Source organism: Gorilla gorilla, chromosome 21, assembly GCF_029281585.2.
Source record: "Gorilla gorilla gorilla isolate KB3781 chromosome 21, NHGRI_mGorGor1-v2.1_pri, whole genome shotgun sequence".
NCBI lineage: Eukaryota > Metazoa > Chordata > Mammalia > Primates > Hominidae > Gorilla > Gorilla gorilla.
The window spans coordinates 35,107,428-35,229,323 of NC_073245.2; the positions used below are offsets into that span (position 1 = coordinate 35,107,428).

At 46.5% G+C, this 121,896-nt stretch overlaps 1 protein-coding gene, 2 long non-coding RNA genes and 1 pseudogene across 16 annotated transcripts; 1 reads left to right on the forward strand and 3 right to left on the reverse strand.

Moving 5' to 3' along the window:
• Nucleotides 1-39,368: 39,368 nt before the first annotated feature.
• Nucleotides 39,369-48,491, reverse strand: LOC134757801 (uncharacterized). Its single transcript, XR_010132289.1, has 4 exons — nucleotides 46,048-48,491; nucleotides 45,740-45,899; nucleotides 41,117-41,174; nucleotides 39,369-39,630 (listed from the first exon to the last, which is right to left on the reverse strand). It is a non-coding gene; the product is annotated as an uncharacterized lncRNA (long non-coding RNA).
• On the reverse strand, nucleotides 41,914-43,004 carry LOC101128361 (magnesium transporter NIPA3-like; annotated as a pseudogene).
• Nucleotides 48,492-53,466: 4,975 nt separating the features above from the next.
• Nucleotides 53,467-58,115, reverse strand: LOC129529082 (uncharacterized). Its single transcript, XR_008674478.2, has 3 exons — nucleotides 57,988-58,115; nucleotides 56,683-56,811; nucleotides 53,467-55,652 (listed from the first exon to the last, which is right to left on the reverse strand). It is a non-coding gene; the product is annotated as an uncharacterized lncRNA (long non-coding RNA).
• Nucleotides 58,116-76,490: 18,375 nt separating this feature from the next.
• ENTPD6 (ectonucleoside triphosphate diphosphohydrolase 6) lies at nucleotides 76,491-107,331 on the forward strand. 14 transcript variants are annotated; one of them, XM_019017300.3, is made up of 16 exons: nucleotides 76,982-77,054; nucleotides 77,402-77,609; nucleotides 87,340-87,408; nucleotides 87,894-88,215; nucleotides 90,665-90,741; nucleotides 94,093-94,236; nucleotides 95,690-95,765; nucleotides 96,499-96,534; nucleotides 97,470-97,558; nucleotides 98,323-98,402; nucleotides 99,112-99,176; nucleotides 101,851-101,952; nucleotides 103,458-103,598; nucleotides 104,719-104,775; nucleotides 105,823-105,935; nucleotides 106,117-107,331. In XM_019017300.3, the coding sequence occupies exons 3-16, from the start codon at nucleotides 87,355-87,357 to the stop codon at nucleotides 106,213-106,215; spliced, it is 1,455 nt and encodes a 484-aa protein (XP_018872845.3). In that variant the 5' UTR covers nucleotides 76,982-77,054; nucleotides 77,402-77,609; nucleotides 87,340-87,354; the 3' UTR covers nucleotides 106,216-107,331. The 14 variants fall into 14 exon arrangements, with proteins under 14 accessions (XP_063558349.1, XP_018872847.2, XP_055228770.2 ...); XM_055372794.2 differs by having other exon boundaries at nucleotides 87,897-88,215; XM_019017302.4 differs by lacking the exons at nucleotides 77,402-77,609; nucleotides 87,340-87,408 and adding an exon at nucleotides 76,492-76,669 and having other exon boundaries at nucleotides 76,954-77,054.
• Nucleotides 107,332-121,896: the final 14,565 nt, after the last annotated feature.

The following is a 121,896-nucleotide window of genomic DNA, read 5'->3' on the forward strand; positions in this document are numbered from 1 at the left end:
ATAAGAGAAAAAAGGTAAGAAAGTTAAAGATCACTTCAGAGATATACCTCTGAGAATCACTCTGAAGTGATTCTGTAAGTCTTGGAGAGATGTCTTCAGGTCTTTCACATATGGCTGATCAGAGTTCTAGAAAGTACAGGAAACATGGAGGGAATTTTCAAACGAAGCACAAAAGAAAATGTCCCACAAGGGGAGAACTCGTCCCTCTATCCAAAGGCCCACCAGACACCCAGAAACACAAATGACTGCAGGCCAACATCAAGGAACATCATCAGGAAATTACAGAACACTGGGAACAAAGAAGAGATCCTAAAAGTTTCCAGAGAAAAACACAGGTCAAATACCACGAGTGAAGACTCTGAAAGAACTTCTCAACACAACAGTGGAAGCCATGGGAGCAGTGCTTCCACATCTTCAGGGGAGATTATTTTCCATCTAGAATTCTATCCCCAGCCAAACTGTCAATCCATTGTGGAGTGATGTGAAATGTGAAAATAGTGATAATTTTAGACCTATAAGGTCTCAAAAACATTATCCCAAATCATCCTCTTGGAAGAAGCTACTGGAAGGAGGATCCACCAAGATGAAGGCCACAAACCAAGAAGGAGGAAGACATGGGACCCAGGAGATAGGGGTCCCACAAGAGGGAAGCTGAGGGAGCTGCTGGGGTGCTCACGGGGATGTCCCAAGATGGTTCCTGCACAGAGCCTAGGCTGGAGAGGAGACTGGAGGGCTGCAGGAGATATGTTTGTAGGAAAAATAGATCAATGAATCACAAGATGATCTGATATACTTGGCAGCATTAAAAAATTATAATAGCAGGTGAGGGAGGAATTGGTATGAGATTCCTGGAATGCAAAGAAAATGAAAAAGAAGGCAATGATTAACTCTAGAGAAAAACAAAACTTTCTACAAGAAATGAAATGTAATTATGACATGGTATATAGTCATAATAATGTAAATATTATCAGTTTAACAAATATAAAGAGGATGTGAGAAAGAGAAGTAAGGAAAGATAGCAAAGTCCTCATACAGCATAATTTCTAAAATGGCTAAATAAAGAAATGGCTATATAAAATATTATTCAGTAATAAGAATACACAGTCTAGAAACAGGTAAGAGGATTAAAAGTGATTGCCTCAAAAGTGGGAAGTAGCGAGATATCTTATCCCAGGATCCCCCCAAACAGACCCTGAGACAAGCATTTGGCACAAGTCATTTGTAAGATGATTCCAGGAAACACGGGTAGATAACAGGGGGCAGGGGTGGAATGGGGAAGGGAGGGAGCTAACAGAAGATGAGTCAATAATCAGGATGTCCCTGTGAGCAACTGGGAACTTCCGGGAGACAGTGTAGGGCATACCTGAGAACTGTCACAACTCACTTTCCTCACTAGCTCAGGGCTGCTCTGTGGGCACCAGCTCCTTGGAACTGTGTGCCTCCTCCATGCAGGGACCAAGCCCAGTCCATGGTTGGATAATATCCCCAAGCAGAGGTCTGCAGGTGCTCGAGGTAGGAAGTCATTGGTGTACACGGAATTGTCCACTGAGACTTCAGAAAACCTCTGAAGCAAGAAAATAAAAAGAAAGTAGATAGCAATAGGGTACCAAAGGAGTTGCTACATGGACCAAGGTCCTTTTATACATTATAAACTATCTGGTGTCTTTGAGTATTTAAACTACAATGAAAGCTCTCTAAAATGACCACTAGTCAACCAACAGACACTCTCTCCTCCCACCGTTCAATGCCTATCGCACAATGAATGTTCATGGCTACTGTCAAAAATGATGTCATACTTCCATTCCTACCAATCCAGTAGTATGCCTACCAATTGTCAGTAGAGATTCTTCCCAAACTTGTTTATGACAGTTGTAGTTGTTTGCATTATACAACTTAGTTAATAACATGTAAACCAATTAAATAGGAATAATATGTAAATCAATAAGATAGAAATGCAAAAATAGAGTTTATTTTACATTAGATGTTGAGGAAACATTTGTAAAAGATTAGGAGGGAAATGTAAAAATCTAGAAGAGCTATCTTGATTTCTGCTTCTGGCAGTATAGTAAACTCTCCGTTCTCCGTCCTGGTCTGAGTGGAAAAAAAATAGTCTCTCCTGAAAATTGAAAATCAGATGTGGTGTTCTTACACTACCCTAACCATGAGGGTATCCTGACCAGACCCAAGAGATTGAAATAACACAATTGCAGTTAAATTAAATTAAAGAATTTCTAGATTGGTAGCATTCTCTGGTACCCAGCTTTGGAAAACACCAATCTTCTACAGAGAAAAACATTCTCAATCCAATCTCCTAAGAATGTCCACAGATCAAACTAAGCTAAGTGCGAACTCAAAATAAAAATTGATCAGTCAGTGGAGAAAATAAACATAGGATTTAGATTCCTTCCCCACAAGACTTCAAATATTGTAATTATTAAATACAGTATATAAAATTGGTATGAAACGTTTGAAGTTATAAATCATGAAGTTAAAAAATCAGCAAGACTGAAAATACTACCAAAATTGAACAATCAAGAAATGTTTTGTTTATTTATTTATTTTTTATAGAGACAGGGTCTCGCTATGTTACCCAGGTGGTCTTGAACTCCTAGACTCAAGCAATCCTCCTGCCTCAGCCTCTCAAGGTGCTGGGACTACAGGCATGAGCCACCATTCCCAGCCCAATCAAGATTTTTTTTTTAGTAACAGTCATGGTTTAAAAATAGAACTCTTGGGCAAAACAAAATAATCACTAAAGTAAAAATCTCATTGTCTAGGTCAACGGCAGCTAAAGATGGAAATCATGAGCAAGAAGACAGAGCTGAAGAAGATGCTCAGACTGCAGCACAGGAGAGCAGTAAGGTGGAAAATATAAGAAAGAGATAACAAGGAAGACTGAAGAAGATCTAACTTGTGTCTAATCAGAGCTCCTAATGGAGATAATAGAGCACACAGAGAAAATGTTTGCTCTGATAATGCTAAGCATTTTTCAGAATTAAGGAAAGGCTTGAATCCCACAGATCAAAAAGTGTAATATTTACCCAGCAGGCTTATAAAAAGAGAAAGAAAATATCTTAAACAGCAAGTAGAGACAAAACACAATTACCTAGAAAGAAACAAGAGCTAGACTTCTCTAGAGCAACAATGAAAGCCTGAAGACAGTGGAGTAATATCTCCAAAAGCTGAGAAAAAATAACTATCAGCTTAGAATTCTATACAACTGCTATAATATTTCAAGAGTGAGGGCTAGTTTGCAGACGATATATATATGTGTGTGTGTATATATACACACACACTCACACACACACACCCTAAAAGTTTTACACAGAATACTACAAGAAATAATAAACGATTTCGGCAGAGTAGCGTGATACAAAATCAGCACACACAAGAAATTAGCTGACGAGCACAGTGGCTCATGCCTGTAATCCCAGCACTTTGGAAGGCCGGGGCAGGTGGAACTTTTGAGCTCAGGAGATCAAGACCTGCATGGTCAACATGGCGAAACCCCATTTCTACCAAAAGAAATACAAAAATTTGCTAGGGGCCTGGTGGCATGCATCTATAGTCCTAGCTACTTGGGAGGATCACTTGAGCCCAGGAGGTAGAGGCTGCAGTGAGCCATTGCCCTCCAACCTGGGCAACAGTGTGAGACCCGGCCTAGAAAAAAATTAACTGCATTTCTGTTAACTAAAAATGAACACTCTGAAAAGGAAATTAAGAAACAAATCCATTTAAAATAACATCTAACGTCAAAAAGAATAAAATACTTGGAATTAACTTTAGGAAGCTAAGAATTTTACACTAAAAACTACAAAGTATTGCTGAAAGAAAGAAGACATTAATAAATAGAAAGACACCCAGTGTTTATGGCTTGAAAGACTTAATATTGTCAGGATTTCCATACTACCCAAAGTGATTAACAAATTAAATGCAATCCCTATCAAAATTCCAATGACATTTATGGCAGAAATTTTAAAAATTCCTCCTAAAATTTATAATGGAATCTCAAGGGACCTGGAATAGCCAAGACAATCTTGAAAAAGAATAAAGTTGGAGGCCACATCCCAATTTCAAACTTACTACAAAGCTACACTAATCAAAACAATGTGAAACTGGCGTAAAGACAGACATAGAAACCAATGTAATAGAATAGAGAATCCAGAAATAATTTCTTGTACACATGGTGGAATGATTTTTGACAAGTGTGCCAAGAACATTCAATGGGGAAAAGACAAACTTTTCAACAAATGGTGTTGAGAAAACTGAATATCCACAAGCAAAAGATATGCAACATTACCTTACACCATATGTAAAAATTAACTTGAAATGGATCAAAGACCTACATATAAGACCTAAAACATAAAACTCTTAGAAGAAGATAAAGAGAAAGCCTTCATGACATTGGATTTAGCAACAATTTATTGGATATGACATCAAAAGCACAGGGAAAAGAAAAATAGGGAGATTGGATTACATCAAACTGTGAAAATTTTATCCCTGAAGGACTCTATCTAAACAGAGTGAAAAGATAACCCATAGAATGGGAGAAAATATTTCTAAATTACGTATCTGATAAGAGGTTAATGTCAAGATTATATTTTTTAAAACTCCTATATCTCAGCAACAATAACAAATGCAAACCAGTTCAAAAGTGACAAAGGACTTGAACAGACATTTCTCCAAAGAGATATACAAATGGTCCATAAGCATCTGAAAAGATGCCAAAAATCACTAATCATTAAGGAAATGCAAATCAAAATTACAATGAAATAGCATTTAATACCCATTTTAAAAATGATCCAAAAAACAGAAAATAACAAGGGTCATGAGGATGTGGAGAAACTGGAACACTTGCATGCTGCTGGTGGGAATGTAAAATGGTGCAGTCACTATGGAAACCAGTGTGATGGCTCCTCAAAAACCTTTTACCGTGGTGACTGTGCATTGAGGAAAAAGAGATCTTCAGGCCTTCAGAGACCAACAGACACTGGCTCTGAGGTAACACTAATTCCAGGAGACCAAAACATCACTGTGACCCACAACTCAGAGGTCAGGTGATCAATGGAGCTTTAGCTCAGATTCATCCCACAGTGGGCTCAGTGGGTCCACGAACACATCCTGGGGTTATTTCCCAGTCATGGAACAGACCATTGGAATAGACATACTCAGCACCTGGGTAGAATTCCCACATTGGCTCCCTGACCTGTGGAGCAGAGCTACTATGATGAGAAAGGCCAAGTGGAAGCCACTAGGACTGCTTCTGCCTAAAAAAATAGTAAACTAAAAGCAATGCCGCATTCCTGGAGGGATAGCAGAGATTAGTGCCACCATCAAAAGATAGTTGGGGGCTGGGCAAGGTGGTTCACACCTGTAATCCCAGCACTTTGGGAGGCTGAAGCAAAAGGATTGCTTGAGGCCAGTTCAAGACCAGCCTAGGCAAAAGAGTGAAACCCCATTTCAACAAAAAATTAAAAAATTAGCCAGGCAGTGTGGCATTTGCCTGTGGTCCCAGCTACTCAGGAGGCTGAAGTGGGCAGATCCCTTGAGCCCAGCAGTTCAAGGCTGCAGTGAGCTATGATGGCACCACTGCACTCCAGCCTGGGTGACAGAATGAGACCTTGTCTCTTAAAAAAAATAAAAGTAGGGTGGGGTGAAAGATGCAGGGGTGATGATTCCCACCATATCCCACAACCCCATTCAACTCACCAATTTGACATGTGCTAAAAACAAATAAATATTGGAAAATGACAGTGGCTTATCATAAGATTAACCAGGTGGTGACTGCAATTGCAGCTGTTGGACCAGATGTGGTTTCATTGCTTGAGCAAATCAACACATCTCCTGGTACCTGGTATGCAGCCATTGATCTAGCAAATGTTTTTTCTCCCTCTCTGTTAATAAAGCCCACCAGAAGCAGTTTGCTTTTAAGTGGGAAGGCCAGCAGTACACCTGCACTGTCCTGCCTCAGGGTGTATCAATGCTTCAGCCCCCTGCTACACTTTATTTCATAAGTAAACTGAAGGATCTTGATTGCCTTCCCCTGCCAGAAGATGCCACACTGGTCTGTTACATGGATGGCATGCTGATTGGTCCTTAAGAGCAAGAAGGAGCAACTACTCCAGACTTATTTCTAAGACTCTGTCAGAGGGTGGGAAATAAAGCCAACAAACATTCAGGAGCCTTCTACCTTAGTGAAATTTCTGTGGCCCTAGTGGCCTTTCTAAAGTGAAGGATGCATTGTTTCTTCTGGCCCCTCCTCTAACAAAAAAAAAAAAAGCGCAATGCTTCGTGGGTCTCTTTGGATTTGGGGGGTAACATATTCCTGACTTGGGCGGCTACTCCAGCCCAGGTACCAAGCAACTAAAAGAGCTGCTAGTTTTGAGTGGGGCCCAGAACAAGACAAGGCTCTGAAACAGGTCCCAGCTGCTGTGCAAGTTGCTCTGCCAGGTGGGCCATGCAACCCAGCAGATCCTATGCTGCTGGAGGTATCAGTGGCAGATGGGTATGCTGTGTGGAGCCTTTGGCAAGCCCCTCTATGTGAATCACAGGGAAGGCCCTCAGGATTTTGGAGTGAAGTCCTGCCATCTTCCTCAGATGACTACTCTCACTTTGAGGAGCAGCTCTTGGCCTGCCACTGGGCCTTAGTACAGGCTGAACACTTAATTAACCATGGGCCACCAAGTCACCATGTGCCCTGAGCTGCCTATCATGAGCTGGGTGTTATCTGACCCAGAAAGCCATAAACTTGGACATGCACAGCTGCACTCCATCACCAATGGAAGTGGTCTATACAAGATCAGGCCTCAGCAGGCTCTGAAGACATAAGTAAGTTACATGAAGAAGTGGACCAGATGCCCAAGGTTCCCACTCCTGTTATGCTGCCTTCCCTCTTCCAGACACACTAATGGCCTCATGGGGAATTCCCTGCAATCAAGTGACAGAGAAAGAGAAGACTCTGGCCTGGTTTACAGACGGCTCTGCATGATAGGCAGGCACCACCTGAAACTGGAGGCTGCAGCACCACAGCCCCTTTCGGGGACATCCCTGAAGGACAGTTGTGAAGGGAAATCCTCCCTGTGGGCAGAACTCCGGACAGTGCACGTGGTTGTGCACTCTGCTTGGAAGGAGAAATGGCCAGATGTGTGATTATATACATATTCATGGGCTGTAGCTAATGGCTTGACTGATGGTCAGGGACTTGGAAGTAGCCTAATTGGAAAATTAGTGACAAGGAAATTGGGGAAGAGGCATGTGGATAGACCTCTGAATCAGCAGAAAGCATGAATATAGTTGTATTCCATATGAATGCTCATCAAAGGATGACCTCAGCACAGGAGGAAGTTAATAATCAACTGGATAAGATGACCCCGTCTGTGGATGCCAGTCAGCCTCTTTCCCAGCACCCCCTGCCATCGCCAATGGATTCATGAACAAGGTGGCCATGGTGGCAGGGATGGAGCTTACACATGGGCTCAGCAACATGGACTTCCACTCACCAAGGCCAAGCTGGCTACAGCCACTGCTGAGTGCCCAATCTGCCAGCAGCAGAGACTGACACTGAGCCCCCAATATGATACCGTGCCCTGGGGTGATCAGCCAGCTACCTGTGGCAGGTTGATTACAGTGAACAACTTCCATCATGGAAGGGGAAGGGCAGTGCTTTGATCTTATTGGAATAGGCACTTACTCTGAATGTGGATTTATCTTCCCTAAATGTAATGTTTCTGCCCAAACTATCATCAGTACTATGGAATGCCTCATCCATCACCATGGTAGTCCACACAGCATTGCTTCTGATCAAGGGACTCATTTCACAGCAATGAAGTGTGGCAAGGGTCCATGCTCATGGAATTTACTAGTCTTATCATGTTCCCTACCATCCTGAAGAGCTGACTTGAGAGAATGGTGCAATGGCCTTTTAAAGACTCAGTTACAATACCAGCTAGGTGGCAATACCTTGCAGGGCTGGGGCAAGGTTCTCCATGAGGCTGTATATGTTTTGAATCAGCATTCAGTATATAGTGCTGTTTCTCCCATAACCAGGATTCCCAGGTCCAGGAATCTAGGGATAGAAATGGGAGTGGCACCACTCACTATTATCCCCAGTAACCCATTAGCAACATTTTTGTTTCCTGTTCCAGCAACTTATGCTCCGCTGGCCTAGAAGTCCTAGTTTCAGAGGGAGGACTGCTTCCACCAGGAGACACAGTGATGATTCCATTGAACTGGAAGTTAAGATTGCAACCCTGCCACCTGGGGCTCCTCATGCCTCTAAATCAACAAGCAAAGAAGGGAGTTACTCTGCTGATTGATCCAGACCACCAAGGAGAAATTAGACTGCTACTTCACAATGGAGTCAAGGAAGAGAATGTCTGGAATACATGCGATCCCTTAGGAAATCTCTTAGTGTTACCATGTTCTGTGATCAAAGTCATTGGAAAACTACAACTCAAGCCAGGCGGGACTACTAATGGCCCAGACCCTCAGAAATAAAGGTTTCAGTCACTCCACCAGATAAAGCGCCACCAGCTGAGATACTTGCTGAGGGCAAAGGGAATACAGAATGGGTAGTGAAAGCAGTTAGCTATGAATACCAGCTATAACCACATGACAGTTACAGAAATAAGGGCTGTAATTGTTGTATTTCTCCCTCATTGTATGTTATGAACAGGTTTGTGTGTGTGTGTATACGTGTGTGTGAAGCAAATGTGTTTTATTACCCTTCTTATTCCCTTATCATGTAAACAAGCTGTATTGATTTTATATCATCGTGTTTAAGTATTGTTAACTTTTTATCTTAGATTGGGCTGCATAACAAATTATAGCTGAGTGACTTAAATAACATTTTATAAACCATCGGCTGAGTGACTTAAGAAACATTTATTCCTCACAGTTCTGGAGGATAAGTCCAAGATCTAGGCACCAGCAGATCTGGCATCCGGTGAGGGCCTGCTTCCTGGTTTGCAGCTGACCATCTTCACATTGCATCCTCCCTGGCTGAGAGCAGAGAGGAAGTGAGTTCTCTCATGTCTGTTCTTATAGGGCACTAATCACATTCACAAGGGCTCCACCCTCATGATCTAATCACCTCCTAATTCCATCACATTGGAGGTTAGGACTTCAACCTATAGATTTTGGGGGGACACATTCAGTCCATGACAACATCAAGTATTTAAGTTACAGAATATCAAGAAATCCTGCCTTGATCTTTCCGTGACCAGCCCCGCTCTGAAGTGCTCAGTCAACGTTAGCATACAAAAAGACATCACTTTGGAGATTCCAAGGATTTTAGGAGTTGTATGCCAGGAAATAGGACAAAGACCAAATATATATATTTCACAATATCACATGTACACTTATAATAAATTTTATGGTATGTGGATTATACCTCAATTAAGCTGTTTTTTCTTTTAAAGGCCAAAACATGTTTGGATGTAACCCAAAACATCAGGACTTCAGGTGCCTCCTGACCCTGACCACAGCTGGCACCTTTTCTTCCTCCTGCGTCGTGTCCTGCGCTCTGTGTTGAAACTGGGTTCCCATTAATTATTAATTTTTCTCCAGAGAATACTTGTCAAAGAAGAATTAATGCTATTGTTTTAGAGCAAATGCTGCCCAAATACTGTCTTTAGTAGAATTGTAATCAGCTTTACCCACTTTCCATCTAATCTGATTGAATCAGATTTTCTACAGAATCTTTTTTTTATTTTGTTGCTATTAAAAGGTCACCTATTTGATCTGCCTCAAACTCTAAGTTCTTGGGATTCATTTATAATTATAAGTTCACAGATGACCTAACCAGGGATTGAATTACAATACTTTTAATTAAAATAGAAAAAAGGGAAGGGAGAGAGGTGGACATTCACCATAGTGGAATTTGGGGGAATACTGGGTGCTGCTTGGCTGAATCTATTTTAGCCTGTCTTCTCTAGCCCCTGGTTAGAAGTCTGTTCACCATAATGCCTTCTGACCCTCTGCACTTACTCCATCATAATTATCCTTTAATACTCTTATAAATGAACTTTTAGCTTATCTTCCATTAATTCTCCAGAATAAGCAAAGCCATCTAAATAAAGTGTTTAACCCTTTCCTGGCCTTCCCTTTCCCAGGGGTCTGTGGAAAGTTGCTAGGAAGGGAACTTCATTACTCTCCTGTGTAGAAGTGAACTTGAATCAGTCACCTGTCTCTTCTCCCGACCACAAGTGAGGCTCACAAGTTGCATGTGGAGTGAAGTGGGTACCCCAAGGCCTCTTGGCATCAGGCGTGGGAAGAACACAGCTGCCCCAAGGATGAGAAACACCCAGGGCACCGCAGGAGTCCAGGTGCTTGGCGTGGAGCACTCGTGGCCTTTGCGGAATTGTGTGGTCCCCAGGACGCACTGGCCAGGAATGGTGGTCCACAGAGGACTGGGGCCTGCTCTCGTCCTCATACTGTGTGGGGAAGCTCCACCTTGGGAGCCAAGCAGCTCAGTGGGGGCAGGACAAGAGCTCCAGGCCAGGCCGATGTGAGGGTCCAATCTCCACCCTGCCACTTCGTGGCTGTGTCCTTGGGCAACTAACTTGGCCCCCTCAGTCAATTTCCTTGTCTGCAAAATGGAAATGGGCTTAGTGCATATTCCACGGGGGTGCGGTGAGACCTAAAGGAACCCAGGCAGCTAGAGCTCAGTACAAGACCAGTAAAATCCCCTGCATGGTGCTATCGGGCCGAGCCTTGCCTGCCCCACTCACCTGCATGCCCTGGTGGTGCTTCCTGCAAACGCCTGTAAATGGGATTTTTGGCCTGAGAGCCCACAAGCTCACATGGTAGCCAGGAGTGCCAGCGGGTGAATGCCTGGCCCTCAGGTGCACATCCCTCATCCCTCAGGCGGACGCCCCTCAGAGGGACACCCTTCAGGTGGGACTCCCCTCAGATGGATGCCCCTCAGGTGGATGCCCCTGAGGTAGATGCCCCTCAGGTATGATTCCTCTCAGATGGACACCCCTCAGATGGACTCTTCTCAGGTGGGACTCCCCTCAGGTGTGTGCCCCTCAGGTGGATGCCCCTCAGGTGGATTCCCCTCAGGTGAATGCTCCTCAGGTGTGTGCCCCTCAGGTGGATTCCCCTCAGGTGGATGCCCCTCAGGTGGATGCCCCTCAGGTGGACTCCCCTCAGGTGGACTCCCCTCAGGTGGATGCCCCTCAGGTGGACTCCCCTCAGGTGGATTCCCCTCAGGGGGATTCCCCTCAGGTGGATGCCCCTCAGGTGGACTCCCATCAGGTGGACGCCCCTCAGGTGGATTCCCCTCAGGTGTGTGCCCCTCAGGTGGATTCCCCTCAGGTGGATGCCCCTCAGGTGGATTCCCCTCAGGTGGATGCCCCTCAGGGGGATGCCCCTCAGGTGGATTCCCCTCAGATGGACTCCCATCAGGTGGATGCCCCACAGGTGGATTCCCCTCAGGGGGATGCCCCTCAGGTGGATTCCCTTCAGGTGGATTCCCCTCAGGTGGACTCCCATCAGGTGGATGCCCCTCAGGTGGCGTCCCCTCAGGTGAATGCTCCTCAGGTGTGTGCCCCTCAGGTGGATTCCCCTCAGGTGGACGCCCCTCAGGTGTGTGCCCCTCAGGTGGATTCCCCTCAGGTGGATGCCCCTCAGGTGGACGCCTCTCAGGTGGATTCCCCTCAGGTGGATGCCCCTCAGGTGTGTGCCCCTCAGGTGGATTCCTCTCAGGTGGATTCCCATCAGGTGGCTGTCCCTCAGGTGGACGCCCCTCAGGTGGACACTCATCAGGTGGACACCCCTCAGGTGAGATTCCCCTTAGGTGGATGCCCCCCACGTGGGATTCCCCTTGGGTTTGTGCTCAGTCTCCAGAGTCCCCAGAGCTCCCTGTTGGGATGAGGCCCTGGTCGCCTACCAGAATGATGCTGGTATTGGTTCCTCCTCCCCTGCCTGCCTCACTTTCCAATCCCTTATTAGAGTTTCCTGCAGTCACCAAGAAATGATTAGCTATGTCCGTTTTGTCCCTACCCCATCCCCACTTAGCACCAAAGCTGGGCTGTGGTCAGCTGCCTCCACTCTGTTTTCCAGCTTCATGTTTGGGTTGCATCTCCCTTCCCGGCCGCCAGTCGACCACCTCTGGTCAAACCATACCAACAGGTGAGCGGCCCTGCACATTGGGAAGACTGCAATCATTACCTACCATCTTATTCAGGTGGGCTTTTCCCAAGTAGATGCAGCCACTGTCTAACCAGTGTCTACACCACCTCTGAACTCCACGGAGCTCCCACACCGTGCTCAACCTTCAGGAGGTTTTTTTTAATGCCAGTTCATATTCCCTGCCCCCAGGAAGTTGGAGAAACAAAAATGAGTTGCATCTCTGTAGGATCAGCCAGAATGGACATCATGGTTTGGAGTCCACAGAAGCAAAGCCAAGTCGGGGATTCACGTGCATGTGGTTTATTGGAGGGTGCTCACCAGAAGAGAGGGAAAGGAGGAGGCAGGGACTTTGTATCCCACCCACGCACCTCTCCACCCACCCCTCCTGGCACTCAGAGGCCACAGGCAGTTGGAGAGGTAGAAATTGCAGCTCTGGGCCAGGCAGTTTCTGCTCCCAGAGGGGTCCAGAAGCAGGTGGCAGGAGTGAGGCCTGAGCCCCCACAACACCTGGGAAGGACACACCCTTACATGAAAAGGGGATAGCAGGGTGTCAGAGCAGGGACCAAAGGCACGTGCCATAATGGCCTAAAGATTCAGAGTGTGTCTTAGTCTGTTCAGACTGCTATAACAAATACCTTAGCCTGGGTAATTTACAGACAACACGAATTTATTGCTCACAGTTCTGGAGACTGGGAAAGCCAAGATCAAAGCACGAGCAGATTCAATGTTGGGTGACAGCCTGTTCCTCATAAATGGTACCTTCTAAGTGTCCTCACATGGTGGAAGGGGCCAGAGGCTCCTTGGAGCCTCTTTTATAAGGGCACTACTCCCATTCATGGGGGAGGGGGGAATCCTTATAACCTAATCACCTCCTAAAGTTCCACCATCTATACCATCACATTGAGTATTAGGTTCCAACATATGAATTTCGGGGGTGGGGGTGTATCTGAGTCCAAACTCACTCTGCTCACCACATGACAGCCAATAAGTCACGAGCAAGGAGCTGGGGCAAAGAAAGTCACTTATTTCAGAAAGTCAGCAAACCAGGAAGATGGTGACTAGTGTCCTAAAGCACCATCCTAAAAGGCGTGAATCCCAAGCTTCTTTTTATATTGGGGAAGGGGGAACAAGAAGGGGTTTGAGATCAGGAGATGACTGATGACCACAGACATCTTGGAAGCAATGAGGATCTGAGGAGGTTGTGAAACATCTGTCCTTGGTGAGGTTACAATCCTCCTATAAATCCTTAACACAAAATTGTTACTTGTGTGTGCACCCTATTTATCTCCTTGGGGGTTCGTTTTGTAAAGAAACTATTGTCATCCTTGCTTTAGTAGTTAGCTTGGCCCAGGTGCAAGAATGAGCAAAGACAGTTAATTGATGAGGGTAGAAGGCAGACGGAGTCAGCTATGTTCCATTTCTCTCACTGTTACAGGGGCACCAACACTCAGACCAGAGCACAAGCAAGGGTGTGTCTAGAACTCCAGGGCCAGAGGTCCCAAAGGATCTAGAAGGTGTAGAAGGACCAACACTCAAGGTCAACACATAATCCAGACAAGGAGAGCTTCTGGTTCAGTCATGCTGCTTAACATAAAAACATTGTGTACAAAGTGTTACGTAGAAATAGAAATACATCACATTTAGTGATACAGCTGATGAACCCAATCCTACAGAAAAATGTAAAATGTTATGAAAGTCAGGCTGTTCCAGGAAAGCCAGAGCATCAGAGCATCGGTGACTACCCGTGACCATGAGAGGCTTCCCTAAGAAACCAGAGTGTTCACAAGAGGGCAGGCGGCACTGGAGGGCTGGGGCTCGGGAGGCCTTTAACGCTTTTGCCTGCTGACCTTGGAAGCAGCCCCCACAGCCAAGGCTCTCCCTCCCCGCAGCTGCCTCACATCTGGGCCCTCCCTGGCAGGAGACTCTTGTCTCTGTAGGGTCGACCAGTTTCCCCCATGTTTCTACTACAGGAGAGCAAAGCAGAAAAGTCCCCATCCTTGGTAAGTAGAGTCCCTCTTGGTCTTGGGTCCCGCCCTGGCCACGAACTTTCCTTCCTTCAGTCTGCACTGCCCTTGCGCCACTCAGTCCCCGGGCTTCAAGCTTCCTGCAGCTGAAGCTGCACGATGAGATCCCAACAGTTGGCACTACCTGAGCCTGCCCTGGGCCTGTTTCTGTCCTGACCCTCTGAACATTCTCTTGGGCATATTCATCCATTCCAAAAGGTTCAGCCAGTCTCACCACACCAGCCGGTGACTCCCAAACCCAGACCAGCAGTCTGGTTTCTGTCCTGAGTCCCGACTGGAATCCAGATGCCTGCTCAGCACAGACAGCTCATCTCAGTGGTCAAGCCCGCCCACCACCTCTGCTGGGTCACTTCTCCCCACGTACACCAGGAATGCGGTGCCTACCTGAACTTTCCCTGAACCCCACATGCAATTAGTCCCCACATCCCCTCCTAACCAGCTCTTGGGGCCATGCCTCCTCCCAGCCCAGGGTTACCACCCATTGCAGGCCCCGTCCTCTCCCTTGGATTCCATGGTGCCTCCTACAGTCTCCCTGCACTTGGTCATTGCCTGCTGGGACCATCTCAAGACCAGCTGACCCCTTTATTCCCCTACTGAAAACCCCCATGGCTCCCACTTGTCTTTGGATGAAACACATTTCTTAGCTCCCCTCTTTGTTATTTCCCCCGTTCCAGCCTCACCTAACCCCACAGAGGCCACAATCTCTGCCCCCTCCAGCCTGCCCTCCTGGAAGCCCCCTCCTCTTTCCTTCATTCCTGACTCCTGTGCATGGTTCCAGCCTTGGCCAAGAGTCCCCTCCTCCAGGAAGCCCCTGCATCCCCGCTGAGCTAGGCACCTTCCTTTGAGGTCCTTTGCACCCTGAGAGGCCTCCAGCCAGGTGCATGGGAAACAGGAAGAGCCTCCGTGCATGCCGGTGGAGCGGCTGACGCCTTGGCGATCGTGGGCATATGCTGCTTGCACGCTGTGTGTTCATGAGCAAACCATTCAGCCTTTCTGAGCTTCAGTTTCCCTCTCTGTGAAATAGAGATGGTAAATGTGCTTTAAAAAAATAATAATAAGGTTGTTGTTAGTGTAAGTGCACAGTGCCTGGCATATAAAAAATGCCTGATAAATATCATGAAATGGAGTAAAAGTCATTACAGATACCTAAACCTTCCATCTTAGAAAAGCTGAAAACACAGACCTGAGAAGAAGGAAGTAGTTAGAAAAGTCTATATATGGGTCTCTGTAACAATGGCTCAGGTAGCCATGTTACTTACTGTGTTTTTCAGGCTGTGTGGATAATGGCTTCAAAAAAGGGAGGCACCTAGAGGGAGAGACCAGAGGGCCAAGTTGATGCCCAAAGAGACAAAAGCAAGAAATGGTCAGCAAGGGAGACAGCATCTGAATTTATGAAATAGCAGTTACCTCACTGGGTCTGGAAAGAGAATGGAAAGCATGTAAAGCACCACCAGATGGAAATGGCGTGGACTCCAAAAATGTCCCCACTGCACACAACCCCCGAAACCCCTCTCAGGAGCACAGTCAGGTCTGACCTCTGCAGAGCAAGACGGGCTTTCTGTGTGAGTTCAGGCCTCATGCTTCAGGCCTACCCCTCCCAATGGCCGCCGCGCACGCATCCATGAAGTCTTAGCAGCCCGAATGGGGAGCTTCAGAGAGCCCCCCTCCCAGCTCAGCTTGTGCGCGCCTCCTCCTCATTCTACCACCCAGGTCATCCCCATGGAACACGGGGTGCAAGGAGCCAGCAGACACCCCAGAAGGTCCTGACAAGTGATGACAAAGAGAGAGGAAGTTGAAAGACCCGGATCCCAGTGCCAACCCCGTGGCTCACCATTGGCTGTCCTCCAGTCTCCATTTCAATCATCAGGAAAATGGGAGGGTAGAGTAGATAGATTTATGTATTGTGTGTTTTAACTTTATTCTTGGAAAAGAGATACATGCAGATGGTTCAAGTTTAAAATTACAAAAGGATATTCGGCAGCGAGTATCCCTCCCACCCCTGCCCCTGCCTGCATCGCCCCTCCTGGAGGCAGCCAGCCTGTGCGCGCTTCAGAGGTAGTTCATGCATTTACTAACAAGTGCATCCTTTGCTTTGTTTACGCAAATGGCAGTTCCCACACACACCTCCCACACTTTGCATCATTTACTCAACACTGCGCCTTGGAGACTGCCCAGTGCACACACGCAAGTGCTATCTCGTTTCCTTTTCTTGAGACTGTCGTCCACTCCATGGAGGCACTGAAATTCTGGGTAGCTTCTCAGGGTCCCTTCCAGCTCTGAGATTCCACGTTGTCCATTCAAATGTGTCTTTCAGCTGCCCACAGTGGGCTGAGGTGGGCACCCCTGCCACAGAGGAGGCTTCGCCTCTCCTCCCCTAGAGGTGCTCTGGAGAGGAACCCCTTCCATAAACCAAACCACTCCTCACAGCAGACCTGGGACAGTCACTTTCTAGCCAGGTGGCAGACTGGCAGGCAAACCGAACCTGAACATCTTTGTTTCTAGGCTGTGAGGGACAAGGCTTCCATGACTACATGGGAGATTCCCAGCAAATTCACCCCACAAAATACCCAAACACATTTTAGGAAATGCCTGGCCAGAAAGGACAGCCCTCACCTTTCGCCAGAGCTGGTCTGGTCCCTGTGTCAGGATAACATCCCACTAGCCTGGTTTGTCTCTTAGAAAAGAAAAAGAGAATTAGGACAAAAGAGGCCGCATCCTCATCTGGTGCCGGGGTTCCCTTTTCCAGCTACAAAAAAAGCACTGGGGTCAGCCTACAGAACTGCCGAGAGCCCCACGGAAGTCTCAGGCAGACCACATGCTTGCTGGCGACCCTCCTCATCCAGCAGGGAGCCAGGAGGAGAGAGGGGGAGCGAGCACCACAAAGTGTAGAGGAGAGAGGTGGGCAAGCAGGCAGAGACAGAGGGAGCAGACCGAGCCAGGGAAGTGGGCGTCTGAGGCCGAGCAGGAAGATGGGGAGCACAGAGACTGTTAAAGACACCAGAGGCCCCAGACCTGAGAAACAATGGCACAGAAAGGGTATCTGGAGCAGAGAAAGACTGATTAGTAGGCCAGTAATTAGCAGTTACCTAATGCTGCATAGCTAAATGTCCATGACTTAGTGGTCTCAAACTGCAATCACAGTTTCTGTGGGTCAAGAATTCACTAATAGTCTGGCCGGGTGGTTCTGGCTTGGAGTCTGCTACAGACTGAATGTGGCCCCTGGAAAGCATGTGCTGGAAACATAATCCCCAGTGCAACAGTGCTGGGAGGGGGCTGCTGCATGGTGATTAGACTATGAGGGCTGTGCCCTCTTGAATGGATTAATTCTGTTATCATGAGAATGGGTTTGTTATCTCAGTAGTGGATTCATTATAAAAGAACAAGTTTGATCCTCCCTCTCTCTGTCTCTCTCCCTCCCCCTCCCTCCTTTTGCCCTTCCACCATGGGATGATGCAGCAAGAAGGCCCTTGCCAGATGCTGGGCCCCTAATCTTGGACTTCCCAGCCTCCAGAACCATGAGCCAATAAATTTCTGTTCATTATAAATTGCCCAGTCTATGGAATTCTGTTATAGCAGCACAAAGCAGACTAACAGGGCTGCAGTCAGATGTCAGCCTGGGCTGCATCATTTGAAGGCTCTGCTGTGGCCAGGGGATCCACTGCCAAGGCAGCCCTCACTGGCTGCCGAGCTGGTGCTGGCTGCTGGCAGGAGGTCTTAGCATCTCTCTGTGTAGGCCTCCCCAGGGCTGCTTGGGCATCCTTTTGGCATGTGGCTGGCTTCCCCCAGCATGAGTCACCCAAGAGAGCAAGGCGGGAGCTGTAGTGCCTTTTCTGACCCATCAACATTCTGCTGGACACAGAGGCCAGCCCTGATTGAATGTGGAAAGGACTGCATGAGAGTGTGGCTCGAGGAGGCCAGAACCATTGGCAGCCACCTGGGAGACTTGGCGATCACAGAGAGAGGGAGAGAAGACATTGTATGGAAACTGTGAGTGGCTGTGTCAAGCTCATAATATTCCATAAACATGGGTGGGGAAGATAAGGATGAATGATTAGCAAGGAAAGGAGAAAAAATAAAAAGGAAACCTTGTGCTTCCACTGGACAGTGGTACCTGAAACTTTTTCTTTTCTCACCTTCCTTGTTATTTTAAATGATTTTAAATAATATCAGTAATGCGTGCATATATCTTCACAATAAGAATGTCCAACAAAGCTCTCCTTAACCAAACCACCTTGAATGCCACCCCTCCCCAGAGGTCATCACTGTAATCATGCTGAGTCACATCCCAGGACTTGCCTTCACAGCTTTCCTTGTACATTGCAGTGTGTGTGTGTGTGTGTGTGTGTAGGAAATGAATTTCATTTCATGAAAAATGTAATTCCATTTTGTATTTTTTTACATAAATTGTATCATATCATATCATTGCTCTTAGAATTTTTTCCACTTAATTGATACGTCTTCAACATCATTGTGTGCAGATACGTAAGTCGATCTCATTCTTTTTGACCACTGCATGGCATTCCACAGTGTGGCTGCACCATGATTGTAACCATTTCCCTAACGAAAAATATTTAGGTGGTTTGCATTTCTTCTATTACTAGCAGTAAATGTTGTATGTGCATCTTTGTACACTTACTTCTAGACTATTATTTCTGAATATATATGTATCTTCAGTTGTCAATTCTTAATTTTATTATGTTGTAATCAGTAAGTGTGACCTATATCATGATTTCTATTTTTTGGAGTTTGTTGATCATTTCTTTATGGCTTAACACATGACCAATTTCTGTGACTGTGCTGTGTATACTTGAAATAATATACACTCTCTGGTGGGTAAAAAGACTCACTAGTTATTATATGATGTTTTTCTCTGTTATTTAAGAGTTTTGTTTATTTTTATCTTCTTGATCTCTGTCAATTTCAAGAGCTGTGCATTAAAAATCTCACAGGATCGTGGATTTTTAAATTTATCTTTGTATTTCCATCAGTTTCAATAAAAGTTGCTAATATTTATTCACCACCTGCTGTGTGTCAGGCCCTGTGATAAGGACTTAGCATATATTATCTCATCTGATCCTTACAACAGCCTATAAGGGAGGCATTATTATTATCCTTGTTTTTCAGATGAAAAACCCAAAACAAAGAGGAACCTGATATCACATACCTAAAAAGTAGCAGAGTTGAGATTTAACCTACTCTTGGCTCTAAGTATGCAGCGTGGACCACACATCACAATTGCTTTTCCTGGAGCCCTGCTCTTATTTTATGTAGCCCTGAGAAAGAAAGAAAAAAGCTTTCAATTTCTATGACACGATGCTTTCTTATATATGAGAGTTTTTATATTTATCAAAAAAGTTATTTTAGACTTTTTTTTAGACAGGATCTCGCTGTGTCGCTCAGGCTGGAATGCAAGTGGTGCAATCACGGCTCACTGCAGCCTCAACCTCCTAGGCTCAAGCAATCCTCCTACCTCACCCTCCTGAGTAGCTGGCACTACAGGTGCACATCACCATGCCCAGCTAATTTTTTAAATTTTTTTTGTAGAGAAGAGGTCTCACTATGTTGTCCAAGCTGGTCTCAAACTCCTGGGCTCAAGCAATCCTCCCACCTCAGCCTCCCAAAGTGCTGGGATTACAAGTGTGAGCCAATGAGTCACCACACCTGGCCTTTTAGACTTATTGATAAAACATTTTGTCATAGATTTCTCTTGAGCATATACGAAAAGGACACACATGTGCCCTAAGACTTGCTTCCTCCCAGAACCCGATGCCTCTGTGTCACTTTTGAATTAGGGCCGACTCTGTCCCCTGAAGAGCATTGGGGACACAGGATTTATTTGAACATGCTCCAGTATTGTCTCCGAGGTTTTCTTTCAAGGCATTCACATCCATTCACATCGGCACTGCTGCTTTATTGATGTTACCAAGAAATGTCAACAGAAATTAGGAATCACGGACACATGCTGTTTTGCTCTCAGCTGTGTGTTGAGAACGCAGTCGTAGGACAGCAGGGTGATGCAGGGGAGCTGCTGGCATTGGCAGAGAGAAATGGGAAGAAAGCCACATCTTCAACGGAAGGCAAGCTGCCCGATGCATGGAGACCCTGGGGCTGCCTGCACTTACACTAGCTGTTCAGACGCCATGGACACCAAGGGTATTTGAGTGGCTGAAAGGTTGACGAGGATTCCACAGGGTGGCAGCAGAACCAGGACCAGGGGAGCACCACCAAGGAAAACCTGGACACAGCCACCTGGGGGCAGGAGCCACACCTACTTCAGTTTATGAGAAACAAGTTCACTCATCCAAACCCAAAGAATGGACTCAGAGACCCGGAGAACTGCAAAAGTGAGACTTTTAATGACAGTCTTGCAAGATTGGGTGTCTGATGGACAGGCACACCCAGCACAGTTTCAACAAGCAATTTATCCCTTAGTGCACAGGTCCCTCCCCCAGTTCCTCAAATGCTGAGTACTATGGGGGTCACAGTCTTCCTGGACATCGCCTATGGGTTGGTGGGTAGGGGTTTTAGGCATTTTCTTTACAGTTGTCTTGCTGCATCTTGTTGCAGCCACAATGCATTGCAATCCTAGTTAGCTCAGGGGCTCTTCAAGTATTTCACTTATGACCTAAGTAGCTGGGCAGGCTGATAAGAACAGACAAAGTGAGCTATTTTGCAGGCTAGTAAACTTTCATCTTAGACTAAACTTCTTTGGTTCTGGTAAGGGCAACTAAGGGGGTGAGGGGCAACAAACAGGCATCGGCTCTCCAAGCAGGGGCCTAGTATATCCTGTTTCTTCTGTAGTTTGCTGACCTAAACTGATTCAAGGCACTATGTCTTGGAAATGAACCACCGTAAACATTATTTCCTTCTAGTTCATCGCCATGTTCCCAGCACCCAGCACAGTGTGGGAAACAGAAACAAGAGACAGCAATGGATCCCTCAGTGCTCTAATGGCCCCCAGATCGCTGTGTAAACTCCTCCTGCCCGTCTGCCCTGATGTGGAGAGCGCCTCACAGAACTGTGTCAGGACTGGAATTTGGTGAGCAGGTCCATGGCGTCCCCACTCTTTTATGGAAGAAACCGCACCAGGACAACTGTCTTTAGAGCTTCCCAAACCACACTGTTACTCTGCCTTCTGTTTAAAATCTCTTGAAATCCACACCGCAATGGCACAGTCCCTCAATTCTCTCCAAAAAAACCTGGGGTACTTATCCCCCCATGATGGCAAGTGAAGAAGAGTCCAACGTGTTCATGGGCAAATTATCCAAGCATTTATCAACCCCTAGCTTGGAAATTCTTTGGCTGACTAGTTTCTGCCCCCTGGTCTGTCCATGTTAGGAGAGGACTGGGCGGGGGCTTGGCCAAGGTGAGGCAGCTCCAGGAACGCTTGCAGAGACAAATACTTTGTCCTTTTCTGTCCTCTTTCCTGCCAACACCCCATATGGGTATTTTGCTGAGGAATGAGCATGCCTCCACCAACACGGGGATGCCCAGCATCTGTCAGCACATGTCTTCCGAGTGTTCCCAGTCCCACCCTGGTTCCAGAGGGGGTCATACAAAGCACAGAAAACCCTCTCTGTCTCAAGACAGTGTAGCAAGCAAGTCAAAACCAGCACCACTCATTAGTTAGTGAGCAATTCAGTGCTAATTGGCAGAAAATAGGTGAAAAAAGTTCACAATCATATTTTAAAGTAGTTTTATGAAAGTATAATATTCATACAAAGTCATAAATGTACCAGTCATAAATGTACAGCTCATTGAATTTTCACAAAATGTTCACACCCAGATCAAGAAGAGGAAATTACCAGAACCTACCAGCACTATCCCCCCTCATGCAAGGATCCCACTGTCCTGGCTTCCAGCACCACAGCCTAGCTCTGCCCATATTTAAACATAGTGTAGCTGGAATCACAGAATGTGAATGCCCTTCCTCCTGGCTTCTTCCACCCAATATTACACTGGTGAGCTCACGGGTGCTGGGGCTCACTCATCGCCGTTGCTGTGCAGCATCCATTTATCCATGCTGCCCCATTGGTGGGCGTTTGCCATCTCTCCCATTTGGGACTATTACAAATAGCACTGCCCTGGAGGGCTTGGTGGCCACACAGCCCCATGCCTGTTGTGTGACTGCCCAGCCAAGGACTTGCTGGGCACAGGGGGCACCTGTGGTCAGCTCTTGTGGATATCACATCTTGTGGATGTGCCCAGAGTGGTTGCCTCATGGTTCTATTTAGTGATCCTTTTGACTTCACATTTAAATAAAATTACCTCCCAGGAGGGAAAACACACTACTACAGAGCACCTCATGTATCCTGGCATGAGACACGGCTGTCATCAAAGGATGGCATTGAGTAAAGGAAAGGAAAGCAGCCATGCAGTCACAGGTGCCCTTGAATTTCCCCTGGGAAGCCACTCCAGGGGGCAGGGGGCAGGGGAGACTGAAACTTCAGCTTTCAACAGACACAGCTGTGGGGACGATCCCATGTCCAAGAATCCTGGAGTGCCCCCAGAACATCTTTCATCATTAAGAAGTCAACGACAGGCTTCCACGCGGAGGCTGCCAATAGCCAGGAGGGAAGGCTCTCTGGGCTCACCCTTGCCAGGCTGGACGTTGGTCCACACCCCACTGTTGTTTAAATTGTTTATCATTCATTCTCTCTCTCTCTCTCTCTCTCTCATTTCTCTTTCCCCAACTCTCTCTTCCCATCCCCACAACTTGTGTAATTGTGTAAGTGTATTTATAAAAGTCAAATAAGGTGACTCCATTTTATCATCCTCTTTTTCAAAGCTGATGCAGCTAAGGCTCAGAGAGGCTAAGTAGTTTGCCCAAGGTCACAGAGCATTCACACACACACAACTCCCTGGCCCCACAGGACATGATCTTTCAGCTGTACCATCTCTCTACAAAGCCACCAGGATCATATAATAAAGAATGTAAAGAGACTCTCTTCCTACCAGAAAGTCCCGTATATGTGAGCAAACCACTAGGACACCAGAAGGACTCTGTGAGATCAGTGTAGAAATCTCCTGATATTTCAGTTCTCCCAGTGAGTGGACACCTATTTCTCATCAGGAGGCTTCGATGTCTCTAAATTTATCTCCAGTGTTCTGAAGGGGTAGATTACGCTCATGAGTGACCAGCCAATTGTTAGAGAAGATTTCAGTCAAGGCTTTGCTTGTGAAGGTGCACTGCTCACAACTTGGCTTCCCCTGTGTGGAACACAAATGTGAAGGACCAAGCAGACCATTTATGAGCACCAAGGCTGGGGCTCGCTCTCAGGTCAGAGTTCGAATTGTCCACTGTCTGCATCTCAGTTAAGATGCACCCGTCAGTCCTAACGTGGAACCCAGAGTAGTCTTTCTCCCCTGAGTAGGTCTTGATCCAGAGATCCAGTTAGGGCCCCCTAGAAACAAGCATGAATGCCCCTGGTCCTTCCAACCTCCCCAGAAGCAGAGAGAGGGCATGCAGCTGGACTGGATTGCCTTAGCTAAGCTGTGGCTCATGGATAGGAGTGCCTGCTGGCTGCCTCAACCAGGAAGGAGGGGCTGCTGTTCCTGAAAAGCATGGTCCTTTCCTCTGGCAAGTCCACCATCATATTCCAACAGGGTAAGCACAGTGGAACGCGGCAAGGGGAATAACCCGGTATCACAGGCAGCCCCAAAGAAAGGGCAGTGGGACGGGTGAGTGTGGTCTCCAGTTTTCTCACTGGAAGCCTACAGGCCTTCCAGGGCTGGGCCACCTGGAAGTAACAGACCTTTTAGTTTACATCACCAAAAACCAATCACACTCTTACATTTCAAAGAACTTGCACTTAAATCAAACTGCCAAAATATAATCAAGTTGCATGACTCTGATTTTAATTTAGGCCTAAATTTCTCCAGTAGTGTAGGGAACACTCAGGTGGCCAGTGCTGGGAGCCACATCACCAAGTGGCATTTGCTTGTGGAGCCAAGGTCCCCCAAAAAGAATTGGGCCTGGAGAACCTTACAGATATGTCATCAGTAACATTAACTGGCCCTTGATCAACCTTTTCCTCTTTGTAATTATTTTTCCTCCACGACTCCTGTGACATTCTTTCCCATGGTTTTGAAGACAAAGGAAAGTGTGCTGCCAAGCCTTGGGCATAGACAAGCCACACAACATTTACTGCAACTTTAAGAAATTGTTTAATAGGAAAGGAATCTTCCTAAAAGCATTTTCTGATCATCATTAAAGAAGTCAATCCCCTCTTTTAGCTTAGAGATAAATAAAGTCCTGATTACTGGAGCAAAGTACCTTGAGAATTTCCCATTTATTCCCCGATGACATAATCCTCATGCCAATAAATTGACCATGTGATGTACATGCTCCTGTAATGCCATGTGTTAATGTCAGGGAATAAATTCACAATCTGATTTGATTTTTTCTGGAGTGGGGAGAACCTGAAACAACATAATGCAGACACATAATCAGCAGACACAAAATAAGCTGTTCATCCGATTTCACACACACTCACAACCAAACCTCACTTCTGAAATCACCATAATTACTTTTTTAAATAATTCATTTTTAATGATTATAAAAGTCTGCATTCCTGTGGTGGAAAATATAGGAAATAAGAAAATAACAATCACCACTAAGCCTATGATCCACAAATAAGCCCTGTTAACATTTTTGGTCTATTGTTATTTTAATACTTTTCAAAACATACATAATTTCACAACCCAATATCACATTGTAGATGCAACTTGAACTGATTTTTTTTTCACTTTGCATGCAACATTGTCAAAGTATGTCAAAATGTGGAAGGATATATGCTAAGGTGTTAGTGATAACCTCTGAGTGGCAGAAATATTGTTATTTTCTTATTTTCTTTATGCTTTATTACCTATATTTTCTAATTTTCTACAATGCACATTCATTATTATGAAAATATTATTTTTAAATTCAAAAAGATTATTTTCCATGGCTGCATACCATTACATCTTATGGATACACCCTGATCTACTTAATCTTTATCAAAATGGTGGACAGCTGCCCTTTCCAAGATCTTGGGAGGGACCCTTGGAATGTGTTCATGTGGTCATATGTTTTTGTGAAATTTGCAACAGTAAACTATAAACACAGTTATTTGAGACCATTCTAACTTCCCTCCTGCACATCTTTGCTATCAGGTTGTACTGGGAGGAAGTCAAATTGAGGGCATTTATGGGACTCACCATCATTTCTCATTGTACCTGTTACTGCAGCCACCCTAGCATGGGGACGCTTTCAGGATGCTCCCAATGTCAGCAAATCCATGAGGATTTAAGGGGATTCTAGGAAGATGGCAGCAGTGACAAGGGATTTGAATCTCCCTGAATCCTACACAAAAATAACATGGAAATTAGATAGTAAAACCAAAAACACATGGGCAAATGGCCAAAAACAACAAAACTAGATGATACAGTCCCCACCCTCTAGGCCCTACGTACAAGCAAGTGGAGGTGACCACCATGGCCACGGCCCTGCGTGATACCAGCGTCTCTGTGGAGGGAGAAGAGAGAAGCAAGGGAAACCTGGAAAAAAGATGACTTGGGAAAGAATTCAGGACAAATGAAAATCATCTCAGAAATGAGGGCTAAACTGGAAGGAACACAAGGGCAAATAACAGGCAGTCAATGCATTGAGAGAAATAGGATAAATTTGTTTTAGTCATAAAGACATAAAGGAAAAAATAAAAAGGAAAAAATAAAAATGACAAATAGGCAAAAAAGATTCAGCATATAGGTAATAAAGTATCTAGAGAAAAAACCTGAAGTAAAACAGCAGAACAAATACTGAACTCTGCAATGGCAAAAAAAAAAAAAAAAAAAAACTTTCCCATAATTTAGAATTTAGAAAACAAAACAAAACAAACAAACAAAAAATAGTTGAAACTACATTCTGAAAGAGTGAGTACCTGAGAATATCAACCCAAAAGGACCAGCACCAAGACATAGGCTAGGAACATTACTGAACTCTAAAGACAAATAAATAATTCCTTTGCAAATCTGGGTGGAACAAACACGAATGAACATAAAATCAAAGGAAGAGAAAATCTGATTACCATCCCCGTGGAGAGCAACACTTACTCTAAAAGGAGATAGAGGAATCGATTCTGCAACCCAAAGAGCTGCTCTCGGTCAGTGCCACGGGGCTACATCTGTGCAGTGGGCACAGGCAGGCCTGACACCCGTGTATGGCAGGGTGATAAGGCCCAGAAGGGAACATCACACACAGCCCAGACTGGCATGGAGCCACTAGTTGGACATCTGCAGGGGAGCGTAAGCCAAGAGGGAATCCTCTAGGAGGAGATGGGCCAAGCCACGCAAGTGCAGGGAAGAGAGAGGAGGGAGAAGGGAGAGCCACATTGTGTCATGCTGGAGTGAGTAGGTTTGTGGGGACTCAAATGTGCCCTTTTTACCAAAGCACAAGCATTCAGGACAACCATCACCAAGTTCAGCTGCAGTCCTAGCACCCCACTGCTGTCTGTTTTCACAGGAGCACCAGTCCAACAACAAGTGCATCGAGGCACGTGTACATAGAACTGTGATACACAGTTTGGCTTTGGAAATCTTGAGCACTGCACCATGCCCAGGAAAACCGTAGATGTCCTTGGCTGTCCTGTACCAGAATGACCAAATCATCGCTGTGTCTGCACAGTCCCAGAAATAAAACCACCAACCTAGTTTTCAGCCAACTCAGTTTTTTAGTAAATGTACAGTTGTAAAGTTCAAAGTCATGAAAAACAAGGAAAGACTGAGTGACAAATGAAAGACTAAGGAGAGAGATATGATGACTAAATATGCAGGGCATCCTGGATTCAATTCTGAAATAGAAAAATTACATTCGTGGAAAAACTGGTGAAACCCAACTGAAGTCTGTCATTTAGTAAATGGCATTGCACAACGGTGAATTCTTAGTTTGGATCAATGTCACATAGCTATATAAGTTGCTAACATTTGAGGAAACTGGGTAAAGGGTATTTGGGAACTTTGTACTATGCCTGCAACTCATCTATAAATCTAAAATTATTTCAAAATATGAAGTTTAAAAAATAGTTAACACTTTGCAATAATAGCACAGAAAAAAACAACTAGTTATTTGGCTGAATCTGTTTCTTTTTTACCTTTTTGATGGTACTTAGAACATCACAAGGTACTGTAGGTGTATCCCAAGTGTTCTGCCCCTGTGTTGAGGTCAGAGCTCTCCCTGGAGTTGCCCCCATGATCCCCTTAGCAAGGAACTGCTGGGGATGCCCAGGAGCTCTGGTACTGGTCCCTACTGTGGCCATGAACCCCAGCATGGAGAGAAGAAATCAGTGGGTGACACCTTCCCGGACTTTCCCTGTGCCTGTCCAGCCACTGTCCTTGAGAGTTTTGCTCTCTGACTACAACTGGATGTGGGGATGTTGTTGATGCACTTGAAGGGTTGGATGCCTCTCCCATCCTTTCTCACCCTGCAGCACAGTGCTGATGCAGCCAAGACCATGGCCCTGCCTTGCATGCCCACAAAGCCACACCCACACTGTTCCAGAAGGTCTCCCTTAGTCTAGCGCCAATGCAAACAGCTCAGCACTGTCATCACGGCAGCCCGTCCCCAGAGAGCAGAGCCTGACCTCAGCCAGATGCAGGCTGTCAACCCCGGAGGGACCCCAGGGGGCAGGAGTAAGGCTGGGGAGGCAGAGCTGACAAAGCTGGGGTGGGATATTGAGTCAGCCCCTCTGTGTGCCTTTGGGAGTGTGTCTGAGAATGGTCCCAGGGAGGAAGGGGAGCATTCCCTCATTGGCCCCCATGCATCACTGGTCCAGGCCCCTGCATGCTGGCTCACCACCGGCAATGCACACTCCACGACCAAGGAGCCCCACGCAGGAAGGCAGAGGCCACGCCAGGCCACATTACCCCTGGGCAAAGCTCTCAGAATCCTGCCAGCATGCAAGGAGAAACTGAGAGGATGGGCAGTGGGGGAGGCAGGGTCCAGGGCAGCTGCCCCATCCTCCCAACAGAGCAACTGCGAGTCTCTGAGGCATTCTCTGCCCAGGAACCCAACCAAGCCCACATGAGGGCAGGTGGGAGGGCCAAGGGGCTAACACCACCGGGGCAGACTCAGCCACTTAGTGCTAGTGGATCAAGACCCCAGCTTCCCCACCTGCCAGGCAAGACAATGCTGAGGCGTGATCCGCACGAGGTCCTGGGGGTCCCCAGCAGGTGTGAGCCCCTGTTGCCCACAGTGGAAACCTGTGTCAATGCACACTCCCGGTCTGGCTTCCCTCCCTCTCACATCCCCTCCCCACAGCTGCCTCCCAGGACCACATTCACCACTTGCACCCAGTCCTACCCATCGGGACTGCTTTGCAGAGAATCCATTTAAAACTGACCAAATGGGCGTTGGAACCCTGCACTGTCTGATTCAGGCCCAAAAAGGTTAAACACAATGCTAATACCCTCAGTTGTTGGGAATGTTGGGTTACTTGTGGGTTCCATTTGGATACTGGCCCCTGTGACGGCTACAGGACATGGGACGCCACCCATCCACTGATGCCACCTTTCTACCTCCTGCCCCAACAACGCCTCATGGGCACCAGAGACTCCGGGCACATTCCATGCTTCTCCAGATCCAGGGACCACGGAGGAGGGAGACTGTCTTCACCTCTCTGCTCTGCAGCTTTAGATCCTGCATGCTACTCACCGTCCCTGTGGCTCCAGACCCCATCCGTGGGTTTATCTCCCCCAAGGAAAAATCATCACGGGGTTCTTCCATTTACACGCACTGGCTGCAGCCACAGCCTGGGGGACCAGGGCTGGACGGAGCCATAGGTAGAAGAGGGCCCAGATTCCCGAGTCACCTCCCGAGTCACCTCCCAATTCACCGTGGGAGGCTAATCAGGACGCGCTGACCTTTGCCGCCAGCAGGGCCTCCGCTTCACTCCCTTCAGGGGCCTGGACATCATCTCTGGGCGTGGGCACACCCTGGGACAGTCAGATGCGGCGGCTTCCATGCGCCTCCCTCCCTCGGGCCTCACCCCCTTCATTCTCTCACTCTAAAACCTCCCGGACAAACCACTAAAAACCCTTCCTTTAAATCATCGGGGGAAACGATGCGGCTGTCGTGGTGGTGGGTCATTTGGTTTTGGGTCGCGTGACCTCAGTGAGTGTGTCCCCATAGGGAAGCCGAGAGTGCTGATGTCCCCCTGGATGCGGGAGAGTCCACTCCGGGATCGCTGCTCCTGGAAAACCGCGTGCGGGTGCAGCCAAGCCCCTCAGTTGGGGAGGGAATGCACTGGAGGACGAGGCCCGGAGGTGAGTCCGCAAAGCCAGGCTGCCAGGCTAACCACGCCCAGCTTCCCCCAGCCACCGAACAGGCTGCGGGGACTCTTTCAGAACATCATGCGGGTGCGCCGGCTGGCCCTGGGTGTCTGGGCCGGGGCCCCTCCAAGCCCACCTGGGAGAGCACTCCCGCCTCCCCCCACCCCGGGGCGCCCACCACCCCCGCCTCCGCCGTCGCCCTGCGACAGCGCCCCCAGGGCCTGGGGTCCTGGGCCTCTGACTCTGCCCGGTTTGCTAACCCGGATCCTCGCCGCGTCTTCCGGCTCCAGTATCCTCGGGAACCTCCTCCCTTTCATCACTCGCCTCGACAAGACCTTCTGAGGCCACACATCTCGAGGCAACAGCTCTGTGCCCCGCCTTTGTTTGGCTCTCAAAATTGTGCTGTGCTCCCTCATCTCCAACAGCGTTACGCTGATTTTCGAGCTTTTCCTGGCTCCCCCTGGCTCTTTGCTGGAGTCACTCGGTTCTCCGCCCATCCCCGTGCGCACGTGTTCGCTGTGCCAGCCCCGCGCAAGCTGAGCTGCCGTTAGAGTCAGTAGATTACAGCGAAGCTGCAGTCAGCAGCTCGTCTGCCTGGCCCTGCACACCGTGAGACTCGAGGCAGTGCCCGGGACCGCCTGGGAAGAGAGGAGGGAAAAGCCAAACCCCGCAGAGGAAGGACGAGAGCTGGCAGCCAGGTCGGCTGCGAAAGGGGAGAGAGGTGGGCAGTCCAGGTCTGGGATGGGCCAGCCTAAGCTCGAATCGCTGTGTCAATGGGCTAGTCACTTAGCCCTTTTAAGCCTCAGTTTCCTCATCTCTAAAATGTGGATAATGACAGAACCCTCACAGGGCATCCAGAGATGGAGGCTGTGCGATGAGCCGAGCCCAGGCCTGTGGAGTTTTCTGTGCTCAGTGCTGTTGCTGTTGTCATCATTAGCCACCGTTTTTCAAATCTCGGAAGCCTCTTAGAAAACCAGCTGTTCTTGATGGCCACTTGTGAAAGGAGAAGCAGATTTGTTAATCAGAATGATTCAAAGAACTTTCTCCCAGCAACAGTTGTTAAATCCAGGCCTTGGAATTTTCTTTGAAAGAGAATTCTGCTGGGTGCTGTACCTCACACCTGTAATCCCAGCACTTTGGGAAGCCGAGGTGGGAGGATTACTTGAGGCCAGGAGTTCAAGACCTGCCTGGGCAACATAGTGAGACCCATATCTACAAAAAATAAAAATAAATTAGCTGAGTAAGGGAGAGCACACCTGTAGCCCCAGCTACTCAGGAGGCTAAGGCGAGAGGATTGCTTAAGCCTAGGAGGTCAAGGCTGCAGTGCGCTATGATTGCACCACTGCACTGCAGCTTGGCAACAGAGTGAGACCCCGTCTCTAAAGAAAATAGTAAGTACAAATAAATAAAAGAGGATTCAGTATCATCAGGCTTGAGTGGTTCCTGAGAGAGAAAAGACCTAGATCATTCCTTAAGTTCCCCCTGGAGCCCCAATATCTTGAATCTGTGACTCTTCACATCTCCCTAATTAAATTGTCTGGTTTAATCCTCTCCTTGAGCCCTCTCCTCGGCCTCTGTCCTCCCCAGCCTTGCATCCATTCCATGCCCACCTTCCATGCTGGGGATGACTTACAAACTGCAGGCTTGCAGATTCACAATCACTCAACAATATGCTGCACAGACAGACTGCCCTCCTCCATGGACACCCTCCTTTGTGCGAAGGCCAACTGCTTATGGGCAGTTGGAATGTCTTCTAAGCAGACAAAAGGCTTGCTCAAGTGTGCAACTATTTGGGGGCAGTGGCCACTCCCTCCGCGGGTGGTTAAGGGCTGTGCTGCCTGGAGCCAGCTGCTGAGTCCTGGAGAAGAATAGAGCAGGCATGTGGACGTGACAAAAGCTGCCTGGCCCTGTGCCCCAGGCCAGCCCAGGACGCAGCACATCCTCAACATATGGGTCCCTGAGGGGGGTCCCCTCATTTAACAATCATGATTTCCCTCTTCAGGAGACAACAACGTTTGGAAACCTTAAATGGGCTGTGTGACTAAATTAAATTCCCAAGGCAGCCAGAACCAAGACGCTAATTGCCTTGGCTCATGGTTCTTAACTCCATGAGACAGATTGGCTCATTTCTCAGGCGACTAATTATTAATTTGAAGCCATGAATAGAAAGAGATGGGAAGGACCTGTCACCTCCTGCTTGGTGAATGCTAAAGCTTTGTCATTTGCAGGCACAGGAGAGTGCCGACGGGCCTTTGAGTGAGCCAGGCAACAAGTCAGGAGTCCCACATGTACAAACTGCATCCTGGCATTGCTTCTGCTCTGTGCAACGTGGTGGGAGCCCACTTACAATCAACTGCCAACATCAGAGCTCATGGGACACAAGGGCCATGTTATCTGAGGCCTCAAAAAATTCAGACTTCGGAGAGATCTCCAAAGTTTGTATAAAAGTCTCTGCTGGTATAAAACAGTGCAATTCTGAGTTACACTGTCAGAATTTTAAAATGTTAAAGTCCTTTATACAACTTTAAACTTGTGTCTTAGCTGGGTGCGGTGGCTCACACCTGTAATCCCAGCACTTTGGGAGGCCAAGGTGGGTGCATCACCTGAGGTCAGGAGTTCAAGACCAGCCTGGCCAACATGGTGAAATCCCTGCCTCTACTAAAAATACAAAAATTAGCCAGGCGTGGTGGCAGGTACCTGTAATCCCAGCTACTCAGGAGGCTGAGGCAGGAGAATTGCTTGAACCCAGGAGGTGGAGGTTGCAATGAGCCGAGATCGCGCCACTGCACTCTAGCTTGGGTGACAGAGTGAGACTGTCTCAAAAAAAAAAAAAAAAAAAAACTTGTGTCCCATGAATAAACCACACCTTTGACACTATTAATATTTTTAATAAACTCAACAATTATCTTGGGAATGGTACAACTTCTTTGCACTGTATTTTGGTATATTAAAGGCATTCATTACTCATTAAATGCAAACAACTAGACCAGACATGGTGGCTCACGCCTGTAATCCCAGTACTTTGGGAGGCTGAGGCGGGTGGATCACCTGAAGTCAGGAGTTCGAGATGGGCCTAGCCAACATGGTGAAACCCCATCTCTACTAAAAATATAAAAAATTATCTGGGCTTGGTGGTGCATGCCTGAGGCAGGAGAATCACTTGAACCCAGGAGGCAGAGGCTGCAGTAAGCAGAGATCATGCCTTTACATTCCAGCCTGGGCAAAAAGAGCAAAACTCCATCTCAAAAAAATAAATAAAATAAATGCAAACTACTAAAATTTACCATCACTTTTGGTAACTCATTTTCTCCCCAGCTTTCTCTTATTTAAAATTTCAAATATATACAATTGATAGTATTTACAATGAATCCCCATAGATCTACCACAAACATTCTACAATTAATGTTATCAATTGTAAATCAAGGAACATGACTGAGGCAAGCCTCAATCTTTTTAGGAAGTTTATTTGCCAAGGTTAAGGACATGCCCAGGAAAGACCACAGATCCATAGGAAACATTGTGGTCCATACCTTTCCTGAAGAGGGTCTGGGGATCTCAATATTTAAAAGGAAAAGAGTGGGTATTGGAGAAAGAGGAGGAAATTTTTTAAAGGTGTGGGTAGGTAAGAGGCAAATGTTTGTATTCTTCTGAGCCTTTGATCAGCCTTACATGTGAGAGGGGGACAGAGAAACAGGCACTTATGCATTCATGTAGCTCAGTGATTCTACATTTTTACATGAAATAAAATAGACAGAGGGCAGAGGAAGCAATCAGATATGCATTTGTATCAGTGAGCAGCAAGATGAACTTGAGTTCTGTCCTTTGTACCACACCTGTGAAGATAAGCCATCAATTTACATTGCCAGGGGGAAATTCAACAGAACTGTTTTAGGGTAAAGATCGTGGGGAACACAAGGAATTTCCTAGTGGGCAAATTGTAAGGGAGGCATGTCGCTTTGTTTTATCTTCATTGCTGTCTTATTTAGGAATGAAACAGGAGGCAGGTTTGCATGATCCGGATTCCAGCTTCACTCTTCTCTTTGGCATTGTGAATTTGGGATCTCACGATTCATTTTCCTTTCACACAGTCTATCACATTTGTGGTGCATTTCACATGAAGTTGCTGGCATCGGGGTGCTTTGCCTCTAAACACCTCAGCGTGCATACCATTACCAGCCACGTTTATGGGGATTTGGGGGTAAAACGTATACAGAATGTCACATCCACTCGAAAGTTCACCTTCTGTGAGTTTGGAAATGCGTACCCCTGTCAAGATGCACAGGATTCATGCCCTCAGAAGCCCGGAGGCCCTTCCCAGTCAATCCTGTCCCACCCCCAACTCATCCCCAGTCCAGCCCCACAGGAAACCACAGTTCATTTTTTTCACCATAGTTATAACTCATTTTTGTTATAATATTTATATCCTAATATACCTGGAACCTCAATAAGTAAAAGTGGTCCAGAGCCCTGTCATCTTCCATGAGGTCCAGAGAGCCTCCTTACTATTCTTTTTATTATTATTATTTTCTTTTTATTTTTGAGATGGAGTCTCGCTCTGTTGCCCAGGCTGGGGTGCAGTGGCACGATCTCGGCTCACTGCAGGCTCCACCCCCTGGGTTCACACCATTCTCCTGCCTCAGCCTCCCGAATAGCTGGGACTACAGGCGCCCGCCACCGCGCCCGGCTAATTTTTTGTATTTTTAGTAGAGACGGGATTTCACCGTGTTAGCCAAGATGGTCTCGATCTCCTGACCTCATGATCCGCCCGCCTCGGCCTCCCAAAGTGCTGGGATTACAGGTGTGAGCCACTGCACCCGGCCCTTTTTTATTTTTTAAATCACCAAATCATCAGTGTGCCCCTCCAGGTCTAAGAAGGTGAAGGGCAAATTACAAAACACAAGCTAGCTTTAAGCCCATGAGTCTGCAAGATGTGTTTTTCTTTTCTGCAAACAGGGAATATTAAGCCTGGCTGCTTTGCCTGTTCTCATGGGACACTTTAAAACAAGCAAAGGCTGCACTGTACACTTTGTGGGAGAACACAGAGCTCTTTGAATCTTTTGAATTGGAAATACAATCTGAAAAAGAAAAACAGAATTAGAGATTGATGTAAAAATCCCATTTTTTAGGCAAAAATCAACAATGGATGCTAAAATTAATGGGTGGAAGGTTGAGTAAGAAGATATTTACATAGTCTCAAAGTATCTCCAATGAGATACTTAGCAATTTCAAAAGGAAATATAGTAACATGGCAGTGGAGAGGCCTGGCAGATGCCTTCTAAACCAGGGATGAACTCCAGCATCATCAGTGATCAGACAAACTCAAACCCACGCCTTCTCACAGGACGCGCAGAACAGGTACATCACTGCGGTGATATTCCTGATGAAACCATGTCATCTGAATCTATCAGATGAACCCCAAATTAAGTGCCATTTAATAAAATAATTTGCTCTCAAAAACAGTCAAGGTCATGGGAAAAAAAGACTGAGGAATTGTTTCAGATTAAAGGACATGAGACGTGACGGCTGATTGCAAGACATGATCAAAGACTTTCTTTTGCTATAAAGGACATTAAAGGGAACAACAGCAAAATCTGATGGAGATACATAAATTATAAAGAGTATTATATCAAGGTGTGTTAATTTCCTAATTTTAATAACTGTACTGTTGTTGTGAAGATACTTGTTATTTTTGTAACAGCTTTGCTGAGATATAATTTATATACCATAAAATTCATCCCATTAAAAATTCATTCCATGGTTTTAGCATATTCATAGTTATGCAATTATCACTTAGATTGTTTTAGAATATTTTCTTTGCTTCAAAAAGAAAACCATTAGCAGTCATTTAGCCACTGTTCCTTCCTTCCTCCTTCCCGCCTCTGGCAACCACGAATCTACTTTTTATCTCTGTGGATTTGCCTATTTGAACAGTCCATGTAAATGGAAACATCCAATATGTGGCCTTTGTGTCTGACTTCCCTCACTTAGCAGAATGTCCTCAAGGTTCACCCGGGGTGTGGCATGTCAGAACATCACTCTTGTTGTGGCTGAGTAGTATTCCACTGTGTGGGTCTACCGCCTTGTGTTTATCCATTTATCAGTGGATGGACATTCAGGTTGTGAATAGTGCTTCTACGAACATTTGTGAATAAGTATTTATAAGTATTTGTTAGAATATCTGTCTTCAATCATGTAGGGCATATATATCCAGAAGTTTAACTGCTATATGGTATTTTTATTTTTAACTTTTTTTTTTTTTCTGAGTTAGGGTCTTACTCTGTCACCCAGGCTAGAGTGCAGTGGTGCTATCTCAGCTTACCGCAACCTTGATCTCCTGGGCTCAAGCAATCCTCCCATCTCAGCCTCCCAAGTAGCTGGGACTATGGGCATCCACCATCACGCACTGCTAATTTTTGTATTTTCTTTAGAGATGGGGTCTCACTGTGTATCCCAGGCTGGTCTTGAACTCCTGGCCTCAAGCAATCCAACTGCCTTGGCCTCCAGCAATCCAACTGCCTTGGCCTCCCAAAGTGTTGGGATTACAATAACGAGCCACTGTACCAGGCCTATTTTTAACTTTTTGAGGAATTCTCAAACTGTTTTCCAGAACAACTGCTCCATTTTACATTCCCACCAGCAATGCATGAGAGTTCTAATTTCTTTTTTTTTTTTTTTTTTTTTTTGAGACAGAGTCTCACTGTCACCCAGGCTGGAGTGCAGTGGCATGATCTCGGCTCACTGCAACCTCTGTTTCCCAGGTTCAAGTGATTCTCCTGCCTCAGCCTCCAGAGTAACTGGAATTACGGGCCTGCACCACCACGCCTGGCTAGTTTTTTTGTATTTTCAATAGAGATAGAGTTTCGCTATGTTGGCCAGGGTGGTCTCGAACACCTGACTTCAAGTGATCTGCCCACCTTGGCCTCCCAAAGTGCCAGGATCACAGGCTTGAGCCACTGCACCCAGCCGAGAGTTCTAATTTCTTCACATCCTCACCAACACTTGTTTTCCTCTCCTTTTTTTTAATCATAGACAACCTAATGAAAGTGAAGTGGTATCTCATAGTTCTGATTTTCATTTCCATGATGTCTAATGATGTTGAGCACCTTTTCATATCCTTGTTGGCCCTTTGTATGTTTTCTTTGGAGACAAGTCTATTCAAGGCCTTTCACCATTTTTTAATTCGGTTAAGTTCTGAGAGTTATTTATATGTTCTGGAAAGTAAGCCCTTCTTACACATATAATTTGCAAATATTTTCTCTCATCCTGCAGATTTTCTTTTCGCTTCTTGAAAGTGTTCTTTGATGCACAAAAGTTTTTAATTTTGATGGGTTGCAGTTTATCTAGCTTTTCTTTTCTCATCTATGTCATAGCTAAGATTATATTGCCAAATTCAAAGTTATGAAGATTTATCCCTACATTTTTCTCTTAAAAGTTTTAAAGTCTTAGCTCTTGTGTTTAGGTCTCTGATCCACTTTGAGTTAATCTTTGTATACAGTATGCAGCATAGTCATTCTTTTACATGTGGATATACAGTTGCCCCAGAATTATTTGTCAAAGAGTCTTTTGTCCAATTAATAATCTTGGCACCCTTGTTGAAAATTAATTGATCATAGATGCATTGGTTTATTTCTGGACTCTCAGTTCCATTTTACTGGTCCATCCTTATGCCACAACCATGATTCTTTGATTACTGTAGCTTTGTAGTCAAGCTTTGAAATTGGAAAATGTGTGTCTTCAAACTTTATTTTTTTTTTCAACATCGTTTTGGCTGTTTGGGGTCTCATAATTCCAGATGAATTTTAGAATCAGCTTTTTCATTTCTGCAAAAAAGACCATTGGTATTTTGAAAGGCATTGCAATGCATCTGTAGGTCACTTTCAGGAGCACTGCCATTCTAACAACTCTACGTCTCCCAATCCACAAACACAAAATGGCTTCCCATTTGGATCTTTATAAGTTTCTTTCAGTAATGTTTTATAATTTTCAGTGCACAAATCTTGCACCTCTTGGTTTAAATTTATTCCTATGTATTTTATTCTTTTTTATGCTATTATAAATAGAATTGTTTTCTTTTTTGACTTTTTAAATAGAGTCAGGATCTTGCTCTGTTGCTCAGGCTGGAGTACAATGGTGATCCTAGCTCTCTGTAGTCTCAAACTCCTGGGCTCAAGTGATCCTCCTACCTCAGCCTGCTGAGTAGCTGGGACTACAAGCAAACGCCACCACAACTGGCAATTTTTTTAAAGAGACTGGGTCTTGCTCTGTTGCCTAGGCTGGTTTTGTACTCCTGGCCTCAAGCAATCCTCCCACCTCAGTCTCCAGAAGTGCTGGGATTACAGGCATGAGCCACCACACCCGGACAGGATTGTTTTCTTAATTTCTTTCTCAGGTTGTTCATTGCTAGTATATAGAAGTGCAGCTGATTTAATGTATTGACCTTGTACCCTGCAAATTTGCTGAACTTGTTTATTAGCACTTATGGATTTTTTATGAATTCTTTAAATTTTTTATATGTAAAATTATGTCATGTGCAATAGAGATAATTTTACTTCTTGCTTTCCAATTTAGATGCCTTTTTTTGTTGTCTAATTTCTTTGGCTAGAACTTCTAGTACAATGTTGAATGGAAGTGGCAAAAGTGGGTATCCATTCCTTATTTCTGAGTTTATAAGGAATGATGTCAGTCTTTCACCTTTGATGGTGGGATGTTAGTCGTGGGATTTTCACAAATATTCTTTTTTTTGTTTTATACTTTAAGTTTTAGGGTACATGTGCACAACCTGCAGGTTACTTACATATGTACACATGTGCCATGTTGGTGTGCTGCACCCCTTAACTCATCATTGAACATTAGGTATATCTCCTAATGCTATCCATCTCCCCTCCCCCCACCCCACAACAGGCCCCAGTGTGTGATATTCCTCTTCCTGTGTCCATGTGTTCTCATTATTCAATTCCCACCAAATGTTCTTTATGATATTGAAGAAGTTTCCTCCTACTCCTAGTTTGTCAATTACTTTTATCATAAAAAGGTGTTCAATTTTGTTAAATGCTTTTTCTGCATTGATGGAGATGATCGTGTTTCTTTCCTTCGTTCTATTAACATAGTATATAAAACAGATTGATTTTCATATACTGAACCACCCTTGCATTCCTGGAATAAGTCCCACTTGGTTATGATGTGTACTCCTCTAAAGATGTTGAATTAGATTTGCTAGTTTTTTGTATTTATACTGCTATGGACTGAATTGTGTTCCCCAAAAATTTATAGATTAAATTCCTAACGCCTAATGTGGCTGATTTAGAGATAGGGTCTTTAGAAGGTAATTAAGATTATTAAGTTCATAAGGCCTAATTCAACAGGATTGGTGGCCTTATAAGAAGAGGAAGAGAGAAATATCTCTCCCTCTCTCTTTTGTCACATGCACTCAGAGCTAAGGCCATCTGAGGACCGCAGTGACAAGGTGGCCATCTGCAAATCAGGAAAGAGCCCCCTCCAGACAACCTCACTGGGCCTTCATCTGGGACTTCCAGCCTCCAGTACTGTGAGAAATAAATGTCTGTTGTTTAAACCACCCAATCTATAGCATTGTGTTATGGCAACCCAACTTGACTAATATGTGTACTCACAAGGGATATGATCTATATTTTTCTTTTCTTGTGATGTCTGTATCTGGCTTTGGTATCAGGGTAATGCTGGCCTCAGAGAATTAGTTAGAAAGCTTTCCCTCCTCTTCTACTTTTTGGAAGAGTTTGTAATTCTTGTGTGAGCACTACTTTGTAATCCTTAATGACACACATGCAGATATTCACATAATAAATCTTAAGATATCTACGTGATGACAAAGTATTGAAATACATACATAAACTACCAGGTAAGATTAACAGTCCGAATATAGGGGTTCAGCATTTTATTCTTCCTTAGACAATATCTTCTGTTTGGGAAAATAATTTTAGTGTTAAATTTGCAATAACATATTGTTTTTTAATGCATATGCCCAACAGTGATTTTTATATAGGCAGTTTTCAATATTTCATTGTTTCTCCGCATACCCCAACTCATTAAGTCTTTCCCAGTCTTCCTCCTGGGCATGCATATATGTCAACACCAGTTCATTTTCCCATCCAGGGTACACACTGAGCCTTGTGTTTCAGGAACCTTTGACCTGAGCATAACATACCAAGGGCAAAATCTTTGTAACAAGTGACACAAATAAATATCTAAAACTTAAATTCACAGAGAACCACCACAGTTTCAGGTTGGATGTCAAGAAAACTGCCATTAATTTCCTCACCAAGAAGATGTCCTAGAGAAATCAATAAAGCTCTTAATACTAAAAGAAAAAAAATTAAATAATTTCTGCAGTTTTCAAATGCTATCTTTTCAGAAGATACTTTCACAACTCAGCCTCCTGACATAGCTGGGACTCCAGGTGCACACCACCACACTCAGTTGATATTTCTTACATTTTTTTTAGTGATGGGGTCTTGCAATGCCCAGGCTGGTCTGAAACTACTCCTGGGATCTAGTAATCCTCCCACCTTGGCCTCCCAAAATGTTGGAATTACAGGTGTGAGCCACCACCCAGCCAGAAGATACTTTTCCTACAAACTTGTGTTCATAGCTTATATGTCTGATATACAACTAAAGTGAAACAGCAATGAACAGAGTAAACACATATTTGATCTGAGGTATAATTCCATGGACCTTCCATGGATCATCAATTTTCAAAAATTTAGAATGCATGGAATTGTACTCAACACTACACTGTGCTGAAAAGACTGCAATGGCACATTAGGGCCTTGCAGCCATCTCAGGTTGTCATTGTGAACATTGGTCATAGTTTAATAAAACTGGGGAAATGCTGAAGTCAGCTTAAAAGAATTCTGAAGAATAAGATTCACTATTATTACCCTGGGAAGACTTGAGCTACCTTAGAAACAAGAAACAAAACCTAATAACATTTAAAGTTAGAGCAGAAAAAATCCAGTCAACCTGAAATTTTTTTAATGACAACTTTTCAGTTAGAATTTTTGTTTTGAGAAAAATAAGCTTAGTATAGAAATAAGATAAGAAAAAGACATAAAAGATAAGAAATAAGATAAGAAAAATAAGTTTAGTACAGAAATAAGATAGCCAATTTCTTTTCCATAAAATCAGTAAGTGATAGTAAATCTGTCCATCATGTTAAAGACCACCAAAAATGGAACTGCTGCCATGCATTTGAAATAGGAAATTGTTATGGACATTTTAATGTGCAAAAAGGTTTTGTCCTGCAGTAGCCCCTGAGGCATTAATATTTTGTTTTGCAGGAAGTTGACTCTCTATTAGGATATACCCATTTTTAAAGATTAGTAACTAATCATAATTTCCTTAATAAGGGAGGAAGTACCAAATTTCAAGACAGCCATTAAGATAATTCATTCAGATTTTTCACAAAGATTTTTCTAGCTGTTTCCACACAGTCTATGGAAAACTCACCCTTTAGGGATAAAACACTTGAGAACAATTGAAGTGTACAGTATAATCCTGAAATAACCCAGTGATTATTTTACAAAAAAAATCTCTATGTCAACAAGAAAAATAACCTTTGGGATAATAGTAAAAGAAAGGAACAAAATGAACATAAGTGACTCCAAAGCTGAATTTACCTGAACTTCTTCAGAAACTTCATTTTATGTCATCCAGGTCTGAGTTAATTAAAGGGACCTGTGAAAACAATAGCATGTGTGTTTATTTTTGTGAAAAGAAAAAAACAGTTTCCTTTATTTGAGGTCTAAAGTATTTTTCTCTTCCTCCATTCTTCCTCTTTAATGGGTAGTAAATTCTTATGATATGTCAGTAAGTTACAATTCATAAGCTCTTCACGGGTGGGTATGTCTTGTGTATTCTAGCCCATTAAGGAATAAATTTCCAAAGCAGGCTTGTTTTTCCCTTAAGATAATTAATTAGCTAACCAGTTTAAGAAGAAGGAAGTTGCAGAAGGGAGGACAAAGCACCGGTGATCTCACTTCTCAGTTTCAATAGTTTGAAATTATGACTCATCAGAGAAAATGACTGATACTCTGCTTATCAGAACACTGCTTACTTTCTATTGATGAATGTAAGTCATACAGCCACCAAGGAAAAAATGAAGAGCCACCTGGCAGAGACAAATATATTGTGGCCAGAAAAAAGAGACTATTCTGAGACACACATAGCTCTTTGACTTCTTTGATCCCTAGGGAATACTTCAAAATTTGCAGAAATGAAAAGCAGCAGATGTCTTCTGGAGGAGAATCAATCTGATTTTCAAATTTAATGGCCAAAAAGATGGCATTCGTACTTGGCCTCACATCTAAATTAGTTAGAACTTCAAAAATGCTAACTTTCCTAGTTCCAAGAAGCAAGCATTCATTTTCCTCTTTGACTGTCTCATACTGGTTAAAATTCAGTGTTTCTAAAGACTTCAATCATCAGTTCTGCTAAACAAGGTAACGTTATCATTGTATCCAGGGCTGAACACGCCAAGTTCTCTAGTAAAACAGGACTGCTCTCACTGCCATTCAGAGAGATGACTTCTTTCTTAGCAGTGGATGTCAGCTTACTCCAGGTAATGTCAGTATTTTTAAAAGCATGTAGAAGAAAGATGCCAAGGATAATAGTGAAGAATCCATTCAGGGTCTCGATGATATCTCCAGCTTTCATGCCATACCACTCTTGGAGTAAGATGGCAGAGCAAGTCACTACCATGGATGTGAAGAATGCAAAATAAATAGGAGTCACAGGAGATGTATTAACAGTGTCTGGTGCCTTGAGATAGTTAATCTGTGTAGTCACCAAAAACACAAGTATAGCCAGCAAAACAATGACCAGGGGATGCTTCTAAACTGGCTTCCATTCTAGTAATTCCTTAATGGCAATACCCAGGCCTTTGGCAGGAGAAACTGAAAATGCTGCAGCCAAAGAACAGATTGAAATATAGACCAATATATTGGTCTGTCCTTTCTTGGGAGCCACAATCAAAATCAGCACCAAGATCACAATTATGATCACAGCAAAGGAAATAAATCCTGGGTCTCTCAATTTCATTTCCATTTCATGCAAAGAAGTGACTTCCTCTTCTTCTGGGGCATGGATAACCATCACAGTTGACCCCAATATGCAGTCTGTTTTCCCATAAATGTTCAAGTGCTCGTTTAAAAAATAGGAAGATAATATTGCACTTATGAGAACACTCAGAGGGCCGGGGGGGTGAGGGTGACCAAGATGGCAGGTGCAAAAGCATAAGCAGCAAAATGTGCAGCCTCTCCTGCTCCCATGGCCAGCACTCCTGCCCCCCAGAGCCATCCTTCAGGTCAGAATGTCCACCTTGTCCAGCTCTAGTGACGCTTTTGTTGGCCAGTTGCAAGAGACCGTTCTTTTTCAATATGAAGCTGGAGCCATATCCTTCTCAGCAGGGCTCTCTGTGCCACAGCCTCACATGTGCCCCCATGTCCCCAGACGGGGCTCCAAGATGCAGACGCTCTTTCCTCAGCCACCTGGGTCTCTCCTCCCCATGGACCTGCCAGATTGTTGTTAATTCTTTTTTTAAAGAAAACCACTCTATTGAGGTAAAATGAACATATAAAAAGCTGTATATATTTAATGTATATATTTCGATAAGTTTGGGGATACGTATGTACCTGTGAAATCATCACCACCATCAAGGCCATAAACACATCCATCACCTCGCAAAGTTTTCTCCCACCCCTTTATTATTATTATTATTATTGAGACAGTCTTGCTCTGTCACCCACGCTGGAGTGCAGTGGCATGATCATGGCTCACTGCAACCTCTGCCTCCCAGGCTCAAGTGATCCTCCCACAGCAGCCTCCTGAGCAGCTGGGATCACAGGCACAGGCCACTATGCCCAGCTAATTTTTGTATTTTTAGTAGAGACACGGTTTCACCATGTTGGCCAGGATGGTCTCAAACTCCTGACCTCAAGTGATCCACCTACCTCGGCCTCCCAAAGTGCTGGGATTACAGCTGTGAACCACTGCACCCAGCCCCTTTATTATTTGTATTTGGATTTTGTTTTTGTCACTGTTTTGATAATAACACTTACCATAAGATCAACTTGCCTTAGTAAATTTTAGGTATACAATGCAGTATTGTTAGCTATAGGCAACATGCCACACAAATCTCCAGAGCTCATTCATCCTGGATAACTGAAGCTTGGTACCTTCTGATCATCATCTCCTCATTTCCCCCTCCCCCCAGCCCATGAAAACCACCATTCTACTCTCTGCTTTTATGAGTTTGATTATTTTAGAGTCCACATTGCTATGGTTTGAATGATGGCATCCCCTCCAAAATTTATGTTGAAGCCATCCCCAGTGCAGTAGTATTAAGAGGTATGGTCTTTGGGGTGTGATTAAGTCATGAGGGCTCTACTCTTATGAATGGGATTAGCACCCTTATTAAAAGGCTCAAGGTCAAAAGGAGTGCTCTTTCACCCTTCTATCTTCCTCCATGTGAGGACACATGCATCCCTCTGGAGGAAGCAGCAACAAGACACCATCTTGGAAGCAGGGAGCAGCCTTCATCAGACACCAATGCTAGTGTCTTGATCTTGGACTTCCCAGCCTCCAGAAACATAAGAAATAAATTTCTGTTGCTTATAAATTACCCAGTCCCAGATATCCAGATATTTTGTTATAGCAGCACAAATGGACTAAGATACATCCATAAATGAGATCCTGCAGCATTTGTCTTTCTGTGCCTGGCTTACTTTGCTTAACATAATGTCCTCTGGGTCCATCTATGTTGTCACAAATGGCAGGATTTCCTTCTTTTTAAGGACTAAATAATATTCCTTTGCATGTATATACTATAATTTCTTTTTATTAAGTGAAATCAAGTTTATTAAGGAAGTAAAGGAATATAAGAATGGCTACTCCATAGGCAGAGCAGCCCTGAGGCTGCTGGTTGGCTGTTTTTATGGTTATTTCCTGATTATAGGCTAAACAAGGGATGGATTATTCATGAGTTTTTGAGGAAACGGGTGGGCAATTACCAGAACTGAGGGTTCCTCCCGTTTTTAGACCATATAGGTAAACTTCCTGACATTGTCATGGCATTTATAAACTGTTGTGGTGTTGGTGGGACGCCTCTTAGCATGCTAACACATTATAATTAGTGTATAATGAGCCAGAGGTCACTTTCATTGCCATCTTGGTTTTGGTAGGTTTTGGCCAGCTTCTTTACTGCATTCTTTTATCAGCAAAGTTTTTGTAACCTGTATCTTGTGCCAACCCCCTATCTCATCCTGTGACTTAGAATGCCCAACCTCCTGGGAATGCAGCTCCATGGGTCTCAGCCTTATTTTACCCAACCGCTATTCAAGATTGAGTTGCTCTGGTTCAAACACCTCTGGCATATTTCCCCCCTCCCTTTTACAAGGGAACCTTTAATCCTAAAGGCTGTAAGCAGATGAAGATCTGTCTTCTTTAACTTCTTCAGGCTAAATACGAGCAATGATATTCCTGCCTAACTATTAGGGCATCTCATATCCAGGGTAGAGAGGAGCTGAGTCAGAAAGCATCGGTATGGTGAAAAACAGTTCAAAAATAACTGATAAGACTAGAATCTGATAACAAGTGTACCACAGTTTTTGAAACATAATTTTTCTCTCCCCAGTCTCACATTTTTACTAAGGACAAATCATGGTAGGGTGAATTTGTTTGCAAAAATAAGCTTTAGTCTTATACTTGGCCAGATTATTTGTAAAGTGCAGCAAGAATAATTTTCACATAGGCTTTTTTAATTGGCTTTGATGGAACATTGTTCCATAAAATGAATCTCAGATAAGACTTTTTTCGAAGCCAAGCCCAGCCTTGAGTTTGTATGCTCAAATACCTATAAGTTGGGAAATTCCTTTTCTCTTGTGGTCACAAGGTAATTTGGGGCTCCTGGGCCTGTTAGAAAGTGACATACTTGACCAGGCATGGTGGCTCATGCCTGTAATCCCAGCACTTTGGGACACCAAGGAAGGCACATCATGAGGTCAGGAGTTTGAAACCAGCCTGGCCAATATGGTGAAACCCTATCTCTACTAAAAATACAAAAATTAGTTGGGCATGGTGGTGTGCACCTGTAGTCCCAGCTACTTGGGAGGCTGAAAGAGCAGAATCGCTTGAACCTGGGAGGCAGAGGTTGCAGTGAGCTGAGATTGCACCACTGCACTCCAGGCTGGGTGACAGAGTGAGACTCCATCTCAAAAACAAAAAAAGTGACATTCTTTACTTACCACAGGTTGGAAACCCTGTACAGGGACTATGCAGACAATGTATGAGGCCAATTTTCCAAGGGGCTTTTATTGGCTCTATAAGTCAACTTTGATTCTTAAAAGGAAAGCATGCCATTCCAGTCAAAGCCTTGGTAAATTAAGCAGTTTCTCCAATTGCATCCTGTTACAAAAGAAAACAGATTATTATTGCACTTATGCAAATAACTATATTGCCACAAGTTAAGAATACTCAGAAATAGTTTTCAAATTCTGGAGAAGTCAGGTAGAGAGAAACAAATATGCTCCAAATTTTGTTCACAGGAGTATACCTTTCTCAATTGTTGAAAGCTGTATATAGCTCAAAAGAAAAGTTTCCTTGACTCTGGAAAACAAAACAAAGGATCCTCAGCATTTCAAGCAAAAATTTTCAAAAAGATTACTTCAGTTTTCTATTAGATCAGTCCATGCAGTTACCTCTTATTCTGTTTGATATTCATGAACATTTCAGCTCTCCAGGAGAGTTCTAAAAGTTTTTTTTCCCTATTTTAATGTCACAGTCTCCAAAGTTATCAGAAACCTGCATTCAGGAACATCTGTCAAAGTCCTATAGCTGATTATAAACCACATTTTAAAGAGGATCAAAACAAGACAATTGTCTGTGAGTGACAAAAAAATCTTAGGACAGTCACTATTAAAGCCAAAATTGACTAAGAAAGTTGGTTACTTCTTGCTGGCTGTCAAGATGGCTGAATAGGAATAGCTCTGGTCTGTAGCTCCCAGTGAGATCCCTGCAGAAAGTGGGTGATTTCTGCATTTCCAACTGAGGTACCCAGCTCATCTCATTGGGACTGGTTAGACAGTTGGGCGCAGCCCACAGAAGGCAAGCCAAAGCACGATGGGGCATCTCCTCACCTGGGAAGCACAAGGGGTCAGGGAACTCCCTCCCCTAGCCAAGGGAAGCTGTGAGAGACTATGATGTGAGGAATGATGCATTCTGGCCCAGATGCTATGCTTTTCCCACAGTATTGGCAACGCGCAGACCAGGAGATTCCCTTGGGTGCCTATACCACCAGGGCCCTGGGTTTCAAGCACAAAACCGAGCAGCTGTTTGGGCAGACACTAAACTAGCTGCAGGATTTTTTTTTCATACCCCAGTGGCACCTGGAATGCCAGTGAGACAGAAATGTTGACTACCCTGGAAAGGGGCTGAAGCCAGGGAGCCAAGTGGTCTAGCTCCACGGATCCCACCCCCATGAAGCCCAGCAAGCTAAGATCCACTGGCTTGAAATTCTCACTGCCAGCATAGCAGTCTGAAGTCCACCTGGGATGCTCGAGCTTGGTAGGGGGAGGGGTGTCTGCCATTACTAAGGCCTGAGCAGGTGGTTTTCCCCTCACAGTGTAAACAAAGCCACCAGGAAGTAAACAAAGCCACTGAACTTGGCAGAGCCCACCAGAGCTCAGCAAAGCCACTGTAGCCAGACTGCCTCTCTAGATTCCTCCTCTCTGGGCAGGGCATCTCTGAAAGAAAGGCAGTAGCCCCAGTCAGGGGCTTATAGATAAAACTTCCATCTCCCTGGGACAGAGCACCTGGGAGAAGGGTTGGCTATGGGCTCAGCTTCAGCAGACAAACCTTCCTGCCTGCCAGCTCTGAAAAGAGCAGCAGATCTCCCAGCACAGTGCTCAAGCTCTGCTAAGGGTCAGACTGCCTCCTAAAGTGGGTCCCTGACCCCCATGCCTCCTGACTGGGAGACACCTCCCAGCACGGATCGACAGACACCTCATACAAGAGAGCTCTGGCTGGCATCTGGAGGGTGCCCCTCTGGGATGAAGCTTCCAGAAGAAGGAACAGCCAACAATCTTTCCTGTTCTGCAGCCTCCACTAGTGATACCCAGACAGGGTCTGGAGTGGACCTCCAGCAAACTCCAGCAGACCTGCAGCAAAGGGGCCTGACTGTTAGAAGGAAAACTAACAGAATGGAATAGCATCAACATCAACAAAAAGAATGCCCACACAAAAACCCCATCCAAAGGTCACCAACATCAAAGAACAAAGGTAGATAAAGCCATGAAGATGAGGAAAAACCAGTACAAAAAGGCTGAAAACTCCAAAAGCCAGAATGCCTCTTCACCTCTAAAGGATCACAACTCCTCACCAGCAAGGGAACAAAACTGGATGGAGAATGAGTTTGACAGAAGTAGGCTTCAGAAGGTGGGTAATAACAAACTCCTCTGAGCTAAAGGAATGTGTTCTAACCCAATGCAAAGAAGCTAAGAACCTTGAAAAAAGGTTAAAGGAATTGCTAACTAGAATAACCAGTTTGGAGAAGAACATAAATGACCTGATGGAGCTGAAAAACTCATGAAAAACTTCATGAAGCATATACAAGTATCAATAGCTGAACTGATCAAGTGGAAGAAAGGATGTCAGACATTGAAGATCAACTTAATGAAATAAAGTGTGAAAATGAGATTAGAGAAAAAGAATGAAAAGGAACAAACAAAGACTCCAAGAAATATGGGACTATGTGGAAAGACCAAACTTATGTTTGATTGGTGTGCCTCATAGTGACAGGGAGAATGGAACCAAGTTGGAAAACACTCTTCAGGATACTATCCAGGAGAACTTCCCCAGTCTAGCAAGACAGGCCAACATTCAAATTCAGGAAATACAGAGAACGCCACAAAGATATTCCTCGAGAAGAGCAACCCCAAGACATATAATCAGATTCACCAAGGTTGAAATGAAGGAAAAAATGTTAAGGGCAGTCAGAAAGGTCGAGTTACCCACAAAGGGAAGCCCATCAGACTAACAGCAGAGCTCTCTGCAGAAACCTTACAAACCAGAAGAAAGTGGGGTCAATATTCAACATTCTTAAAGAAAAGAATTTTCAATCCAGAATTGCATATCCAGCCAAACTAAGCTTCATAAGTGAAGGATAAATAAAATCCTTTACAGACAAGCAAATGCTGAAAGATTTTGTCACCACCAGGCCTGCCTTACAAGAGCTCCTGAAGGAAGCACTAAATATGGAAAGGAAAAACCGGTACCAGCCACTGCAAAAACATATCAAATTGTAAAGACCATTGACACTATGAAGAAACTGCATCAACTAATGGGCAAAATAACCAGCTAGCATCATAATGACAAGATCAAATTCACACATAACAATGTTAACCTTAAATGTAAATGAGCTAAATGCCCCAGTTAAAAGACACAGACTGGCAAATTGGATAAAGAGTCAAGACCCATCGGTGTGCTGTATTCAGGAGACCCATCACACATGCAAAGATACACATAGGCTCAAAATAAAGGGATGGAGGACTATTTACCAAGCAAGTGGAAAGCAAAAAAAAAAAAAAAGCAGGGGTTGCAATCCTAGTCTATGATAAAACAGTCTTTAAACCAACAACTATCAAAAAGGACAAAAAGGGCATTACATAATGGTAAAGGAATCAATTTAACAGGAAGAGCTAACTATCCTAAACATACATGCACCCAATACCGGAGCACCCAAATTCATAAAGCAAGCTGTTAAAGACCTACAAAGAGACTTAGACTCCCACACATTAACAGTCGGAGACCTTAACACCCCACTGTCAATATTAGACAGACCAACGAGACAGAAAATTAACAAGGATATTCAGGACTTGAACTCAGCTCTGGACCAAGCAGACCTAATAGACATCTACAGAATTCTCCACCCCAAATCAAGAGAATATACATTCTTCTCAGCACTGAATCAAACTTATTCTAAAATCGACCACATAATTGGAAGTAAAACACTCCTCAGCCAATGCAAAAGAATGGGAATCATAACAAACAGTCTCTCAGATCACAGTGCAATCAAATTAGAACTCAGGATTCAGAAACTCACTCAAAACCGTAAAACTATGTGGAAACTGAACAACCTGCTCCTGAATGACTACTTGGTAAATAATGAAATTAAGGCAGGAATAAATAAGCTCTTTGAAACCAATGAGAATGAAGACACAACATACCAGAATCTTTGGCACAGCTAAAGCAGTGTTTACAGGGAAATCTATAGCACTAAATGCCCACAGGAGAAAGCAGGAAAGGTCTAAAATCAACACCCTAACATCACAATTAAAAGAACTAGAGAGGCAAGAGCAAATAAATTCAAAAGCTAGCAGAAGACAAGAAATAACTAAGATCAGAGCAGCACTGAAGGAGACAGAGACACAAAAAACCCTTCAAAAAATCCATGAATCCAGAAGCTGGTTTTTTGAAAAGATTAACAAAATAGATAGACCGCTAGCAAAACTAATAAAAAAAGAAAAGAGAGAATCAAATAGACACAATAAAAAATAATAAAGGGGATATCGCCACTGATCCCACAGAAATACAAACTACCATCAGAGAATACTATAAACACCTATGCAAATAAACTAGAAAATCTAGAAGAAATGGATAAATTCCTGGACACATACACCCTCCCAAGAGTAAACCAGGAAGAAGTCAAATCCCTGAATAGACCAATAACAAGTTCTGAAATTGAGGCAGTAATTAATATCCTACCAACCAAAAAAAGTCCAGGACCAGACGGATTCCCAGCCAAATTCTACCAGAGGTACAAAGAGGAGCTGGTATACCATTCCTTCTGAAACTATTCCAAATAATAGAAAAAGAGGAACTCCTCCTTAACTCATTTTATGAGGCCAGCATCAGCCTGATACCAAAACCTGGCAGAGACCCAAAAAAGGAAAATTGCAGGCCAATATCCCTGATGAACATCGATGCAAAAATCCTCAATAAAACACTGGCAAACCAAATCCAGCAGCACATCAAAAAGCTTATCCACCACGATGAAGTCAGCTTCATCCCTGGGATGCGAGGCTGGTTTGACATATGCAAATGAATAAATGTAATCCATCACATAAACAGAATCAATGACAAAAACCACTTGATTATCTCAATAGATGCAGAAAGGGCCTTCAATCAAATTCAACACCCATTCATGCTAAAAACTCTCAATAAACTAGGTATTAATGGAATATATCTCAAAATAATAAGAGCTATTTATGACAAACCCACAGCCAATATCATACTGAATAGGCAAAACCTGGAAGCATTCCCTTTGAAAACCAGCACAAGACAAGGATGCCCTCTCTCACCACCCTTATTCAACATAGTATTGGAAGTTCTGGCCAGGGCAATCAGGCAAGAGAAAAAAATAAAGTGTATTCAAATAGGAAGAGAGGAAGTCAAATTGTCTCTTTGCAGATGACATGATTGTATATTTAGAAAACCCCATCATCGCCAGGCACGGTGGCTCACACCTGTAATCCCAGCACTTTGGGATGCCAAGGTGGGCAGATCACCTGAGGTCGGGAGTTTGAGACCAGCCTGACCAACATGGAGAAACCTCATCTCTACTAAAAATAAAAAATTAACCGGGTGTGGTGGCACAAGCCTGTAATGCCAGCTACTCAGGAGGCTGAGGCAGGAGAATTGCTTGAGCCCGGGAGGGAGAGGTTGCAGTGAGCCAAGATCACGCCCTTGCACTCCAGCCTGGGCAACAAGAGTGAGACTCCATCTCCAAAAAAACAAAAAGGAAGAAAGAAAGAAAAGAAAACCCCATCTTCTCAGCCCAAAATCTCCTTAAGCTGATAAGCAACTTCAGCAAAGTCTCAGGATACAAAATCAATGTGCAAAAATCACAAGCATTCCTATAAAACAATAACAGACAAACAGACAGCCAAACTATGAGTGAACTCCCATTCATAATCACTACAAAGAGAATAAAGTACTTAGGAATACAACTTACAAGGGATGTGAAGGACCTCTTTAAGGAGAACTGCAAACCACTGCTCAAGGAAATAAGAGAGGACACAAACGAATGGAAGAACATTCCACGCTCATGGATAGGAAGAAACAATATCATGAAAATGGCCATACTGTCTGTCCAAAGTAATTTATAGACTCAATGATATCCCCATTAAACTACCACTGACTTTCTTCACAGAATTAGAAAAAACTACTTTAAATTTCATATGGAATCAAAAAAGAGCCCGTATAGCCAAGATAATCCTAAGCAAAAAGAGCAAAGCTGGAGGCATCACGCTACCTGACTTCAAACTGTACTACAAGGCTACAGTAACCAAAACAGCATGGTACTGGTACCAAAACAGAGATATAAACCAATGGAACAGAACAGAGGCCTCAGAAATAATGCCACACACCTACAATCATCTGATCTTTGACAAACCTGACAAAAACAAGCAATGGGGAAAGGATTCCCTATTTAATAAATGGTGTTGGGAAAACTGGCTAGCCATATGCAGAAAACTGAAACTGGACACCTTCCTTATACCATATACAAAAATTAACTCAAGGTAGATTAAAGACTTGAACATAAAACCTAAAACCATAAAAACCATAAAAGAAAACCTAGGTGATACCATCCAGGGCACAGTCATGGGCAAAGACTTCATGACACAAAAGCATAGCAACAAAAGCCAAAATTGATAAATGGCATCTAATTAAACTAAAGAGCTTCTGCACAGCAAAAGAAACAATCATCAGAGTGAACAGGCAACCTACAGAATGGGAGAAAATTTTTGCAATCTATCCATCTGGCAAAGGGCTAATATCCAGAATCTAAAGGAACTTAAATAAATTGACAAGAAAAAAACAAACAACCTCACCAAAAAGTGGGAAAAGGATATGAACAGACACTTCTCAAAAGAAGACATTTATGCAGCCAACAAACATGTAAAAAAGCTCATCATCACTGGTCATTACAGAAATGCAAATCAAAACCACAATGAGATACCATCTGACTCCAGTTAGAATGGTGATCATTAAAAAGTTAGGAAACAACAGATGCTGGAGAGGATGTAGAGAAATAGGAATGTTTTTACACTGTTGGTGGGAATGTATATTAGTTCAACCATTGTGGAAGACAGTGTGGCAATTCCTCAAGGATCTAGAACCAGAAATATCATTTGACCCAGCAATCCCATCACTTGGAATGCACCCAAAAAATTATAAATCATTCTACTATAAAGATACGTGCCCACGTATGTTTATTGCAGCACTATTCATGATAACAAAGACTTGGAACCAACCCAAATGCCCATCAAAGATAGACTGGATAAAGAAAATGTGGCACATATACACCATGTAATACTATGCAGTTATAAAAAAGGATGAGTTCATGTCCTTTTCAAGGACAGGAATTAAGCTGGAAACCATCATTCTCAGCAAACTAACACAGGAACAGAAAACCAAACACCGCATGTTCTCACTCATAAGTGGGAGTTGAACAATGAGAACCCATGGACCCAGAAAGGGGAACATCACACACTGGGGCCTGTCAGGAGGTGGGGGGCTAGAGGAGGGATAGCATTAGGAGAAATACCCAATGTAGATGACAGGTTGATGGGTGCAGCAAACCACCATGCCACATGTATACCTAAGTAACAAACCTGCACATTCTGCACATGTACCCCAGAACTTAAAGTATAATAAATTTCTTTAAAAGGAATTTGGTTACTTCTATGGCATACAACAATTTTACATAACAATTATAACTATTAATAACATACACTAAGTCATATCAGAATTATAGGAGTTTCCCATAATTTTGGAACACATACCAATAATATATTTATACAAATATAGCCAGCCCAAAGAAAGCCAAACAGCACTTCATATTTGAGAATAGTTTTTGTGTGACTTTTATACCAAATAAGTCAAATTTCACCTTTAGATTAGTGTACTCTTATGTTAAATCCAATTCTTAATAAAACCTTATAGATAAATCTACCTAATTTTAATATTTGACCATAAAGTAAGATTCTCATAAACCTTTTATAATCCATTACAAATTTTTGTGAAAGAACAGATCAGTGCTCTAAGAAAAACCTGTTGTGTTCAATTTATGGAAAAACTAAATAATATCCCTTTTACTTTGGCCAATATGTTCATACAGAGAATTTTTTACAAGATTAATTTTTCACAAGCTTTCCACAACTTTTTCAAACCTTCATCTTTATACTACCTAACTTAAAACAATCCTTTAGCCATCTAAACTAGGCCCAAGAAAACCCACAGTCCATTGCCTTCTTATAATCTCTTACCAAAAACACATTTCACTTTGCATGTAAAACTGTTTCTTCAGTAACCTACTAAAAGTCATTACAATTTTTATTTTTCTGACAAAATATTTGATTTAAGCACTTATTATTTTTAAGCCAATTAATCAGAGCTCTTTCATATATAAACATCACACACAGCACATATAAATACACAGACAGACAGAAGATCCAGTAGTCGTAGGGTTTTTCATTTTCAAGTTTCTTATTTAGATTACTGGTTTCAGGGTGGAGCCCCTGGAGGAACAGGGCCAGGAAAGCATGCAGTTTCTACAGCCTAATAATTAGGCACAACTGGAAGGCAAAAAAAATCCCCAAAATTAAAGGTCCTATTTTTCGTATTGGATCCTAGATCCCCGAAAGAGAAACACTACAGAACAACGTGCAATGATTTTACCATGCATTTCATTGCAAAGCAATCCAAAGACAATCAGCACATTCTATGATTAGCCCATCCCCCTGTGAGTCTTATCTCTCACTGTGGGGGTGGGGACATTTTCATACCTTCTAGGTAGCCAAGAGCATGCTTCTCTGATCCAAACGTACAAAGAGCTGAGTATCTCCCCATAACTGCAATTAGCCACCCCTAAAAGTATATTTCCTACCTAGTCATTACACACCAAAGCTCTCTCACAATGTGAAGTAATATCTGGTATCCCCAGAAGTCAAAAATGTTGGCTAACACAATGCAAAACAGAACAGAGCCTTAGATTTTGAGAGAGATCTATCCACTTTCAGTTCCTGGGGTTTCATGAGGAAAACAGAGGTTTTTCCTAAAACAGGGTCTGTGGCACCTCCTATTTTTCCCAAGGAGTTCCAGGCTGTTAGAGCTTTAATATGTGGTTTTAATTAAGCTGACTTTTAACCACAGTGCTCTTTTTAAAAATCCTTTTAAACCTCTTATTACCCAACATTAGTCATGCCAAATCACCAGTATTTCTGGCTTTTGAACTTTACCAACATAACCTCCTAGGTGCTCAGAGAAAGGAAAATTCAAGATGGTTCATGGAGGTGAGGAGAATCAACAAATGGTAAAGGTCACGTAGATATCAAACAAGGAGTGACTCATTCCCTAAGCCAGGAATTGAACCCTGAACCCAGGCTGCCATTGGAAACAGACAAAGCCTTAGTCACAAAGATTCAGCATTGGGCAGCTTCCACTGCTATTCCCAGAAGGGGCCTAGAGTAGCCAATTTTGAGCTTGCAATGACTTTTAACTGCTTAGGATAATTTTTAGAGCCAACTATGACATGAATTCCAAAATTCCTGTTCTCTGGATGGTGGAGACCAAGAGAAAATACTGCCACGTGGTTACAAGGTCAAGCTCCCAAGGACATGAAACAAGATGAGAGGGAAACTTCATCCAGTTTTTTTTTTTTTTTTCAGAGACCTGCAGCAAGGTTTGTAACTGACCAGTTTGCTGGGCTGGCTTGTACAGCAGTCATATGGGGTCCTAAGCCTGTGTTCAATCCTAAGGTACTCCTCTTTATGACAGGACAATACAGAAAGACAAATTTATAGCACAAAGTACACCAGATTTGCCACTCCACTTAGCACCCAATATCAAACTGGCAAGGCTCAAACTTGCCCCCAGATGGGCCCTGTCATGTTTAATCCACTGCACTCCAGTGGTGCTCATATGTGTAGGAAGAGAGCCATGGATCTCTTGGCCACACTTGTCTGTAATAGAGCTTCTGCAACGTGGAGCTGGGGAGAGATGTGAGATGCCATCTACTATGGTGAATCCATAGCCCAGAGTCAGGAGCTCAGGTAGGGAGGGAGTCCATCTTGTTGACCACATCCACCTGGAGTCAAACTTCAAGGAGGGAAAGGAAGGAGATCATGGATCAGTGCCACAGACCCCACCATTCTTACCAATATTTAGTAATATTCTTGAATAAATGCTTTTCCATTTGCAGTATGCCCTTAGGAGAATTTCCAGAGATTTTATGTGGCTGTTTCTTTTCAATAATTTTCACCAATGATGGTTGTTTTGCTTGGGAGAGGGTCTGCAGAGCCCTTCATGCCACCATTCCAGAAGTGCACCTCCAGGGGGCAATGAGTTGGGGCTGGTATAGCACTGTTTTGGCAATAGCTGACTAGTACAACAAGCCTACTTCCTTCTCCTAAACTACCATCTAGCATTCACTGTTTACTGTTTGCTACTCATGGGGTAGATATTGTTTTTAATCCCCATTTTGCACATGATAAAAGTAAAGCTCAGAGAAATTGAGCTTCATCTCACCATCAAAGAGCTGCTAAAGCACAGTGGTAGAACATGAAGCAGAGCACATTTAAGTACATATCCTACTGAAAGAGCCATGTTATTCACATGTTAGTGTGTGTGTGTGTGTGTACATGCTGATATTTATTAAATATGAGGAGAGTCACCTTCTTCCTGAATTTGAAGTATTTTTTAAAACATATTATTTGGGGTCATAATGGAGTGTGAGTAAATAGTTAAGATATATTGGCCAGGCATGGCAGCTCACACCTATAATCACTTTGGGAGACTGAGGCAGGAGGATTGCTTGAGTCCAGGAGTTCGAGACCAGCCTGGGCAACATAGCAAGACCCCTATCTACAAAAAATGAAAAAAATTAGCCAGGCATAGTGGCATGTGCCTGTGGTCCTATCTATTAATACTTGGGAGGCTGAGGTGAGAGGATTTCTTGAGCCCAGGAGTTCAAGGTTGCAGTGAGCTGTGATTCCACCACTATACTCCAGCCTGGGTGACAGAGAAAACCGTATCTCAAAACAAACAAAACAAACAAACAAAAAGATCTATCAATTATAATAATAACTTTTCTGCATTTAATTCATAAACAAGAGGCTTCCAAACTTACCTAATAAAATGCACTTATGTCAGGGTCTCTCCCTCTTGACAGATTTGGAGGGAAAATGGGGGCTGCAGGATGTTCTCCTGTCTGAGCCTCCTCTTCATGATGGGAATGCAGTGCTCAGCAAAGCACATCCTGGCCGATGGGAGAAGGGAGGGAGTAGGTTAGAATAGCTCTGAGCTCCCCTTCTGCTCCAAAACTTTAAGATTCCATGAGCTAGGATGTCAGTGACTCTTTGCCCTAAGGCCTTCGGACCCTAGTTTTCCAGCACCAACTTCAATCAGCTCCAACCACCAGCATCTCATCTCTGTGCCAGAACCTGCAAATGCAGCAGGTCAGACATGCAGAGGGATTCACACTCAACAATGACTGACAGGACCCAGTGTATAAATACTCCAGCTCCCTCCTGCCTCAGGCTCCACATCCAAACCAAGGCAGCGTGAATCCAGAAGTGTTTATGTGAAGCAGAGGAAATGTGACTGAGCAGAAAGCAGGAGCAGAGTTGTGTGAAGCCAGGAAGAGGAGGGCACAGCCAAGGGCAGCCCCTGTCTGGGCAAACTGTGGGGTCAGCAATGCAGGAAGAGCAGGGGACTCCAGTCAGAGGCTCAAGGGTCAGCTCTTATTACATGACATTCCAAAATACAGATCATCCCTTTTTGTTCCTGATCTAAGGTGTGGAAAAGCTCAAAATTGGGGGCACATCATGACCTTTCAAAAGTTACAAGGAACTTTGACACAAAATGGGACCTCGGAGCTGTAGTAACCTCAAGCCAACCCAGCCCTGGCTCTCCAGAGGGAGAGGGCCAGGCCCAGGTCAGCACCAGACACATCTCACACCCTTCCTCAGCAGAAGTCACCCCTGCAGGAATGCCAGGGTCCAGGGGACACCATGCCCAAGCAGACATGACAGAGGAACTCCAGGCTTAGCAGCTCTGCATTGACATTTCTGCCTACCCACTGTTACCCCTCTTTCAAGGCCAACCTCCTCCAGGCCCAGCCACAGCACTCTCCCTCCTATGCGGTCACTAGGAGTACTTGCCTGGAACCAGGCCCACTGGGTTAGGATACTGGCTTGTGAGTATGACTTTCAGCAAGTCTTTTTTTTTTTTTTTTTTTTTTTTTGAGACAGGGTCTCACTTTGTCACCCAGGCTAAAGTACAGTTGCGCAATCTCGGCTCACTGCAGCCTCGACTTCCAAGGCTTAAGCAATCCTCCCACCTCAGCCTCCCAAGTAGCAGGGACCTCAGCCTCCCACATAGCACCACCACACCTAGCTAATTTTTTATATTTTTGGTAGAGAAAGGGTTTCACCATGTTGTCCAGACTGGTATCAAACTCCTGAGCTCAGGCGATCTGCTTGCCTCGGCCTCCCAAAGTGCTGGAATTACAGGCATGAGACACTGTGTCCAGCCCTGGCAAGTCTTTTGTGCCTCAGTCTTCTCATCTGTAAAATGAAGATAATAATATCTCAGGAATTATTTAAATAGTGCAGTTACCAAAGTCAAGAAACCTGGCAGACACTGTCTTAACTAAGTGATCAAAGTTAACATCACCAACAAGGAGACATATTGACATCACAGGCCTCCTGACAAGATGCATTACTTCTGTGGCATTACCACCGAAAATGTATAATCTGAATTTAATCATGAATAAACACCAAACAGACTCAAACTGAGAGGCCTTCTACAAAGTAACTGGCTCGTACTCTTCAAAAATGGCAAGGCCGTGACATATACAGAAAACCCGAGGAACTCTTCCACATTGTAGACAACTAAATGCAGTGTGTGATCCAGAAGGCAGTCCTGGGGCAGAAAGGATGGGGGGAAAAGGAAAGAAATTTTTGGTTCTGTTTTGTTTTTGCTCTGAAAGACAGGACTGATACAGTCAGTGAAACTTTGGATGCATCAATTGGATGGCCGTGTTGTGTCAGTGCTAAATTTCTGGTTTTGATGAGGGGACTGTGGCTGTGTAGGGGAGTGTAGGAGCCTAGGAAGAAGACTGACTCTCCAGAGGGAGAGGGCCAGGCCCAGTTAATAACTGTAGTTATTAAACTCTGGAGCAATTGCTGTCTGCCCCGCACAGTCTATGATTATAGATAGTCTTGTTGCTTAACTGCTCAGCAGACAGATTCTTGATTCCTGGGGCCATTGCATATTTGTAACACCCAGGAGGTCTAAAATATTGGCAGGCAAGTTTGTTTATCCAACACTGAATGAGATCTGGATTTGCCAGTCACTGTGCCAAGCACAGGGAAGCAAAGGGACCTGAGGCCCAGACCCAGGCCTTTGTAGAATGTGCCCATTCCAGCAGGAGTGGCTGGAGGGCTCCCCACAGATAAGGACAGGATGGGGTGCTCTGTGCCAACTGGTGAAATGAGAACAACCGCAGGAATGCAGAGGAGGGAAAGGAATGTGTGTGGAAAAGAGACAAATGACACGGAGAAGTAGTAATAGCAGAAAGACCCTGTTTAACGTGACCTTCAATGCATTTTCTTTGAGATGAGTGTGGGCTTGCCTGAAAAGGTGAGAAGACAAGATATGTTCAAGGCATTCAGCCATGATGGCACCATTACACTCCAACCTGGGCAACAGAGCAAGACCCGATCTCTGAGGGAAAAGAAAAAACAGAAAAAAGAAAAAAAATATATATATATATAAAATAATGACTTTTCTGTATTTAATTCATAAGTGAGAGGCTTCCAAACTTACCTTAAAAATGCACTATGTCAAGGCACAATCTCTCACTTTTGGCAGAACTTGTGAGGAAAATGGGGGCTGCAAAATGTTTTCCTGTCTGAGCCTCCTCTTCACGATGGGAATGCAGTGCTCAGGGAAACACATCCCAGCTCCATGAGAGAAGGGAGGGAGTAGACTAGTATAGCTCTGAGCTCCCTTTCTGCTCCAAAACTCTAAGATTCCATGAGCTAGGGTGTCAGTGACCCTCCCCCAATGGCCCTCAGACCCTAGCTTTCCAGCACCAACTCCAGTCAGCTCCAACTGCCTGTATCTCATCTCTGGGCCCGAAGGCTCTTTCAAGAACTTGAGTGTGCAGCAGGTCAGATATGCAGAGGGAATAACACTCAACAATAACTGACAGGATCCAGTGTATAAACACTAGAGCACCCTCCTGCCTCAGGCTCAAAGCATTATGATTTATGACTCAAGGCATTGAGTCATCCTTTGTAATAGGAAAACTTGGAAATATATGGCAAGATATGTAATAGCCACACAACACCTCTCTTTTCCTTTGGAGGGCAGTGGTGCAATCACAGCTCATTGCAGCTTCTCCAGCCTCAGCCTCTCCAGTAGCTAGAGGTCTTGCTATGTTGCCCAGCTGGTCTTGAAATCCTAGGCTCATGTGAACCTCCTCCTTGACCTCCCAAAGTTCTGGGATTACAGGCGTGAACCATGGTGACAGGCCAAAAAAAAATGTGTAGACAGCCCCAGCCTCCTCCTTGTGATACTATACTGCCGCCTAATGTCCTCTCAACAAATGACACCAAATACATTCTCCACGTGGATTCAGAAATAATTGTATAAACAAGGTTGAAGTTGAACCATTTTATTGTGATAGAAAAATATTTTGGAAACCAGTCTGCACATATGCACGTATGCTTGTGCATTTATGAAGTATATCTGGAGAACACAAATAAGCTGTTAACAGCAGATGCCTCCAGGAAAGGGAACTGGCAGGCTGAGAAATCTACCTAAATAATGGTGATGACGATGGTGATGACGTTATTTTGTATCTTTTAAATTTTGAGGCATACAATGTCCTGCTAATTGAAAAAGATTTTTAACTTAAAAAAACATTTATTAAATTTTGCTGCTATGATGACTAAGGGGCCATCTTTTCTTCATTCATTGATTAGTGTTCTTAACAAATACTTACTGAATGCTTCGGGGGGGGCACTGTTTGGAGGAAAAACAGTGAGGAAGACACGCTCCCACCCTCCTGGAGCAGAGTTGCTCAGAGGACTGCCCGGGACACCACATGGTGAAGGTGGCCGAGCCCACAGCCTGGGTCTTAGGCTGGTCGGCCACGTGGAGCGGCACCCACCCAGCCCTGCTGCCATGAGTCAGTGCCGTGGGGAGCAATCGCATGCATGGGCTTCAGACCTGCATTGGGCCTCTTTATTTGGGCACTTCAGCCTTATCCTAATTAATATGACACTTCACAAGCAGCATATAAGGGACATTTTATTCACCCAGCAGGTGCAGCACACACATTCTTCTCCAGTGCCATGGAAAACTTGCAAAAAGTTACAAAGAGGGATACAAAGCTCATGTCAACAACCTCCACAGAGTGGATATCAGAGATGACACTCCCTGGCCACAGCTCAATCAAGTGAGAATTCACTGATTAAAAGGTAAATTTAGAAATTAATTCAAAAATTTAAAAATGTTTCTTTTTTAATCTTTTTTTAAAGTTTATTAGCAATCTAAAAAAAATACTGGTTCATAGGACATAAATCAAAGACACCACTAACTTGCTAATCTCTATGACATACAAGTTCCATCTATGGTCATGAACTTCATAGTAGGCCAAATTTAGGATTTAAAATCCAAGAAAAAAAAATTATAGAATTTTAACCTCACAATTATTTGAATGTCATTTCGGAAAAGTGCTACCTGAGACACAGACACTGAGGACATACCTGTATGTACATGTTGGTCCTGACCGCCACCTCCCTTTGTACTCACACTAAGAAGTACCCCAGTTACTAGAGTAAACAGAATAGAAGGAAAGAAACTGTGAATAATTACTTATGAGAAAGGGGACATGACCATGGCACAGGTGCTTCCTAACTCGTACTGTGACATCCTCTCTCTTCAAAAACTGTCCTTAAATGTTTGAGGTGATGTATATCCTAGTTACCCTGATCTGATCATTACACATTGTACATATGTATCAAAATGTCATATGTACCTCAAAAATACATACAACTATGATATAGCAAGTTTTTTTATACGTTAAGTTCTAGGTTACATGTGCACAACATGCAGGTTTGTTACATAGGTATACATTTGTCATGTTGGTTTGCTGCACCCATTAACTTGTCATTTATATTAGGTATTTCTCCTAATGCTATCCCTCTCCCTGCCCCCTTCCCCACAACAGGTCCCAGTGTGTGATGTTCCCCACCCTGTATCCAAGTGTTCTCATTGTTCACTTCCCACCTATGAGTGAGAACATGCGGTGTTTGGTTTTCTGTGCTTGCAATAGTTTGCTCAGAATGACGGTTTCCAGCTTCATCCATGTGCCTGCAAAGGACATGAACTCATCATTTTTTATGGTTGCATAGTATTCCATGGTGTATATGTGCCACATTTTCTTAATCCAGTCTATCATTGATGGACATTTATTTGGGTTAGATCCAAGTCTTTGCTATTGTGAATAGTGCCTCAATAAACATAAGTGTGCATGTGTCTTTATAGTAGCATGATTTATAATCCTTTGGGTATATACCCAGTAATGGGATCGCTGAGTCAAATGGTATTTCTAGTTCTAGATCCTTGAGGAATTGCCACACTGTGTTCCACAATGGTTGAACTAGCTTACACTCCTACCAACAGTGTAAAAGTGTTCCTAGTTCTCCACATCCTCTCCAGCATCTGTTGTTTCCTGACTTTTTAATGATCTCCATTCTAAACGGTGTGAGATGTTATCTCATTGTGGTTTTGATTTGCATTTCTCTGATGACCAGTGATGATGAGCATTTTTTCACGTGTCTGTTGGTTGCATAAATGTCTTCTTTTGAGAAATGTCTGTTCATATCCTTTGCCCACTTTTTGATAAGTTTGTTTTTTTTCTTGTAAATTTGTTTAAGTTATTTGTAGATTCTGGATATTACCCATATGTCAGATGGGTAGATTACAAAAATTTTCTCCCATTCTGTAGGTTGCCTGTTCACTCTGATAATAGTTTCTTTTGCTGTGCAGAAGCTCTTTAGTTTAATTAGATCCCATTTGTCAATTTTGGCTTTTGTTGTCATTGCTTTGGGTGTTTTAGTCATGAAGCCCTTGCCCATGCCTATGTCCTGAATGGTATTGCCTAGGTTTTCTTCTAGAGTTTTTATGGTTTTAGGTCTAGCATTTAAGTTTTTAATCCATCTTGAATTAATTTTTTGTATAGGGTGTAAGGAAGGGACCCAGTTTCAGCTTTCTACATATGGCTAGCCAGTTTTCCCAGCACCATTTATTAAATAGGGAATCTTTTCCCCATTTCTTGTTTTTGTCAGGTTTGTCAAAGATCAGATGGCTGTAGATGTGTGGTGTTATTTCTGAGGCCTCTGTTCTGTTCCATTGATCTATATCTCTGTTTTGGTACCAGTACCATGCTGTTTTGGTTACTGTAGGCTGTAGTATAGTTTGAAGTCAGGTAGTGTGATGCCTCCAGCTTTGTTCTTTTTGCTTAGGATTCTCTTGGCTATGCAGGCTCTTTTTTGGTTCCATATGAACTTTAGTTTTTTCCAATTCTGTGAAGAAAGTCATTGGTAGCTTGATGGGGATGGCATTGAATCTATAAATTACCTTGGGCAGTATAGCCATTTTCATTATATTGATTATTTCTATCCATGAGCATGGAAAGTTCTTCCATTTGTCCTCTTTTATTTCCTTGAGCAGTGGTTTGTAGTTCTCCTTGAAGAGGTCCTTCACATCCCTTATAAGTTGGATTCCTAGGTATTTTATTCTCTTTGTAGTAACTGTCAATGGGACTTCACTCATGATTTGGCTCTCTGTTTGTCTGTTTATTGGTGTATAGGAATGCTTGTGATTTTTGCACATTGATTTTGTATCCTGAGACTTTGCTGAAGTTGCTTATGAGCTTAAGGAGACTTTGGGCTGAGACGATGGGGTTTTCTAAATATACCATCATGTCATCTGCAAACAGGGACAATTTGACTTCCTCTTCTCCTCACTGAATACCCTTTATTTCTTTCTCTTGCCTGATTGCCCTGGCCAGAACTTCCAACACTATGTTGAATAGGAGTGGTGAGAGAGGGCATCCCTGTCTTGTGCCAGTTTTCAAAGGGAATGCTTCCAGTTTTTGCCCATTCAGTATCATATTGGCTGTGGGTTTGTCAAAAATAGCTCTTATTATTTTGAGATACGCTCCATCAATACCTAGTTTACTGAGAGTTTTTGGCATGAAGCACTGTTGAATTTTGTTGAAGGCCTTTTCTGCATCTATTGAGATAATCATGTGGTTTTTGTCATTGGTTCTATTTATGTGATGGATTATGTTTATTGATTTGCATATGTTGAACCAGCCTTGCATTCCACGTATGAAGCTGACTTTATCATGGAGGATAAGCTTTTTGATATGCTGCTGGATTTGGTTTGCCAGTATTTTATTGATGATTTTCACATCTACATTCATCAGGGATATTGGTCTAAAATTCTCTGTTTTTTGTTGTGTCTCTGCCAGGCTTTGCTATCAGGATGATGCTGGCCTCATAAAATGAGTTATGGAGGATTCCCTCTTTTTCTATTGATTGGAATAGTTTCAAAAGGAAGGGTAGCAGCTCCTCTTTGTCCCTCTGGTAGAATTCAGCCTTGAATCCATCTGGTCCTGGACTTTTTTTGGTTGGTAGGCTATTAATTAGTGCCTCAATTTCACAGCCTGTTATTGGTCTACTCAGAGATTCAACTTCTTCCTGGTTTAGTCTTGGGACGGTGTATGTATCGAGGAATTTATCCATTTCTTCTAGATTTTCTAGTTTATTTGCATAGAGGTGTTTATAGTATTCTCTGATGATAGTTTGTATTTCTGTGGGATCAGTAGTAATATCCCCTTTATCATTTTTTATTGCATCTATTTGATTCTTCTCTCTTTTCTTCTTTGTTAGTCTTGCTAGTGATCTATCAATTTTGTTGATCTTTTCAAAAAACCAGCTCCTGGATTCATTGATTTTTTGAAGGGTTTTTTGTGTCTCTATCTCCTTCAGTTCCGTTCTGATCTTAGTTATTTCTTGCTTTCTGCTAGCTTTTGAATTTGTTTGCTCTTGCTTCTCTAGTTATTTTAATTGTGACGTTAAGGTGTTGATTTTAGTTCTTTCCTGCTTTCTCTTGTGGGCATTTAGTGCTGTAAATTTCCCTCTACACATTGCTTTAAATGTGTCCTGGAGATTCTGGTATGTTGTGTCTTTGTTCTCATTGGTTTCAAAGAACATCTTTATTTCTGCCTTCATTTCTTTATTTACCCAGTAGTCATTCAGGAGCAGGTTGTTCAGTTTCCATGTAGTTGTGTGGTTTTGAGTGAGTTTCTTAATCCTGAGTTCTAATTTGATTGCACTGTGGTCTGATAGACAGTTTGTTCTGATTTCTTTTCTTTTACATTTGCTGAGGAGTGCTTTACTTCCAACTGTGTGGTCAATTTTGGAATAAGTGCTATGTGGTGCTGAGAAGAATGCATATTCTATTGATTTGGGGTGGAGAGTTCTGTAGATGTCTATTAGGTCTGCTTGGTGCAGAGCTGAGTTCAAGTCCTGGATATCCTTGCTAACCTTCTGTCTTGTTAATCTGTCTAATATTGACAGTGGGGTGTTAAAGTCTCCCATTATTATTGTGTGGGAGTCCAAGTCTCTCTGTAGGTCTCTAAGGACTTGCTGTATGAATCTGGGTGCTCCTGTATTGGTGCATATATATTTAGGATAGTTAGCTCTTCTTGTTGCATTGATCTCTTTACCATTATGTAATGGCCTTCTTTGTCTCTTTTGATCTTTTGTTGGTTTAAAGTCTGTTTCATCAGAGACTAGGATTACAACCCCTGCTTTTTTTTTGCTTTCGATTTGCTTGGTAGATCTTCCTCCATCCCTTTATTTTGAGCCTATGTGTGTCTCTGCACATGAGATGGGTCTCCTGAATACAGCACACTAATGGGTCTTGACTCTTTATCCAATTTGCCAGTCTGTGTCTTTTAATTTGGGCATTTAGCCCATTTACTTTTAAGGTTAATATTGTTATATGTGAATTTGATCCTGTCATTATGATGTTAACTGGTTATTTTGCCCGTTAGTTGATATAGTTTCTTCCTAGCATCGATGGTCTTTACAATTTGGCATGATTTTGAAGTGGTTGGTACTGGTTGTTCCTTTCCATGTTTAGTGCTTCTTTCAGGAGCTCTTGTAAGGCAGGCCTAGTGGTGACAAAATCTCTCAGCATTTGCTTGTCTGTAAAGGATTTTATTTCTCCTTCACTTATGAAGTTTAGTTTGGCTGGATATGTGATTCTGGGTTGAAAATTCTTTTCTTTAAGAATGTTAAATATTGGCCCCCACTCTCTTCTGGCTTGTAGAGTTTCTGCTGAGAGATCTCCTGTTAATCTGATGGGCTTCCCTTTGTGGGTAACCCGACCTTTCTCTCTGGCTGGCCTTAACATTTTTTCCTTCATTTCAACCTTGGTGAGTCTGAGGATTATGTGTCTTGAGGCTGCTCTTCTCAAGGAGTATCTTTGTGGTGTTCTCTGTATTTCCTGAATTTGAATGTTGACCTGCCTTGCTAGGTTGGGGAAGTTCTCCTGGATAATATCCTGAAGAGTGTTTTCCATCTTGGTTCCATTCTCCCCATCACTTTCAGGTATACCAATCAAACATAGCTTTGGTCTTTTCACATAGTCTTGTAGTTCTTGGAGGCTTTGTTCATTTCTTTTTACTCTTTTTTCTCTAAACTTCTCTTCACCCTTTATTTCATTAATTTGATCATCAATCACTGATACCCTTTCTTCCACTTGATCGAATTGGCTACTGAAACTTGTGCATGCATCACATAGTTCTCATGCCATGGTTTTCAGCTCCATCACGTCATTTAAGGTCTTCTCTACACTGCTTATTCTAGTCAGCCATTCGTCTAATCTTTTTTCAAGGTGTTTAGCTTCCTTGTAATGGTTTCAAACATCCTCCTTTAGCTCAGAGAAGTTTGTTATTACCGACCTTCTGAAGCCTTCAGCTCATCAAAATCATTCTCCATCCAGCTTTGTTCCACTGCTGGTGAGGAGCTGCAATCCTTTGAAGGAGAAGAGGTGCTCTGGTTTTTAGAATTTTCAGCTTTTCTGCTCTGGTTTCTCCCCATCTTTGTGGTTTTATCTCTCTCTGGTCTTTGATGTTGGTGACCTACAGATGGGGTTTTGGTGTGGATGTCCTTTCTGTTGATGTTGATGCTATTCCTTTCTGTTTGTTAGTTTTCCTTCTAAAAGGTCCCTCAGCTGCAGGTCTGTTGGAGTTTGCTGAAGGTCCACTCCAGACCCTGTTCGCCTGGGTATCACCAGCGGAGGCTGCAGAACAGCAAATATTGCAGAACAGTAAATATTGCTGCCTGATCCTTCCTCTGGAAGCTTCGTCCCAGAGGGGCACCCAGCTGTATGAGATGTCAGTTGGCCCCTACTGGGAGATGTCTCCCAGTCAGGCTACACGGGGGTGAGAGACCCGCTTGAGGAGTCAGTCTGTTCATTCTCAGAGCTCAAACACCATGCTGGGAGAACCACTGCTCTCTTCAGAGCTGTCAGACAGGGATGTTTAAGTCTGCAGAAGTTTCTGCTGCCTTTTGTTCTGCTATGCCCTGCCCCCAGCAGTGAAGACTACAAAGGCAGCAGGCCTTGCTGAGCTGCAGTGGGCTCCGCCCAGTTCAAGCTTCCCCAGCCGCTTTGTTTACCTACTCAAGCCGCAGCAATGGCAGACGCCCCTCCCCCTGCTAGGCTGCTGCCTCACAGGTTGATCTCAGACTGCTGCACTAGCAGTGAGCAAGGCTCCATAGGTGTGGGATCCACCGAGCCATGTGCGGGATATAATCTCCTGGTGTGCCGTTTGCTAAGACCTTTGGAAAAGCACAGTATTTGGGGGAGAGTGTCCCGTTTTTCCAGGTACAGTCTGTCACGGCTTCCTTTGGCTAGGAAAGGGAAATCCCCCAACCCCTTGTTGTTCCCAGGTGAGGCAATGCCCCGCCCTGCTTTGGCTTGCCCTCTGTGGGCTGCACCCACTGTCCAACCAGTCCCAATGAGAAGAACCAAGTACCTCAGTTGGAAATGCAGAAATCACCCATCTTCTGCATGGATCATGCTGGGAGCTGCAGACTGGAGCTATTCTTATCTGGCCATCTTGGAATGGAGAGAGCAAAGATATTTCTAAATAACACATGGACAGAGAAACACTGTAATAGTGGACTTTAGAAAATGTTCCAAACTGACAATTACAAAAATACAACATAGCCAAATGTGTGGGACAGAGCTACAAGGGTGCTTATAGGAAATGCAAAGCTCTAACTGCATTTCTTATAAGATAGGCTGAAAGTTGACTTCGAGTAAGACAGCAGCACATAGCTCCCACTGGGCAGCCTGGCTTGGGGCTCCCTAGTACGGATGGTTTTTGAGGGGGAACTCGTCATAGTTCTGGGGTCATGTGGAGGACACTCTGGTGTTACTGTTTCCAGTGCACCAAGGGTGAGTGTCTTCTGGTTACCTAGCTACCTTGGCCCAAGCATTCTGGAGCCTGGGAGACTGGGAGCCAGGAGATAGGTGGGAGGAGGGGCAGGCCCCAGGTAATAGGGGAGCAGGGCTAAGGAACAAAGATAGCCAGCCTGAGGCAGCTCCCTCAGCCTCTGTGCTGAGAAATCTCGTTCTCCGCTTCTCCGCCCTGAGAAACCTTGCTGTCTGGAATCCTGTCGCCTGCAGATGCTCAGCCATGCAGGCCACTCCACACAGAGAAGCAGCCTGGAGCTCTCACCTTGGCTCACAGCCTCAGATAAGGGGCTTCCAGATACAACATGGTGCATTTGTCTTGAGCTCGGGCCCCCAAGTCAGCCTCTCAGCCCAGTGTGATGTGTCGCCCTGTGACCCACAGCCCTGCTTTCAGCCTGTCAGAAATGGCTTCATTTTAAACTTCACCTGAACTCCTCCCTTCTCCGCAATCCTGTCTATCCCATGCTGAAGGCAGGAGGCCTCTGATGTGGCTTCCTCACTGCAGTTACTAACCCTCACTTTGCCATGGACAGCTGTGCCCTGGCGCCATTCACTGAAGGGGCTTTATCAGTCTTCAGAAACACCCTTCCTGAGGGTGAGGTGCTGGGCTGTAAAATATACATACATTCTTTAAAAAGGCAAATGCTTGATGATACAGTGCTATTTGGACTTCATTTTTTTGAACCCTTAGCAATGCCCTTTCTCAACAAAACAAAACAAAATTTGACTTGGATTCTTAGATAATGGAATTGGCTGCAGGAAGCATTTGTTTTGTCACCCCTTGAATGTTAAAAATAACCCTGAGAGAGCTATCTGTACTGAGCATGAAGGAAATAATATATACAGTGGTCCATTTCCAACACAAAGTGCCTTGAATTGGTTTAGGTCAGCAAACTACAGAAGAAACAGGATACACTAGGCCCCTGCTTGGATAGCCAATGCCTGCTTGTCGCCTCCCCACCCTCCCCCCTACCCCACTGCTTTAGTTGCCCTCACCCAAACCAAAGAAGTTTAGTCTAAGATGAAAGTTTACTAGCTTGCAAAATAGCTCACTTTGTCTGTTCTTATCAGCCTGCCCAGATGCTTAGGTCATAAGTCAAGTACTTGAAGAGCCCTTGAGCTATCTAGGATTGCAATGTGTTATGGCTGCAACAAAATGCAGCAGAACAATCCTAAAGAAAATGCCTAAAACCCCTACCCAACAACCAATAGGCAATGTCCAGGAAGACTGTGACCCCATAGTACTCAGCCTATGAGGAACCAAGGGAGGGACCTGCACACTAGGGGATAAATTGCTTTTGAAACTGTACTGGGTGTGCCTGCCCATCAGACACCCCATCTTGCAAGATTGTCATTAAAGTCTCGCTTCCACTGTTCTCCAGGTCTCTGAGCCCAAACTTTGGGTTTGGACCAGTGAGTTTGTTTCTCACAGCATGACCTACTCTCCACCATGATGTGCAGCATTGCAGTGAGCAGAGAACAGCATCCCTTCCCACTCACCCACCTGCCTCTTGGTTAGACATAAGTTCTCTTGTAACTTCTTTTGCTTCATTTATTTTAAGTAAGAATAATAAAGTTTTAGTCTTTAATTTAAAAAAAAAGAAGATAGGCTAAAAATTAATATGTGTTCAGCTTAAACTAGAAAATTTTAAAAAACAACACACTCTAAGTACAAAGAAAGAAATAATAAAGATGAAATAAATTTTAAAATATTAAACAAAGATACAGAGGAGTTCCACAAAGCCAAAAGTTAGCTCTTGGGGAAGAGAAGTAATAAAACTTAGGCATTTCTGGAGATGCTGACCAAGAAAAAAAGGAAAATTTACAAATTAATTATTATGAGTGAAATGGAGGCTATCGCTGCAAACGCTAAGAAGATGTGAATAATGTTATACCAATAACACTGAAAACTTAGGTGAAATGTGATGATTCCTTTAGAAAGATGCCAAAACTGCCTGCGAAAGAAGTAGAAAGCTTGATTAGAAATAGAATCAGCAGTTTAAAATATTTCACACAGAAAACAGAAATATTCCATCAAATATTCAAGAAATAGAAACTTCAAAACTTAAACACATTTAGAAGATTTAAAGGCAGAAAATCTCCAACTCATTCTGTAAGGCTAATTTAATCTTGATAGTTTCTAAACAAGTACTATATTAGAAAGAACATTAGAAGCCAATCTTTTTGTGAATGTAGGAGCAAAGAACCTAAACACAATGTTAGCAAGTCAAATCCAGCAATGTATTTTAAAAGTATGCTTTATATTGGGAATGCGGGAATGATTCAACGTTAGAATTTATCATATTAACAAATTAGTGGGCCGGGCGTGGTGGCTCACGCCTGTAATCCCAGCACTTTGGAAGGTTGAGGCAGGTGGATTGCCTGAGGTCAGGAGTTCGAGACCAGTCTGGCCAACATGGTGAAACCCCATCTCTACTAAAAATACAAAAGAATTAGCTGGGCATGCCAGCGTGTGCCTGTAATCCCAGCTACTTGGGAGGCTGAGGCAGGGGAATTGCTTGAACCAGGGAGGTGGAGGTTGCAGTGAGCCGAGATCATGCCACTGCACTCCAGCCTGGGTGACAGAGCGAAACTCCATCTCAAACAAAAAAGAAAATTAGTGGAGAAAAATAATAATATCATGTATAGATGAAGGAAATGCACAAAATAAAATTGAACATTCATTAATGATTTTTTAAAACTCTTAAACTAGAAATAGAAGAAAATTTTCTTAATCTGGTAGACGACAACCTATACAATGTAAAAGGCTAAAGGCCCTCGTGGAGAGAAGACAGTCCATTAACAGCTACTCTAAATGGGACAATCTGTTCACACCAGTCTCCCCCTACCAGGACAGTCGACCAATTGCCAAGAACAGTATTACCTGTTTTACAGCTGCACTTCATGTGGTCCCAACAAGACTATCACTACAGTGCAAGGTGACGTCTGTTGGATCATCCATCGGGAAGCTAAAAGAGACCACACAATGGCCCATGTGGCAGGCAGGAATCATAAATGCCAAGTTCTCTTGGGGAAGAGTAGGGTTTCCCTCACATTTTTTCTTGTTTGTAGTAGATTTTGGAAAATGGAAGGCTAGCCATGAGCAGGGAAGATCTGACTTTTTTGGTGAGTTACAGGAAAAATATTTGGTAGAGAAAGCAGTGATTTGTGGTTATAGATTTCAGGGAACCAGAGGAAGAAATCAGAGCAGTGGCTAAGATGTTTTGTTTGATATTATTAACAAATGACCTATGAGTGATGGTATCTTAGGTTGAATTCTTCCAAAACAAATTCTAAAGAATGATTTGAGTGCAAGTAGTTTATTTAGGAGGTGACACCAGGAAAAACCAGTAGAGGAGTGGGGCAGTGAGATAGGGAAGGGAGGAAAGCCAGTATGGGTTACTGCTCTGGACCACTGTGTTCAATTCCAAGTAGACATGCCAGAGAGTTGTCCTGAGTGGAAAGGGAGCTAGGGTCTTTGCACCTGACATGGGCTGAAACTGCTCTCAGAAGCATTACCTCCTGGCACTTCCTCTGCCAAAAGAAGGCCCTGCTGTGGAGAGTCACCGAAGCACACAATGGGACAGACACGGGCAGGAGGCCTGGCAGCCTCTGCTACAGAGACACTGCACAGTCCATGTTCTGTTCCTTCACTGAGCAGACAGCTTTGCAGCTGTCCTCCTGGACTTTTGTGAGTAGGTGGACACATGTGAGCAAGCCACACACAGTAGAGGGCTTCCTCCACTATTACTCAAGTTAGGTAAATTGAGGCAGCTTGGTAACTTACCAACCTCTTCCAAAACATTCTCACCCCCAAAAAGCAGGGCCAGGCACTCCCCCCTGCTGTCAGAACACTTGCATACACGTTCTGCTGGAGCCCATGTCTCAGTTATCTGCTCCTGCATTCCTAGGGCGGGTGCCAACTGGCTTCCTTCACCTTCTGCCTGCAGGGCTGAGCTGCTTCTGGCTGACAAGTGAAAACATTAGAAGCACCTTCATCAATCCATCCATTTCTTCAAGAAATATTTTGTATGTTGACTTCATTTGAGTTTACCCAAAGGCAGTTTGAGTCAAGAGCTTAGATGCAGGTAGTTGACCCGGGAGGTGATTCCCAGAAGCAGGAGAGAGAGAGAGAGAGAGAGAACCGAGGAAGATCGGAGGACCAACCCAAGGGGGCATTACTGAGCTGATCACCACTAAGGGTCACTGAGGCTCACTTCTACTGAGGACTCAGAATTGGTCCTCTGGGGACAGAAGGCTGAGGTATATAATCCCAGTTAGTTAAGGGTTCCTGTGAAGGAGGTTCACTGTGCACTGGTTACCAACATGTCTGTGTCCAGTGAGAGAGAACGCATTCATACTCAATAAGTTATATGAAGCAAATTTATTACTTACAGACAGGCAGCAAGGGACAAGAGGAGCATTCATTGCAAGCTGGTTGCCCGAGGCTCAGGAAATCTGCTCAGGGCAAATGGAGTCTCAACTGGGCATGCCCCACTTGCACCACAGATGAGGAATGCCAGAGAGCAGCCTGCCCTGGGTTTAACATCCCAGGGTAATGTGATTTGCTGGGCAGTGTTGAAGGACATCCTATTTTCAGCAGGAGACTGGAACTGACCTTGGGCTGTTCAGCCAGTCTCCCTTATCTCAAGATGCTGCAATCCTAGCACATTCTGCAGTTATTCTTGAGAACTACATGGTAAAAAGGGGACTGGGTCTGTCCAAGGCCATCCAAACTGCCCTGCAGTTGCCCCGGGGATATTAAATTTCCCTGAATTCCAGGCTGTGCCTGCTCCCAAGGCTTCTGGAGAAAGTCGTAAGATAAGCCCTAAAGAGGACAGCAACGAGATGCTTGAGGTGGCAGCATTCAGGGGAACTCTCCACAACAATCAGAGAGCTGACGGCAGAGGCAGGCAAGGGACACTAGCACCAATAGTGTATGCTACAGGCACCTACCATGTTCTAGACAGAGTGCCAGACATGCAGCAGTGAGCAGGACAGACCAACTTATTTGTTCTCATGGAGCTTCATTTCAGTAGTGGAACAAAGAATTTACCAATAAACAAGTCAGCAAACAAGTAATGACGGGTGTTGTGTCTTTGCAAAAATTATGACAATAAGAAAAATATGACATAGGAAAATTACGACAGTGAAAGAAAGCTGGCCTAACCGACTCCATCTTCTAACCTCCAATCTGCCTTTGCACATTCCTGGGCATAGGCCAAACAAATCTGTGGAGAAACTTAGTTTATAATTTCACTTTAAACCAAATATAACAGCCCCTCCCTGAAACAAACCTCCTTCTTGCTTGGGTACCAGACCACCTTTGTGAAACTAACAAATTAGCCACAAGATTAAAATTTATGGGCTGAGCGCGACGGCTCACGCCTGTAATCCCAGCACTTTGGGAGGCCAGGGTGGGCAGATCACCTGAGGCCAGTAGTTCAAGACCAGCCTGGCCAACATGGTGAAACCCTGTCTCTACTAAAAATATAAAAATTAGCCGGGCGTGGTGGCAGGTGCCTGTAATCCCAGCTACTCAGGAGGCTGAGGCACGATAATTGCTTGAACCCGGGAGGCAGAGGTTGCAGCGAGCCAAGATCGCACCATTGCACTCCAGCCTAGGGGACAAGAGCGAGACTTCATCTCAAAAAAAAAAAAAAAAAAAATACGGCTTAGGAGTCTTGCAGCCCGAAGCCACAAGATTCCTAACCTCCCTAATTGCTCCAATAGATAATATTACTATTTTAAAACATAAGATTGGTGTTCAAGGTATTTTTCAGACCCCACATTGTGATGGACTAGCCACCCAGACTGGTAAACTGGCTATCTGGTCTTGTGACCCCAACCCAGGAACTAACCCAGAGCAAGACGAAAGCTTCATCTCTTCAGGATTTCATCCCTAACCCAACCAATCAGCACTCACCATTCCCTAGCCCCCTGACTGCTAAACTATCTTTTAAAAACCCTAGCCTCCAGACTGACACAATCCCAGCACTTTGGGAGGCCAAGGAGGGCAAATCACTTGAGAGCAGGAGTTCGAGTCCAGCCTGGCCAACACGGTGAAACCCTGTCTTTACTAAAAATACAAATAATTAGCTGGGCATGGTGGTGTGCGCTTGTAATCCCAGCTACTTGTAAGGCTGAGGCACGAGAATCACTTGAACAGGAGGTGGAGGTTGCAGTGAGCCTAGACTGCACTACTGCACTCCAGCCTGGACAATAAAGCAAGACACTGTCTCAAAAACAAACCCCCCCCCAAAAAATTCGTTAGACTCCGAATTTGAGGAGAGGCTGATTTGAGGAGTAATAAGCCTCTGCTCTCCTGTTTAGCCAGCTCTATGTGTATTGAACTCTTTATTGCAATTCCCATCTTGAAAAATTGGCTCTATCTGGGCGACAGGCAAGAAGAAGCTGTTGGGTGGTTACAGTGTGATGGGTGCTATGAAGGAAATAACATAAAAGGTGACAGACAATAACTAGAGGAGGCCATTCTAGATAAAATGGCCTGAGGAGGTGACATTTCAGCTGAGTATTAAACATTGAGAAAGAATCTACGAAGGGAAGATGTGGTGCAAGACCTTTCCAAGCAGTGTATAATACACACAAAAGCCCATGCCAGCAAAAAGATTTTACTTTCACAAATTCTAGAAACTCTAAGAGTAAAAAGCGGTGAAAAGAAAGGAAGTGATAACACATGTTGCCAAGTGCAGCAGGCAGAAACAGGGCCATCACCACTTCACGACAGGATCTCAAAATACTAGGAAGTGTAAATTAAAACCGTGAGATATAGTTTTGTCATTATTAGATTGGGAAAGATCCAAAAGTTTGGAAAGACCCCGCTGGTGAAGATGTGTGGAAACCCACAGTCTTACACATTATTTGCCAGAGTGTAAATTAGTAGTGTCTAAGGGGGGCAATTTAGCCATGTTTGGCTAATATATTATTTTAAAGGACATATTCCACCATAGCCAATTCCACCTCTAAGAATATTTCTGACAGATATACCCACATGCATGCACAAAGACAGTCCACGGGATCCAGTCACATTATTCCTAACCCAAAGCAACTGGGAAACACTTCAAGGTCCATCAGCGAAGGCCCGCATAGGCTAACCTCTGTAATAACCAAATCTCAGTGGCAGTGTCCAACCAGGTGCTTGTGGGCGACCTTCCAACAGGCACCGCATTGCCCGGCTGCCAGGCCTGGTCTATGTACTGCCCCCGCATCCCATACAGCTAGCACTTATTCACCCTCAAAAGCGTCCCATCCTGAAAATAAACTCTTGCCCACTTGGTGCTTCAGGAACCTGGGCTTCTTCCACCAATAGCTCTCCCAGATGCCCCGGTGCGCAGGTGGGGCCGTCCTCTAGGACCAGGCCTGGCTGGGGCGCACCCACACCTCCTTGGCCAGACGCCATGGGCCGGAAAGGGGCTCTGGCCCTTGCGGGAATGAGGGCGCCTAGCATAGGTGTGCATGTGGGCAGCCCCCACCGTGGGGTCCCTAAGTAAGCTGGAGCCTGTGAGCCAGGACAGTCAGGAGTTGCAAACTTGGTGATTTCTAGGAAGACATTAGAAAATGGGGTCAAGGGCCGGGTGTGGTGGCTTATGCCTGTAGACCCAGCACTTTGGGAGGCCGAGGCAGGCGGATCACCTTAGGTCAGGAGTTCGAGACCAGCCTGACCAACAGGGTGAAACCTCGTCTCTACTAAAGGTACAAAAATTAGCCAGGCGTGCTGGCGCACGCCTGTAATCCCAGCTACTCAGGAAGCTGAGGCAACAGAATCGCTTGAACCCGGGAGGCAGAGGTTGCAGTGAGCCGAGACCACATCACTGCACTCCAGCCTGGGTGAGACCCTGTTAAAAAAAAAAAAGAAGAAAATGGGGTCAAGAAATGGTGGGAGGAGGGCAGATTTCATGAACCTGCCTGCTACGATGTGGCTGTATTTCCATCATGCATTGTCCTAAAAAAAAGAAAAAGAAAAAAATAAAATGTAGACGTGGAGGGATGGGGGAAATTGCACAGGCCGGTCCAGGCTGTGAGGCTGCCCCCTGCCAGGGACGACGAGGGCCAGCTCCGCCGCGCCGTGAGGAAACTGGCCAAGGGAACCCCTTGAATCTGGCGAGGGCCCGCCCTGAGACGCTCGGGGAACCAGACTGCCGAACCCCCCTCTCTGGGCCGACGCCAGCCCGGCTGTGGACTGGAGAAAAACCGCAAGGCCACCTGCAAAAAGAAAAGCCGGCCGCCGCGCCTACGCAGCTGAGCGCCCATACTCCGCCCGCGCCTGCGTAACTGGGTCCCCCGAACCCCACATCCTCTCCCGCCTGCGCCTGCGCGGCTGGGTGCGCCCGCCCCGCCCAGCCTGTGACGCCACGTGCATGTGGGCGGAGCCCAGGCCCTAGGGAATCGTGGGGTCGTATCCCGCGGGTGGAGGCCGGGGTGGCGCCGGCCGGGGCGGGGGAGCCCAAAAGACCGGCTGCCGCCTGCTCCCCGGAAAAGGGCACTCGTCTCCGTGGGTGTGGCGGAGCGCGCGGTGCACGGTAAGCGGCGGGCCGGGGCGCTGGCGGGGGCGGCCGGGGATCACCGACTGCAGGCGGGCCTCCCCACGCGGGTGCGCTGCGCTCCGGAGGAGGGCCTCGGGGTCACTCGCACCCCGGGTCCCACCTCCTGCTGCCTTCCTGTCCAGGCTCCATTAGGGCTCCCTGGATGTCTGGCTCCGCTGACCGGTGGGGGGCAAGTCCAGTGTTTTGGGCCACAGGGCGGGCCAAATAACAGGGGCCTCTAGCCCCAGGGGGCCCCAGCCCTGCTGCGTTCATTCATTCAGCCCGCTTTTACGGACCCGCCCCCAGTCTGCGTCAGGGACAGGCCCCTCCGCCCTGGATGAGCCCGGCGGGGAAGCTTCGCGTAACAGTTTCTGGGAAACAGGTAGGATCAGGCCGCTCGGACAGGACTGAGGGTGTAAGGACGATTCACCCTGGCATTGGGGTGGTGTCCCGAGGAGCTCATAGGTGGTCAGGGCGGTTCTGGCCGAGCTGACATGTGAGCCGCGGACGCCCTGGACCGAGGGAGGGAGAGCCCCCTAGGTGGACAGACTAGACTCCTTCAGTGGAAAACATTCAACAGCCAGGAGAGCGTGGAAGAGGAAGGAGAGATGGGAGGGCCCAGGGGAGCGTGGAAGGGAGGGTGTTTTTATTATAAGTGCACCTGTAAGTGCAAAGTGCAAAGGAAACAGCCACCGGGAAGTGCCTGGGCAGCTCTGGGTGTCCCTCCAGGCACCTGTATTCCAGCCTTACCTGCGCGAAGCCACACATCCCACGTCACACAGGATACGGGGAAGTCAGCCATAGCCTGCAGGCGGGGAATCTGAAACCTCGCGCAGGAGTTCCTTGGGAGAGGTGGATTACAAGGACTCTTCCTCCCACCCGCTGTGCAAGAGCCATGGGCGGCCGGTAGTCATTTTTGAAGGACCTGGCAAGCACGGTACAAATCTCAAAATTGCTTTTTGTCCCCCTCCCCTTGCCTTGGAGAGAGTGGCTGGCTAGTGTGTGTGTCGTCTGCCTCCTGAAGGTTCTGGTAAAGGACCAGGGAGGTGGGCAGCCCTTTGTGTCAGGAGATCTGGAAGCGCCTCCCCTCCCACCGCCTCCTGTGTAAAGGAAACAGCAGGTGGTGTTGACGGGCGGTTCACGCACCGGTTTTTGCCAAGGAGAGAAAAACCTACTGAAACCCACCAGGAGGATGAGTGGAAGTTTCTAATGTGCTTCATTTTTTGATACAGCGTGCATGGCAGGCATTTGCATTCATGACCCTTCCGTGTACTTGAACTGAAAACCTGAAGAAACTGGCCAACAGATTAGGCAGCCATCAATCCACATCAGATGGCCCCTGTATTTCCAAGAGGTGGCCTGCCATCCCCATCTCCTAGAAAGCCAACCAGGGGACAGGGTAGCTCCTACCACCGACAACACTGCTCTACCCTCAGATTCTCCTCTCTGACTCCTGCCTCCACCTGCTGGAGGGTGGCCTCGGCAGGAGCCACACTTCTCTGTTTGCCTGTGTGCACCCTACTTCCTACCCCTGCCTCCACTCAGTCCCCACCCGCTACCTTCCTTACAGCCTCATCCCACCCTGTCTGTCCTTTAAAGAACAGACTGAGATGACATTGTTTTCCTCAAAGAGTCTGTCAGGGAGAACCTGATCAACACATTCACGCTGTGGTGTTAGTGGTTCCCACAGAAACCCCATTTCCTCTCCTGCAGGTGTCTCAGCCATGGGCAAACACCTTAACCTAGTGGAATGAAATTGGTGTTTAGATCTGGGCCACAGGTACATGGAGATGACCTGTTCCTTGGGGAGAGGGGATGGTGAACATGATTATAAGAACTCTTCTTCCCACCCTTGTGCAAGAGCAAGGCTGTTCCTGGTTCTGTGCTCTCTCAGTACTGTGTTCTAGTTGGACTCTTGCTTTTGTCTTCCTGAACTTGGTGTGTAACTTCAGTAATTATGTCTATGTAAGGTATGTCTGTGTATGTGAGTGTTTTTTGGATCTCTAAAGTCGTGATAAAGCACGTTCAATTTGGGGACTGAAACCAGGGACTCTTGTGTGCTCCACCACACACTGACTGCAATCTCAGACAGTTCCGTTTACACACATTCCCAGGGCCTTGGTGCTGTCTTAGGGAAACCCAGGGCTGTGAGGCAGGCTTTGTGGGGCACTGGACACAGGGCATGGCACATAAAGGGTTTTTTTAAATGGGTAGACAATAAATAACGAGCAACTTTGCCTCTAGATTTAATATACCACCTGTGAATCTGATCATGTAGAATATGGTCCTTAGACTAACATGGGACATGATAAGACTTGATTGTGGGCCAGGTGCGGTGTCTCACACCTGTAATTTCAGCACTTTGGGAGGCCGAGGTGGGCAGATCATTTGAGGTCAGGAGTTCGAGACCAGCCTGGCTAACATGGTGAAACACCGTCTGTACTAAAAATACAAAAATTAGCTGGGTGTGGTGGTGCATGCCTGTAATCTCAGGTACTTGGGAGGCTGAGGCAGGAGAATTGCTTAACCTGGGAGGCAGAGGTTGCAGTAAGCTGAGATTGTGCTACTTCACTCCAGCCTAGGTGATAGGTGAGAGAGTGAGACTCTGTCTCAAAAAAAAAAAAAGTCTTGATTACATAAAGAGGATTTTATTAAACGTATTCACAGTTGTAGGGTGTTACTGTTGCTTTTTGTCCTCACTATTCATCCCTGGAGTGTTTCAGAACTTTCTCTAGAAATACTGTAATTTAATTAAACATTTGGTGATTACTTAGAAACCTGAAACTTTGGGTTATAGTCTGCTAAGGAAGGGAGGCTGGTGTGGTATGGGAGATGCTACTTTGGAACAGACATTCCTAGTGCCACGTCTCTTCTCCCAGTCTCAGCTAACGTTGCCTTAATGTGCATCATTCCCAGCCCCAAGCCTGTCACCTCTCATAGGGTCCGTCCTATTTCTGGACCAGCCCCAAACCTGTCACCTCTCATAGGGCCTGTCCTGTTTCCCACTGATGTCCTGCTGGCATATCAAACTCAGCATGTCGAAAACCTGATCACTGCTGCCTCCTGCCAAATGGCCCCTTCCCAGATGACTTGTTTCAGTTCATGGCCATCACCCAGTCCTGTGGCATCTGTGATGCCTGCATCTTCCTCCTACTGCCCATTCTCCCCCTCAGTACACTGCTGAGCCATCAGTGGACCCCCTTCAACAGGTGCTGGCTGAGCAGCTGCTGGGATCTGGTTTTGTGTTGGGTGTTGGAGGTTCTGGGATGGGGGCTGGTCCCTACTCCTGGAGTAGGCATCATCTAACCAGAGCCAGAGGGGCCTAGAAGAACTGCACATGTCATGTGCTGTGGAAATGGCAGAGCAGCCAGCAGCCCAAGGGAGGAGCTCCACCAGCACATTTCAGCAGGAAGAATCTTAGTCAGGCATGATCTGTCTCCTTTGTTGAGAGAGTAGGGCGTGAGTGTGATCGGAATTGTAAAACGTTTTGTATTTGACACAGTGGGTGGGCCCTGCCCTCTTTATCCCCAGCCCTCACCCCACAGAGTGCCTTAAGTCCGATACCCACAGAACTTATTTCTATTACCTGCCTGGCCTAGCCATTGAAGGATTTTAGATGTTGCCATAAAATACACATAACACAAAAATTAGCGACGTAATCCTTTTTAAATGTACAGTTCTGTGGCATTAAGTGCATTCACAACCACCATCACCATCCGTCTCCAGAACTTTTTCATGTTCCCTGACTGAAACTCTTTACCCAATAAGTCCTCCTCACCCACTGCCCTCAGCGCCTGCCCTTCTACTCTCTGTCTGTGTGATTTGACAGCTCTGTAACTCATGTAAGTGGAATCCTACAATATTTGTCTTTTTGTGACTGGCTTATTTCACTTAGTGAAATGCCTTTAAGGCTCGTCCATGTTGTAGCACATGTCAGAATTTACTTCCTTTTTAAAACTGAATAATATTTCATTCAAAATTCAGTTCAGCTGTAAATTGAATTTTGTGTATCCATCTGTCGATGGATGTTTGGATTATTTCTCTCCTGTCTTGTGAATAATGCTTCAGTGAATGTGAGTGTGTAGATATCTCTTTAAGATCCTGATTTCAACTCTTTTGGAAGTGGGATTGCTGAACCATATGGTAGTTCCAGCTTTGATTTTCGGAGGAAGCTCCATGCTGTTTTCCAAGGTAGCTGCACCATCTGACTTTCCCACCAGCAGCGCACAAGGGTTCCAGTTTCTCCACATCCTCACTCATACTTGTTATTTTCTGTTTGTTTGATAGTGGCTGTCCTAATATATGATGTGATAGCTCATTGCAATTTTGCATTTTGCTAACGATTCATGATGTTGAGCCTGTTTTTGTATGCTTTTTATCTGTTATTTTTTAATCAGATTGCTATTTTTGTGGTTGACTTTTAAGAGTTCTTTATATATTCTAATTATTAACCCGTTTCAGAGCAGATGTACTATTTACCTATTTTCTCATGTTCTGTAGGTTGTGTTTTCATTTTGTTGATTGTTTCTTTTGCTGGGTAGAAGCCATTTAGTTAATGTAATTCCACTTGTTTATTTTTGCTTTCATTGCCTGTGCTTTTGGTGTCGTATCTAAGAAATCATTGCCAAATTCTTTATTATTTATCTTGGTGGATTTTGTGTTCAGGAATTTGTCCATTTCATCTAGGTTATCCAGTTTGTAGGCATACAGTTGTTCATAGTACTCTCTTATAATCATTTTTATTCCGTAAAATAGGTAGTAATGTCCCCTCTTTCATTCCAGATTACGGCTATTTGAGTCTTCTTTCTTTATTCCTTGGTCAGTCTAGCTAAAGGTTTGCCAGTTTTGTTGATTTTTGAAGAATCAAATTTTAGTTTCATTTATTTTCTCTATTTTTCTCTTCTCTATCCTCCTGTAATCTTTATTATTTTCCTCCTCCTTTTTTACTTTTTTCCTCCTCCTTTTTCTATCTTTATGTTTAGTTTGTTCTTTTACTAGTTACTTAAGGTGTACAGTTAGGTTGTTTGAGCCCTTTCTTCTTTTCTAAAGCAAGTGTTTACAGCGTACGTACATTTCCCTATTGGCACTGTTTTTGCTGCATCCCATAAGTTTTGGAAGGTTGTGTTTTTGTTTTCACTTATCTCAAGGTATTTTCTAATTTTCATTATGACTTCTTCTTTGACTCTTCAGTTGTTTAAGATTGGGCTGTGCTGAATTTCCACATAATTGTGAATTATCCAGTTTTCCTTCTGCTGTTTATTTCTGGTGTCACCCCATTGTGACTGGAAAAGATGCTTTGTATGGTTTGGATTGTTTAAAATGCATTAAGGCCCGTTTTGTAGCCCACCGTCTGGCGTTGCATGTAGGGTGCTCCGTTACACTCTTGCTCTGTAGTGTCGTTTGAGTCCTCTGTTTCTATATTGATCTTCTGTCTCATTTATCTGTCCATTATTCAAAGTGGGACATTTCAGTCTCCTAGTATAATAATATTACTATTATTGATAGTTGTCTATTTCTCTTCAATTTTATCAGTGTCTGGTTCATATATTTAGGGATTTTGATGTTTACTGCGTATATGTTTATAATTGTTTTATATTCCTGGTGAATTGACTATTTTATCATGATATAATGTACTTCTTTGTCTCTTGTGACAGTTTTTGACTTAAAGTCTCTTTTGTCTGATATTGGTACAGCAACCCCTGCTCTCCTTTGGTCACTCTTTGAATTGACTCTTTTCCATTCTTTTACTTTCAGCCCATATGTGTTCTTAGATCAAAAGTGACCTTCTTGTAGATAGAATATACAGCTGACCTTTGAACAACATGGGTTAGGGATACCAACCCCTCACCTGCAGTTGAAAATCCAAGTGTAACTTCAGTCTAGAATGCAGTGGTGCAATCATGGCTTACTGCAGCCTTGAACTCCAAGGCTCAAGTGATCCTCCCACCTCAGCCTCCCCAAGGAGCTTGGGACTACAGACGCACACCACCATGTCCAGCTAATTTTTTTTATTTTTTGTAGAGACAGTGTCTCCCTGTGCTGCCCAGGCTGGTCTCAAACTCCTGGGCTCAAGAAATCCTCTCGCCTCCGCCTCCTAAACTAGTAGCCTACTGTTGAAGAAGCCTTACTGATAACATAAATAGTTGATTAACACATAGTTTGTATGTTATATGAATTATAATCTGTATTATTACTATAAGGTAAGCTAATGAACAGAAAATGTTATTATAATAAGAAATCATAAGAAAGAGAAAATGTATTTGGTATTTATTAAGTGGAAGTGGATTATCATAAAGGTCTTCATCTTCATTGTCTTCATGTTGAGTAAGCTAAGGAGGAGGTGAAAGAGGAAAGGTTGATCTTGCTGTCTCAGAGGTGGCAGGAGTGGAAGAAAATCTGGATATAAGTAGACCTGTGCAGTTCAAACCCATGTTGTTTGAGGGTCAGCTGTAGTCAGGTCTTGTTTTTTAATCTATTCTGTCAATCTGTATCTCTTGATTAAGGAGTTAATCCATTTATATTTAAAGTAATTACTCATAGGGAAGGACTTGCTTTTGATATTTTATTTGTGTATATTTTATAGCTTTTTTTGTCCTTCATTACTACCTTATTTTGTATTTAGTCGATTATTTGTAGGTTCCATTTTTGATTCCCTTCTCAGTTCCTTTTGTGTATATGCTACAGACATTTCCATTGTGGTTACAACCATAGGGATTACATACATAACAGCCTGAAGTTATAGCAATCTATTTTAAATTGATATCAACTTAATTTCAGTCAGACACAGTAACCTCTCCTTTACAATTCCATCTACCCCCACTTTGTTATTGATGTCACAGATTACATCTATATATATTGGGTATGTACCCATTAACATAAACCTGTAATTATTTTTATGCATATATCTTTTAAATCCTGAAGAAAATATTAAGTAGTGTTGCAGACCAATTGTACACTAATACTAGTTTCTATATTTGTCCCTCCATTTGCCTTTGCTGGAGATGTTTGTATTTTCTTACAGCTTTTAGCTGCTGTCTAGTGCCCTTTTGTTTTAACTTTCAGGACTCCCTTTAGTAGTCTGGTAGGGCAGATCTAGTGGCAATGAACACGCACATCTTTTATTAATCTGGAAGTGTCTTAATTTCTCCCTCATTTGTGAAGGACAGTTTTGCTGAATATAGAATTCTCTGTTGACAGATTTTTTTGTTTGTTTGTTTTAGCAGTTTGGGGGTATCATCCCACTGCCTCTGGCCTCTGAGGTTTCTGCTAAGACATTGGCTAACAGTGTTATTGAGGATTCTTTGTACATGATGAGCCATTCTTTTGCTGCTTTCAATATTCTGCCTTTGTCTTTACACAGTTTGATTATATTGTGTCTTCGTGTTGGTCTCTTTGGGTTTATCTTATGTGGGGTTTACTGAGCTTCTTGGATGTTTATATTCATGTCTTTAGTCAAATTTGGGAGGTTTTTAGCTATTCTTTCTTCACATAATTTCTCTGCCCCATTCTCTCTTCTCTTTCTTAGACTTCCATAATGTGCATGGTGCACGTGAGGGAGGCCCCTAAGTCCCTGAGGCTCTGCTCACTTTCCTCATTCTTTTTGTTCCTCTGACTTGATATTTTCAAATGTGCTATGTTGAAGTTTGCTGATTCTTCTACCGACTCAAATCCCTCTGGTCAGAGTTTTCAGTTCAGTTTTGTATTTCTCAGCTCCACAATTTCTGTTTGAGTCTTTTTTATAATTTCTCATTTTGTTGTCGTATGTTATTTTCTTGATTTCTTTTCATTCTTTATCTGTTTTCCTTCAGCTCTTTTAGCATATTTAAGACAGTCATTTTTAAGTCTTGGTCAAGTACATCCAGTGCCTGCATTTCTTCAGGGATGGGTTCTGCCACTTCATTTTCTTCCTCTGAATGAGCTGTGTTTTCCTGTTTCTTTGTGTGCCTTGTGATTTTTTTGCTGAACATTGGGCATTTGAAAAACAGCTCCTTGTCCCAGTCTTTGAAGACTAACTCTGTATTGGGAATGGCCCCCACCAAATAGCAGGATCTGCCTAAGCGTGGGGATCAGCTCTGAATGAAGGCCAAAGTTTCCTCTGGTTTCTTCTGAGGATGCATCTTCCCTGGGCCTGTGTATGTGTTTTTTTCAATTTCCCCATATTTGTGACTGTTTTAAAATCTCTTACTTTCATTATGAATACTTTCAAGCTTCGCTTTGGAATATACCAAGAAATGCATTTGGAGTTACCTTTGTTTTTCTATCATTGTAAATTTAGATTCTGGAATTGGGGTTTGGTGGTGTGATGTGTTGCTTACATGTGGCCAGAACTCCTCTTCCTAAAAGGACTTTGAGATCAAGGAACACATATTTAATCTCCCCTTTATGCCTTGGTTTTAGTTCCTCTTTCCAAGTTGAATAACGAATTTTTCATTGCTGTTTGGTTTAAGTTGGTGCTTTGAAGCTTAATCTCAGTACCCTTAACTCTGAATTGTCGAATTTTGATAAAAATGTGTGCCCTTATTTTTTGGTAAGAGAAAGCAGGTCTTAATGTCTGCCGGAACACAATTTATTTGCCTTGTTGGCTCCATTAAACTTTTACAAAGCTTTATATATATATATCTTACTTTCTCAAAGTCTCCCCCAGTCCCTCCTTGGGCCTCAGATGTTCTACTGTATTTCTCACCTGTCATTCTTGCCCCAGGTATGCGTGGGGCTATAGTCATCCTACAGCTTTGCCTAGCGGTGCCCATAACCATTTCCCTGACTTCCTATCTGGGCTCTGAGCTCAGAGTCAGGTGAAACAGAGATCTGTTCCTCAGGCAGCCCAAGACAGATTAGGATGTTGCAGAAAGGTCCGCTCTGCTCCCTCCAGTTCAAGGGAAGGAATTGGGAACCGGGCTGCCGCTTTCATCAGGTGGTGCCATGCTGGGGAGGCCTGGGGCAGGGGTGAGTGAAACACCCCAGAGTTCCTGACATCCTGAATGTGGCTGCTTCTGGGCTGGGCATTCTCTTGGTTGCTGTAGATCGTTGCCTGTTTTGCAGAGCTCCTATGCAATATTTTAACCAGTCTCTAGTTGTTTTTAGTGTTTCTCTGTGGGGGAACAAGGGACTTTGAGCTTCATCTTTTGCCGTCTTGCTGTGTCCTCTCCCTGTTTATGGATTTTCTACAGGACTCTGTTGTGTGTCTGGTGACGTTATAGAAGGTGCGGGGGTAGAGGAGCAGCCTCTTCCATTCTAGAGAAGGGCTTGGATGCCATGCTGGGCAGCAGCAGCACAAGACAAGCTGAGTCCCTGCCCTGGGGGCTCATGGCCTAGTGGGGAGACACAGACCTACAGGAATCAGGTCTATGAATACTGGTTTCATCACTGCTGGTGGTGGGTAAAGGGAGCTCAGAGAGTGCGTGATGGGGCATGTGCAGGTTGGGGGCATCCGGGAAGGGGGTGGCAGTGACATTTCAGTGGAGGTTTCAGAATGAAGACACGGTGCCAGGGTGGTGGGACAAGTATTCTGGGAATGCGTATCAGTCTGTGCCAGGGGCCTGAGGCAGAGAGAGGCTGAGTTCTAGGGGCAGAAGAAGGCACTGTTCTCAGAGCACTGTGGGCAAGGACAAAAGAGGAGTGCGATGAAACCACAGGGGCCGGCAGGGACAGGGGCCGGCAGGGACAGGGGCCAGCAGGGACAGGCCCAGGCAGAGGCTGCAACATGATCCTGAGAGCTGTGGGAAGCCCCCGAGTGTGGTGGGACCCAGGCCCAGAATAGGGCTGGGGAGGGGCTGCATGTTGTCACCTGCCAGGAGAGCCTTTTTGCAGCCCTGCCCGTGGCAGATGCTCAGGGAAGGGTGGTTTTTCCTGTCTCCTGCTCCAGTGTGGGTGGCCAGGCCACTGGTGAGGCCTCTCCCCTCGGCACAGGGCACTGTGGCAGTGCTTGTCTTACCTCTCTGGGCCTGAGGATATCCAGCTGTGGCCACAGGCGGGACCTCAGGAAGGAGGGGCCAGGAATGGCCTGCTCCCTGTGCTTTGCCCCGCGGGCCCTGTCCTTCCGTTCTGCTGTGCCCAAACAGCCTCAGGTAGCGCAGGTCACTGCGGGCTTGCTCCTTTGACTGCTACTGCCCCCTCCTCAGCAGTGCAGCCATGCTGTCCTTGGTTCCACAGAGATGTCACCTCCTGCTGCCCTTCTGTAAAGCCCGCATGTGGCATGTGCTTTCCCTGCAGCCTGTTCTGAGCACATTGAATCCCCAGAGTCACGAGGGGCTCTCCAATGAGCAGCCCCACCTTACAGATGAAACTGGCCCCCTTGAGGGGCATGTTGCCCACTGTCACACGTAGCTGTGGGCAGAGCCGGTGCCACTTCCAGCCCGGCATCCTCCTGATCCCTGTTCCCCTAGGAGTGGCCACTCACCAGGACCGACTGAGAGAGTGAGGGAGGGACAGGCTGATGGACGTTCCCCAAGATTGGGGGCCCTAGAGTCGGCCCACACTTCTTGTCCTTTGAAGCCTCAGGTTCCCACATGCTGCCTCGCACTGGAGCAGCCAATGAAACTTGAACAAATGCTTTCATTTTGGGTATATCGAACCAAAAACAATGGCACCCAGTGAATTTATTTTGCTACTCTAGTAGAATTTTTGTAGGCTTTGGAAGTACACAGACATTATTTTCTCCTCGGCAGGAATGGGCTATGTGAATGAAAAAAGGTATCCGTTATGAAACTTCCAGAAAAATGAGCTACATTTTTCAGGTTTGTCTGGGGCTCTCAGTACTTGCCTAAGGGACGGAGTTTAAACCTTTCAAAAAGTAAATTGCCTGAATAGAAGTATAACTGAGGATTGAAAGACTGAATCAGATACGCACTCCTGTTCCCATGAACAGTTTGGGAACACCATTTACATGTGGCTTCTTTTACATAAATCGCCGTGTGTCCCAAGCTGGTGGGACCCTCCCTCAGAGGAGCCAGCCACTGTGGTCTGTGCACCAGGTCAGCACCTGCAATGTGTGTGACCTTGAGCAGGCTGTCCTGCCTTTACAAACCTCAGTTCCTCTTCTGTAGGATGGGGATCACACCTTCTGGAATAATTATGAGGATCAAATGAAGCTTCTGATTCCTGGGGGGAACACGAAGCAGTTTCAGGTTGAACATTTTGTCCCTGGGCCTGGGGACGTCTGACTCTCCTTGGATCCTGGCACCCTAACGTGCTTTTCCTGCCTCTCCCCCCTTCCCACCAGCAGCCGCAGCACGGTCCTTGGCAAACAAGGATGAGAAAAATATCCAACCACGGGAGCCTGCGGGTGGCGAAGGTGGCATACCCCCTGGGGCTGTGTGTGGGCGTGTTCATCTATGTTGCCTACATCAAGTGGCACCGGGCCACCGCCACCCAGGCCTTCTTCAGCATCACCAGGGCAGCCCCGGGGGCCCAGTGGGGTCAGCAGGCCCACAGCCCCCTGGGGACAGCTGCAGACGGGCACGAGGTCTTCTACGGGATCATGTTTGATGCAGGAAGCACTGGCACCCGAGTACACGTCTTCCAGTTCACCCGGCCCCCCAGAGGTACCCGCCTCTCATGGCAGGGCTCTCGGGATCTCCTCCCCTGTGCTACAGTGTTGGCCGGGTCCCCTGCCACAGGCTCACCTGGGAGCTTGTCTAAATGCAGTTTCCCAGAGATGCTGACGCTGGTGTGGGCTGGGGTCCAAGCATCTGAATTTCCCAGGAGTCCCAGATCACTCTTACACTAGTGAGTGGTGACCATGCTGAAGGGCAGCTGAGACCTTGAGGTGTTTGGTGGCCTGTCCTCTCCCCACATTCACCAGCAGGTCAGGTGGCTAGGACCATGATTTAGGCCAGTGGTTGTGTTTGGGGCTTTGTGGGGAGTTCAGGCAGGAAGTATCCCCAGATTCAGTCCCATGGGAGCCAGAAAATCAGGAAAGTCAGATAAATAGCAAAGGCTCCTGGGCTTGACCGGGAGCTGCCAGGTGGGCCAAGATGGCCAGGGGCAACAGCCGAGAGGGGTCTCAGCTGGATAAGGGAGCTGGGCTCCGTTGGCTATGCTTCTAGGGTGGGCCTCAGGCCGGAGTGGGCGGCTTCTCTTGAGGGGTCCCCCTCGCCACCCGGTTCCTCTGCTCTCCGACCACCCTCTTCCCTTGGTTCCCTGATGCCCCTCTCGTGCCCATGACCCTGAGGTTCGCCCTCCATGTCTCTCTAGCTGTAGCCAGTGAGAGTTTGCAGCTCCTGTCAGGCAGGTCCCCTGGGTGTCCCACGCTCTTCTTGGCTGACCTGGAACCTGTGGGGTAGACACCATCCTGGCATTGCACGGTTCTGCTGGTGCTGGACACTTCTAGCTGCTGTCTCCAAAGCTGAGTGGTGTATTTTATTTACTTTTGACTCCATCTGCGTTATTTTTTAACTTATTACAGTAGTGAAATATTTAGATGCCATATCTGCTTATCTCTAAAAGTGGCTTCGAAGCCTGTAATCGCAGCTATGTGGGAGGCTAAGGCAGGAGAATCGCTTGAACCTGGTAGGCGGAGGTTGCAATGAGCCAAGATCACACATTGCACTGCAGCCTGGGCAACAAGAGTGAAACTTGATCTCAAAAAAAATTTTTTTTAAGTGGAACTTTTTAAAAATTAATAATTAATTTAAAAGTAAAGCTTCTTTGAAGCTAAGTATGCAACAGACATCAGCCTGCGATGCTTTTGGAGCCATGTCCCAGGGTTTTCTCTTTGGAGAGAAAAGACTTTGCAAAAAGTTTTGTCCCTGATCTTTTCTGGTCCAGTCTTCGCGTCTGAATTTAGTATGCCTCCTTATTGTAAGCACAAGTTCATACCACTCCTAATAATTTAAAACACTCCATTTTTTAAAATGAAGAAAAAACCCTAATCTTGAGAACCCTTTAATAAATTCATTTCAGAATCAAGGAAATGGTGTTCCTATTTTCAGTTTGGAGTCACTTATCCTATTCCTCTGTTTATTGAATTGGCAATAATTAACTATGTTAAAATTTAACACTGATGCAGTTGTTTTGTATGTAAATTATCTTCAGTAAAGTTGGATTTTTATTTTTTATTTTATTTTTATTTTTTTTGAGACAGAGTCTCGCTCTGTTGCCCAGGCTGGAGTGCAGTGGTGTGATCTTGGCTCACTGAAACCTCCGCCTCCCGGGTTCAAGCGATTCTCCTGCCTCAGCCTCCTGAGTAGCTGGGACTACAGATGCCCATCACCACACCCGGCTACTTTTTTTTTTTTTCTTTATTTTTATTTATTTATTTTTTTTTTTTTTGAGATGGAGTCTCGCTCTGTCGCCCAGGCTGGAGTGCAGTGGTGCGATCTCCGCTCACTGCAACCTCCGCCCCCCGGGTTCATGCCATTCTCCTGCCTCAGCCTCCCGAGTAGCTGGGACTACAGGCGCCCGCCACCACGCCCAGCTAGTTTTTTTGTATTTTTAGTAGAGATGGGGTTTCACCATATTCGCCAGGATGGTCTCAAACTCCTGACCTCGTGATCTGCTCACCTTGGCCTCCCAAAGTGCTGGGATTACAGGCGTGAGCCACCGTGCCCGGCCGTAAAGTTGGATTCTTAAAAAGTAAAATGCAGTGCACATAGCTTCCACCTGTAGTCCCAGCTACTCAGGAGGCTGAGATGGGAGGATTGCTTGAGCCCAAGAGTTCAAGACCAGCCTGGGCAACATAGCAAGAGCCCTTCTCTTTAAAAAAAATTAATTATAATAAATATAATCTTTAAAAAACAATTATAATAAATATAATTTTTAAAAAATAATTAATTAAGAAGTAATGTTCTGGCCAAGACATTAGGTATTATACTCATCTTGTTCTGATGAACAAAGAGTCAGAATTTAGACAAGGAATAGCTGAAGGGCCCCTGCCACTTGGGGATTGGTCTGTGTTAGTGTCTGTCTTTAAAAAGTGTGGCTAGTTGTGATTGTATGTGTTCTCCTGTGTGTATTCATAGTTGTACCCTTTTCAACATGTTTTCCCCTTAGAAATTCCCACGTTAACCCACGAAACCTTCAAAGCACTGAAGCCAGGTCTTTCTGCCTATGCTGATGATGTTGAAAAGGTAAGGATCCTCTCCCATGTCTCCCTGTTCAACTGCGGAATGTGTTCAGGCCGGTTCTTTTGCTTTGAATGTGGTAGGTTGTCTTCACAAAGGAAGGGGGCTTTGACAGTGCTGCCTGGGCATTTCATGCCATTTGGGATGGTCAGAAGAGACAAGGTGTGCAGCGCGCGAGCCCAGAGGAGAACGCGCCCCCACCCGGCCCCATCCTCTGACTCCACCGTGCCAGCGCTCACTTCTCCAACGTGGGGGTCCCGAGATCTTGGTACAGGTCAGAAGCACAAATCCTGCAAACTTACAAAAATCATTATTTGATAGTTTGCTTATTCAAATTTTTACACTAATTTAGTCTTGTGAATTTTGCATAATACATTTTTAATTTTTTGTTGTGGTTTCTGATTGAAGATAGCAAACATTGACTGAAAAAAAATTAATGTTGGCCAGGCATGGTGGCTCACACTTGCAATCCCAGCACTTTGGGAGGCTGGGGCAAGAGGATCTCTTGAGCCCAGGAGTTCAAGACCAGCCTGGGCAACAGAGTGAGAACCCTATTTCTACAAAATTTAAAAATTAGCTAGGCATGGTGGTACACACCTGTCATCCCAGCTACTTGGGAGACTGAGGTGGGAGGATCACTTGGGCCTGGGACGTCAAGGCTACGGTGAGCCATGATTGTGCCACAGGTGACAGAGTGAGACCTTATATTTAAAGAAAAAAGTTAAAAACGTATTACAGGCCAGGCACAGTGGCTCACGCCTGTAATCCCAGCACTTTGGGAGGCTGAGGCGGGTGGATCACCTGAGGTCAGGAGTTCGAGACCAAGCTGGTCAACATGGTGAAACCTCATCTCTACTAAAAATACAAAAATTAGCCAGGCATGGTGGCGCACGCCTGAAATTCCAGCTACTCAGGAGGCTGAGGCAGGAGAATCACTTGAACATGGGAAGCGGAGGTTGCAGTAAGCTGAGATTGCGCCACTGTACTCCAGCCTGGGGGACAGAGTGAGACTCTGACCCCATCCAAAAGAAATGTATTATGCAAAATCCACAAAACCAAATAAATCGAAATTTCATTAAAATTGTCAAATAATGATTTATGTAAGTTTGTAGCATTGCTACGTCTATCTAAAGTCCTTAAAGCTTACAGCTGCACTAATACAGGATGCCTGGTTTTCTACCAAGGCACTCACAAAATGGGCTATGGAGAGAGTTGTAACTTCCATTTGGTTCAAGCATTTCTTAAGTCATGAGCTAGTACATTGCTCTTGTCCACAAACGTGTCATGGTCTCAGACAATGTAGTTCAAGCCTTGCTTTCCTGTAGCTTAGTTAAAAAAGAAATTGAAATTAGTGATTCTAGAGTGACCTTACAGTTAAACCTGATTAAATTAGATAAATTTAGAATAAGCTCCTAGGATTTTTAAGGCCTTACTTGTTTGAGTAGGTGACACACATTCAAGTGGGACAAATGTCCACGCTCCCCAGGGTAATAGCACAGATGTCCCTCCTACTCCAGGCCGCCTCGGAGGCCCATGTCCTGGCTCTCTTAGCATCCTTTGAGGCTGGTTGATGTGTATGTAAACAGAGTCATCTGTATTCTTCTCCCCATTTTTACTTCACACCCATGGTGGTGTCCACACCGAGGCCTTTGGCTTTGCTGCTGAGCAGGATAATTAGAGAGCGTTTATGTCGGCATGTGCAGAGCCTCCTTAGTTTTTTTTGGCTGAATGTTATTGCATGGATGCTGCACATTTACCTCATGGAACCAGTCCCCTTCTGAAGGACATTTAGATAATGTCCAATCTTTCTCTCTTGACAGTAGAGAAAGGCTGCACCTGACACATACTTCATTACCCACACATGCAAGGGGCATCGCTCAGATGAATTCTCTGTTTTTTTTCCCCGAGATGAGGTCTCTCTCTGTCACCCAGGCTGGAGTGCAGTGGCACAATCACAGCTCACTGCAACCTCTGCCTCCTGGGCTCAAATGATCCTGCCACCTCAGCCTCCCAAGTAACTGGGACCATAGGTGCACACCGCAATGCCCAGCTAATGTTTAAATGTTTTGTAGAGATGGACATCTTGCTGTGTTGCCCAGGGTGGTCTTGACCTCCTGGGCTCAAGTAATCCTGCCACCTCGGCCTCCCAAGATGAATTACTGGAGTGGAATTTCTGGATAGGAGGAACGTGTTTTTCCCTTGGACAGATGCGACCCACATGTCCCCACAGAATCACACCTGTCTACAACACCTAGCCACATTCCTAGACCTTCACTTTCATGCACACACTGACATAGGACCTTATCCAGCCTTGGGTTCTGGATCCAGCACTCTGGCAGGTGAAGTGGCTCCTCGTTGTAGTTATCATGGGGTTTAGTGCCAGGAGGGACCCCAGAATTGCCTAGTGCCACACCTTTGCAATGTCCAGCGGAGCTGAGGCGCACCTGAGATCGCCCGTGAGGATTGGCACAGGTCTGGATGTGGGCTTGGGTCACCAGGCTGCAGTAGAACAGCAGGCTTATTCTCCTGACCTGTCCTCCCCCTGCCATGTTTCACCTGGTCCCTGTGTTCCCACACACCTGCCAGTACCACTTGCATCACTGTTTCCTGCAGATTTTGAAAATCAGAAAAAAAAATTTATAAAAGCAAGGGCCAGGGATGGTGGCTGACACCTGTAATCGTAGCACTTTGGGAGGCTGAGGCAGGAAATGGCTTGAGGCCAGGAGTTCAAGACCAACATGGGTAACACAGAGACACAGCGTCTCTATAAGAAGTTTTTTTTTGTTTTTTTTTTTTGTTGTTGTGATTTGTTTTTTTTGGGATGGAGTCTCACTCTGTCACCCAGGATGGAGTGCAGTGGTGCCATCTCGGCTCACTGCAAGCTCCACCTCGTGGGTTCATGCCATTCTCCTGCCTCAGCCTCCCGAGTAGCTGGGACTATAGGCGCCCACCACCACACCCGGCTAATTTTTTGTATTTTTAGTAGAAACGGGGTTTCACCCTGTTAGCCAAGATGGTCTTGATCTCCTGACCTTGTGATCCACCTGCCTTGGCCTCCCAAAGTGCTGGGATTATAGGCGTGAGCCACCGTGCCCGGCCAGAAGTTTTTAAAAATTAGTCGGGCATAGTGGCTCACGCCCTTGTCCCAGCTACTTGGGAGGCTGAGGAAGGAGGATCACTTGAGCCCAGGAATTCAAGGCTGCAAATGAGCTGTGATCAAGCCACTTCACTCTAGCCTGGGCAACACAGTGAGACTCTGTCTCCAGAAACCAAAAAAACCCAAAAGGGTGGAAGCAGCACATGTGACCCTGTATGCTGCATTTGACAGACCCTGCTTTGCTCTTACCACGTTCACAGAGCGCTCAGGGAATCCAGGAACTACTGGATGTTGCTAAACAGGACATTCCGTTCGACTTCTGGAAGGCCACCCCTCTGGTCCTCAAGGCCACAGCTGGCTTACGCCTGTTACCTGGAGAAAAGGCCCAGAAGTTACTGCAGAAGGTGAGCCTGGCCATTCCCCAGTGCCATTAGCCAGCCCTCAGGGGCAACTGATGACTGAAAACACCTGCTGTCTCACCAGTGCCGCACCATCAGGCAGGACACAGATGCTTCTGAAGAAAAGTTTGCAGCATCACTTTTAGGTGGAGGGATGGTGGGCAGATGATGCTTTGTTCCTTGTGATGTTATTCGTGTTTTCTAGAGTGAATCTGTGTTTTATAATAAGGAAAGCAACTTGATTTTAGAAGTGTACTGTGGGCCGGGCACGGTGGCTCATGCCTGTACTCCCAGTAATCTGGGAGGCCAAGACGGGTGAATCATTTGAGCCCAGGAGTTCAAGGCCAGCCTGGCCAACATAGCAAGACCCCATCTCTACCAAAAACACAAAAATTAGCTGGGCATTGTGGCGCATGCCTGTCATCCCAGTTACTTAGGAAGCTGAGGTGGGAGGATCGATTGAGCCCAGGAGGTCAAAGCTGCACTGAGCTGTGATTATGCCACTGAACTCTAGCCTGGGCAGCAGAACAAGACCTTGTCTCAAAAAAATAAATAAAAGCGCATGGTGCCTTCAAGGGACTTGATCCTGGTCAGAAGTTTGTGTGTGCTGAGCCCCGGTGCTGCAGCTGAAGCCTGCTTGTTCCCCATGGCAGCTGCTCATCCTGCTCCTGGTCCGATGCTCAGACGTGACTGTCGAAGGGACCCTGTGGCCTCTCCCAGTCCCGGCACGTCAGGGCCAATGTGTCCCCAGCTGCCCAGCATTCTGCAGTGGGTCCTCCTCACCCTCCATGCTGCCTCCACTCATTTACCTGCAGGAGGAGGGCACAGGGCACGCCTGTCAGGGTCCCTCACAGGGTTGGATTGTGCACGCGTGCAGGTGGGGTGTGCAGAGGTGCTGAAGCTTCTGTGGGTAGATCTTGCTGAAAGGTGGGCAAGGAAATACCCCCCGAGGCCAGGGCCCTGGTGAAGGTGGCCGTCTGCCTTAGAGGGCTTCCGGCTCCTTTATCTCACATCCCAAAGCAGGGCAATGTTTGGAGCCCAGCAGGCCCAGTGTGCCCCAGCTTCCCCCAGTCTATGCAGCCCCCAGAGCCCTTCTAAGCCCCAGCGGGCTTAGGACAGGGTCTCCAGGGCAGCATGGGCCTCAGCGAGCCCTGGCGGTGGATTAACTTGCAATGGATTAGAGAGGCCTGAACACACTCACAGAACATGGCAGGTGCCCCTGGGGTTTCGTTACTGCCTGCCAATAGCATGATGTAAAACCCTTAACCATAAATTCTAAAGGATGAAGAAAGCCGGTCTGAGTGCAGTGGTATTTACAACTAATTGATCACAACCAGTTACAGATTTTTTTGTTCTTCTCCACCCACACTGCTTCACTTGACTAGCTAGCTAGCTAAATAAATAAATATATTCATTCAGTCATTCTAAAGGATGAAGTAAGATCTCTCTTTACATTTAGGTGAAAGAAGTATTTAAAGCATCGCCTTTCCTTGTAGGGGATGACTGTGTTTCCATCATGAACGGAACAGATGAAGGTAAATGGCTGGAAGCACCTCTGTACAGTGGGGCTGTGCAGTGAGGTGGGTGGGAACAATCCTGCTGCTTCTAACCATCCCCCACCCCGCCCCGCCCCGTGTGGGAGCCTCCTCCCCCGTCCGATGCTCAAGTAAAGAATCATGGCTGTTACAGCCCCGTTCTGATTCACAATTGACATGTCACAAAAGGATCTTTTTGGGGTCAGTGTCAGAGACAGATTATCATCTTGACCAACCCCAAACCTGGCATGAATGAAGCTTCTAAAAACATTGTGTTTTTAGTTTTAAGAACATTTGGAGAGAATCTCCAGTTGCCACCACATTTAGAATGTTGTTGCGTTGTTAATTCTAAGAGACATTTAAGGTTCCTCACTAGCTCCTGATAGGTCTTCAGTATGACCTTGAGAGTGAGTGTGTATGGAGGAGGAAGGGGAGCACTGGGTTCTTTTTCTGCTTCTTCCAAAAAGAGGAGGCCAGTAATAACCGGAGGAGAGACGCAGCATTTGGTGAAGTGCTTTAGGATTCAGCATGCTGTGTCTCAGGACAGTCGGCCATAGCTGCTGGATTCATTTATGAGAAATGCTCCTCTCTGCCAATGATCTAAAGGCTGGGTGTAGTGCGGAAGTGATCCCTTTATGCTCCCCAGATCTGCAAATAGTCATTTAACGGTCCTGTGTATTATGCTTTCAGCATCTCAAGTGATTAAAATAATGCCTGTGACACTCTCTTGCAGGCGTTTCGGCGTGGATCACCATCAACTTCCTGACAGGTGTGTGCACACTGCATCACAGAGGCTAGCCGATCACAGACACCTGCGGAGGGCTCGACTGGGCCTTTCGAGAGCAGGAGCCTCATTTCTGCTCTTTAAGATAACCCCTCAGGGTTTGGCAGTGTTGCTGACTGACCATAGGGTGTTGGGGATGGGTGGGGTCACCCACCTGACTCACAGGTGTAGATGCTAGGAGTGGGGTGCTTCTCTGCAGGTCTGGGGCATTTTTCTCCCAGCACAGCCTCTGCCCTGTCCCCTGCAGAACATCCACCAGGACCCCCATCCTCTCATTTCTAAGAGAAGTAACGAATTAAACCAGTCATATCTTCCAATATTGAATGTGATGTGAATGCTATTCACCTTCTAATTGGATTCCTCTGCTGTAGGTGGAACAGGGAACAGAAACATCTGTTTTTAGAAACAAGTGACAAGGAGTCATTTTTCTTAGTGCATGTGGATTTTTTGTCCCTTTGCTGGAATTATGGGAAAGAGCAGTGTTTCTGATGTACAGACAAAAAGGAAAGAAGTTTCCTGTCAGATTTGCCCATTTGCCACTTTGGGGGATAGAAATGTTAGGAGGTGGGTTGGGAGCCTCCGCCTGAGATGCTCTGGGGAGTGGAGATGGGCTGATCAGAGCAGGGCCCAGCTCTTCCTGGGAGCTAAGCCAGCGGCCTCCCTCCCAGCTGATACGGCAGTTTCAGTATCTCCCCTGAAGGTTCATGCTGTCCCGTCAGGATCCACATTAAACCACAGCTGGTGGAGCCATTACTCTTGTCCCTTAGATATATAGTGTACCCTTAAATGGAGATTTGTCAATAGCTGAGCTACTTCTCTGTCTTTTCTTTCCCCTGAGGGCCTGGCTTTCACCCTGGCTTTTCTGCTGTTCTCGCGATCTTACTAATGCCGCTGTGCTGTTTTTGCTTGCTGTGCTCCAGGCAGCTTGAAAACTCCAGGAGGGAGCAGCGTGGGCATGCTGGACTTGGGCGGAGGATCCACTCAGATCGCCTTCCTGCCACGCATGGAGGTAACAAGCCCTGCCGACCACAGCGCTCTTTCCACCCCGAGGCCACCCTGCCATGGGGGTGCAGGGAGGGGCCTGCTGAGGTGCTGCGGGGTGGGGTGGGGGGTGGGGTTGGCCAGGCCTCTGGACCCCTGCGGTCATTTCCTCTTCTGAGAGCTGGACTCACTCACAGATGATGCTTCTGGCTTGGAATTTTAATTCCACCAGGAAAAAAGCCAAAAACAGAAATTTGGTCTTTAGGGGGTGATAAATTAGGGAATAACTGGAAACGTTTGGGCCAGAGGATGTGAAGTGCTGCCTCCCTCCCCTTCAGGGTTCCGAAAGGAACAAGAGCAGAAAGATGTTGTCCAGTTCATAGGTTGGGAGGAAGCTTCCAGCCTTTTCAAGATAAATATCCTAAAGGAGATTAAAACACTTCCCATTGAGGCAACTGCTGCTTTAAAAACAGTTTCCTCCTCACCCACTCATCCTCCTGTTATGGGTAGTTTTCCATGGAAGGGTGGGCTTGTAGGTACTGATATGATTGTCATCATGTCTGGGCCATGTTTGTCAGCATGGGAGAGGTTGCATGTGGGAAGGAAGCACCGTTCTTCACTGGGATATTGGCTCCTCATTGCCTGCTCCTGTCTCGCAGCCAGCGACCTAGTGAACAGCTCATTTAATTGGCTGCACCTGACCATCCCCTCTCTTTCAAATGAATTCAGTGGGTGGAGGAGAATTTTCTAGAAAGACCAGCAGGAAACATAGTTACCCTCGTTCTTCTCCAGGGCACCCTGCAGGCCTCCCCACCCGGCTACCTGACGGCACTGTGGATGTTTAACAGGACCTACAAGCTCTATTCCTACAGGTCTGCTTTCGGGAACAGGCGTGGGGAGGCACCATGGGGTGGGTATGCAGCTCCCAAGGCCTCGCAAGGCCCTCTTGAGGTCATGGATGGCAGATCTGGGAATCCCTGTGCTGGGAATCCACCCAGACCTCTCTCTCCTCCTCCTCCTTCTCCCGCCTCCTCTGTCCTCCTCCTTCATCCTTTAATGTGTCTACAGTATACGCACATTCACCCAGACCCCTCTCTCCTCCTCCTCCTCCCGCCTCCTCTGTCCTCCTCCTTCATCCTTTAATGTGTCTACAGTATACGCACATTCCTCCTTGTGCACATTCCTCCATGTGTGCTTATTCTGCTCTACTTTGGAGAAGGTTTGAGAAGTGGGAGGGACCATGGGCCACACAGGAGTGTTCCGGGCCACCTATTGCCACGTGCAGTCTTCAGTCGATTCTTGTTATAAAGCAGGAGCATCCCAGACTGGTGTCGAGTCGGTCCCACTCACCACAGTGTCTGCAGCTCCTGGATGAGCTCCTGCCATATGATAGGCCCTCGTGAATTAATTAGCTAAGTTTCCTCAACTCTATAGAAAGAGACTTTTAGAAGGAGCAGAGAAGCTCACTAACTGCCTTGCTGCAAGCTCCCCCTTCCCCACTCGGGCTGGGTCTCAGAGGTGAGCCTGCCATGACCTGTACCTGCCATGGCAGCTGCCCTCACTGAGGTGTCGTTCCCACAGCTACCTCGGGCTCGGGCTGATGTCGGCACGCCTGGCGATCCTGGGCGGCGTGGAGGGGCAGCCTGGTGAGTGGACATGTTGCCCCGGGCCCACTCTCACAGCCTCTGCCCTCCATTCTCAGTGGGAACGAGGAGCCCCTCGGGAGGGCAGCAGCTTGGCCCTGCAAGAGAGGTCCCTCCGCCCCTCCCACCCCACTGCTGTCCCACTGCATGCTGGGCACCCAGCCAGGCCAGGGCATGCGAGTGGAGGGGTGTGCTGCAGATCTTGTTGGTGGCACCCTGATGGGGCAGGAACCCAGGGTGGTGTTGTACCTGTCCACCTTCCAAGGTATTTCTTTCTTTATTTTGAGACAGTGTCTCACTTGCTCTGTCACCCAGGCTGGAGTGCAGTAGCATGATCCCAGCTCTCTGCAGCCTCTGCCTCCTGGGTTCCAGCAATTTTCATGCCTCCGCCTCCCCAGTAGCTGGGACTACAGATGTGTACCACCACGCCCAGCTAATTTTTGTGTTTTTAGTAGAGATGGGGTTTCACCATGTTGGCCAGTATGGTCTCGAAATCCTGCCTTCAAATGATTGCCTGCCTTGGCCTTCCAAAGTGCTGGGATTACAGGCATGAGCCATGACACCCAGCCCCAAGTTATTTTTTAAAAGATGCTGATGAAATCCCTTCTGAAGCACTGAGCTGAAACTGAGGAAACCAGGGAACTGCATACTCATCCCCTACATTGGGAGCTGGCTTTAGGGATGTGAAGACAGAACCTTGTACAGACAGCACAGGAGGGCTGTGGGGGGTGCTGGGCTCTTGCCGTCAGGAAAAGGTTTTCTCTCTCGCTCATGATTCCAGCCTTGCAAGAACATCCCTCCTCCCTTGCTCTGCGAAGGGTCATGAAATGTGGGCTTGGCCCTTCCTGAGACATGGAGTTGACCTGGGGACACAGCCTGCATCAGGGCCAGGGCCTCTGCTCCTTATAATGGGCATGACAGCGGGCATGGACTCTTAGGAGATCTCAGGATTGCCATGGTCTGCTTCAGGGGCTGGGGCACGGCCCTGAGGCTGGTGGTGCCTCTCTTCCCTGATGGAACTGGCCAGGCCACAGAGGCCTTCCCAAGACCTTAGTGTCTCTTGTGTGTATGAGGTGCTCACCAGCACCCACGTGTGCTCCAGCCAAATGCCCTTACCTCAGCCCCCAGTGCCCCATTGGCCCAGCACCCCTGCCCACTTCTTCCAAGGGCCTGGTATCTGACAGGGTAGGATGTTCAACTGGAATTTTCATTCTCCCGTGCATGCCCTACTTCAGTTCTTTCTTTCAAATCCTGGTGTTTATCTTCATAATGGTATTCCTTTTGTTGCAAACAAAAACCATGTCTATGTCTCAGAAACACCTGCAGCCCTTATTCTGGGGCCAAAAACACCTATTATTTAGCCAATGAGAAAAGGCAGGTACCTCTTTGCCCTTTGTGGTTCCCAGGGAGTCGTGGCTCAGACCCTGAGTCCTCTCACACCCAGCAGAGCAGCAAGAAGGTCTCATGGTCTCCTCGTCAGGCTGTACAAAGTGCCTGTTTTAGACATTTGGGGGCTGTGAGGACCCAGGAGAATGAGTCTCTGTTTTGTTACCGGTTATTGCATAACAGACCCCCCAAGTAGAGTGAAAGAACAGCAAACAGCAGTCACGGCTGGAATCTCACGGCAGACCACACAGGCTCATCTGGGCAGCACCTCCACTGGGGTCCTGGGGATCTGTGCACATGCCTGTGGCTGGGGCAGCTGTCTAAATCCCCTGCTGGGGTCCTGGGGTTCTGTGCAGCTGCATGTGGCTGTGGCAGCTGTCTAGACCCTCCCGCTGGGGTCCTGGGGTTCTGTGCAGGTGCCTGTCGCTGGGCAGCTGTCTAGACCCACCCTGCTGGGGTTCTGGGGGTCTGTGCAGGTGCATATGGCTGGGGCAGCTGTCTAGACTCCCTGCTGGGGTCCTGGGGGTCTGTGCACATGCCTGTGGCTGTGGCAGCTGTCTAAATCCCCCGCTGGGGTCCTGAGGGTCTGTGCACGTGCCTGTCGCTGGGCAGCTGTCTAGACCTGGGCGCTCTTCCACATGGCCTCGCCCCAGCAGAGCAGCCTGGGACGCTTTTGTGGTGGCTTCAAAAAAGGAAGGCTACCCTGAGGCCACCATTTCCTGCCCATTCCATCAAGGAAACCAGGTCCAGGCCAGAGTCCAGGGATGGGACCAGCACCTTTCGGTGGGACAGCAGCCTGCCATCCTCGAAGGGTGATACTGGGGCCAGCCCTGGGACCAATACGCTTCCTTTGCTGGTTTTGAGCCCCCGGCTTGTGTGTATTGGAGCAGCAGATTCCATTCAAGGCATGGTGGCACCTGGTGGCACTTGTCCTGGCCCTGCCACCAACCTACCAGCTACTCACAGCCTCAGTCACCTATAAAACTGGGTAATGATGGCTCCCCTCCTAAGAGGACTGTCGTCACACTTCACTGAACAGCCCTTGGCCCAGTGCCTGGCACCTGGCGTGCCCAGGGCCATGAGCTGGGCATGGTCCTGGTAGCGGTGTGCTTCCTGGCCAACAAGGTTTTGCTGCCGCTTCCCAGGGAGGTGTTGCCTTCCCAGTGGACCTGGAAGCCACTCAGGTTCCCCCATCCTGTGTCAAGCCAGGGCCTCCGCGACTCCTAGCTCAGCCCTAGTCCATGGCGGTGATATACCTTCCTTTCTCTTTCCTTTTTAATCTCTGTTTCAGCTAAGGATGGAAAGGAGTTGGTCAGCCCTTGCTTGTCTCCCAGTTTCAAAGGAGAGTGGGAACACGCAGAAGTCACGTACAGGGTTTCAGGGCAGAAAGCAGGTACGGGGAGGGTTGCTGCTTGTTGGGTTCTGCGGGTGAGAGTGGTGGCCTCCTCTCTCTCTCGCCTTTCCCACATCCCATGGGATGTTCCACGGGAGGCTCCTGACCTCTCTTTGAAGAGCCTGTACCTGCCCTGGAAGTGAAGGTGGTTTGGCTGCAGGGGCCTGTGTCTGTGCTGAGAGCCAGCTCCTTCCCTCTGCCTCTGTTCAACATTCCCCTGACTGTCACCAGAAGCTTCCTCCTGAGGGCTGATTTCCTAACAGGCCTGCAGGGAGGAAGGACTGGACCAGCTTGGGGCTGAGATGCAGGGCTGGGACTGGGAGCCCAGGCACTCTGTGCTGTGCTGGGTGGGAATAGAGGGAGGGTCTGCTTCCACCCATCCTGCTCGAGGCTATGGAGCCCGCTGGCCCTGGGCAGGCTCTGGTGCTCTGCACCCTTGCAGTTTCTTCTGAGAGAAATGTTCAAATGCCACTCCCAGACTGGACACTCAGCATGAGGGGTGCATGCCTTCACGAACCATTCAGGTCCTTCCAACTCAGTCACCCACTGGTGCGTGTACCGGGGGGCCGCGTCAGGCACAGCAGGACTGCACAGCTGTGTCCCGCAGGAGGAGCCAGACAGTGAAGCTCATCGGGAAAGCCTTCCAAGAGAAAGAACACGGGGCGGGGGTCTGAGAGGGCGATCGCAGCTGTAACTAGGACAGCCAAGGACGGCCTCGTGGGGTAACATGGGATCTAAGACAGGAGGAGGTTTCAAGAAACTGCGCAGATCTGAAGCAGCAGCACCCCAGGCCGCGCAAGCAGCACACACCGGGGCCCTCTGGCAGCTGCTGTGTTTAATGAACGAGGAGGAGGTGGTGTGGCTTGGTGAGGGACACCAGGAGGAAATGAGATCGAAGGGTTGGAGCATGGGTCTGTGGACCATGGGAACCCTGGAAGCACTTGGAAGGACGGGGCCTGGTGGAGGAGGACTGGGAAAGCCGGGAAGCTGGGTCAAGGTGTGGGGTGTAGAGGCGCCCTCAGATGTCCACACGGTCCATTGGCCTCCGGGGTCCTCTGTTCCTGCTCTCCCTCAAGCCATGGGAGCTTGGCAAGTGAGCTGGGCCTCCACTTCCTTATCTATGACATAGGGAGGGTGCAGGCCCCCCTGAGGAGGTGGGACTCAGGGCTGGCGGAGGGGGAATGTAGGGCAAATGGTCCCAACAGGCCAGAGGCCACTGGTGTCAGGCATCAGCAGCTTCCTCCTCAGAGTCCAGGTCTGCCGCTGCCTTCGTGCCTATGGTCTTCATTCCCTGCGCTGGGACCAACAATGCCCTGGCTCCTGAGGGCTGCTTTTGACCTGTGCGAGGAGCAGCCCCAACTTGGGGTGGGGTCTTACAGGCTTCTGGACCTGCCTTTTCCTGACAATTCAGGTCAGAGTCTCAAGTCCCCTGGGAGGGGCCCCAAGCAGCTGTGAGGCCTGGGTGCTCGGAGCCCACTGACCGCTAGCCTTGTGCTTGTCCCCAGCGGCAAGCCTGCGTGAGCTGTGTGCTGCCAGAGTGTCAGAGGTCCTTCAAAACAGAGTGCACAGGACGGAGGAAGTGAAGCATGTGGACTTCTATGCTTTCTCCTACTATTACGACCTTGCAGCTGGTGTGGGCCTCATAGGTAAGGGGGCCCGGATGGGCTGAGCAGGAAGGTCGGGGCGGCAGGGGGCGGGGGTGGAGGGCGTGTGCTCCCCGAGGCAGAGGGCTGGTGGCAGGCAAGCAACCCTGTTGTCACATCCCTGCAGGAGGCCAGAAGCAGATTTGAGAAGGCATCTCATCCTGAGCAGGAAAAGATCAGTTCTTTGAGCCCTTCAGTAAAACCTCGTGGCTGGTGACTTGTTGTTGATTCCAGTTCCTGCTGGAAGGCAGGTCCTGCCCTGCACTGGCCCACGTTGTCTCAGACTCAGCCACTCTGCCCTACCCTGCAGCCCTGGCTACAGGAGGCCTTCTCTGACCTGCAGGTGGCTGCCCTGTACCCGTGGGAGGGATCATCTCACTGAATGTGGAGTCTCTCTGACTCACCCTGCACAGCCCAGGAAGCCAGATTAGGGCGGAAAAAGGTATTCAGAGTTTGCTGAGGCTAGTGGTGGTCAGGCTGTGTGGGAACTCTGGAGGGGGTTGCAGAGTCACTATCATGGTGAGAACATCAGAATGTATGGCCTGTGGTAAGGATAAGAAGACTACTGTTTTAAATAAGCTGACACGGTGCCGGCTCTCTGGGCCCTGCGGCTTCCGGCGGGTCTCTGTGCTGACAAAGCTACCACTGACTGGGCCTGGGTGGAAGGTGGGTGGTCAAGGTGGAAGGCTACCAATAAACCACCCCTCAGTGTATTTTTCAAGAACTTTTTTTTTTTTTTTTATGTTTGGGAAACTGATACCAGAATACTGTTGCTGAGCTCAGTTCTATGGCTTCAGGAAACATTTCAATTTCTCTACTTTTATTTTTCTTAACTTAAAATTTTACTCAATTTGGGGTCCTGGGTTCCTGGTGAGCTTTCTCGGGGGACACTGCAGGGTTGGGTTGTGGGGTGACCCTCTCAGCCCCCAAACCCACCCCACACCACATCACCCAGAAGCCGTCCTCAGAGCACGTGAGTGCCGCCTACAGCTGGAGGGCCTGCCTCAGAAGCCAGTCAGTGCCTTGGGGCTCTTGGGCTGGCATTCCCCGTGCCAGCCTCACGTCTCAGTGGCATCGCCAACCTCACAGTGCTCCTGCAGACTGGGTGTTGTGTCTCCCACAGATGCGGAGAAGGGAGGCAGCCTGGTGGTGGGGGACTTTGAGATCGCAGCCAAGTACGGTGAGTGATGCTGCAGGGGCCATCTCAGCAGGGGCAGGCGCCCCATGATGCTCGTGATGCAGGCGCTGGCCCTGACTCTCCTGGGTGTAGCCCCTCCTAAACAATGGCCACAGGCAGGGGCCTCGGCCCCAGCTGAGAAAGGACCACTGTCCTTGTCCCACCCTCATGGGGTCGTGAGGAACTGGGTCCCTCGATTCCACTTCCTCAGATGCCATTTTACTGCTACTAGGGTAACCCCAAGAGTGATTTCCCCTGGGATGTCCCAGTAAGTTCATGATTGTCACACAACCCTTAAGAAGCCAAGGCCCTACAGAATGGAGCCTGGGATGTGGGGTGGAGGGCTGTCCCCGGGGTCGCAGGTGACCAGCCCAGCAGACCCTGTGCCACACACTATGCCTCTCCACTGTCTCCTTCACGCCTGGCCCAGCAGCCAAGCCTTGGTGAACATGTCCTGCTCTTGGTTGCCCTTCCCAATGTGTGGGTCCAAAGAGCTCAAATTTGTACATCTTTCCAGAAAAAGTACTACCCTTCCCCTCCCCCAAAAGTGGCTTTTTTAAAGCTTTTGTGTCATTTTCCCATTTGTGCCCATGGACACTGGGTATCCACAACTACAGCAGGAAAAGGCTTTGAGCAGAATCCCAGGACAGCTCTTGGTGGATTTGTCCTTCCTCAAGAGCAGGAGTGGATTGTTCTGAGCTGGCTTTGGTGTTTTCTTTCCCCAGAAAGCTTAGGTTTTATGCATCTTGACACCTGGGAGAGGTGTCCAGGGTCTTAGATGTAGAAATGTGGCTTGGGAGACATTGGCCCATGACCCTAACACCAGGCATGCAAATCCCCTTGGAGCCCAGACCCAGTGGCAGCCGGGGTTGCCGCCCACCTGCCTGTGCTGTGCACTGGGTGCCTTCTGCGCTCAGCTGCAGCCTTGTCTGTGAATCCGGAGTGCGGAGCCAGCGGGTGCCTGTAGTGGGTGGAATTGGGGTCTGCACTTGCCCCTCCGCCCCCGGGTGGGAGTCACCTGGAGCGTGAAGGGACGTGTCTCATCCCCAGTGTGTCGGACCCTGGAGACACAGCTGCAGAGCAGCCCCTTCGCATGCATGGACCTCACCTATGTCAGCCTGCTACTCCAGGAGTTCGGCTTTCCCAGGAGCAAAGTGCTGAAGGTAAGGGTGCCCTCAGGTCACGCCCCAGCCCCTTTATGGAGTGAGGGGCCTAGAACCACTTCTCCAGTTGCTGGGGTCATGTCCCCCAGCCCATCCCTGGCTTCCAAGGAGCCGCAGCCTCCTGATGCACAAGGCTTTCCTGTCTGTGTGATGGTCCCCTCTCCCTCTCTGTCTTTTCAAGCTCACTCGGAAAATTGACAATGTTGAGACCAGCTGGGCTCTGGGGGCCATTTTTCATTACATCGACTCCCTGAACAGACAGAAGAGTCCAGCCTCATAGTGGCCGAGCCATCCCTGTCCCCGTCAGCAGTGTCTGTGTGTCTGCATAAACCCTCCTGTCCTGGACGTGACTTCATCCTGAGGAGCCACAGCACAGGCCGTGGTGGCACTTTCTGCACACTGGCTCTGGGACTTGCAGAAGGCCTGGTGCTGCCCTGGCATCAGCCTCTTCCAGTCACATCTGGCCAGAGGGCTGTCTGGACCTGGGCCCTGCTCAATGCCACCTGTCTGCCTGGGCTCTAAGTGGGCAGGACCAGGACAGAACCACAGGCACACACTGAGGGGGCAGTGTGGCTCCCTGCCTGTCCCATCCCCATGCCCCGTCCGCGGGACTGTGGCTGCTGCTGTGCGTGTCCCTGCAATGGGAGTCTTATCTCCCAGCCTGTCAGTTTCCTCCCCAGGGCAGAGCTCCCCTTCCTGCGAGAGTCTGGGAGGCGGTGCAGGCTGTCCTGGCTGCTCTGGGGAAGCCGAGGGACAGCCATAACACCCCCGGGACAGTAGGTCTGGGCGGCACCACTGGGAACTCTGGACTTGAGTGTGTTTGCCTCTTCCTTGGGTATGAATATGTGAGTTCACCCAGAGGCCTGCTCTCCTCACACATTGTGTGGTTTGGGGTTAATGATGGAGGGAGACACCTCCTCATAGATGGCAGGTGCCCACCCTTGAGGGAGTCTCCCAGCATGGGTGGATGCCGGGCATGAGCTGCTGTAAACTATTTGTGGCTGTGCTGCTTGAGTGACGTCTCTGTCGTGTGGGTGCCAAGTGCTTGTGTAGAAACTGTGTTCTGAGCCCCCTTTTCTGGACACCAACTGTGTCCTGTGAATGTATCGCTACTGTGAGCCGTTCCCGCCTAGCCAGGGCCATGTCTTAGATGCAGCTGTGCCGCAGGTCAGCTGAGCCACAGTCCCAGAACCAAGCTCTCGGTGTCTCGGGCCACCATCCGCCCACCTCGGGCTGACCCCACCTCCTCCATGGACAGTGTGAGCCCCGGGCCATGCATCCTGCTCAGTGTGGCGTGGGTGCCGGGGCTGAGCCCGTTGAGCTGCTTCAGTGAATGTACAGTGCCCGGCACGAGCTGAACCTCATGTGTTCCACTCCCAATAAAAGGTTGACAGGGGCTTCCCCTTCTCTGGGATTCCTCTCGTTGAGCGACAGTAGCATTTGCCCACCTGGCACCTGAGATCCCTGTTTACTAAACCTTAGAAAAGCTGCCAAAGGGGGTGGCATATTTCCAGTCCTGTCGACATCCCTCTCGAGGACACAGCAGTGGAGGGCCCCTGGGGGCTGGGGCTGGTGTAGGGTCTGGCTGGTGGCCCCGGCCCTCCCAGCGTCTGTTGAGCACAGAGCTCCTCCTGTGCCAGGCCAGCAGCCCACAGCACGGCCAGGTGAGGCCTGGGCACATAACCTCGAGTGAGCTGCAAGTCACCACGTCATTGTGTTCAGCAAGGATCTGGTTTTGGTCTGGAAGCGTCCCAAAGGTGTCGCATGCCAGGGAAACTGCAGACCAGCCCACACCCCGAGTGCTTGTGCCTGAAGCCCCCCCAACCAACTGTCACAGGAGGACAGGATCTGGCCCTAGGGCCTCCCAGGGCTGCAGCGAATGCTGATGGAGCCACGTGGTGGAGGCCTGCACAGAGGAGGAAAGGACAAAAGACAAAAAGAGGAACAGTTTCCTCCCTCCCGCCTGGGCTGGGTCCCCGCCAGCGCCTTTACTTCCATAATATCCACCAGCTTAAATATTTAAAGAACTCCGGAGGCTGAGAATCAGACGCATGTAGGTAAAGCCAAAATCAATTTGGTCCATTTAAAGAAGGTCGGTGACCTCATGCCTGAAAAAGGCAAACAACTGGAAGTTTTCCAAAAGTGCACCAAATAAGTCATGGAATATTTCTGGGCCCGGCAAAGTATGCAAGTCATTTCTCTCTGAGTGTCTTTTGTGATAATGAAGTAGGCTCTCGTTTGTCAAAAATAGCTACACATGCACATAGTAAAAGAAGCAAACTAGCGTTGCTTGAAAATTCTGTTCCCTCAGGATGTGTGCATTGACAAGCTCAGACAGGTCTCACACGCCCCACATGCCACCCCAGCCCGCGTACCCCACATCACTTAGCACTGATTGCTGCCCACTGAGCTGCCTCAGTCCTGCAGTCCCCGTGTTTGGATGGCAGGATCCCAGGGCAGTGAGTTTCAGGGCATAAGCAGACGTTGCCACGTTGCCTTCAATCCTACTGGACAAGCATCGGTGCTGGCCTCCCCCATGTCCTAACAGCTACAGCCAGTTTAATCTTTGCCATTCTGGCAGATTTTAAAAAATGATAACTGGTAGTTTTAATATGCATGGATCTAATTCATCTGGTATATCTAAGTTGTATTTCCATGAAACATCTGTTCATATCCCTTGCCAATTTTCTATAAGATTGTCATCATTTTTTTGTTAATTGTAGATCTTTATTTATTAAGGAAATTATCCCATTATGATAGAACGTGTCCAAAAATTTATCTTTTTGTGACTTCTAGGTTTCATGTCATAATTAGGAAGGCTTCTCCACAGAGATAGTTTTAAAAGTTAACCAAAAGGTATTTTTATATTTTAGTTTCTTAACTTTTGTTAAGAAACTAAACGTGCCTGGCCTTGTTTTTTAATTAATTAATTACTTTATTTATTTATTTTTGAGATAGAATCTCCCTTTGTCACCCGGGCTGGAGTGCAGTGGTGCAATCTGGGCTCACTGCAGCCTCCACCTCCCAGGTTCAAGCAATTGTCCTGCATCATCCTCCTGAGTAGCTGGGATTACAGGCACCCGCTACTGTGCCCGGCTGATTTTTGTATCTTTAGTAGAGATGGGGTTTTGCCATCTTGGCCAGGCTGGTTTTGAACTCCTCACCAGGTGATCTGCCCATCTGGGCCTCCCAAAGTGCTAGGATTACAGGTATGAGCCACCATGCCCTACCTTAACATTTTTAAATATGTTCAGGCACAACAAATCATTGTTGCAGGGTGAATTTTATTTTTAGAGCCATTTCAGAGTCTTCAGAAGGCAAATGTGGCCAGGCATGGTGGCTCACGCCTGTATTCCCAACACTTTGGAGACCGAGGCAAGTGGATCACTTGAGGTCAGGAGTACGAGACCACCCTGGCCAACATGGCAAAACCCCGTCTCTACTAAACATACCAAAAAAAGAAAGAAAGAAAAAAAAAGCCGGGCATGGTGGTATGCTTCTATAATCCCAGCTACTAGGGAGGCTGAGGTACGAGAATTGCTTGAACCCAGGAGGCAGAGGTTGCAGTGAGCCGAGATCGCGCCACTGCACTCCAGCCTGGGCAACAGTGAGACTCCGTCTCATTAAAAAAAAAGGTAAATGTGATATTCAGACTAGGGTAATACCATTTTTGGATAAAATCAAGGATGATGGCCAGGTGTGGTGGCTCATGCCTGTAATCCCAGCACTTTGGGAGGCTGAGGCGGGTGGATCATGAGGTCAGGAGTTCGAGACCAGCCCTACCAACATGGTGAAACCTCGTCTCTACTAAAAATACAAAAAATTAGCTGGGCCTGGTGGTGCATGCCTGTAGTCCCAGCTACTCCAGAGGCTGAGGCAGGAGAATCACTTGAACCCGGGAGGTGAAGGTTGCAGTGAGCAGAGATCGCACCACTGCACTCCAGCCTGGGTGACAGAGCGAGACTGAGACTCCATCTCAAAAAATCAAGGATGATGAGAGAAATGAGGCAGTTCCAGGAAGGAGCTCTCAGGAGTGTGCAGGTCAAAGCCATCAGTGGCAGAGTCCCCAGGCAAGGTCTTTGAGGAGCCACACTTGGCGTGCAGTCTCTGGTAGAGGTGTTTAATATGACCTGTGTGGAGGCCATGAGATGTGGGGCATGTTTGAAACAACTGGGGCTGTTCATCCTGCAACAAGGAGCTTTTGACTGGACAGCAATATAACAGGTGTCTTCACTATTACTGAAGGATTGTCAGACGCTGGCTTTTGCTGTGTGGCTCCAGAGGCGGCGGAAGTTATGGGGACACCGCTGTCAGGTTTCTCACTCAAGCATTGCTCACTCGCGCGATGAACGATGTCCAGGGCTAAGGCGGGCTTGTCCTTGGCATGTGCCCCTTCACCTGCGGGCATCGGGGTGCTCGAGAAAGGAGCCTGCGTGATCAGGTTCTTCCAGTGTCTTCACACTCATCAGATTCTTGGATTCGCCTTGAAAATGATTTTGAAAATCATGGTCAGGTAAGCATACTTACCTCTTTCTTCCTTAATTGTAAATGAATAACGGTAGTCGTGTTTATGGAGTGCTTGCTGTGTGTCAGGCATGATGCGGACTGGACTGTGCGTTGTGTGGTCAGAGACTGAATCCTCAGCCTCAAGGCAGGTACCGTGCATCTCCGCCCTGCCGCCGAGAGAGAAGCAGACCTGCAGGAGCTTGGGGACTTACCTGGACCCACTCACATGCGGTTCTGCAGGCTTCCTACACCCAAACAGTGGGCTGCCTTGCCTCCCAAAGTGGCAAGTGTTTCCAGAGGAATGTTTACTGATCACATCAGGCCGTGTGCTCATTATCAAAGGCAGGTCTCTCCACTGAAGAATCAGCCGTCTCCCTAACAGCGTGCTTGTAATGCTTACAAAAATAGTTACACAGTTGAGAGAAATAATAATTCCCTCTAGGCCTCACTGCCGCTTTATCATTTTGACAGCCTCTGATTATTTTCCTGTTATTGATTCAGTGGATAAAGGTTTCCGTTTAAGAGCTTAAGTGCAGCCTTGTGAATCTTAGTACCTGCCACATGATTTACATAGTTCAGAAGCAGACATCCCCCTATAAGGCCTCCTGTTTCAAGAAGCCTCTCTAGAGGTCAGAAGAGCCCACAGCCAAGTTTTATGGCACAGCACAGGGTGGTAGGATGGCTCTAAATACGGCTTCCGAGAGGGTCGAGTGCTCAGCTGGCACAGAGATGTGGTTCCTGCAGACCCACCAGGGAGGACAGCCAGGGATCGCATGGTTTTGTAAATTAAAATGCCCAAGCTCAGAGGCCTGCAAGGACTTACCTTAAAGCAACAGACAGGCCAGGTGCGGTGGCTCACAACTATAATCCCAGCACTTTGGAAGGCTGAGGTGGGCAGATCACAAGGTCAGGAGTTCGAGACCAGCCTGGCCAATATGGTGAAACCCCATCTCTACTAAAAATACAAATATTAGCCAGGCATGGTCGCAGGCACCTGTAGTCCCAGCTACTTGAGAGGCTGAGGCAGGAGAATGGCTTGAACCCAGGAGGCGGAGGTTGCAGTGAGCCGAGATCAAGCCACTGCACTCCAGCCTGGGCGACAGAGCGAGACTGCGTCTCAAATAAATAAATAAGGCAACAGGGAGAGTCTGGATGCAGTGGCTCATGCCTGTAATCCCAGCACTTTAGGAGGCCAAGGCAGGCAGATCACAAGGTCAGGAGTTCAAGACCAACCTGGCCAACACAGTGAAACCATGTCTCCATTAAAAATATAAAAATTAGCCAGGCATGATGGCCCATGCCTGTAATCCCAGCTACTTGAGAGGCTGAGGCACAAGAATCACTTGAACCTGGGAGGCGGAGGTTGCAGTGAGCCAAGATTGTGCTGCTGCACTCCAACCTAGGGGGCAAAGCAAGACTCTCAAAAAAACAAAAAACAAAAAAACAGGGAGAGTTTTCCTGTTGATTGTCACCTGGGCTGTTTCCTGTTTGGAGCTTTATGAATAAGGCTTCTGTGAACATTCTTGTGCAAGTCTTTTTATAGGCATAGGTTTTTATTTCATTTGGATGAATATCTAAAGGCAGAATGGCTGGGTCATATGGCATGTGAATGTTTAACTTTATAAGAACCTACTGGGCTCAGCGCGGTGGCTCACACCTGTAATCCCAGCACTTTGGGAGGCCGAGGCAGGCAGATCACGAGTGTCAGGCCTCTGAGCCCAAGCCAAGCCATCGCATCCCCTGTGGCTTGCACGTATACATCCAGATGGCCTGAAGTAACTGAAGATCCACAAAAGAAGTAAAAATAGCCTTAACTGATGACATTCCACCATTGTGATTTGTTTCTGCCCCACCCTCACTGATCAATGTACTTTGTAATCTCCACCACCCTTAAGAAGATTCTTTATAATTTCCCCCACCCTTAAGAAGGTTCTTTGTAATTCTCCCAACCCTTGAGAATGTACTTTGTGAGATCCACCCCTGCCCGCAAAACATTGCTCTTAACTTCACCGCCTATCCCAAAACCTATAAGAACTAATGATAATCCACCACCCTTTGCTGACTCTCTTTTCGGACTCGGCCCGCCTGCACCCAGGTGAAATAAACAGCCATGTTGCTCACACAAAGCCTGTTTGGTGGTCTCTTCACAGGGATGCGCATGAAAACGAGGTAAAGAGATCAAGACCATCCTGGCCAACGTGGTGAAACCCTGTCTCTACTAAAAATACAAAAATTAGATGGGTGTGGTGACGTGTGCCTGTAGCCCCAGCTACTCAGGAGGCTGAGGCAGGATAATCGCTTGAACCCGGGAGGCGGAGGTTGCAGTGAGCCAAGATTGTGCCACTGCACTCCATCCTGGCAACAGAGTGAGACTCCATCTCAGGAAAAAAAAAAAAAAAAACCTACCAAACCATTTTCCAACACGGCTGTAACATTTTACACTCCCATTAGCAGTGTGTGAGAGTTCCTGTATAATATAAACTAGGGTTTTCAGCTTTCTATAAATTAAGAGATTTCAAAGGACTTTTTTTACTGACTCTCCAGACATTGGCATAGTATTCAGCCTTAAAAAGAACTGAATTTCTAGCCGGGTGCCATGGCTCACACCTGTAATCCCAGCACTTTGGGAGCCTGAGGTGGGTGGATCACAAGGTCAGGAGTTCAAGACCAGCCTGGCCAACATGGTGAAACCACGTCTCTACTAAAAATACAAAAATAAAATTAGCTGGGTATGGTGGTGAACACCTGTAATCCTAGCTACTCGGGAAACTGAGTCAGCAGAATCACTTGAACCCGGGATGCGGATGTTGCAGTGAGCTGAGATTGCGCCATTGCACTCCAGCCTAGACAACAGGGCGAGACTCCATCATAAAAAAAAAAAAAAAATTAGCTGGGCGTGGTGGCACAGGCCTGTAGTCCCAGCTACTTGGGAGGCTGAGGCAGGAGAATCGCTTGAACCCAGTAGGCGGAGGTAGTGGTGAGCCGAGATTGCGCCACCACACTCCAGCCTGGGCGACAGAGCGAGACTCAGAAAAAAAAGAATTGAATTTCTGACCCATGCTGCAACATGGTGAACCTTGGAAACATTATGCTAAGGTGAAAAAAAGCTAGACACAAAGGACTCTGTAGTCTATGATTCCATTTATGTGAAATGGCCCGTCCACAGAGACAGATTGGTGGTTGCCAGGAGCTGGGGTTGGGAGAAGGAAGAGTAACTGACTGACTGGTGCGCAGGGCTTTTGGGGGGTGATGAAAAAGTTTAACACTTAGATTATGGTGATGCTCACACAACTCCGTAAATATACTGTAAACCATGGACTTGTGCACTTAAACAGGCAGCTTTCTGGTATAAAAATTATATCTCAGTAAAGCAGTTTGAAAAATGAAGACTCGAACTCTAGAAGGCAACAGTCTGAAAACAATAGGTTTCCTCCAGAAAGTTCCGCTGAGGTAAAGCTCATTCTAGTCTGAGAGCAGATGACCTTCTCTTGTCTTTTCAAACCTTAGACTTCAGCGTTGTCCTTGCCTCACCTTAGACCCTGAGAGGAGCATCAGACCTGCTCGTTCGCTGGTGAACCCAAGTCCAGCAGGTGCTGCCCTGGTGCGGGGGTCCCTCAGCCACCTGTTGAGTGACGGGAGGTTGCCTCTAAAAAGGAGAGGAATTGAAATCCCCACACTGGGGACATTGGTCCTCCTCCACACCCCCACCCCGGCATTTCCTAGTGCAGCCAGCAATCCTCCTGTTTTCTCAGTGGGTGCGCCTGGCCTGGACTCCACCCAAGCCAAACAGCCGAGGTGAAATGGTTGGGCAGAGCAAACAGGCTTTTGCCAGGAGCCTTGCTTTACTTCCCCTTGGACAAATCACACTGGGCTTAAAGCCTCCATTGGAATTCCTCCTGCTGCTGTGAGGCCCAGAGTGGCCACATCCCCTGCCTGATGGGGTCGTGAATCACTAGCTCTCTCTGGGTTTTACCTTGACCTAGTGAATGTTTTTCTAAGAATATTTTATTATTGAGGTATCATTTTCATATAATAGTGAAGGGGTGGGTTGCCCCTCCACACCTGTGGGTGTTTCTCGTTAGGTGGAACGAGAGACTTGGAAAAGAAAAAGACACAGAGACAAAGTATAGAGAAAGAAAACTGGGCCCAGGGGACCAGCATTCAGCATATGGAGGATCCCGCCAGCCTCTGAGTTCCCTTAGTATTCATTGATCATTATTGGGTGTTTCTCGGAGAGGGGGATGTGGCAGGGTCATAGGATAATAGTGGAGAGAAGGTCAGCAGGTAAACACGTGAACAAAGGTCTCTGCATCATAGACAAGGTAAAGAATTAAGCGCTGTGCTTTAGATATGTATACACATAAACATCTCAATGCCTTAAAAAGCAGTATTGCTGCCCTCATGTCCCACCTCCAGCCCTAAGGCGGTTTTCCCCTATCTCAGTAGAGGGACTATACAATCGGGTTTTACACCAAGACATTCCATTGCCCAGGGACGAGCAGGAGACAGATGCCTTCCTCTTGTCTCAACTGCAAAGAGGCGTTCTTTCCTCTTTTACTAATCCTCCTCAGCACAGACCCTTTATGGGTGTCGGGCTGGGGGACGGTCAGGTCTTTCCCTTCCCATGAGGCCATATCTCAGGCTGTCACATGGGGAGAAACCTTGGACAATACCTGGCTTTCCTAGGCAGACGTCCCTGCGGCCTTCCGCAGTGTTTGTGTCCCTGGGTACTTGAGATTAGGGAGTGGTGATGACTCTTAAGGAGCATGCTGCCTTCAAGCATCTGTTTAACAAAGCACATCTTGCACAGCCCTTAATCCATTTAACCCTGAGTTGACACAGCACATGTTTCAAGGAGCACAGAGTTGGGGGTAAGGTTACAGATTAACAGAATCTCAAGGCAGAAGAATTTTTCTTAGTACAGAACAAAATGGAGTCTCCTATGTCTACTTCTTTCTACACAGACACAGTAACAATCTGATCTCTCTTTCTTTTCCTCACATAATAGGACACACAGATCTTAGGTGTACAGTTCAAATCATTTTGGCAAATGCATGCACCCATGTGGCTCACACCCCCATCAAAATAGAGAACATTGCTATTACCCCAGAAAACTCTGAGAGTACCCTGCCCCTGGACTCTAGCAGCCCCTATCTGATGTCCGTCATGACGTATTACTGTCACCCATTCTGGAACATTATGTAAATGGCATCATCCAGTGTCTGCTCTTGTGTGTCTGGTCTTCAGCTAAGCATGATGTTTGTGAGATTCATGCAGGTGGATGCATGCAGCTCATTCCTTTTCATTGTTGAATAGTAATCAATTATTTCAACATACCACACTTTGTTTCTTCATTTGCCTGTTGATATTCCCCTGGACTGTTTCCTCTTTGGAGCTTTAATGAATAAGGCTTCTGTGTCCATTCTTGTGCAAGTCTTTTATAGGCATGTTTTTATTTCTTTTGGATGAGTATCTAAAGGCTGGGTCATATGGCATGTGAATGTTTAACTTTATAAGAACCTACCAACCAGTTATAACCGGTTATAAGAACCTACCAATGGCCGGGCGTGGTGCCTCACGCCTGTAATCCCAGCACTTTGGGAGGCTGAGGTGGGTGGATCACGAGGTCAGCATATCGAGACCATCCTGGCTAACACAGTGAAACCACGTCTCTACTAAAAATACAAAAAAATTAGCTGGGCGTGGTGGCGGGCGCCTGTAGTCCGAGCTGCTCAGGAGGCTGAGGCAGGAGAATGGTGTGAACCTGGGAAGCGGAGCTTGCAGTGAGCTGAGATGGTGCCACTGCACTCCAGCCTGGGCAACAGAGCGAAACTCCGTCTCAAAAAAAAAAAAAAAAAAAAACCTACCAACATGGCTGTAACATTTTACTCTCCCATTAGCAGTGTGTGAGGATTCCAGTTGCTCCACATCCATGCTAGCACTTGGTACTGTCCGTAATTTTAATATTAACTGTTCTGGGGGGAGTACTGCTGTCCTATTATGCTGTTGTCATTTTTTGAACAGATAGGTTCTCACTAAGTTGCCCAGGCTGGACTCAAACTCCTGAGCTCAAGTGATTCTCCCACCTCAGCTTCGGAGTAGCTGAAACTACAGGTGCATGTCACCACACCTGGCTCCATGGAGTTTTAATGTGCATCACCCTGAGTGAGGCAGTGAATTTTAAAGGAGCCTCCAAGAATCCTCCTGCCCAGGCCAGCCTGCCTCCCCTCCCAAGCACCCTGTTGCCTGGCATGCTACATAGAGAACCAACAGGACTCCTTCCTGAGGACTCACCTGTGAGTCTGGACGTGCAAGGCAGCGCTACGGACACGGGTTCCTCGCCCAGAGGTCCACACTCCAGGGTAGTGAACGGCCAACTCTTTCTGTAAAGAGCAGCCGGTAAATATTTCAGGCTTTGCAGGCCATGCAGTCTCTGTTTTGGCTGCTCACCTCTGCTGCCGAAGGGTGACAGAAACTTAGACAACTGTAAATGAATGAGAGAAGCTGTGTTCCAACTTGATTTATGGACACTGAAATTCAAATTTCATATCATTTTAACACCATGATTACTTGGATTTTTTTTCAATCATTTAAAAATGTAAAAGGTATTCCTAGCTTGAGAGCCGTACAGAAACAGGCAGGGGACCAGATCCAGAGGCTCCTGTGCTCAGTGCCCCGTTTTAGGCAGGAAGAGCAGCCAGCCTGGGGCACTTCTGCACTAGGCAGGCTCTCAGGAGTGGCTTCGCAGAGAACCAGGCCGGCCACACGGAGCTCCAGCATCCTGCCTGCTCCAGGAGGCAGTTTCCTCAGGATGAGTCCAGGTAGGGACCCACACCACTCCCAGGGGAAACACCGAAGGGCCAGAGGAGGGCGACAGCCAGGCTGGGAAGGGCTTGAGAGTGCCTGATTGGTGTCCACAGCTCCTCCCTGCCCAGCAGGCAGCTCCCAAGCTCCCTGATTATGGGCTTCCTCTGTCTCCCTCCGGCCTCCCTGACCTCAGTACTGCTCCCTGCTCGCCTGGTCCCTTTGGAATCCACACATCAGGATGCCCACTGGTTTTGGCCCAGTGTTTGCCTTCACCCTGGTCACCTCCTCAAGTCTGTCTTTGCTCTGCCCATGCCCAGCCTGAGGACCTGCCAGGAAGGGGTCTGGGTTGGGGGTGTAGGATTCTTGTCTTTTTTGTGAGGTAGTGGTTTGCAGGAAGGGTGCCGGGCTCAGACCTCCATCTGGGGAGTGGAGTCTGCAGCCTGTGGAGGCTCTGAGGAGGGCCCAGGAGGCAGGAGGACCTGTGTGGAGTCTACTGCAGGACCCCCAGCAACAGGACCCCAAGAGCAGTAGCCACAGGTTGGAAGAGGGATGTGCATCCCCACAAGGAACAAAACACAATGGCTGGGCACAGTGGCTCACACCTGTAATCCCTGCACTTTGGGAGGCTGAGGTGGGTGGATCACCTGTGGTCAGGAGTTTGAGACCAGCCTGGCCAACATGATGAAACCCCGTCTCTACTAAAAATACAAAAAATTAGCCAGGTGCAGTGGTGGGTGCCTGCAATTCCAGCTACTCAGGAAGCTGAGGCAGGAGAACCGCTTGAACCCAGGAGGTGGAGATCGCAATGAGCCTAGATCACGCCAAAAAAAAAAAAAATGCAAGGCAAGTCCTGAGCCGGTGGCCCCCGGCCTCCTCCTGGGAAGACTGGCTGCTGGGAAGATTCCTTGTAGCTTGTGGAGAAGGCCTGGGTGTCGCTGGTACCACCGGCCTTAATGAAGGACCTAGAGCCCTGTTGGGTGTGGGGAGGGCCAGGAGGCATTAGATAAGGTAGGGAGGAAGATGGCGGAAGGCCCATGACCATGGGATGTGGGACCCCGCAGGCCCATGGCCCAGGTCCAGGGAGGTCTGTCACACCCATAGATGCTGCCCACAGGTGGTGGTTGCCAAGTGTGCCCATAGTACACTGTCACACTTATATACACCAGACTGCAATGAAGAGCTTCTCCAGACCCCACTCCTCACAGCCCCTCCAGTTGCATGCAGCGGGAGGTTCAGCCACTGTCCTTCCTAACAGGGTAGAGGTCTGACACTTGAGGGCTTTGGGGAACAGGATGTGCTCTTTTGGGCTGGTCCCTCACATAGCATTACTCATCCATGTGGGAGAGCGAAATCGTAGGTGACTCATCCTTGTGTTGGTGTGAATATGCCACAGTGTATTTATCCATTCCAGTGATGACAGACGTTTGCATCGTTTCCAGTTTGGGACTGTTCTGAATAGGGCTGTTCTGAACGTTCTTGTACTTGCCTTGGGGTGAGCATAAGTATATATTCATTTCTGTTGGGTGTTTTCTTTGGAGTAGAATTGCTGGGTCATAGGGAGGCATTTGTTTAGTGAACACTGCCAGTTTTTCAAAGGGATTGTACTAACCTATAAGGAGTTGTGTTGATGTGGAAACTGAAGGCGCTGAGAAGCACATTAGGGTTAGTGGGTGACATCAGGGACACCCCCAAACTGATATTGAGGGGGTCCAACTTGAGGTGTTCAGGACCATTTCACAGGTGTCCCAAAGGACAGGGGCTCCAGCTGACACTGTCAGTCCTGACAAGAAAGGACTGAAATAGAATCTCCGGCATTTGCTGTAGGATTTGGATTTGAGGAGCTGTGAAAGGGGAGAATTTGGAAATGCCAGGCTGGGAGCCTGGAGATGGAGAGCAGCATGCTTTGATGCAACTGTGGGCCGTAGTGACACAGGCTGAGGAAGGAGTCAGAACCCAGGCAGTCTGGCATGCTGGGCAAGTCCCACGGGTTCAGAGAAGGGGCAAGGGTTTGAATGCCTTCCCCTCCAGAACTCGTGTTGAATTTCGATTGCTGGTGTAATGGTATTGGGAGGTGGCACCTTTAAGAGGCGATTAAGCCATGAGAGCTGCACCCTTATGGTGGGTTTAATGCCTTACTGAGAGGGCTTTGGGAGTGGGTTCTCTCTTGGCTTTTCACCTTCTGCCATGTAAGCATGCAGCCTTCCTCCCCTCCGGAGGGCGCACCGTGCGAAAGACACCATGGAAGAAGCAAAGAGCCTCACCAGGCCCCAAACCTGCCGGCATCTTGACTGCGCACTGAGAAGGACACTCCATCCTTAGACTTTTCAGCCTCCAGAACCGTGAGGTTGTATTAGTCCATTTTTGCATTGCTCTAAATACTTGAGACTGGGTAATTTATAAAGAAAAGATGTTTAATTGGCTCATAGTTCTGCAGGCTGTATAGGAAGCGTAGTACCGATATCTGCTCAGCCTCTGGGGAGGCCTCAGGAATCCTACAATCATGGCGGAAGGCGAAGGGGAAGGCAGGCAGATCACATGGCCAGAGCAGAAGCAAGGGGTGGGGCGCACACTTTTAAACAACCAGATTTCGTGAAAACACTATCTTGAGAACAGCATCAAGGAGATGGTGCTAAACCATTCGTGAGAAATCCACCCCATCATCAAGTCACTTCTCACCAGGCCCCACCTCCAAAACAACTCAACATGATTACAGTTCACCACGAGGTTTAGGTGGGAACACAGACCGGAACCGTATCAGAGGTCTTTGTGTTTTGTACGGATGTGAAGCTCAGTGCCTGGCTGGCAGTAGGTGCAGTGCAGATGGAGCCAGTGTGTGATGAATGAAGGAAGGGTCCTTTGCTGGTGGGGTCCGGGTCTCACCAACCTGCTGTCCCCTCGGGGCCTAACGGGTGGGAAGTGGCCAGATGGAGGACTCCTCCTGGGTTGTCTGAGGACGCTGGGACGGCGCACTTGGGTGGCGCAGAGGCAGTTCCTAGGGACACTTGCTTTCCAGCGCCATTTCCACAGGTGCTGTGCTCATCCTTCTCACGTTAATTCAGGCTAGCTGGAGAGAGCCAGGCTTTCTCAGTGTGAACTTAACCTGTCCTCTGGAGAGGCCGGACATTTTAACAGCCAGGCCTGTGGGTGCACTGGAACCTTCCACTCAGTGCTATGCTGGCAGGTTTGTGTTGGCCAGACGGCTGGGAGGACCCCTGAGCGTCCAAGTGACGATTTTATCCCGGGCCTGATACAGACTGAGCAGGAAGTGGTGGGGTGCAGACATGCATATCGGTGGCTCAGCCTGGCCTTCTGAGCCCTGCCTCTTGGATGAAACCACCCGCCTGGTCACTCTGGGGCAGCGGGGAGTGCAGCCCAGTGCTCAGCTCCACAGTGACCACTACAGCTCCCAGGGTGGGCCCGTTTAACATATACCCTCTCCCCCAAAGTCAGGACATGTTTCTGACTTGGAAGACAGAAGGGTGGTGGCCCTAGGCTGTGACCAGCTTGCTGTCTCTTTAGCATGCTCACCTGTCCCTTACTAACTCCTGTCAGGGGAGGGCTGGGGCAGGGTACCAGGCCCACTCTCGTCCCAGCTCTGGGACTCATCTCGCAGTCATTCAGTAGCGGTAGTTAGGCCTAGCTCACAGACGCCTTGAGGCCCCCTCAAGAGCCCCTGTGCCCCCATCCACATACTGGGGAAGTCCTGCTAGAACCGGGCCACTGGGTTAGAAAGGCAGCCCACCCTGTGGCAGAGATTCCCACATTGCACAGTAAAAAATATGCCCTAGAGATGGCCGAGTGCAGTGGCTCGTGCCTGTAATCCTAGCACTTTGGGAGGCCAAGGCGGGTGGATCACCTGAGGTTGGGAGTTCGAGACCAGCCTGACCAACATGGTGAAACTCCATCTCTACTAAAAATACAAAAATTAGGTGGGTGCCTGTAATCCCAGCTGCTCAGGAGGCTGAGGCATGAGAATCGCTTGAACCTGGGAGGTGGAGGTTGCAGTGAGCTGAGATCGTGCCATTGCACTCCAGCCTGGGCAACAAGAGCAAAACTCCGTCTCAAAAAAAAAAAAAAAAAAAAAAAATGCTCTGGAGGTGCTCACTAAGCAGGTGGAATTCTGGGTTTGGGGCTTTGGGAATGTGCTAGTCACAAGCCCTGTGGAGAGTTTTTATTTGCAAGTTTGGGAAACCGCCTCAAGTATTATCTGCACTTCTATAAACTGTGTCCTAGAAGCCTGTACTATGTTATTATGTAATGTAATATACTACATATGTTAGTGTATAATATACTGCGTTATGTTACAGCAGAGTAAGTGATGTTTGTTCTTCTTGGTGCACTGAATCAGACTCATAGTATGGGTTTGTCCCCTGGGTGGCAATGCTAAGTTGTGTCACTTCATGAGGCTGGAGTCTGCCATAACTCTCCATTGCAAATCCCCTTTCCCTTTTATAGCTAATAAAGATAATGTGTAGGATGAGGCTTTGAGATGGAATGAATCCCCTGTTCCCCTGTGGCCATTGTCCAGTAGTTCTCAGAATCTCCTCCTGCATTGATTTGGCATCCTGTAGAGAGGAGCGGCTTCCTTCTTCCCCATCTCCAGTTCATTTCTTCTCAGTATCACTCTGGTCTCATAGATTGTGGGGAA

Excerpts from the sequence above, each read along its gene's own strand:
- ENTPD6 (XM_004061925.5), top strand. The coding sequence starts at position 87,355 with ATGAAAAAAGGTATCCGTTATGAAACTTCCAGAAAAATGAGCTACATT. Across the intron at positions 99,177-101,850 it reads CGGCGTGGAGGGGCAGCCTG|CTAAGGATGGAAAGGAGTTG; the intron begins GTGAGTGGACAT and ends TCTCTGTTTCAG. Across the intron at positions 104,776-105,822 it reads TGAGATCGCAGCCAAGTACG|TGTGTCGGACCCTGGAGACA; the intron begins GTGAGTGATGCT and ends TCTCATCCCCAG.